We start from the raw sequence: 105,000 nt of genomic DNA on the forward strand, positions 1-105,000 counted from the left end.
GAGGACACTTACTTAGTGTATTCAGTAAAAAGTTGGATGTAAAGCAGACAGCAAATATAAAGGCTTATTCTCAAGGAGTATCATTGACAGAGACATTATAGTGAAGAAGTGGAGGGAAAAAGAAATATAGAAAGTTAGTAGAGATCTGATGACATAAGGTTTGTTTGTGTTAGATTGTGGCGATGAAGGTGGAGGTGTAGGTGATGGTGTGGTCAAAGGTGCATGTGTGGGTGGATGTGTAGGTGGTTGTAAAGGATCAAAAGTGGGCATGGCCAAAGTGTCATCGAAAGGTGTGGAAACCTCAAAATATGCCTTTTTAAGTCTTTCGAATGACATGGTCTCTGCCCGACCATTGATGTCGAGACTAAAAATTTTGGGTGTGCACAATAGTACATGAAATGTTCCTTTATAAGGAGAAACAAGCGGTCCTCTGAGAGAATCATTCCAAACAAAAACATGAGTCCACTTGTTAATGTCTGGTGGAACGTGAGAGGGAATAGATTGGTCACGCAGATACATTGGTGAAAGACTCGAGAAATACGAGCAAAGTCTGGTGACATATGATGTTGGATCAGGATGTAATGAATTGGCTGGTCCTAACGAGAAAGGAATGCTAAAGGTCGAATTTGATTATCGACGGTATGTTGTAAAATGGCACCAACCACAGAATCCAATGCATCAACTGTTAAAGAGAGACAAGCATCAGGAACCAGATGTGCAAGCAAAGGAACGAAAGCTATTTCCTTCTTGATTGACTCAAAAGAAGATAATGCCTCAGCAGATAAAGTGATAGGAGAATTTTTTGTTTTATTTGCTTTCAATAGTTGAGTCAAGGGAAGTAACTTGTCTGCACATTTAGGTATGAATCCTGTAGAAGTTGACGATTCCCAAGAAATGATGCAGTTGGCGTAAAGAAGTGGGAGGAGAGATGCATTGAATTGCATCGACTTTGGAGGAGAGAGGTTGGATACCATTAGAGTCAATATAATGACCTAGGAATTCCAGAGAGGTCTGTCCAAAAACACACTTATTGGGGTTGATTCTCACATTGTAGGTGCGAAGACGCTGAAAAAGTTGAGATAAGGGTTGGAGGTGATTTTCACGTGTGTCGCTTTGGGGTTTTAGCAGGGAGACCAAACTGATAGTTTGGTAATCTGCCAAAATAAACATTAAAAATCGAAAGGAGAAAATAAACAGCTTTGCAAGTTTAACTCAGTGTTTATTGAACAAGAATGGTGTAAAATTTAAGAAGTGTGCTTGTTAGAATATACATGTCTGTGAGGAGACATAAACAAGAATAGCAAAAATCTACTATACCAAAAGAACTGGTAATACATACATTACAAGTGTTCTATGAAGAGAACATAAGATTGCTGCATAATTCAACATGAATGTGAAATGACATTAGACATTGTATAAGGTAAATGAAGCTTTCTGTGGGAACGCTAAAAAAGTCATATTCACTTAATGAGTTTCACATACGTGAAGATAAATTATGATGTCATTGTCGGCATTAGATGCAGTAAGAGCTGGTAGTGGCGATATCAATGGGGATGAACTTCATTGTGTAGTAATGTGGAGAAAGCAAGCAATAGCTTCCTGGTGGCAATGCAAGCTAGACTCCCTAAGAGGAGAAAAATTGATCTATTTAAGGAAATTGCTAGGCTCCACAGAGATGTGAAAGATTTTTCCACCAAGAGAACACGTGATCCATTTCAGTGCATCTGATTGGTTGACCGGGTAATTTGGCATAATTGTTTAAGGGACAAATTGCGCCTAAAAACTAACCAATCAGAGCAAATGGTTAAAACATAATCTTTATAGCTAAGTGCTCTCTGCTACATCCAAACAACAACTATAAATAAAAGGGAGAGAGAATAGTTTGTCGTTTATTCTTTTGTCAATCCATTCTGCTACAGAGTGATCCCAAATAACTTGTGCTTAAATATGGCAACTTCCCCTGTTGGTTTTAACTGTTATGTCACACAGACAAAAATTTTATGGGTGAAAAATATGTCTAACCCATTAATAGACATGCTATTAGCATATCCAAGCCATAGATCAAAAAATGGGGGGCTACATTAGTAAAAGTTATGAGCTTTCAGTGTCTAGCCTGTTGCTCTTTATTGCTGTTTTCTTGCTTTTCCAACTGTTAAGAAGAATGAAAGAATTAGTGGAGGATAACCTGCTTGAAAAGTTGATGTTGAGACAACTTTTTTTTTTGAGCCTATCATTAAATGTACAAGCCATTTTAATGCCTATAAGAGAGCAGAGTTCTACTATTCAGTTGGCTGACTTGGCAGATGGTATTATGGAAATTTCTTCTTCCAATAATTCTAGTGCAGAAGTTTGTTTTCCTACCATCATCTCTTCTATTTCCTCTGAACTGGTAATGTTTTGTAAGACAATTGAAGACAAAATTAGACTCGTACAATTGCAATTACCTCAATGTTCTGTGCATTTGAATTATCATTGTTGAAGGACTTTAAGAAATCATTCATTCAGTCTTCATGGGAGACAAACAACATTTTGTTGGTATCACAACCATTTTGGTGCTAACGCACACAGGTGCACTCAAACATATTCTTTCAAATTAGTCACTCAAATGTGGGGAAAATGGCAGCACTAGGGATTAAGTATAATTATATCTCTTGATGTGCCTTCAATAATCTTTTATGTTTATGACACCATTTCCAAATATCATTTCCTGGTAGATACAGGAGCAGCTTATTTGTCAGAAAAGCACTTTTGCCATTTCTTGGAAGGAAGAACCTTTGCCATTTATACTGATCATAACCCATTAACCTACGCTTTACAATCCAAAACATTAGACACCTTGATTGTATTGCACAGTTTACTGTGAATATTTATTATATCAAGACTGCTGAAAATTCTGTGTTCATATCAATGCTTTGCATATCTTACAAACTTGTTTCTTAATCATTGTTACATGATCTTTATCTTAGCATTTATTCTGTATCCAATGCATGTTTTTTTGTTTTTTTTTGGTTTTGTGTTGGCATATTGTGTTTGTATGTAATTTTGCTATTTTCAAATAATTCATTCTTTTCATTTCGACTGTGAATCAATGGGAGGTGACTCTTGTAGAGATTCGAACTCCAACAGCAACATATTCAATTAGGGATCATGAGTAAGCCACCAAAGTTTCACGAGATTAATCTATAAATCAACCAATCAGTCTGATATGACTTCTTGGGTGATCTAAAATTCATCCCCTTTTCACCCTTTAGGAGAGTGGGTTATATATCTTTAGATATACACCTAACTTTCCTACATTAAATTGGAAGAAAACTGAACGCAGAAACTCCAAACTGATCAACAACAACAAATATTTATTGTTCGGTGGAAAATAAAACAGCTTCTAATTGTCCGGTTTTAGAGTAGCCTGAAATGTAGATGTACGGTTCTTTGTTATAGAGACAACTTGGTTCAACCACACTCAAATGGGAGAGCTTGCTTAGACGTCTTGCTTGGTCGCTGTCTGCCTTGGTAAGAGACCGAATAATAGAGGGAACGCTTCGATGTTGAAACCCACGCATGCGTGGTTAAGGATTCAGTAATGGCGCCTGCCTTTTGGCGCCAATATGACGTCACTACAATGGCTCCCCCTTGAGTGTGAAACACGAAATTAAAAAATTTTGGAGGGACGTCTGAGGCGAGATGGCCATCGAAACCACACAGAAAATGCGGCACAAATATATATATATCAAACACTCGGTTTTATCTTCACTGTATGAGTGGGACATCCCCTCACGGAAAATAGCAAGAGCCAACCGACTAAGATACCTAGTACCAGGCAACAGGTCGAAACTGGCATCGATGCTCAACCACAGCTCCGCAACTGACCACGACTTCCTGAGTACAGACACTCCAAATCAACACACTCGGTTTTGTCGACTCTGTTAGAGTGGATGTTTTCACTCACGATCAACAGACCAAATTTTCCTTGTGTAAACTTTCATAGAATATTCCGTACCAGGTAAACGGTCACAACTAGCATCTGATGCTCATCTATAGCTCTGCTCACCGACCACGACCTCCCGCGTATGGACATTCCAAATTTCCTTGTGTAACTTTTTACGAACCGGATACATAGTTTTTTTTTTTTTTTTTTTTTGAATGGAAGAAAAAATGTTCAATAAAAAAAACTGAAATTGTCCAGTAAAAACACAATAAATCAAACATAAATAGTTTTTTCCAATTTCTTGGGCCAATGCACCGTCCTGCCAAACCTAGTGACATAAGGTTCGCTAGGGTTCCTTTGCAACGACGAAGGTGGTGTAATCGTTGGTGTGTGTGATTGTGATGGTGCTGATGTTGGTGTATGCATTGGTAAGAGACCGAATAATAGCGGGAACGCTTTGATGTTGAAACCCACGCATGCGTGGTTAAGGATTCAGTAATGGCGCCTACCTTTTAGCGCCAATATGACGTCACTACAACACTATAAAAAACATTCAGTGCTGAACACAGCCAAATGGCCTTGGCAGGCTGCTAAGACCAGATGACCTTGGGTCACTTACAGAAGACAAACTACTATGATCAGGCCACCTTGGGCACACAGACAAACCAACTTGAGCAAGAAATGATTTCAGGCACTAATACATGATGTACTACAGCTCGCCTTCTTCAAGACAGCATGCTTCTCTCCTCTCAGTTGCCGGTTATATTATCAGCAACTTTCTTTTGTCAACATCCAATGCTGTAAATCAAGTCCAACAATAAATATGTTAAAAGTTCATGAGTTTGTTTAGTTTATTATACATGCAGTCAACTAGACCGCATGACAATGGTCTTCAGTAATACAACACACACCAACAAGTAACCACTACAACATGGTGACCAAGCAACCTTATGATAGTTATTTTACCATTCTTTTACTCTTTTGCTTGTTTCAGTCATTTGACTGCAGTCATGCCGGAGTGCTACCTTGAACATTCAAAAACTTTTTTCAAATCATATTGATGTTGAATCTTCTGCATTGAATGAGAACCATTATAGGGTAAGCTAAATGTTTATCTATAATGCTTTTCCTAATAAAAGCACTTTTGATCATTGATTTCATGGAAAATTCATCAGTATTAACAAATGTGTATACTACCTCTTCTACAGCTTCAGTCTGTTTTTTTTTTTTTTTTTTGATAAAGATAGTTATTTTTCTGTTGGTCAATCTTTTCAAAAGAAGTTCATTTATTTTAATTGTACTAGTTTCTGAGAAAACATCTATGGAAATGGTTTTTAAATGGCATAGAAAAGTGCTTGTTGAACCAGTCAAGCACTTTAAGACGTTTTGCAATTAGTTTTTATATAATATACTAGGAATTTAGAAAAATCGAGAGAATCCAAGGAACTCCTGATTGTGTCTGGAGGCAAATTCAGAACACAAGAAGAATCCCTAATTTTTTTTAATATATATATAATAAGGGATAATTTTTAGGATTGGTAGGCTAGTAATAGTATGCAATGGCAAGGATCAAAAATCAAATTATGTATATTGTGTCACTGGCACTGGCCATGACTACAAATTCACTTGGCTTGATGTGTCTTCTAAAGTACAGTAAACTGCCAAAGGTCTTGATCACTTGTCATCGCCTCTGTGAGACTCAACATGCAAAGATTATGTTTCACAACCTTGTCCCATGTCTTCCTGGGTCTACCTCTTCCACAGGTTCCCTCCACAGTTTGAGATCAGCACTTTTTATGCAGCTGTCTTTGTCCATATCCTTCACATGACCAAACCAGTGCAGTCCTCTCTCTTACACACCACATCTGATGCCTTTTATGCTTACTTTTTCTCTCAAGATGCTTACACTGTCGTATGTGCACACTGACATTGCACATGCAGCAAAGTATACTAGCTTCATTTCTTTCAAGCCTTGCATGTCCTCAGCAGTCGCAGCCCATGTTTCACTTTGAGGGAGAGGCCTTTCATTCTGAGGGAGAGTCCCTTTGCTATCAACAAAGGTAGAAGCTCTCTGAACTTTACCCAGCTTATTCCTATTCTAGCAGCTATGCTCTTGAAGCATCCACCTCCACTGCTGACTTGATAATCAATTTTCATTATACATTAAGCTTGTTATCTTTTTCTTTAAAAAACACATTCCTGGTTTCAATAAAAGCCTTCTTATTTTCTTCTGAAAGATAAATTTGTTCTTGATGCTGAAAATCCAAACAATACATCTATTTCCATTTAGTTTTCCTCTACTGAACAGCTATTTTATCTGAACTGCTATTACATTTGTGGGCAGGGACTGTTTAGTGTTTTAACATACCACTTAGTCCTTGGATATTCATATGTATCAAACCTTTGATTCCTTTCTAGCACGAAGGGTTTCTCTGTAGATGTCCTGGCTGGGTATTAGCTGCATCAGTTTCACCGTGTTGGGAGTACCTGAAATATAGGATACTTTCTTTTCCTCGCCTAACATATCAAAATAGCAATTTGTTCACTTTTAAAAATAAAAATGAAAATATAATATCAATGATTGTAATCATTTAAAATAAACTTTAGTTCTTAAAAGCAATATGCTTATATATCTGTAATCGTAAAAGCAAACAGTTTACTGTTGTAATATGTCGTCTTGCGCAAAGTTTATCTAGCCATTAAAGAGTGTATAGATCTACGTCTAGTCGACGCTTTCAAATCAGCAAAATGTCGTCCACTGTCGGTCTCGTACTGGTGTTGTTTGCTGTTTCAGCTGTTTGCTGGGGTGAGGAAACTTGTTATTCTTATGCTGGTGGTCAGGTTTATCCACAGGAAGATAGGAAACTGTCTGGACACACGATTCAATGGAGCAAGGCCATAAGTATGTTTTTCCTTATTGTAAACGTGTACATAAACATGAGTGGTGGCGGTTGGAGATTCTTCTGCCCGTCATTGGTCTGCACTACTAATTCAACAATTGCATGAACTGTATCATTTCTGTTGGAATCTAGACTAAAACATTAACAAAAATAATTATGAATTGAGAGAGAGAACGAAATATTAATTTTTGCTGTAGAAGAAAAAGAAAACTTGATTCCCTGCTCGCCGAATTCGCGTCCCGGTTTCGAACTCCTGTTATAATTACATTTCTTTAACAGTTAAATTATATTTTAATTTTTTTTCTTGTGGCTTAATGATCTCTCTCTCTCTCTCTCCGAAATTGGACCAGCGTCCGAAATTTTCTTTTTTCTCACAGCATGCAACATATTCCGCCGTTTTAACTAACATAGTTAATGCTTTCGGGAAAGGCATGAATGTTACACAATTCTCACCATTTTATTAGCTTGTGTTAAAAAAATCAATCTTAGACGAAGTATCAGCTTGTATTCGACCCCCCCCCCCTCTCATCGAAATTAAATCGAACGCACACTCTACCAACTTAAATGTAGGAGACATTGGACCATTCAGATTTTGGTGTGTGCGTTGTGGCATAAATGGGACACATTTGATCATAAGTCTGATTGATCAAGGGCTAAACCTGAGACTAATTCGAATTCGGCGGAGGTAAAGAATACGCACACAACCCGTTTTCGGCGTAACCCTAACTCTAACCCTAAACCCTAGTCCTAACCTTAACTCTAAACACCGGGTGTGCTTATTCTTTACCTCCGCCTCGAACTTCATATTTCGTGATTATCAAAATCTGTTGCATTAATAGTTGCATAATCCTAAAGGCGGCAAGCTGGCAGAATCGTTAGTACGCCGGACAAAATGCTTTACGGTATTTCGTCCGTCTTTACGTTCTGAGTTTAAATTCTGCCGAGGTCGACTTTGCCTTTCATCCTTTTGGGGTCGATAAAATAAGTACTAGTTGAGTCCTGGGGTCGATGCTATCAACATACTGCCTCTACCGAAATGCTGGCCTTGTGCCAGAATTTGAAACCATTAATAGTTGTATAACCCTAAGTTACACTTGATTCTGTAGAGCTGTGATTTAAAACATTCCAGACATGACCATTTAGTCTTTTTCCTGGAATAGGGTAACTGATGACATTGTCCGATGTCTTGAGTGTTAGAGAGATTTGACTGCTATTCTTAGCAGACTTAGTGACCTCATTGAAAGTCCCCTGTTAACAAATATTTCATTAATTTGATTTTTATGTGATTGGTGTATGAGAGAATTATTGAGAGTTGACTATATGTACTTGTAAAAATGCCCATTACTTTCTTGTTCTTTTTCTTTAGATCAAATCTATGATCAAACACGTTCGCAAGGTTATAATTGAAGACACTTGCCTTCATTACCATATAACAGGAACGAACCCGAAACTATGTGGTTGTGGGCAAACTTCTTAATTAGACAACTCTGCCTGTATCTTCTTTCATACATACGTACATGCATGCATGCGTGTGTATCTTTTACTTGTTTCAGTCATTTGACTGCGGCCATGTTGTGGCCTCACTATCAAGGGTTTTAGTTGGACAAATCAGCCCCAAGGCATTTTTTAAAGCCTAGTACTTATTCTATTGGTCTCTTTTGCTGAACAGCTAAGTTACAGGGATATAAACACACCAACACCGGTTGTCAAGTGGTGGTGGGGGACAAACACACACACATACACGACTGGCTTCTCTCAGTTTCCGTAAACCAAATCCACTCACAAAGCTTTGATTGGCCCGAGGCTATAGAAGAAGACACTTACCCAAGGTGTCATAGTGGATCTGAACCCAGACCCATATGGTTGGGAAGCAAGGCCTGTACCTTGTATGTTATTTCTCTCTCTTTTACTTGTTTCAGTCATTTGACTGCGGCCATGCTGGAGCACCGCCTTTAGTCGAGCAAATTGACCCCAGGACTTATTCTTTGGAAGCCTAGTACTTATTCAATCGGTCTCTTTTGCCGAACCGCTATATATATATATATATATATATATATATATATATACATATATATGACGGGCTTCTTTCAGTTTCCGTCTACCAAATCCACTCACAAGGCTTTGGTCGGCCTGAGACTATAGTAAAAGACACTTGCCCAAGGTGCCACGCAGTGGGACTGAACCCGGAACCATGTGGTTGGTAAGCAAGCTACTTACCACACAGCCACTCAAACATCATTTTATTTACCAAAGCAACAAGGCAGCTAGTCCTATTAGAGTTAAGTGTGCCATGAGGAAAGGATTATTGAGACTCGGAATTAGTGGAAGATACTGCATGAATGGGTGGAGAACAAAGTGTTTGCTAGTGGAGGTTGGTGGTTAAAGGTTTGCAGGTCATACTCTGAGTAAGGTCTGTGGAACTCTGGGCATTACAGGAGTATGTAAAAGAAGAGCTGTGATGAACAACAAAAGGTTACTGAGAAAACCTCTTGATGGCTCTTGCTGAAAAGAGGTAATCAGTTGAGTCAACACAATGCCACAGGCCTAGGCTTGATCAGCTAAGTCAAGTCACCTGGATGAAGTATGTTGTAAAACAAATACTCAATGATTCCAGGACACAACGCTACTGATGTATCCAAGCATTGCTTGTGTAGATGTGCTGAATTATATATATATATTTATATTATTTTGTTTTCACTCTCATAGTTCTTAATTCTAAGTAGTTAGACTTAGCTTCTTTGAACTTGTCATCCCTGGAATCTCTCTCTCTCTCTCTTTCATATATATATCATGTATATTGTGTAGATATATAAACATATATTATATATATCTGTAACCACATCGTGTCATTCAAATGCAAAAATAGAAAAAAAATATGAAAATGGTTGATCCTAAGTCATATGAAATAGCATGAAGGAGATGTGAACTCTGCCTAAAGGAGTTACTCCAAATACTTGTGTGTGTGTGTATTTCAATTAAAAATTTTTTTTTTAATTTTCTAAATTTTATAATTTTTAATTCTTTAATTTTAATTTTTAATCTTTAAATTTTTTAATGTTTAATTTTTTAAAAATTCTTTTAATTTAATTTAAAATTATATTTCACCTTCAATTTTATTTGATTTTTAAAATAACTATTTTATTTTATTTTATTTTATTTTATTTTTAACCTCACATTTTTCCCTCTACCTCTATTTAATATCCACTGTTATAAAAGCTTTCGTTACCTTCCCGTCATAATACATTTACTGCTAATTTTTCATTCATTTTTTCTTTTACAATTTACCCCCAATATGAGACAGTATCAATGATCAAATATTAAAAATTTAAGTTGACTATGAGAGTAAGTGGCCTCCGTCAAATTTCAACACAGTCTGATTTGGCATGGTTTCTATGGCTGGATGCCCTTCCTAATGCCAACCACTCCAAGAGTGTAATGGGTGCTTTTACGTGCCAGTTGACACCAGTATCTGCCATGACTACGATTTCACTCAGCTTGACGGATCTTCCTTCTTAAGCACAGCATATTGCCAAAGGTCTTAGTCATTTGTCATTGCCTCCGTGAGGCTCAGCACTTGAAAGGTGCTTTTTATGTGCCACCAGCATGGTTAATAGTCTATGACAGCAGCATCAGCCAACACTCAAAAGGTGCTTTTTATGTGCCACCAACATGGGTGCCTGTTATGTGACACCCACATTGGTCACAACTATGATTTCACTTGGCTTGATAGGTCTTCATAAGCATGGCATATTGCCAAATGTCTCAGTTGCTAGTCATTGCCTCCGTGAGGCCCAGCATTTGAAGATCATGCTTCACCACCTCATCTCATGTCTTCCTGGGTTTCCCTCTTCCACAGCACATATATATTATTTATATCTTTTGCCTTACACTTGTTTCAGTCATTAGGCTGTGACCATGCTGGGGCATTGCCTTCAGGAATTTTTTGTTGAATGAATTGACCCTAGTACTTTTTTTTTTTTTAGGCTGGTACATATTCTATTGATCTCTTTTGCCAAACTGCTAGGTTATGGGGACAGAAACATACCAACACTATTTATTAAGTGGTGGTGGGACACACACACACACATATTACACAGACCTGAAACATATGAATTAAATTATTTTAAGATATCACTATTTGGTTTGACTTCATTATTACAACTTATACAACATGATGCCAATGCAAACTAGCTTGTCCAGACTCCACTTAGTTGGATAGTCCAACAACGATTATCTTTGACTTGAGTCAAAAATTCTGGTACTGTACACTGCTTCTTAGCATAACATGAAACATATATCATCATCATGTAATGTTGGATGGTTTGACTGAGAACTGGTAAGCCAGGGAGCTGCACCAGGTTCTGATCTGATTTGGCAAGGTTTCTACAGCTGGATGCCCTTCCTAACACCAACCACCCTGAGAGTGTAGTGGGTGTTTTTTATGTGCCACCGGTAGGGTGCTATTGACCTGACACCAGCATCAGCCATGACTACGGTCTCACTTGGCTTGATGGGTCAACACAGGCACGGTATATTACTAAGGGTCATGGTCACCTGTCACTGCCTACATGAGGCTTAATGCTTGAACAGTGCTTTTTACGTGCCACAGCATAGGTGCCAGCCAGACAGGCTCCAATCTGATCTGGCAAGGTTTCTACAGTTGGATGCCCTTCATAACACCAACCAATTTGAAGGTGTAGTGGGTGCTTTTTACGTGCCACTGGCACGGGAGCCTGTCAGGTGGCACTGGCATTGATCACATTCGTATGGTGCTTTTTACATGCTAGTCAGGCAGCACTGACATTGGCCACAACTGTGATTTCCATTTTGGTTTCGATTTCAATTTTGATTTTACTTGACTCAATAGGTCTTCTCAAGCACAGCGTATCGCCCGATGATTCAAGGATACTTTTAAATGGGCTGTATATATACATTATATTATATTATATATATATATATTATAATGGAGAAAGCTGCTTATTAATTAGGTATGTAACAATTACTAAAAGAACTAAAAGAAAGCAATTATTAAAGGGTTGACCATCTGGAAATATTTTAATAAATTCACGTTCTAAGAAATTTCCTATAATTTCGATTTCTCAAGTTTATTGAATTTTTTAAACTCCAATTTCTTGCAAATTTAAATATTCATTGCATTCCCTGCGGAGTATTCCATTTTCATTTGCAAAGTTTCTCACTTTCTCTTTTGAGTTTCCATTCGCTATTTGAAAAACTGACAGTTTATTCTATTAATGGATATGTAATGTAAAAACGTTATTTACTGAATGAAAATTTAAAAAAATACCCGTATAATTTTTGAACGCGGAATAGCTGTGAGAAGAGCCTAGAAAGTTGGGTAATTACTATTAGAAGATGAGGCGAAGAAAAAAGTTACCAACAAATACTCGAAACTTGCACTTTCTTCACAGTTCCCAAACACTCTGTACCACTAAGCCAATATATACACAAGCAAGTTACACGAGCGACTTCAACAGTGACACACACACACACCAATACACACACAGATACACATACACACAAATGAAAGGCAATGAATGTGTGTGTGTGCTGTTCACTGACAAAATTTCATGCTGCATCACTTTTGTGAAGTTTTGTCAATGAACAGGTCGTGGTTTCAAAGTGACAAAAATATTTTGACACATGAAATTTTAATGTTGAAGTGAAACTGGAACTATTTAAATACAGAGATCCCTTAACGGTACTACTTAAATACAGGTGTTACGTACAAAACATTTTAAATGTACGCTGTGTGGACGTGTAATGACACCCTAACCCTAAAACCAACCCTCCTCTTCATATTGTTACTTAGATGTATTGGGACCTCTGTATTGGGACCTCTGTAGTGCCGTGAAACTTAAAACTTTTTGTGTGTTCTTGAATGGCTTACAAACATCTTTTACTTTTATGCTGCAATTGTTTTAGTTTCAGCACACAATCTCAGATCAAGTCACTTGCTATGCAAGTACATCTCCATAATTTTTTTAAAATCACTGTGGATAAATGCCAGCAATGACCTTCCCAGGCTCTCCAATATTTTAATTTCTAAACAGAAGCAATCGGGGGCAGGGAGTAGGGTTGCAAAAAATTCATAATTTCCCCAATTTTCTTTTTTATAGTATATAAATGTAGTTATAGGAAAAAAGTATTGAAAAACATCAATACATGTGAGAGTGATAAAGAAATGAAGAGGGTTGTCTTTGGATGTGTTAGAAACAACAGCCAAATCGCCCTTAAGTCACTCATTTTTTCCTCTATTAACAATTAAAAAATTTTTTTTTACTGAAAATGCTCTTCCCATGGTTTTGAAGTGCAAAAAAAAAATTGGCCAAAATAGGTCCAGGGTGGGATGATGAGGGAAAGTGTAAAAAAAAAGAGTTTTCAAAACATTTTTCATACAAAGATGCCTCCCTCCAACCCCATCATTTCGAAGGCTGTAGTTTTAAAAAAAATGGGGAAAATTCCATGAAAACATTTCCCCCACAAATTTCTTTATAGTCATAATTTATGCCATTTGAATGGATGTATATATATATATATATATATATATATATATATATATATATATATATATATATATATATCAAATAATAAGCAACACGGATTTCAAAAGTGATTGCAGTACGCACGTTTCATGCTACTTCAATTTAATTAAGTAATGTGAGCATTACCTTAAATGCAATATGAAGAGCAATCTTCAGCTGCACGAAAAAATGTAGAAAAAAAGACATATTACAAATGTGGCAACATATTAAAACCAAGTGGGAGAGAGCAGAGGAAGAATATATAAGTCCATCTTGACATAGCAGGGTCTATCAGGCTAGTAATTGATTCTAGACAAAAGTTTTAACTGTCTCAGAATTCTATTGTTTCTTATCTAGTGGTGATAGCAAAGGGACAATTACTTCTAAAGAGAGGGAAGGTGTAAGCAGTATGCATGGACAAGGCTATAAAAGTATTAGAATCTAGAGGTTTCACTGGTCATAGTAGTATCAGGTCATTTTATTACTATCAAAATGTTGAGGAATTATAGCCCTAGGTATATGGGTCAAATAGGTTTTTTACTTTTAGTCTGAATAGAGTAACAGTATAGTGGTACAGACAACAACAGAATTCTAACTAATGTATATATATATATATATATGTATTTATAAATAATATGTATATATATATATATATATATATATATATATATATATATATATATATATACATATATATACAGTTGAAAAATATCGTTATAGGTATAAATATACCATAAAAAATTATATAAAAATGGAGGTTTAATAAAATAAAGTAAATCAAAATAAGATACAATAAGAGGTAATAGGGAAAAATTGGATATTTACAAGCAAGTTGCAAAAGGGAAAAAATAACAGTAAATATCCGATTTTTCCCTATTACCCCTTTTGTAATCTCCCTTATTGTATCTTATTTTAATTTATTTTATTAAACCTTTTTTTTTGATGTCCTTCCAAAAATTCTTCACACTGATGAGAATGACAATGCATAAATTTAATTATAATTTTTTTCTTACATATTTGTTTTGTCCTTTGAAACGCACGTATGTAATAAATCCAAATTTGTATTAAATCTAATTTTGATACATCATTTTCTCATCCATTTTTATATAATTGTTTATGGTATATTTATACCTATAATGATATTTTTCAACTATCATTTTCATATTCTTATTACTTGCTCTGGCTGTTTTTTATGAATATGATGAATCTTTATTAGAAATCATTCTTTCTCTCTTTTTGGACCTCTCAAAAAGTTTGAATTGTTCTTTTTTGAACTTATTTTTTCCCACATATGAATTTTCTTATATATATATATATATATATATATATATATATATATATATATAAATAATATATATTGATAGAAATGGCAAGGAATTTATCTGTAAATATAATATGTAACAATTATTTGGTAGTCATGATAAAATTCTGAGTTTTGGATGTCAGGGGGGAAACCCACGCCGGCATCTCTTCAGTCATTGGGCCATCGAAAAAATGCTATGAAAATGACCGTTAAAACAAAGGGAAATTACTGTGTGTTTGACCGTTATTAAGACAAAAGAGCTATTAGAATGACTGCTAAGTAAGGGGAGGGAGTAAAGGTAAGGGAGTAAAAATCTTCATAGTAATATATATATATATGTATATATATGCATATATGGGTACAGGGCGTCACAAAAAGTAAACAACATGAAATACGAAAACAAATGAGTTGAATATGTAAACAAGAAGAGAAACAAATGGAAAACAAGACAAGTAACATAAAGAACAACCCTTCCTCATTTCAAGCATTGAATGACAGTATGAGTCTTCGAAGGCAGTTGCTCCCACAAATACCAAAATAAAATTTGGGACTTATGGAGGGTCAAAGATAGAAGAGATAGCTAGATAGATAGATAGATAGATAGATAGGATATGTCTGACCTCTAGGACAGCCCTAAGAGAAAAGAAAGATGATCACGTGAAGAAAAGATGGGCGATGGTCACGTGTGAGCAACGAGAGAGTAAAGGAAAAGAGCAACAAGAGAGAAGTAAAGGAGAATTGCTTTTTTTCTCTCCTTCATTGTTTTCTATCTGTCTCTCTCTTTCTCACTCCCCCTCTCTCTCTCCTTTACTCTCTCAGCCAGTGCCACATGAAAAACACATGCTGGCACCACATAAAGGCACCCATGCTGGTGCCACATACTAGCACTTGTCCTGGTGCCACATAAAGGCACTCATCCCAGTGCCATGTACAAAGCACTCAGTATACTCTTTAAAGTGGTTGGCATTAGGAAGGGCATCCAGCCATAGAAACCATGCCAAAACAGATACTTGGAGCCTGGTCAGCTCCTGTCAAATTGTGCCGCCTATGCTAGCATATGTTAAATGATGATGTTAAATGTTAAATGATGATGATGATGATGATGATGATATATGTATGTGTGTATGTACATGTGTGTGTGTGTGTATGTATTTATGTGTGTATATGTTTATTTACCTATGCACATACTCATGTACGCATATATACACACACTATGTACTATGTATCTTCATATATTCAAGCATAGATATGTATGTATAGAAAAGTGTGTATTAGAGAGAGGGTGGTCCACATGTTTTGCAAACTAAACATTTTAAAATTGACCTTTTAATTATTGCCACGTGTTAATATATTTGTACCTTTTTGTGTTGCTGGTTGTCAATGTATAAAGCACCTGGTAATGGGATAGAGCTTTCTCACTGCTGCTGCTGCTTTCAAAACATGTTTTTAATGTATTTTATACCTGCTGCTACTGCTGCAGTGGTAGGGATAAAATACAATAAATAAATGTTTTGAGAGAGTAATTTGAAACCACTTGGGATAAGATGAAATAATAGTATATAATATGTAATTATGATATTTTCTATCTGCCTGCTGTTTTTGAGATTCTTGTAGGCAATGTCTGCTAAAATTCTTTTTACTATTGGCACCAGGCTTGGAATTTTGTGGGAGAGAGCTAGTTGATTGCATCAACCCCAGTGCTCAACTGGTACTTATTTCATTGACCCTGAAAGGGTGAAAGACAAAGGTGACCTCAGCGGAATTTGAACACAGAATGTAAAGACAGACAACTGTTGCTAAGCATTTTGTCCAGCATGGTAACAATTCTGCCAGCATTACAGTTATTTCTTGGTATGGTCAAAGTGCCATTTAGAGCAATATGTGTGATCCAATTATTTTGGAGGTGTGCCAAATATAGTTTGTTTTAACATTTCTGTTAGTAGATTGCTATTGAAATAGTCTGCTTTTGTTTCAGTTAATTTTGAAAATAATGAAGTATTTTGTAAAACAAGCTTGTCTTTTCTTATCAAAATACAGATATATCTGCTTGGCATTATTGATTTAACACATTGATGAGCATCGTGTAAAGTGTTAAGAACTGCTTGTCTAGAAGAAGAAGTCATGGAATGATCTCTATTAAAGAGTATAAGACCATCAAATCTGTAGACATCAAAATTGGTGATAGTCTTGCAAATGTTCTGGAACTATATTATTATGTTGAAATATTGGAATACTAGTTTCACTGAAGCTTGCAGCAGGGTTCATATTGTCACTTTAAAGGTATATCTCCTTTCCTGTCACAGGTATGGTAAATGGGACTAAGGAAAATATTGCAGTGACATTGATGCTTTTCTCATGACCAGAAATTTCTTGTAATATTACTGTTGTTCAATGAAGTGTCTCAAAATGTAGATTGTTATTCAAACTGGCCTATTGTTGAGAAAGTCTTCAGTAGTTTGTGGCATTCTTGAATGAATTCACTTTGGATAGTAGTTTTGCATTTACTGCCACTTTAACACAGGAATTTTTTGAAGAACTTGGGTAGATACTTATTCCTTACAACAACGATATCATCATCATCATCACTTAACATCCGTTTTCCATGCTGACATGGTTTGGACAGTTTGACTGAAAACAGGCAATCCAGGGAGCTGCACCAGGTTCCAATTTGATCTGAATGCCCTTCCTCATGCCAACCACTTTGAGAGTGTAGTGGATGTTTTCTACATGCCACCAGCATGGGTGCCATTGACCTGACTCCAGCATCTGCCACAACCATAATTTCACTAAGCTTGACAGGTTTTCATAAACACAGCATATCACCCAACGTTTGAAGGGTGCTTTTTACATGCCAGTTATACGACACTGGCATCAACCATGACTACAATCACATTTGGCTTCATGAGTCTTCTCAAGCATGGTATATCACCAAAGGTCTCCATCACTTATCATTGCTTCTGTGAAGCCTAACATTTGAAGATCGTGCTTCACCACTTGTCTTCCTGGGTCTACCTCTTCCACAGGTTTCCTCCGCAGTTAGAGTGCAACGCTTCTTCACACAGCTGTCCTCATCCATATGCATCACATGATCATACCAGTACAGTCATCTTTCTTGCACACCACATCTGATGCTTTTTATATCCAACTTTTCTCTCAGGATGCTTACACTCTGTTGTGCATGCACACTGGCATTACACATATTAGCTTCATTTTTTACAAGCCTATGCATGTCCTCAGCAGTTACAGCCCATGTTTCACTGCCGTGTAGCATGGCTGTTCACACACAAGCATCATACTGTTTGCCTTTCACTCTGAGGCAGAGGCCCTTTGTTACCAACAGAGGTAGGAGCTCTCTGAACTTTACCCAGCCTATTTTTATTCTAGCAGTTATCTATTTTCTGTACATTTTTAGTGTTTATTGTACCTGTGCACATTCCATACACAAAAACTATCTTCCATGTTAACCTTCCTCTGATATCACTGCACCTCTTATGTATCCATAGCTTGCATCGGGTACGTCTTATGGCGTTTCTACCTATGCCTTTTTTATAGATTGAGCAGGACCATCTACCTGAAGGGATTTGTGATTTGTCTGCTTTCCTACTTACTAAGACTTTGCTTTTTACTTGGTTAACTGTCAGGCCCTTTGATTCTAGAATATCGTCATCATCATTTTAAAGTCCACTTTTCCATGCTTGCATTGGTCAGACAGAATTTGTTGAGGCTGATTTTCTACAGTTGGATGCCCTTTCTGTTGCCAACCTTCACCTATTTCCAAGTAAGGTAATATTTCCCCATGACCATATATGCCTCATAAGATTGGAAATGAAGGACACGGCTTGTATGATTTGCCTACAACCATCATGTGATATCAAGGCAAGGAGACAGTAATTCACACACACACACACATACAACAAGCTTCTTTCAGTTTCCATCTACTAAATTCACTTACAAAGTTTTGATTGGCCCAGGGCTATAATAGAAGACACTTGCTCAAGTTGCCAGGCAGTGAGACTGAACCCAAAACCATGTGGTTGGAAAGCAAACTTTTCAACCACACAGCCATACCTGCACTTCTATCTGTAATCAGGAGTTTGTTGTAGCTTTTAATACTTGTTACCAAACATTGAGAGTGGTTTTGTGATCTACTGTGATAATAAGGTCATCACATCCCAGTACAGAACATCTTACTTTGTTCAAGGAGTCTGCAGTTGCCAAGGCTTCTCAGCTTGATGTGCAACTCTGCTGCTATCTAAGCAGTTTTTGTTTTCGGTACAATACAGAAATGGCTCCAAACTTGGACAGAGGCAATGTTTTTGGAATAACCAGAAGCCAGTTCCTATTTTTGACTTACCAGTTACAAAGCAAGATGATTTACTGGAATCAAAGATTCTTACACCTTAAAGTTTTGAGATTATTGTCCCATTTAACTGATGATTCTAGTTTTAATAATTAATAGAATGGTGGCATTTTTTAGTTATACTGAAGGTATAGACTACATAATTGATGAGAGCAAAGCATGAACATGCATCTTTTATATTCTTAGAGGCAAGAAAAGATAAAATAGCTTTTTACTAGGCCTGACACTGTTGAATGTAGTTTCAAATCTGGTAAATTCTGCAGTGTCTTCAATTAAAAAGGATTTCTCAGAATTCAATATTATCCCTTGTCTTCCACATATTTCAAACCAATCAGAATCCTAAAAGAGTGAGTATTGAAAAGTCTCTGAACAAAGCAGTACACCATCAATGCATTTAGTTTTGTTTGGCAAATCTGATATGGTTTCATCATAACTCCTTGAATATCAATCACCTGAAGTGGTTGTTGTTAACTCCAGGTCAATCCTGATAGACAGACTTATGATCAAAAAAGCATTCCAGCTCTGACCATCCCAATTTGAGGGAGTATCTATTCTCTATTTCAGTATATTCTTAAGATGATAGGGTGTGATATGAAGGAGATTTGGCTGTTATTTCTTATAGGCTGAATGACAGTGTTCCTTTATTGGAGTGTGTGTCCTTGAAGTGCAGTTTTATAATGAATAAATGTGATAGAATCCTTCCACACGTATTGGAACACTGCGAAATCTCTTTCAAATATCAAAGACAATTATTTTTATCATGTGGCACAGATGTTACTTGATAAAATGCTGAGTTTTTCATGTAATATGTGCATGCCAAGAGTTCTGGAAACATTTTCCATTCTTTTTGGTACGTGCTTATTCCTTGATTACAGGATCATTGCATAAAGAATTCTATTGTCTTTGTAATTGGCTGTGTACATTTGTATTGTCACAGCTACTGATCAGTTTAAGTCAACACATTACATTGTTCCTCAGTATGTAACTGGTATTTATTTTCTCAACCCCAGAAAAATGAAAAGTAAAGTTAACATCAATACTTAAACTGAGAATGGACTGGAACCGACTAAACATTGTAGTATTTAGTTAGCACCCTGTAGTGCTTGCTACTTCACTAGTGCAGGTAACTTTGTTATTAGTTCCAGGACAATTCTGGCTAAGCAAACTTGTGATTAAAGATATGTCCATCTGATCTTTTTGCCCCAGATATAGTATATACTCATCATCAGTGTCTCTCTTTTTAAGAAGTAGGTGTGGTTTGAAGGAAATTTGGTTGTTATTTTTAGAAAGTTGAATGGCTACATAAGAGGCTCATCCACTAATTTGTCCCTAATCATGTTGCCCTGGGAGGTGAGAATGTGGCAGAACTATTTGCTCTGCTTTCTTATTTATAGTAAAGGCTTTTAGAGCAAGGGCTTTTAGTATTAACTACTAATGATTTCATCATCACCATCACATTAGGTTTTTTCATGCTGGCATAGGTTGGATGAGAATTTATTTTATGTCTGGATGCCTTGCCTCTAGGGATGCAGTATACCCATTCTAAAAACAGGGATGCACATGATTTATTATTATTATCTTTATTAAGATGATGAATAGCTGGTAAGTAAAGTTGAAGTGACACTGCTGAGTGTCATAGATATGCAGATTGTGCATTGTTGGAACCTGTTCTAGCAACATAACTAAGTCTTGCCCATCAATGCAATGTAAATCAATACCAAATAAAACTATATTTTCACCTACTATCTTCAAAAAAAAAATTAATAAATGCTAAGACACTGAGATGATGTAGTCCTAGATGCACTATGTGTGAATAAAGGACAGAATGTTCACAACCGGAATACTTGTAGACAGAGATTTGTTCATTCAGGGCTGGTCTGAGGCTAAATAACAACAAAATTATATTCATTAATGATAACAATTGTTTATATCCCATGATTTAAATGTAATGCTGTTTGATATTGTGGAGGGTGGAAAAGGACAATGCAAAGCTGAGACATAGATATCTTGAATTGTGCCAATGACTGGAAAATGACATTGGATTTGAAGAAAACACCGTAATGCATTAATGATGGAATCTCCTGGGAATGTTGCAACATCATCATTACTTTTTATGATGTATAATAGTTAATTTAGTTCTAGGTTAGAAGAAAAACGAAACATTTCAGGAAATAGCACTACATTTAAACCATAGGAAATAAAACAATTTTTATTTTCAGTGAATATAACTTTGTTGTTATTTTGCCTCAGATCAGCCCTTAATGAACAAATCTCTGACTATAGGTATTTCAGTTATAAATATTCTGTCAAGGTGTCTTTCATTTTTTTTAAGATAGTAGGTGAAATTTAACTGCTGATGTTTGATTGTTTTACTGAATAGACACTTGACAATGTAGATCAATATCTGCTCTCATGTATTTGTTCACCTATCTTATATATTGCACTACTCTAATGTGTACAAGTTGAATATGTAGTTCATTGAGTGGCATAAGTTAATTACTCGGTGAATTCTTTTGCCTTGATTTAGGTCCTTGTAATTTATCAATTCCGATTGTCTGAATGGTCATCTATACTGCATACAGTCCCTCATTAATGCTTGCACACTACATGTTTTTCATTTGTAGAAATTACTGAATGATGTAATTTACACTTTTATTATTACTAACTAGTCCATCGGCAGTATGGTTACTCTTGGGTCATACAGGTTTGTGAATTCTTACAATACTTACCTAGCTGAAAGATGCTGCATTATATCACTGACAAAGACACTTTAAAGAAGCTTAATGCACCCTGTTTTGTAAATAGGTATTATGAGAAGGTATATAATAGTAGTGACATATATGTTAGTTTGTAGCTGCCTTGGAAGAAAAGTGTCTCGCCTTAGTACTGTAGAAAATTGTGTTGATAAAAATGATCATTCTTTTAAATAACTTTCTTGAACAGGAGCAACAACTTCTTCAACATAATGATGATGATCATCAGCATTACCATTATCACCATCTCCTACAAATGAATTTTCTTGTAATTTCTTTCTCTTTGTTCTTTTATCTCCAAAGTCTTAACTGTGTAAGCCCAAATAACAAGCTACTCCTCACTTAAACTTAATTAACCCATATATGTTCCAGTTTCTGAACACGACTTGGTTGTCTCTCTGGCACTCAACCTAAAATGCCTTGGTGCATAGCTGAAATCTACTCTCCAGTTTATCACAATCATATTCTGTGTTCAAAAAGTATTTAGTAGTAATCGTTGTACTGCAAGGGTTAATTGCCTTTCTAATTAAGTGTCATTTCTTTCATAGTTTCTAAACCAGCCCCTGATTGGAATGGTACTGCTGTGATTAATGGAAAGTTTCAAGAGATCAGCCTCAAAAGTTTTCAAGGCAAATATCTTGTGTTCTTCTTTTATCCACTTGACTTGTAAGTTCATCTATAATATATTTTTTTTGTTATTTATGATAAGGAATGGGGAAGTTAATACTCTACTCATGCTTCTGATTTAATCTATTGTGCTGACAATGGTTGTCTCATTACTCTGTTGTTTAATTGTGATGACAACTGCTGTCATACTATCCTACTGTGTTTTATTGTATTGACACCTGTTGTCGTACCATCTTGCTCTTTTCTAAATAGTGAATTATTGAGATATTTCTCATTTTCTGTTTCAGTACATTTGTATGCCCAACAGAAATAATTGCTTTCAGTGACAGAATTGGAGAATTTAAAGCTATAAATACTGCTGTGGTTGCCTGCTCTGTTGACTCTCATTTCACCCACTTAGCATGGTAAGTTATCTAATATTGATTGAAAAAAAATATCTATAATAAGTAGTTAGCTGTTGCTACTGGAAAATACTGTAACCCCAGGTGGAGGCTATGCTCACCCAGTTCAAACCTCTGTATGACCTCTCCTATTCTCACCCCCCCCCCAATATCCCTCAAAGGCATGTCCCAACACGTCTTTGCCATCATCTCTCTCACTATCACTCTCTTTATACTGCTCTCTAATTCTTTCTTTCCCAACAGAGGTACCCATGTGTCTACTTTACAAGATACCCATTTCTGTCCCTCTATACCTTTAATCTTTCAGCTGGCACAAAACCACATCCACTCAATACTATTCCCCATTCCCAGTTGAGAGGTTCTTGTTTTGTAAGGCACTTGGTGCTGGTGCCACATAAAAAGCACACAGTACACTAACGTGGTTCACATTAGGAAGTGCATCCAGCTATAGAAATCATGCCATAACAGAAAATGGAGTCTGATGCAGCTCTTATCAAATTGTCCAATCCATAGAAAACAGATATTAAATGATGATGGTGATGATGTATGACAAAGTGTAAATGTATTGAGAGAAAAAACTGGGTAACTGGGTATAAGAAGCATTAGATGTAGTGTGCAAGAAGGCTGAACATCTAATGTAGTCATGTGATACAAAAGGATTAGTGCTGATCTCTAAATGTAGATGAAGTGTTGAAAAATGATCTTCAGATGTTGAGCTTCACAGAGGAGATGACAAAGGGCCAAGATAATTGGTGATTTACTGTCCTTGAGAAGACCTGTCCAGCTAAGAAAAATCGAGGCCATAAAAGCACTTTGTCTATGTCTCTGCATACAACCCACTGCCATACCTTGTATTCTCTCCCTTTGCTAACCTATCTACACAAAAATGCGTCTATCAAATCTCTTCCTCACAGCATATCCTCCTAACACCCTCTCTACTTGTGTCTACTGCTATATTCTCTCCACTTTTGCAATCTCACAAACTTATCACCTTCAGTTCCACTCCACTTATATACACTTCATTGTAAGTTGAGTGTACCCCACCTCACATGTTCACCATATTCTCTCTCTTCAGTTGAGGGGTCTTGTCTTGCAATTTACTTGGTAATCTCATTGCAGCTGGTACCATGTAAGAAAACACTCAGTATTCTCTCTAAAGTGGGTGGCATTAAGAAGGGCATCCAGCTGTAGACAGTAGAGCTTGGTGCAGTCTTTCGACTTGCCAGCTCCTGTCAATCCATACTAACATGGATGGACATTGAATGATGATGATTATAGACTATTTTCCTATACTTTATTTCATTTATGATGTTAGATGGCATCCATTGTACAAACTACTTGAGTTTTTAGTGAAGGAAGCTTAAGTAATGCAGCTGTACATTTTGGACACTGGAATTCAACCAGCACCTCAACTAAACACTGCTGCAAGCACAGGATGAATACAAGACCTTGTAATCATCCTTTTCAGAGCTAGATTGAAAATCATATTTCCTTGTTATTGACCAACTCATTCTGCTAGTTTTATGAATATTTACATATAACTTTATATCAACAGCACCAATCTTATCCATCTCAAACTATAATTAAGACATTACTATAAACTCTGGTGAAATGTTTAATTGCAGGATCAATACACCACGAAACAAAGGAGGTTTAGGACCATTGAATATTCCACTTCTCTCTGACCTCACGCATGAAATCTCCAAATCTTATGGTGTATTCCTTCAGAATCTTGGCCATAGTCTACGGTAGGTTAAGTCTTTCTTACAAACATTCAACATTTGACTAAAATGAGAGTCTGTTGGTGATGTGCTCTTTTAATATTTCTTCTTCCAGTGGTCTGTTTATCATTGACTCCAAGGGAATTCTGCGTCAGATCACAATGAATGATCTGCCAGTTGGCCGATCTGTTGATGAAACACTACGTCTGGTGCAAGCCTTTCAGTACACAGATAGCCATGGAGAGGTGTGTCCAGCAGGTTGGAAGCCTGGTGGTGATACGGTAAGACATTTTCTTCCTCACACAAGTTGTCATTGTAATCTTATGCAAACAAAATTATGTATCCTAGTGAAGTTCACGAACCTATAACTATAGTGGTATATGAACTCTTAGATTCAGTATTTTAAATGCCCGATATATCTATTGACTTGCTCTTTCAGGTTGAATAACCAACTAATCATTTGTAGTGATTGTAACAGTTGGATCTGTCTGAAGTGGTCAATATAACAGTGGGGTCTGTGCTTGTGGTGACTGTCTTCACTAATGTTTCAGTCGTTTGACTGCGGCCATACTGGAGCTCCGCCATTTAGTTGAGCAAATCGACCCCAGGACTTATTCTTTGTAAGCCTAGTACTAATTCTATTGGTCCCTTTTGCTGAACTGCTAAGTTACGGGGACGTAAACACACCAGCATCGATTGTCAAGCAATGCTGGGGGAACAAACATACATATATATGACGGGCTTCTTTCAGTTTCCGTCTACCAAATCCACTCACAAGGCTTTGGTCGGCCCGAGGCTATATAGTAAAAGACACTTGCCCAAGGTGCCACACAGTGGGACTGAACCCAGAACCATGTGGTTGATAAGTAAGCTACTTACCACACAGCCACTCCTGTGCCTATTGTTCTTTTAAAGACTTGGGTTATGCAATTTCTTTAAAAACTTTTTATTTTTCAGAATTAAGATAAAGTTCTTTTTTAATCTAAAATATACTCTCCATTTTCTACAATGCACTTCCATCTATCTGGTATACTTGCAAGGCCCCTTTCAAATTCACTTGACTGTGATGAAAAATACTCCTCCAGTACTGTTCTGACCTCACCGACAGAATTACTATTTTTTGTGTTCACTATGGTTTTGAAAACTGGAATAAATGCAAATCAAATGGGGCATCATTTTCCAAACTGCTCCAGCCTTTGGAATGTCATCTTTGCTGTATGTGGTCAAGCATTTTCCTAATGGAAGAACACCTTTCATCTTGAAACCAAAGATGGTTGTTTTTCTTCTAGCACTGACTTAAGTCACTCACAGTAGATCCTTGTTATCGTTTGGTTTGGGTTTAAAAGTTCAGAATGGACTAAACCTTCATATCCCACCTAACAGACAACACCTTGTGGATGAAGAGCTTCTCCTTTCCCTACCCATTGTTTTTGACACTTGACATTTTTATGGAGGATCCATTTTGTTACCAGTCACTATTCAGTTCCAAAAAGGTTCATTTGAGACATGACAACAAAGAGCATACATTCACTTGGAAAGTTTGAGGAACCCATTGACCCAATTTGCTGACTTTTCTGATGGCATCGCAAGTGGTCAATGCATGGTTGAATGTCCAAATCCAGGCTTTTCTGCTAGTTCCTCAACAGTTGCATTGTTGCCTTTATTGAACTCATAAAGCAAAATATACTCCTTTGTCACTTTCATCATAGCTTCGAAAAAAACAACTGTGCTCTTCAAAACTTGCACTAAGAATAAGGACAAGGTAAAATTACCACCTGCTTTTATAGCAAGTTGATGTAGGTAGTTTATTCTGTTCACCTCTTTTAGCTCATTCAATTGAAAATGACCCAATATTATTAAAAGTGGTATGTTGAAATGTCGAAACAAAAGTTCTATTTTTTAGGATTGATAGTTAGCAATCCCTTATTCTGTGACTTAAACTACTAGTTTATTGCAGTGTCAAATTTCTCATCCAGTTTCATGGCATTAATTGATGTAAGCAAAAGAATTCAGGATATTCACTTAAAATACATCATCAGCAGCAGCTATGACTAGCCAAGTGCCAGAAGATAAGGGACAACGGCTTTGCAGTGTCCTTTTGAAAATCATAAAAAACAATTTGGGTTATAGAGAAATTCTAGTTGACCCCCCCCCCCCCCATGCATATTTTACATCTATGAAATCTTACACAATATTACTACGTATATTGTGTAAAAATATAAACATAGCATCTATCAGACCAGTGTTTAAAGAACACACTGGTCTGATTGGTGAACAATTTTAATCCAAGGATTTTCTGTATACCTTATACATATTTTAGTCATTAGACTAGCCAATGCTGAGGTACCACTGTGAAGAATTTTTAGTGGAATGAATCAACTCCAGGACTTAATTTTTTAAAAACCTGATACTTGTTTCTTTTGCCAAATTGCTAAGTTATGGGGATTTAAACATGCCAACACAGGTTGTCAAGTGGTGGTGGGGAACACCTATATTACACAACAGGCTTTGGCTGACCAAAGACTATAGTAGCAAACACCAGCTCAAAGTGCCATGCAGTAGTTGTGAAGAAAACATCTTACCACACAGCCATATCTACCACTCTATATAACCTCCAAAAATATATTTGCAACACTCACCTACAGCACTATTTCCTCCAGCTGTTGTAATTGAGAGCAGTGCTGCATATTCCATCTTTCCTTTGATCTTACCAGTCGTCCCTCTCCTAAAAATGACTTCACACCTGTTCTTCTATCATATGTCTCATCACCTCCCTTCAGTGGAAAGAACTAATCTTGTCAATTACTAGGTGATTCTGCCAGTGCTATGAATAAAAGAAGCATGCGAGTGTAAAGTGGTTGGCAACTAGGAAAGGCATCTAATTCTCTCTCTGGCTGGTTAGATCCTGTCAAATTATCCAATCTGTCAGCATGGAAAATGGACATTAAATGATGTGTCCATGTCCTAATAAGTATTGTTGATGTCCAACCTGTGAAAAATGTTTGGCTATGGGAAAATATTACCTTGCTTGGCAACATGAAGGGCATCAAGTTGTAGAAAATCCAAGTTAAGGAGTCCTATTTACCCACACGTGTAGGAAAGTGGATGCTAAAGTGTTATTACTTTAAATGCATATAATCCACGAAAAGCTGGGTGTACAAATAGAATAGGGTTGTCTCGTTGCACGGCACCTCAGGCCTGTGAGTGAATATAATAGTTAGTTCCACTGCGTTCATGTGTGTGTGTAAGTGCTTGTACCCCAATTATGATCTGACAAATCTCTATATTCTTGTTTTGCAGATCATCCCAGACCCAACTGATAAGCTGAAGTATTTTGAAAAAACCAACAAGCCTAATCAATAATTTTTATAGTTTATTTTTAACCATAAAAAATAAAATGTTTCTGATTTCATTATCTCTGATTCTATTTCACGTGCATTACTCTATTGCTCCATTTATAAACTCGGCATTCAACTCAATAAAACTTTTACTAGATTATACATTTAAAAATTTTTTTCATGAACCTAATTTGAGTTGTTTTAAAGGTTAATATTGGATAATAAATGATTTGTGAAGTGGTTTTGCACAGAAGTTTACTTGCAAAAGCACAAGAAAAACTGTAAAACTTGCTCATTGCAGTCAATTCTCTTTAGTTCATAGGAACTAGAATTACTACCACACAATGCAAAATTCTTTTTCCAACCACACCTCTGGATTGTGGCAGCTGCAAATAAGCTAAATGCACATCTGTTGCATACATAATACTCCACTTATAGATTTCATTGTGACAGTTGTATTCCACCTGCCCATGGCAGGGTTTATATTTGCCTCTGACCACATTGCTTATTATTTGGAGATACTACCCTAGACAGTTTCTAGATCTGACTATTGAAATACACCGATTTTGCAGTCGTCTAGATCAGGGGTTTTCAAACTGGTCCGCAAGGGCAAGATAGGGGTCAATTTGATTTTATATATGTTTTTCATGGGCAATTTGATCTTATATATGTCTTTTAATCAAAATCTTTTGACAATAAACCTATTTGTTAAATAAATAAATGTAAAAAAAAAGTTATTATAAGCAAATATTTATGTATAAATTTCATAAGCGTTTATAAGGGGATCCGCAAGTCAAAAAGCTTGAAAACCCCTGGTCTAGGTGACAAGCTTGACATGGAAGAAAACTTGATTTTTCATTGCCTTTCACCATATCCATCTCCCTATTGCTCTTGAGTAATTTAGTGTTTTGACAATTTAGATGCAATTGAGGTTGATATCAACTAAACTCTTCTAGAAAAGTGTTCCAGCATGCCTGCTAACTAAAGCGAGTAAAACATGATCCATGCACAGCTTTCTAATGCCACTCTCACACTAACAGAACTCTTGTTTGACATGATATAAAGATCATGAGGATACATTGTAGAAGTGATTTTTATGTTATATCACTTCCACATATTTAAGATATTGATTCCTGAACATGGATTTTCCGCTCCAAATCTCAATTTATATTCCAGTAATCTCAGCAAACTGTACGATAATTAGAAAAGCATGATAAGATATGCCTTCATCTACTAAAGTTGATAGAATGGCACGCATCTCCTTCATCCCAACACAAATGCCTTCAGGAGAAAGCTGAAGAAAATTACCTAACAGGTTTTGTTCAGTTCAAATGTTTTGTGAGGTTTACATCGCTGTATTGAACAGTAACTCATGTTCAGAATTGATAACAATCACACTTAATATCTCCCAGTCCAAATTCTCTAATACTTAACACCACTGAATTGTAATAACCACTATGATGCACAAAACAAATGCATGTGGTGCAAAGAGGAAGGGTCTTTCTAAAATGAGGCCAAACTGTTTCTCATCTCGAACTTCTATTATAATTGCAATATATGCCACAGAAGAAGAAAAACTTTGCATGTCAACTGATAATTGTCCATTGATTATCACCAAAATAAGAAAATTAGCAATCAATGAACAAAGATCCTGGTAAGTATGTGTAAATTTATTTGGGTCATTTCAGTTATCTTGAAATGTAACATGGGTGCGTCTCAACAATATTGACGAAGCACATGGGCAGGACCATCATTGTAATTTTATCAATTATATAATTAAGTCTCTCATCCTTTAGGGGTCAATAAAATAAGTACCAGTTGAGCACTGGGGCCAATGTAATTGATTTTTCTCCTGCCCCTAAATTGTTGGCTTTGTATCAAAATTTGAAGTTATCACCACTAGTGTGTCAGCAATTGCTTTTTTTTACACTTCATTGAGACTGACTTTCAACATTTTTTATCATGATCTGCAACAGTAGTGAAGAATGATTGAGCACTTAATAGAAATATGCGGATAGGCCTGTGCTTAGTTCAGGAGTAAAAGTAATTTATGCATTGGCAGAGATGAATGGTGTGACGCTAGGAATGTTTGTACACCAGTGCTGGAGATCAGGAATAAAATCTCCTTGTTCAAAAATGTGTACTTCATCTTGGATTGCATATTTTGGCAAAATGTGAGTTCAGTTTGAGATGTAGCAATTTCTAATAACCTGACTATTGTATACTGTAAGTCAAGACTTTCTGAGAGATGTCTGTGCTGCTGAAAGAAACCAGTTCAATTGCAGGAAGCTAATTAGCACATTTATGACCATTTGATCTTTGCTCAAGTAAAATGTACCATGGATTACATTATCCAATGTGTCAAAGATATGTTAATATGTTCAGCTATTTTAGACCAAGATGAAAGCATAGATAACTGCTCAGTAGATATGATACTGCAGGCAGTATTCAATGAAGGAAACTAAAACCCATGAATTTTGTTGCAACTTAGAATAGTCTACAATTGCCTTTCACTTGAACTGAATGCCTGACCTCTCAGCTATCATATTATATATAAACTTTCAACTGGATATATTACCTTTTAATGCTGCTTCTGTGAAAGCCTTATGTGTACACATTACCACTCCTTTGATGGGTTGCATACTTTTCATTTAACACCATTTGAAATTTAAGATGTTCATACATCAGCAAGATTTCTACAAGTGACCGCAATTTCATAGTCACAAATCTGAGAACATCCATATATTCATGTTGTGTATTTCAAGTTGATTACAAAGTTATTTCATGCTGAGGTGTACCAACATCGAACAAGTGGGTTGGTTAATTTAAATAACAAAATATTATTTTACCCAACTCACCAACTGCTGAATAATGTCAAATACTCAGACACTGATTGGCTTGTCATACTTACCATGAAATATAGAAATATGCAATCGAGTATGGCAACCTTCCCAATTGCACCACCTTTTAAGTGATGGAAACAATTATTCAACACATTTTGAATTTCTGACCAAACAGCTACCATAATCATTCAGTACATTCTGTTGTCTTTCATCAGCAACTGCCCACATTTACTGAGCGAGGAGGATGTGTCAGCACTCAATAAGATTTTACTGTGTACTCTATAATCCTCTAAAGCTATAGAATCTGGAACATGACAAAGCTGCCTAACTTTACACATCATCACTCTCCACTCCAACTATCATCAATCACACTTCTCTACATTGACAGCATTGAAACATCAATAAAACATCCAACAATGGAGATAATGTCACACATACACTGAATTGTATTTCAATCTGCATTACATCTTTTGAAATGGAAATTTTTACAATTTGAATATCTAAGGACATCCTGTGAAGATGTGAATTTATTTGCCTCACTTTGTTACTCAGTTTTAATTCCATTTGTTGCAGTGTTTCTCTTTTTAACATTAAGTTATCTCAGAATGTTCTCATTAATACTATATTGCCATCCCATTGACACATGCACAAAGAGAAAACCAACCACCTTCGTTCAAATGATATTATCAATCTAGATATTTGTATTTTTTATGATCTCTAGCAATGCCATCTTATGTTGGTTATCAGCTGCATTTCTAATTTCTGTCATTTATCAGAACATATTTCTTTAGCTTCAAAATTGAAGGCTTTGTAAATCATCTGTACACTAATTTACAGATATTTCCCAGGGATTAAACACAATTATCTACTAAATCTATAAAAGCAACTATGCTGCAGTCTGCCTAAACTTTCTGTTACCACATTCCTGTTATCTTATTGGTTAACCTCATGCAAAAATCAGGTCAAACGAAACGGATAAGCCAATCAAAAGTATAAGGACAGTTTGTTGATGCAGAGACAGGATTCCTATGCTTGTCTACCAGCATTTTGTGTTTTTAATATTTTTTTTTCTATTCTTTTAAAGCCAAAAGAACAAGGTATAGAGTGTTTACCACTAATGTAGTCCTACAAGATCCATAAGATTCTGATAGAAGATGAATAATAATATCCAGCAGATGACCCAGACTGCCTTGATGATAAAAGTTTTATTGTAGAAAATGCTAAGAATGTACCTCAAAGGAGGTGGTGTTGCAGGCTTACTCTAACATAATTTGAGAAACATAAATTTGAATTCTTCTCAAAATTCTAAACAAAAACTGAATTGTTGAAGACTTAAACACTAGGCTCATTCATTCATCATTTAATATCTGTCTTTCATGATGGTATGGATTGAAGGGTTTGATAGCAGAGGGCTGCACCAGGCTCTATTTGTTTGGCTAGATCCCCTACCTAATGCCAATTGCTTCAGAGTGAACTGAATGCTTTTATGTGGCACAGACACAATTAGATGAAATCCAAGCATTAACTGAACTGACTGTATATAGAATGTAGGACTTTCACACCTGAACTTTAGGTTATAATTTGGTTATTTCCTTGCTATGCAGACACTTCAACATGTTACTAATGACAAGAGCAAAACAAACACTGGAAAATAAATAGGTGCATCCAATGATAAACAGCTTGCTACAAATTTAGATTGTATTATATTAGGCAAACACAAGGAGTAACTTAATTTCTTATTTATATACTATTTGATCACTAAGCAGCTTTTAATGACTAAATGAGGAACAAAATCTATTATGCTACATGTAGCAGCAACAGGATAGATTCTCAATGTTGCATCATTCACTAAAATATTAGATTTAGTAAGAAATAATGTCATCAGATGTCCATTTCTTGACAAAACCTACACCTTTGTTTGTGGTTTACCAACTCCTGAATGCCCAATACAAGCGAAAGAAAAGAAAAAAAAGAAGAAAGAAAGTAAACAAGGAGCTGAAACACTAAAGTGGCACTGTAGAAAAAAAAATCTACTTTATATATGAAACTATCAGTCCAATGTAGCACATCTATATTTACAATGCATTCACAGGAGGTTGTGACAAAAGCAAGTTGGTTGAGCTCCACAAAAAAATGAAGCTCACAAGGTATGGTAACAGCCATTTTAAGATTTTTTTTTTTGAATGCTACAAATCCTACATCTTGTTAAATGTCCTCCAAATAAATATTTCATTAGATTCATCCTAATAAATTTATCAATCATAAACAATTGCTGTACAAGAAACAAACAATAAAAGCTTCTTGTAACAGGCCTTTAATCACAAAACCATGTGTTAAATGTAGTGAAAAGGAAAAAAGTACAAGGATAGTCCTAGTGTAGTACACAAAACTAATCCTTACAAACTAAACAAGGCTACCATTTCATACTACCTGTGTAAAAAACATCAGTACATAAAAGGTCCCACCCCCTTGTATACGGTTGACATGATTAACAGAGCAGACTAGTTAAAGAAATTCACTCTAAATATATATATATATTAGACTTCACCCTTGAAATGTAAGCTCTATTTCGAAAAATGTTTTGGTGCAGCCGTTTCTGTTGGCATAATTTTCATGATGTTTGAAATGAGCAGAATAAACACTACTCTTACAAATGATGTTATAGGTAGTAGATTGCTGATTTAATTTTATGAAAATCAGCAAATTCCATTTCGCCAATATTAAGGCATTGACAAATGCTGTATCATCGACACAGCCGAAACTCAATTCTACAGTAATTTGAATTAAGTCATTCTCAACACGAGCAGTTTTCTAGTATTGTATTGAGTTCCCTGCCAACGTCATGCTCTTCAAAATCTGACATAATAGTAGTTTTTCATAAGGGCTGCTCTCCTTACAACTTAAATCACCTTTAACAACAGACTAGTTCAATGACTCTGGAATCATCTCATGGCAAGCTTACATGTTGCCCATTTCAGATATACTAGGTGTATGTGTATTTCAATTATATTGATGGAAATTTTCAAAATTTCACCTACTTTTCCAAAGTAGGTGAACAAAGCTAGCAGTAAAAAGTTGTAATAAAAGAATAACAAAATCTGTGAAATTTGCAATCCTCCTCGCATTACTAGTAATCAAGAAGTTTATTGCATTGGAAGTAGAACATGAATCAGTAGCTCTCAGTGAGAGTCAGATGGTTCACTTAGGTAACTGTAACAGCAAGCACATTCCGTGTATGGATGTCTCGAGCTTTGTAAAGGATTAGCAACTGATCAGGTATGAAATCATTTCTAGCATTGAAAACCATTAACATTTTATTGGAGGCTCCTATGAGCAGGTAAATCTGAGGTATTTTTAGCTAATCTTCCTGACACTATGTACTCATACCCTCAGCTCAATATTTTCTCTTTCTTATCCATCTAGGAGAGGAAGAGCAAAACACACATATAACACAAAAGAAGTGGAGATCGGCAACAAATACCATGTTTGGAAAGTAGGAAGAAATAAAACACACCAGATCAGACCATACAAAATTAATCACTGCATCATGTGCAGATCTGGAGTTATGGGGCATGGTTGTTTGGCCAACTATTTATTACACCATAAGCAGCTGTAAGCACGATAATAACATATTACTAAGAAACTACACAATATATAATTTTAGAGTTAGATTTTTGACAGAACAAGTAAATATGGAGTAAAGTTTTGCACAGCCTATAACAATACATTCTTGACAGATAAGTACAGGTCTAATGGTAAAAAGAGTCAAACATATTCTTTAATGACATTTATTATCTAAAAGTTGTAAATTATCAAAATAAATCTTTGGTGATACAGTGTATTTGTGTTGTGTATATGATGTAACTTTCATGGAGACTAAAAGCAAGGTACAGTAAAGTTACCTTCTGAGGTCATACCAACTCATAAGGGCTGATTTCCCCAGTTTCATGGCGTATATATATATATATACACATACATATACATACATACATACATACATACATATATATATATATATATATATATATATATATATATATATATTCCCCACTTGAACAGGATACTGGTCCGTTTCAGGATTACCCATTTTTGCTAGTTGAGTGGACTGGAACAACGTGAAATATTCTGCTCAAGAACATGTCACCTGATCTAGGAATTGAAACCACAATCTTACAATGCAATACCCTTACCGCTAAGCCACCACTTTCATTGAGACTAACTCATGACGATGTCTCTATTAGGAGCAGTTTGACAAGCCTGTTCTCAGCTCAGAATTATATATCTGGATTTATATAGAGCTGTTAAAAATTTTTTTTTTACAAGAACCAACTTCTTTTGTATTAGCTTATATGGAGAAAATACTATTCCACAAGAATTTCTACATAAAACAAGTTGACACTGAAATGGCACTTCCTTCTCAAAATTCAAAGAAAGCAGTATGGGTACAAACACACTGATGGCATTGCATAAGCCGATGTTGTAAAGCCAGATAGTCAAATTATTTTGAAATCCTTTAAGTGTTAATTACAGTATATAGCACCCTTAACATCTATGACAATGATTTATGACTATAAACATACATTAGGCAGAAATGAAATAGAGAGAGAGAGAAAAAAAAGCCCCAAAACAATACAACCCAATGTGAAAGAGATAAAGTGTTCCCTTTAAGCATTGTAGCTGTAATACCAATACAAGGTAAATATCCCAGTGATAACAAGATTAAATAAATAGAAAAGAAGTAATTTGTGGGCAAAGAGGAAGATATTGGTTTACAATTTATTTCATATATATATATATATTATATATACATACATACACACACACTTCAACAAACAAACGTAAGTGGTGCAACAACAGATGGAACATTCAGAATAAGTAAGGACCTAAATGCTGCAAATCAGCTAACTCAACACCACATAATTTAATGGAGTGGAGTGACGGATGAGAGGAAAATTTGGAAAGACACATGAATTTCTAAACATTTGGTCGTACTTTGACTAAGTAGTACACCCAATGAGGTATTGACTTAACTCAAATATTAACAATATTTCAGTCTGCGACTGAATATTAGGAAACTCAAGGTTAAGTATGTTATGCCAATACATGTTAAGATTTGATAGAACAATATGTAGCATTATATTGAAAATTAGGGAAACATGGCACTAAACCTACGAAAGTAAAGCATAAGTTTAACAGATACCAATTCCTGAAAGAAAAGTACAATTGTGAAGGGATCCTATATAATGTATGATGCAGTTTGAATAGCTTGCTTTGACATTTACTATCAGCACTCTAAAGAGAAAAAAAAAATAAACAGTGGCAGTCTAAAAGATAAAAATATTTCCAGCAGTTTCAATTGCTACAAAAAACAAAACTATGAGGAGCATTAAATTCCAGTGTTAAACCACTTAATTTTGACAATCTTTCAAAACTTAATATCCCTGTATAAAGCAATTTCAGCAAAAACACAGGTCTTCAATCTGTTACAAATAGCGAACAAAATCACCTTCAAATCATACCTCGATCATCCAACAAAAAAGTGAGCACAATGCAGTCCTAGATACATAAATAGATGGAATAGCTTCACCTGAAGCACTGTTGATGCCAATTGTACTATGAGCTGATTGGGAATTAAACAACAACAACCTAACATTTATCAATACGGAGTTACTTTCTGAAAGAATTTGCAGACCTGTAGAACATTGCCAAAAAAATTACTTATAACCCGGTTAACATGATCTAAAATAATCAATACTTTTCTCATCATTAAGAAAAGAAATTTTAAAAACCCCACCACAATTATTTATAAGTGCACTGCATGTTGACCTACACGGAAAAATATCCATTCAATAAAATACAATGCTCTACATTTTGTTAATACATCAATCTCTTAAACGAGTTAAGCTTTTGCACTTTTATCTATAGCAGGCAGGATGAACCTCTATTCACAATTGCTTAAGAATAAATACAAAACTGTCAGAACATTATTTATACAGACTGTCCAAGGAATTCTAAACACTTTTACATCTCACATGTGTGCATGCACAAATATGCAGAGTAACACGTGAGAGCTGGCTCTCATGAGAAGTATTTGAAATACCAAACCCATCCAGCAAATCCCACAATTATAAAAAAAAAGAGAATCATAAAACTTAAATAAAGACACACACACAGAAGAAATTCTACCAATTCTGATGAAACAATAGAGGAAGAGAAAAAAAATTAGAGCAATGACAATACTGAATACAATCAAAACCAAGATTTACAACAATAAAACTACTGGCAGAGATAACTTTGATTTCAAATAAATTTTTAATCACTACAAAAGCAAATTATTCTTTTGCCACTAATTATCCCTTCCCTAACTTACTGGACTATAGAACAAAATCAAGAGTACATCAGATAAATATCAAGAGCTCTTTTCCAACAATATTGCTCACAGGACATGCCTATATAAGTTAGCATATTATGATCACCACCAACCAGGCACTAATAAAATTTAATTGCTGATTAGTGCAGATTTTAACATGCAATAACACTGAGATCCAAAAGCCATGGTTTGGCAGTTTTATAGAAAATGAAATGATGCACCAAAGGAGATTTAAGGGGCCAATAAGATATTACAAATGGGCATTTCTTCCTTTTTCTTTTATACGAGATGAGAATGTGTATAAAAATCATATATTTCTTATAGATATTTGGTTTTAATTTCAACTGAAAATTGAAATCTAACTAAAACTAGCTAAACTGAAATTGTAATAAATAGAATACAAGAAACATAAATAAGTAGCACATTTTGGTTGGTTAAGTGTTGTGTTACTTATCACATCATTAAATAGTAAAGAAAATAGCACATTGCTGCCAGCAACAGAGACTTTGCGAAAGTGCTGAACACTTTGCTAACCTGCAATTAATTGATAAACAACCTTTACTACAGCTGTCAATTAAACATCTCATTTCTTTTCTAGAATCTAGCCCACATTTAATGACACTTAAAAAAATCTAATTTAAGCTAAATAGAGAAAATTAATTTGTTCATTTTATTCTTAGCTATGACATATCTTTTTGCTAATACAACTTTCAAAATATTGTTTACTATATCCCTTCAATATAAAGATAAGTTACAAACTGAAAGGGAGAGTAAGAGAGTTTTCAAAATTTGTATTTGACACTGTATGGTGCTCTTAAAATACACTGGAATTTATTATAAATTAATTGCACAAATAAATTTTTAATAAATAAACTTCATCACTTTGCAGCAGGGACAGAGAGGAAATAGAACTACCGTAGTAAAATTAACTGAAACTATCAGTAGCCTAGTGATGGCCTCTGTTAACTTCAATTATACTGAACCAGTGTTGTACATTAGTTGAGAGCTCTTTTTTGCAAAATAAAACAAAACATTGGGAGGACTTTTTTTTTTTTTTTGTTACTCTTGGGAATCTCCCTCTCTCAGATCTATCAACATACAACTTTCTTTTTGTCCTTAAAAACTGAAAGGTGTTACTAATGTTATTAGAAATACGTTACTTAAATATTTTGCTCAATATTTAAGATATCAAAGCGAATGCAAGGATAACTTACACAAACACTCATTAATATCCAATCTATATTAATATCTAACAAATTATAATTTGGCATGTGTATCCTACAAATAAACACTGGAGAAGAGAGAAAAGCTACTAATAATATTCTAAAAGAAAATTTTAAAAATTGAACCCACAGCCAGAATAATAGCAAATAATTTAAAATTACATTGAAAATATAAGTAGTAAGGATGTGTATGTATGTATATATATATATATTTGCATGTATATAAATAAAAAGTAAATAATAAATAAAATGGTAGAATGAGTCATTTTCAGTTGAAAATCAAAAATTCCATGTGCTTCAAATCTGAACAAAATTTTGGTGAAATAAATTAGGCGATTCCCAATGTGAGTCAATAAAATGCAATAAAGTTTTTCATGTGACAGTTGTATCAAGGTACAGGTTTTGAATGCAAGTGCATATTATTATTGTATGATTGAGAATGACAGGCGGTGACTGTAAAAGTCAAACTACACTATATTACATCACCCAACTATTGGAACACTTAAGTTTGCATGAAACTATTTAAGGTAAATATAATCCTCCAGTTTCAAATAATGTTCATGATAGAATGAAAAATATCCTGTGAAACAACATAAGGATATTTGATTTTAATGGAGATTGATTATATACAAAAGTTGTACAATTAAACTAAACCCGAGGTTCCATTAATTTATGAAAGTTTAATACTTATTTATTGAGATTAATAATGGGAAGTGAAGGAAACTTAAGGAAATACAGCCTTATCTTTTTAATGTATGGGTATTAACAACTGTCACATGGTCAACTAAAGAGAATCCACATAAATGAATGTAAGTAAAACTCTGAATAAGGAATTCAGGCTTTTATTTCTGAGTTTGATACAAAAATAGTCATGCTGAGAATAACTAAAGCTGATATCAGTGGATGCCAAAATAACCAATGTGTGGAAAGAAGAGAAAGAAAATTACTCATTCTTTATACAGGGGTGGACTTTAAAGTGAGACAAACTTAATGAAATTATATTGTCTAAAATCGATTTAAGTAATTCCAAATCATTTAAAAATAATATTTAAACATTTTCTCTCTTCCACCATTGATTTTTTTTTTAAAATTTAAATTAAATGCTTTTGAATATTTACAATATTCTAATAAATTCTAGCAAGGGTTTTTTAAATACACTAATTTTTAACTTTTAAAAATATTCCTATCACAGAAAGATCATTGTCCCATGATAATAGCTAAGCAAAATTTCACAGGTCAACTAATTTTTAAAAAAATCCAAATAAATAACTTTGCTATACACAATAACATCACAAGTTTATCAAGCATGTTTTTAATATCCCCCTTTCCATCTCATTTCTCAAAAAGTTTTATGTCATGCGACAACTAGCTCCATTTTTGTTTAAATAAATCTACGAAATTTTCTTGAAAACAATATTTAAACTGTTCGATGTCAACTAAGTATACACAGCCAGATTCAGATAAAGGCTGTCATTGTCGACATGAAGGAATACAAAATCTAAGTTATAAAAATATTTAGAATACTTGGTACTCACCATGTAGCGAGACACTAATGTCATTGCAAACAGGGAATAGTTTACATTGTCTGAAACAGGGCACTCAATTCCAGAAACATAATTCATGCATGTTAAACAAATATATACTGAATTCGAATACAATATGGTGTATAATGCCCACCAATTACTTAAGCATGAGATACACTAGTGTTTGTTGTAAATATCCAATGATATGGCTTACACAAATGCAATTAAAGCCAAAACAGCACATGAGAGGAGTGATAAGATTGCAACCCTGCATCATGCAAAATAATTGGTATAAACAATAAAAAAAAAAAACAAAACAAAACAAAAAAAAACAGTAAATACTAGCTTAATTATCAAAAATATTTAAATTATAAAGAATATCCAGTTTTATTCTAGATATTTGCACCATGTATATTAAACAGAGCCTACAACATAAACCTCCAATGCTAAAACTAGGGAGATGAAATCATATTCATGTTTTGGGAAAAAAAAAAAAAAAAAATTACTGTTACTACAGATAAATTGGAAAAAGGATATTTAGATTAACTAGAGCAATATACAGTTGACAAAAACAGCATATAATAAAATAATTTAATATTAAAAAAATTTTTAAATGCATATCAAATGTCTGCAATAATCCATCTAATTGATAGTATCTAGACATTCAAGTAAATTACATTTATATTATTCAAACCACACATGAAATGCGTACTACAGAATTACAATTTACCCTTAAAATTTTTTAAGCAATCACCTATATATTTAAAAAATATTTTAATGTTAAACAATCTATATAGCAAATAAATATATGTAGACAATAAAATATATCAAAGTTAGAGAAACCTTAGAAACATACCAAGATATTTGTGGTTGTGGTTATAGCATCAAGGTTCCAATGGGTTCTTTTAATCCAAGCTAAGCATGGCTCCACTAGATAGTGAACAGCAGCCCAAACCCACTGGTTGATGTGCTCTAGATACACCAGCAAAAGGGACCAAGGCATCTTCTACTGTTTAGTAGGAGTGGGACCATTAAAAACAATTATTACAATGGCTTTTTACATTAACCACTAAACAATTGAGAGGAATACATGTCACATGTGCAACATTTATATTATTCAATTTTCAAAACGTTTTACTAAAATAATCACCTAACAAAACAAAAACAACATAGCTGTAAGAATGATAGATATATTGTAATCTCAAACCATGATTGACAGGGGTATAAAAATCAGACATTTTCTAGTGAAATAAGAAATAACATCAAAAACAAACCAGACAGTAGCAATACAAACATCCTAATCACTTAAACTCTGCAGATGAATGAATAAATAAGTCAAATAGTTCAGCAACCAATATCAAACATTGCATATTCAAGTAAAAATAAATATAATAATGCAAGTCTAAAGAGAAAGTGATCAATATTAAAACATCCAAATAATTGAAAATTAGCATGAAATAAAAAGTGGAAAGTGGTAAAGGAAGAGCTAAGCTAATAGCAGTTGCATATATCTTAAACTGTTTAAATGAGGGGGTAAGAAAAAAAAAAAAAAAAGTGGGCAGAAAACAATTCCTTCCACTTCTATTCCAATACTTTTTAAATTTTTGGATTAGCATAATCATGATAGAACAAATAAGATCGGAATAACTCAAAGAGCAGTAATATTTCAGTAGGTAGTAATAATTCAAGTTCCAATCTAAAAAATGCTCACCTAATAATAACATCTAATTTCATATAGACTCAAAAGTCAATGTGCACCGCATTGATTTTTTTTCTTTTTCTAAAAGTAATTTGGGTCAAAATGAAGTCAATAAATGAACAACGTAAGACATTTTGACATGCAAGAGAAAGAATATACAGCATATAACACACCTTGGTTTTGCTGATAATTATTCATGAATTATGGAATACTATTCCAATTCACAAAGACTCAATTGATTTTAAAATTCATCAGATCCTAGCAAAAACAGAACTTATCAGATCTTCAAATCAAATATTTTTTTTTGCTTGACTAAGTTTAAAAAAAGAAAAAAAGAAAAAGAAAAAAAAAGAAAAAGAACCAATAATTTTATAAAACATGTTCATATACACACACACATTATGTTCATACACACACACACAAAATAAAATAAACAAAAATAAAAATTAAACAGTTAATAGAGACCAGGAAATAAATATATATTGCACATACTTAAATATATAAAATAGATATACATTCAAAACAGTTCTTTTAGTGATTCATATAGTTACAGTTACTGTAATCTTAAATAAGTCAGATACTTAGTTTGTCACTTTTTTTGCAAGAAAAAAGTAATTAACAATGCAGTCGGTAATTGCTTTACCACACAATACTGTATATACATGCAATTAAACAAACCTGTAATAGTTACCAAGAACACAAAGCCACCTCTAACTGCACCACACCTGACTAAATAAAGGAGCCATCAAACCATATCTCAAAATCAGGCTAATGTAACCTAACGTATATACACAATACTATCCAAATTAATAATTATTGCTAGCATAGGCATAAGGCCTGCATTGAGGGGGGAGAGGGAGGTGACTATATTCATCTCAACAGTTCACGGGTACTTTATCAATCCCAAAAGGATAAAAGGCAAAATTAACTGGCAGTATTTGAGCTCAGAATTTAAGGAGTTGAAAGAAATACTAGATGATATTTTGTCCAACGTTGTAACTATTTAACAAATCCACTGCCCTAATAAGCCTTTTTTTCCCAAATTCTTGATGCCATGTACAGCTCTTTTGCTAATTATTTTTTAGTAGCCAATAACTATATTACAATTTAAGCACACACAAATGCATAATTAAATAATCTTCCTTCTTAACATAAGTCACCTAAGTGACAACTGTTTTCATCTATGAAACATGTAAGGCAGGTGTAAGTTTTTTCTCATGTGCAAATCCAAACTAAAAATGACAAAACAATATATTTTACTAAACTATATTGGGAGAGATTAATCAACGTTAAAGAACCTTCAAAGGTCTACAAACAGCAGGATAACAAAAAATACAGCAAGCGTTAAGCTACAAAAACTCTTACACTAAGTTCTAGTAGAATTTCAAGATACTGTCATCCTATTCATAAAAATTTAGCTGTCAACGAGTGTGAAGAAGATATATATTTTAGAATCATATGTAGATAAATGGGAAAAGAGAGAGAAAGCACAGTCCTTAAATACACTTGCTGAAAGAAACTTTTTAATACTGTCTGATTTAGTATAGTATTATTGCACATACGAGCTCAGTCATCAAATTGTGTAGAGCCTTAATATCTTGAATAATAGAAATTGAGAAGTAAGTGAATAGAAAATACGTTCAAAATTGATCAACAAACAAGCAATTAACTGTTTTTGATAACTCAAATAATTTTATGCTTAACTTCATATCATACCAAAAAACGTAACTTGTAATAAATTTTGAGGAAGTACTTTTAGCGCATACAAATAAAAGACTAAATTGTCAATATTTCAATATACATGTAATTAAAATGGCATATGAAAACACTGAAATAAGATTTTTGGCAAAGAATACTTTTCAATAGTACAAAGGTTGTTTTTTCTTTTAAAATATAAAGTTCTAACCAAAATATTAAAATGTTTAGTGTGATACTTTTGAATACTATAACTTTCTGTGTAATATACTCACCCCACAGACAACGATGATTAACAATTTGTAGAAATTATACTGGAAAACTAATAACTGTTACAACATTAGAGTTGAGTCAAATGGATTAATGTTGCAACTGAAGATATCTGACGATACAAATAAAAGGAAAATGAGGCAAAGCTTAAAGTAACTGACACCAAAGAGATGACAAATCTAAAAGTTAAAGCATTTCTGTAACTCATTTAAGTGATAAAAGTTTGACAAGCATAACCATCAATTATATATGGTTTCTGTCACACTGCCATTTATGTAACTGAATTATGACAACAGTATGAAATACAGTTAAATGGAGCATAAAAAGAGATTAAAACAGGTATGAAAATAAAAATGTCAAGCCATATATATATACATTATACATATGTTTTATATATATGCAATATATATGTAGAGAGAGGTAGAGAGAAAACTTAAAAGCATATGGTACAATATAAAAAAAAAACTGTTATGACAAATGGTACTTTACATTAATATGCACAATATACATGGAATTAAAACAGCACTTTCAAAAATGAAATATCTCAAAAACATAATGAAAAGGTTTACGTAACTAACTAATAATAGAAACAGAAACATCCAGAACTTATATTCGTTAAAGGAGAAAAGAATAAAAATTTTGTAGCAGACAGCCACCTTCAAAATAAATGAATAAATAAAGAGAAAAAAATGCAAGTCACATGATTCACACACACCCTTTAAGTGAAAAACAACTGTTCGCTATATCCCTGGTAACAAATGAATTGTGATATTATGAGTATGGCAATTAGTTCTGAATGAAGTTGACGTAAAGGGGTTAGACCTCGCTATCATATCTACAAGCTTTCTCTTACATACACATACGCACATTATTTCACATGACCGACAATGATGTTGTAGAAACCCCATCTTGGAATTAGAAAAATATATAAACTATCAAGATGCATTTGATTTCAATTAAAACATGTGCTAGAAATTACATGTTCTATGTTACAAAGACTGTACTTCATAGAAGACATAAATACGATGGTTCATTAAGATTCAAACATCTAAACATTATGCTGTAAAATGTGCTACCTGAAAATAACTTACCTGACATGAGGGCAGGTTAACAGGAACTTAACACAAACACAAGTCAATACATGAAGAAACTTTATTGCAAATCATATTTCCCCAATGATCTTACCTTCAATCAGCTGCTATCCTTTCAACATTGGCTGAAAAGCAGCACTGTATATGTTGCTAATCACACAAGGCCATGTTGTATGAAAAAATTCAAGATCTCTGATGAATATTTTACATGTACAAAAATGAAACTTATTCACAATGGTCACTGATTAATGACACTAACAAACTATGTTAAAAATACTCATGGCTCTTAAATTACTAGATCCACAAGTTACAATGTTATACTGATGCCTCTCTGCTAACAGATGTGGAAGGGCAGGAGAGCAAGAACATATAATGATTAGGAAGATTCCACTTTCATGAAACAGCATGACTGAAGTTGGACAACACTCACGGAAGCTGCAAAATGATGGTACTCTATTATAAGTATGCTCCAATTGTGAACATAGTTTAGAATGTGCTGCAATTCCCTCCCAAACTGTTTGAGTATCTAAAGTGAAATGAAATTGCACCTCAGCACATGGAATGTTCAAACAAATCTATAGGAAATCCAGTCCAATTTGAAACCTATAACGATAATACATGCACATACACACAGTTTTATATATATATATATATATATATATGTATATATATATATATATAAAACTCAGACAATACACCAATCAAAAGTATGTACATGAGTGTATACATGTACACACACACACACATACATGCAAACACACCCTGTTATTCAACATAGGACCACTAAAGCATGTCATAGAATCGTGGAAGTAGCAATACAACTTTAGGCTGCTTCATCAAGAAATCCAGTAGAGTCGATACATTTTTTTCCTTCAGGGATCCTGTGTGAAATAAACAAAAGCAAACTATTTTTGCATGGTTCAAATACGGTTCTAGTCATTTAAGAAAACTTAGAAAGATTGTTGTAAATTAAAAATGTAAATGTAAAATGGCGAGTGGACATATAGTATAGGAAAGAAACGTCTGATATTCATAGCCATTTGATGCACAGCAGATAAGTAACCTGGAATCCAAAAGTCAGAAGGTAACTTTAAAAAAAGATTATCCCCACCCACCTTTAATTTTGGATAAGTCATTACTTTAACAAAATATGAAAAATCCATCAAAATGGAAGTTGAGTGATTCAAGAGCATATATATATCCAGGTACCACATAAGTGAAATAAATGTTTAATTTAAGTAATTATGTAAAATACTCACCATTAATACTTACTATTCCTTGGAATCAATGATGAATTAGAATGCACCATCCATGTAATTACTTAGTTTAGTTTAAGAGTAATAAACTGTACATACAACCATACCCCTTCACCCCTCAATATACCAGAAAGAAATAAGTATTACAGTACAGACTGAAAATTACAGGTTCAAGACAATCAGTCAACAGGAAGATCACCAGTTATAATGAATTTTTCTCTGGTTTATTTTTTCAATCAAAACCAAGTTATAAACAGAAACACAAACAAGTGTGTAGGTTGCAATGCTAACTTGACAAGTACATAAACTTTGGTTAGTTCACATTTACTTAAAAGATTTTTGGCATGTATGATTACACATTTGTTATTTGTACTAAGATAAATACAAGGAAACTAGACACCCTTACAAAAATGTGCTAAATTTCTTTTTAATATTAATGTAGTTCTTAGTAAATTAAATACTTTAAACTTTAATTTGGTTTTATAAATCAAATGATATGTCTTCATAAATCCTAAGCAATATCTTTTAAGTTGCAATATGTTAGGCAAAGAAGACTATTCAATGAGTAATGGAGTGAGAATTACAAATATCTTAACACAATATATATTTGTTGAGCAATATTACACACAAAAACGTTTTTCTACAATTTAGGATTAAACTTAACATTGCATTAACTTACACTATGTTAACTACTATAAATTTTTAAATGAAAATGACATAGACTGGATACAATCCAACAGGTTTAATAATACAAAAATGCTGAAACTATAAATAATGAACTACAATTACTTTTATTTGTTTTTTAGCCACCACGAGTAGAGCAGTATAAAGTGTATTCTAACATTAAATGGTTTCATTATCCTACAAACTCTGATATAATTATCATAATATAAGTATTTTGATGCCAACTCTGTGCAGAGAGGTCAGGTGTTTAGTTTATTTTCGAAGAAAAATGCAATTAGCAAAATTCATTGATGTTACTCTATTATACAATACTATATGTGTAATTAATAAAGTCTGTAGCAATATTCACCAGCATATTACATCACTAAATTCTTCCAAATTCTTGGTTAGTCTCAAAATTAATTGAAAAGGTGCCTCTTATTGAAACTATGAAAAATACAAATGTTAATCAATTGTGTGTTTGTGTGTGTGTGTGTATGTATATATGTAAGGTAAAATTGTACAATATAAAAAAAAATTTAGGGACTAATTGGGATGGTGCATTCTTCTCCATTGGATCTGGAAGCTAGGAAAAGGGAGACATAGAAAGAGAATGGAAAGATGAGAGGAAAAACAGTTGACATTTACCTAGTTGCTGCCATAGGTTAAAATGAAATGAATCAGAACATCATCACTGGGGTTGAGGTTGTTGATTGGCCTGACCTTGGCTTCCCACTTGACCTTGTTGTTGTGCTGCTTGTTGTAATATCATATTTGCATGATAGTGCATCCCTTGTTGACGATAGTATTCTGCCCAAGCAGCACTGTAATCAGGTTGGCCAGTTTGGGGGTTGATAGCTAAGGAAAAAAAGCCACTCAATTCAAAAAACAGTGCAGAAAAATTCTGAATCCACAATGTGATCATTTAAATAACAAATTAATACTATATGGAAAAAATTTTTGGAAGAGTAATTTTATATAATTATTTTATAGAAAAAAATTTACTTAATAATAATAATAATAATAAAACTATCACCTTTACACAAAACAGGTAAAAATTATTTTACAGTAAATTTATAAAAATATTAAAACATCTCAAGCAAATCTGCCATAAATTGATTTAAATGATATGATTTCTGCTTCACAGAATTAATTGTTCCTGGGATATTTGTATTTAAAAAGATCATAGACTTTTTAGAAATTACATATGAACTTCATATATAGTAACAGTAACTAAATTTGAAAGACTTCCAAGTGCAGGAAATAATAATAGTGCAAGAAATGGAATTAGAGGCTGCAATTTCTCAATGTAAACTCAGCATACAACTACAATGAAACAATGATTTCCATGAAGAGAATGCGGTGAAAATTTTACAAATATTTTTCTTCCAAAATTTTCATAAACCAAAAACTGCCAGTCATCCTTATGCTTCAAAACACATTTACTTGCTTTTTCTAGTTTAAGTGTTCATATAGTCCATGCTGGTTGACAAAAAGCATGGCACTTCACATTTACTGTGTCCTGATGAAATAGTCATGATATACAAGATTAATATGTTATTTATTGCTGTACCACCTTGATCAGTATTTATACTCATGTAATGTTTAACCCCAAAGACATTATGATAAGCTAATTTTAATGTGTGTTTTAAGCAAAATGCACGAGTGGCTCAATGTCCAGAGTCTTATCACTATCAACACTTTCAAGGAAAAATAATAAAAAAGGAAACATGAATGCAGCAGCAGTTCAAGCTGTCGTCATCACCTTGTCTACCTTACAACCGCATGGCAAAATAGGTGATGTAGCTGTAACAGTAAATCTCTAACAGAAGACTGAAGTTGGCAGAGAGGAATGTGGACTATTTTGGAATGGGGGAGAAAAAATAATTACTAAGCATATGTGTGAGTGAGCCTTCACTTTGCACTGCAGTATATGACAGCTTAAACAATGCATGAGAACCCAAAGAAACATCAAAACTGGTTCCACTGTGAGAATGCATCCCTCTTGTCTCACTCTAACAACAATGCAGTAAAGCCCCCAACACTTGTTCAAACTGTGCTAAAACTGAGAAATCAAGAGATTGTAATCATACATTTTACAAGATCAAGTAGGAATGATGGGAAAACAAAGCCAACAGGTTGCAAATGTCAGACAGATGTTATACATGGACCTCCAATGAATCAACAATGTTTTGGGAAAAGGAGAAATACTTGAGTACTTTGCATAGTATTTCCATCGAAATGCTCAATGCACCAAAGAATGTCAACAGGGAAATTCTGGAAAAATATAACACATTAAGACGATCCAAGTACAGAAGAGGTGTTAGTCTTAGTAAAGAACCAGGAATAAATGAGATCCCAGCAGAAGCATGGGAAAATGGAGGAGCTTACCAGTTTCTTGATTCTAGCATCAGTTGGTGAAAATATTCCACAGAACTGGAGGGATTTTACCATTGCCTCCACAATTATGAAAGCTGACGGGAATCACTACAGAAACTTAAGGAACTTCTTTACTTGCTCTTGCAGGACTGTTGCTCAACAGTCTGAGAGAGAAAAAAATCATGAAAGTTCTGAAACTCAATGTGAGTCTAAAAGAGGAAGAAACACCATGAATATGGTATTTGGTCCATGACAAATGTGAAATAATGCAAGACACTTTATGTGATCTCCCTGTTATTTCACAAAGACATTCAAAATAGTAATTCAGTTGGGCTTAAAGCTTCAGAAAGTTCACTCGAACTAAGTACCTACACACTGGTATGAAAGCTTGGGTTATGCTACCACCAACATTAATCTTATCTTATCCATCCACATACAGAGTAGACCTCATACTCACATCCTTATGATGTTGCACTTTGAAGCTAAGACTAAGAACATATGTTAGTGAGAGATATGTTTTAGAAGAACGCTCTAATCTTCATTGTATGGAGAGCCTGGAGAATGTTGCTGGTAGTACAGCCACAAAATTCCACTTTACTATTAACATCCAGAAGTCCAACACAATCAACCAAGCCTTAATGCCAACAAAGTTACATAATCAGATCCCATCATCATCATTGAGCAGCAGAAGCCAGTAGAAGGTTAACCACTTTACCAATTTAGCAAGTACACAATGTGACATCAAAGGATGAACAGCTTCATATTGGTTGAGAGTTGACAAATGAACAAGCAAAAGTTCAGAGAAATATACAGATTAGAGGAAAGTTGCAAAGACATTTTCCCCGCCCACACATGAATATTAAATGCAAATTCCAAGCTTCCAAAACCAAGTTTATGCTGTAAATATAAACCAATCTAAATTTTTAATTTTGCTGTTTGAAGGTCAATAGAAACATATATTTCAAATCTATTACATGTTCAAAAATGAACCTCAATATTCAGATTGTGAATACAAACACTCTAAAACATTAAAATATTTCCAATTATCACTCACCAGGTTGCTGCTGTTGTTGGGGTTGCTGTGCAGCCTGCTGCTGCGTCTGCTGGGGTGCAACTTGTTGCTGAGGCTGTTGCTGTTGGGGTTGTTGTTGTTGGGGCTGCTGTTGAGGTGGCTGCTGTAACTGGGGTTGTTGGGGTGCTCCTGGGCCAGTTGGTTGGCCTGGCTGTTGAGGGGCTCCTTGGCCTCCTTGCTGGGCCTGGTACTGACCATATTGACCATACTGTGCATAATACTGAGCATAATAAGCAGCCCATGCGGCTGCATTAGCATCTTGAGCCTGTTTATCTGGAAAAGATACTATATATTGAATGTAAGGTAAGAAGCTTGAATATAAAATCAACTTGAGAATCAGAAGTTATCTAAAAATACAGACTTGCAATGGGAACAATTTAAAATTCTTATGTAAATCCACAGAGTTTTAGTTTACAAACTATTCTAATTGAGGCACTTCCACTCACTTGTAATCCCTTTCTCATATAACATACTTTTGTCCATTCCTAAATAACCATTGACTTGACATTTCAAGAACAATAACCATACTGACCTCACTGGTCCCTGAGGGTATGTGAAGGTCACAGGCACAACCCTGCCTCCCAGGTTAATACAAATATAGTACAACTAGTTTAAAAGACATCCAATAGAGCAGCTTTTAATCCAGTCATACCCCAATGATGAACATATTTCTAACCCAAAAATCATTACCAAAAAAAAAAAAAAAAAAAAAAAATTACTGGATTTCGCAATTAATTTCAATTGCCGAAAGCAATCGCAGTAATGAAAACTTGGGAATCCAAAATTTCAGGATTGTGAGTTCAGATTCAGCCTGGAATGTTTGTAATTTACCCACAGATATCAAAATAATATTATATGTTTGGTTACAGCCTCTAAGAGCAAAGTTGATAAAGTGTGACACTGACATTCGCACTTACTCTGTTAGATGATGTTATACAAGTATGTAGCTTCCTAAAACACACTATTTTCATGGGGAAAAATTTTGTTGAACCCATACTGTCATGGTAATGCTGATGCAAAAGGACTAGTACTTCAGTTTAGTACTTATTTTACTGTTGTCTAGTTTATTGTATGTTCCAATTCACAAGCTTTTAAATTGCATGAATGAACACCGACAACATACAAATGACATGCTTTAGCAGTTTCTATCTATATAATTTTATTAATAATAATATAGATTTAATCAAAAGATTAAATGTGGTACTTAAAATGTTTGAGGCACCAGAATTTGGTAGGATAAAAACCAAAAACAAAATCAAGAGATTTGGTGAATAAATAAATAATTTTCTTAAAATAACAGTCAAAGTATAATTGAAGTCATTTGCATAAGGTGTCATATAAGAACTAAACAGAAATCACATACTTGTGAAATAAACTCCTTGACTATAAAAACCACAATTTGCCCATGTTTGTTACAACCCAAAACAAATCCCCCCCCCCCCCCCAAAAAAAATAAACTTTAATGCTAGTAATGACATTGCCTACATACTAATTTTGATTTTTGTGCTGTGTAAAAGTGTGAAATTAAAAATTTACTTGGATCAGCTTGTTGCTGCTGCTGTTGTGGATAACCTTGCTGATATGCTGCTCCCCATGCTTGACCTCCATATGGCTGCTGGCCAGCTGGTGCTTGCTGGCTGTAATGATAGGTGGATGGAAAAAGAAACATGGATTTTTACACATAACCCAAACTTGAAGTCTTTAAAGACATCAAATGGAAATAAAAAGACTACATACCTTGGTTGAGCATACTGTCCATACTGATCATACCCTGCCCCAGCTGGAGGTACACCTGGTGCATTAGGTCCAGAAGGAGCCCCAGGAGCACCATGGGGACCAGCACTCCCAGGTGCTGGAGGAGCTCCAGGTGCACCTGGTGCTCCAGGTCCAGCTGGTCCATTAGGACCTGGTGGTGGTGGTTGCTAAAACAAACAAATTTTACAAATTAAATAAAAACTAAAATTTTAATATCACAAAGTGAAAAAAATTTTTTTTAAGTCAATATATATCTACAACTTACCAAACCTGCTTTTTCACATATCATTTGTATAGCATGCTGGATTTGTTGTGGACTACCTCTGACATTAAAGATCTTTTCATTGGGATTTGGTGGAGGCTGCCGCTGAAGCTCAACATGAGCACCAGACTGTCGTATAATTTCTCTGATTGTTTCTCCACCTAAAACCAAGTGTAACATAAGTAGTGAGCAAAACGTATAACATAAGATATTGAAAAAGGATTTTATTAATTACATCTTAGTAATAGATATTACCTTTGCCAATTACTAAACCACATTTGTCAGCAGGCACAGCATAAGTAGTTTCATCTTGAAAATTTGGATCAAAGCCACGTCCCATTCCTCTACCGCCAGGACCATTTGGACCAGGAGGACCAGTCATGTTATTAAAAGGGCCACCACCTCTACCACGACCTCTACCTCGGCCCATAGGAAAGCCACGACCAATACCGCCTTGTTGCTGAAAAGTATAATAATCAAGTAAAAAAAAAAGTCAATGTACCAAGCAATTATACTCATGCTAGTTATGTTACATAATATGGTGTAATAGAAAAACTATTTCACAATGATATTAGATTTATAAAATGAAAATGTCAAAATGAATCAATGGGACAGAATGTTATAAGACAAATTGAATCAAATTTGTCTCCCAACAAAATAATGAAGCCAGCCAGCAACATTTTTCTTGATGCTGCTAAAATATAAAATCCTCTCATTTACTACAAAACAATTCAATCAAACCAGACACCAACCCTTGAGGCTGCTTCCAAATCCATGATATAAAACCCCATTATAATGCATTTGTATTCAATAACATTCAAAAGTCTTAAGAACCAACTAAGCCATATATTAAAAGCACCAGTCTAATAAAAAAAGATTGGTAAAAAATAAATAAATAGATAAAGAAAAGAAATCTGCCATAATTCTCAATTACTTCCAAAATTCTGGAAGATTTTATCTAATATTACATTATATTTTCCATTGAAATTGCAGTAACAATTAATTTAATAGGAAACTTATCATTAAAGAGTTAGATAAAATTATCATTCAGAACTTTTAATCATGGATGTGCAGTTAAGAAACCTGCTTTGCAGCCATGCGGTTTGGAGTTCAGTCTCATTGTGTGGCACCTTGGACAAGTATCTTTTACAATAGCTCCAAGACAACTAATGCTTTGAGTGATTCTGGCAGACAAAAACTGTGAGAAACGTCTATATGGGTGTGTGCGCACACACATAAAGGAACCTTAGTTTATGAACAATTTTTTGAACATAAATGTTTCAGGTGATAGAGTAATGCAAACCAGGAACAATGGTTGGTGCAAGCTGGGAATATCACTTGCTACCTTGCTTTTGCTAAGTACAAAATCCTGCTTGAATAAAGTTTTGGTTTATGAATGACCTTCAGAAACAAAATTAAATTTGTAAACTGACGTTATATATCATTTAATGTTTACGTTTCCCTGCTTGCATGGAATTTGTTGAGGCAGATTTGCTACTTCTTGATGCCAACCCTCACCTGCTTCCAGGTAACACTCCACCCTTGGTCAGACACGTTTCTCATGGAAGACTGACAACAAACATCACTTCTCCAACAGTGATGCTTATTTACATATGATACCATGACAAGGGAACACACTCAAACAGGTTTCTTTCAGATTCCATTTACCAAATCTACTCACAACATTTTGGTCTGGACAATAAAAGATACTTGTCCAAGAGAAACAAGCTTTTTAACCATGTACCCACACCTGTGCCTATATGTACATGTGATCACTACTTGACAGCTGGTGTTGGGTTATGTCACTGTAGCTTGGTTCAACAAAAGAGACTGATAGAATAAGTACCAGACTTGAGTAAGTATTTGGGTTGATGTTTGACTAAACCCTTTAAGGCAGTGGCCTGGCATGGCCACAGTCTAGTGATTGAAACACAAAAGATTGACTAGTGAAAATATGAAAATTAAATTATTAGAGTATAAGTATACTGATTAGTAGACCAACAAACTAAAGGTCATTTGAAGCAGCATGTAGCAGACTATAATCCTCATCTAAGTTCATGTTATATGCTAACGTATAGGACTGTATTGTACTCCAGTGTCTCATCTGGTGCGGCTCCCATGGCCAGATGCTCTAACATTAGCCAATTTACAGTCTGTATTGATTTAATTTTTTCATGCCACCAACACTATGAAACTCAAAGGAGAAGCTTTAGGCTACATGAGAGAAGAGGCCAGACCAAATCAGTTATCTTACATGAAAATTTACATTTAAGAAAGTGTAGGAGAGATTGGGGGAGGGGCATACAATAAAAATGGAGTGATGAGGTGTAAAAGTGGAATGTCAAGGTACAAACTGGGTGGAAATGAATGGGACAGAGATGCCATAAGTGTTGAGTAGGTGGAGATTGCATGAGTATGGGGAATGGGTGAGGGAAGAGGAGGTACACAATACACAATGAAAAATCAATGTTGGTGAAGAGTAGATCATTAATGGATGAAAGAGGTAAAACAAGCAAAATGGCTGTAGGTAGTAAAGATAGACAGTATAAAAGAATTGAAATAGTGTATGCAGCATAAATGCAAGGTTGTCAAGGAGGAAAGGGCCCAGTCTGCATGCACACACTGCTACCAGAGCTCAGTTTTGCCAAAGAGAACCACATATTGTCATTCCTCCAAGTCCTTTTCATCTACTCTGTTCAAATGAAGCCAGAAACCTTTCAATAACTTTCTTTGTATAAAGCACTACGTACAAGGTCACGAAGCCTTACAAATGTAAGGTGTGGGAATCCTTCAAGAAAAAATTTACACCAGTTTTTTTTGGGGGGGGGGGGGCAAATTTTCTTGGAAACTTCAAGTGGCAACTCTTATTTGAAGTACACATTGCCAACAGTTATATCTTTAATGGGATAAAATTTTAAAAATCATTTAAAGCCTTACATTTGCATTCCCTAGTATTTCATTGATCATATTTGCAGCCTGTTGAACTTTATCCGGAGGACCCATTATAGTCAGTAACCTCTCAGGAGATGCACCATCATCTACAGAAATTTAAAAAATGTTTATACAATAAGGTTATTATCTGTTGCTTTCAAAGAACTGTGCTAGTATATTCAAAGTAAGCAACATATTCAGTTTTAACAGTACTTTTGGATATAGATAGTAAAATAACATTATATATTCTATTTATAAGATTTGTACTGTAATGTTTATCAGTTAAAATGAGAGCTAGCCTGATGCTTTCTACAGAAAAATAAGCATTCAGCAACTTTCAATGGACACAACTATTGCACCTTTTAATAGTATATGATCACTGTTACATAATCAACCAAAACAAGGATGGAGAGGGAGGGACTACATTACATAATTACCATCTCTAACCAGGCCCACCCATTGAACATCAACTATTAAGATATCATAGGTCTCAGTGAAAGCCATGTGCACACACCTTTGGCCTAAAATGAACCATAAATGTGTAACCAAAGCATGAATTTAAATAGTAAACTAATTTTTAGACTACAAAAAAAAAAGCGAAAACATACCTGCTTTAAATTGCAATCGCACACCAGTCTCATTTTGTACACGTTTTATAGTCTCCCCACCCTTTCCTATCACAATACCCACAGCAGGTCTTGGAACAGGAAACTAGGAGGGAAAAAGAAAAGAGAGAGAAAAAAAAAAGAAAATCAGCATAAACATTTTACTAACAGAAATTCATCTAAACTCGTAATCTCCATTTACCAGCTTCATCCGTTGGAATGAGGCTATACCGTCAAGGGTTTACTTGATCATATCAACCCAATACTTATTTCAATCTTGTACTTTTTTTTTTTTTTTTTTTTTTTGAAAATAAAAGTTGATAAAATTACTTTCGGAAAAGTGTTGTTATTATCTTTCCACATTAACACAAATTCTGTCACATATATCGTAATATATGGCACAAAATAAATCCTATTAAAACAGACTAGATGATTATTGGGTGAGTAGTAATAGAAATTCTGAAAGAGTAACTTTTAAAAGATTTTGGTCATATTGCAATATTTGAAGATCAATACAAACCAAAATATATAGAAATTCCAATATGGAATATCAGATGTTATCTCATTGTTAGTGAAATAATTATTGGAAGTTTAACAACTATCTACTATGTCTTGCATATATTTTACATGTAAACCTGTGAAATATATTATGGATATATTGATTTGATTGGCACTGCTAAAATGCATGTGGGGTTAATGAACTCTAAGTAAAAAAAAAAATTTTTTTAAACTTTACCTCAATCATTTAAATAATGTGCAGGAAGTTAATGAATTTATGCAGAATTACCATCATTCCCATTCAGGACAAAAATGACTAACAAACAGAAGAGTTGAAAAGATAGCCCAAAGTAATGTTGCATGTGCACGCATGTTATTATTTAACATTCACTTTCCATGCTGGCATGGGCTAGACAGGATCTGGTAGGTTGGAGAGTACATCAGGTTCTGATTTGATTTGGCATGGTTTCTACGGGTGGATACCTTTCCTAACACCAGCCACTTTGAGAGTGTAATGGGTGCACATGACACCAGCAACAGCCAAGCCACAAATATGATTTCACAGGTGCCATTCACATGACACTGGCAACAATGATGACTTCACTTGACTTGACAAGTCTTCTCATATATATATATATATATATATAATTGAGAATATGTGTGTATGTGTACATCACTAAAACTTGATAACTACCCAGCTGATTTCATTCAATTTTTCACATGCCTTACTTAGGGTCCAGGCAGTGTCATGGCTCCCCAAAATTTCCAACTTCTTGCTTAATGCGAGCCAGAGCAATCTCTTATCTCTTACACTATTTCAGTATTACATGTCAAAAGTGAAATAATATCTATTGTAATGTGAGATAATACTTTCAGTTTTAATAGTGAAACTTTAGACTTTCAATATGTATATAATATATACAGAATGAAACTATCAATACTGACACTATTATATCACATATATACATATCTGTGTATTTTCTGCCTGACTTGCATGTACCAGGCGGCCTGGATCTCTGGAAAGAGTGGAAATTAGGAATGATAATTCCAATTCACAAAAATGGAAACAAGAGAGATTGCTATAATCATAGAGAAATCTACTTCTTAAGCCACCGTGGTAAAGTCTATATTGGGTGTATGGCAAAGAGATGTAGGCATGTTGTCAGGTCCAAGCTAGCTGACACTGTGGTTTTCACTGACACAGCACAGCCAACCAAATAGGCATACAGTGTAGATGTTTGAGAAATCATCAAGGTATGGCCAAGAGGTTTATGTTTGTTTCGTAGACCTTAAAATTATATACAACTGTGTTTCACGGAACTTGTGGTAAGTTCTGCAGGAGTATGATAGATGAAGTGGTTTTTTGTTGCTTTTGAAGTCCCTATACAAATGGTCTAGTATTTGTGTTTAGATTAAATAAGTCAAAGCTATTCAATGTGGGTGTGAGACTGCCAAGAGTGCATAATGTCATTTCTATTCATAATCATGAAGAGGATTGACATGCACAGCCAGGATAGAAGTGCTATCAAGACCAGTGGGTGTGGGATCTGTTGGATAGAATTTGCAAATGACATTGTACCTCTTGACTCATCAAGAGATGATCTGTGATGTGCACTTGATAGGTTTGCTGTCAAGAGCTGCTTGGCAAAAGACAGACACATATCCTCTAAAAGAAGCCTGCACAATGCGCTCTACATGCGAGTTCCAGTGTAGCAGGTGGGGAAGCTCAAGTATTTTGGGGCTGTTTTCACCAATGATGGAAGGCAGGAGCTGATGCAGTAATATACCAGCTTCAGCATTTGGTCAGAAGAAAAGGAGATGTAGGTGTAGTCTACTCTTACATATGGTCAATGAATATTGGGTAATGACTGAAAAAAATACATCTGTGATATAAGAGATGGAGATCCTTCAAAGGGGTTTTGGAGTAATGTTACTTCATAGAGTGCATAGCCCAGAGGTCACAGAAATGTTCCAAGTAGAGCTGTTACTTCTCTGAACTGAGATTTCACAGTTCGTATACTATAGATGTGTGATAAGCATGCCCCAGGAAAGAATTACAGAATGCTTTACAACTACCAAGGAATTCACTGAGTAAACTCCCTGTGTGTGCGTACACACACAATCTCTCAGTGAGAAAAGTGGGGAAACCGACCCATGTAAAATTTATTTAAAGCATAAAACTGTATAAGATTTCTTTTAAATAGAAAAAGCACTTTTGTGTAGACAGGCAAAAACAATTCTTTTTATATGCAAATCTGTGAAATATAAGGAGTTTTCTTTTTCACATGTTAAATTCATGCTTTCATTACAAGTGAGAGCACTTGTGCATGTGTGTTTTTGTTGGAAGCATCACTTTGAATACTTTTTCTAATGGAAATTGTTCATCTTCCTGCTGTACAAGCAACTTACCTAGGAAAGAAGTAATTCCAAATAAAAACCAAAACAGAATAGAAAGGTATCATTAGACTAAAAGCAATGAGGGGAGATGCATAGAAATGTTAAAGGACTAGGAAAAGTGGCAATACACTGTGAGGTCCATCCAGCCAAATGTTAGCAGAGAAAAGTGGGAGTAAAATAAGAATTTTCAACCTCACTACATTAAACATGTATAAGATGCTTATGAAGATTTTAATTTATTTTATTTTTGACATACTAGTCATCTGCATATTTATTGCTTGCAGAGTTTTAAACAAGAAAATAGAAACTCGAGTGAATACAAAACTACTTACGTCCATTCCACTGCCACCTGAAGCAGCTGCTCTAACACCACCTCCACCACCGCCGCCACCCCCACCATTATTATTGCCAACAGAAGAACCATATTCATTTGTCTACAGTAAAAATAGAAATAACACTTAATATGAGACAAATACCATGCGAATTAGTGAATCAAGAGGTTTAAAATTAAGAGTTTGTTAAAATTTGTTATTTACTACACTTAGCAAATTTTTATTGAAAATCTTTTATCAACCTGTTCACTTAACCTCATCAAAATTATTTATGCACCTGATTATAAAACAATCATGCACTTGAATGGTTGATATAATAGCTATATCAACCATTACATGTATATAATCATCATTGGAAATGTGCTGTGCGTGAGAAGACCCGGCAAGCCAAGTAAGATCGTTGCCAGTGCCCCTGGACTGGCTCTTGTGCGGGTGGCACATGAGATGCACCATTTTAAGCGTGGCCGTTGCCAGTACCGCCTGACTGGCTCCCGTAGGATTTTCGAGTGAGATCGTTGCCAGTGCCCCTGGACTGGCTTGTGCAGGTGGCACATAAAAGACACCATTTCGAGCGTGGCCGTTTTCGTGCGGGTGACAAGTAAAAGCACCCACTACACTCTCTGAGTGGTTCGCGTTAGGAAGGGCATCCAGCTGTAGAAACTCTGCCAAATTAGATTGGAGCCTGGTGTTGCCATCCGGTTTCACCAGTCCTCAGTCAAATCGTTCAACCCATGCTAGCATGGAAAGCGGACGTTAAACGATGATGATGATATTTATATTACTGCAGCATGAAAGGTGTTTATAAGCCATTTAAGAAACACAAAAAACATTAGATTCACTTCAACATTTAAATTTAATTTGCCAAAATATTTTCGTCGCTTTGAGACCATGACCTGTTCACTGACAAAATTCCGTGCTGCATCTCTTATATCACAGAATTTTGTCAGTGAACAGGTCACAGTCTCAAAGCGACGAAAATATTTTGGCAAGTTAAATTTAAATGTATAAGGGAATCTAACAGTTTTTGTGTGTTTCTTAAATGGCTTATAAACACCTTCCACGCTGCAATTGTTTTCGTTCTAGCATACGATCTCAGATCAGGTCGCTTGCTATGCAAGTACATCTCTGTAATACTTATATTATTTTAGACAGAAAAAAAACATACAGCTAAATAAGATGTAATTGATATTTAAGAATGATCACTGTAAGAGTGAGTCAGATATGAAATAAAATTTATAACTTACCATTGTACCATCTTTGTCTGCTAACAATTGCATAACCATATCCCTGGCTCTCTAAAATATACAAAAATCCAAGTTAGAAATACAACCAAAAGTAAAGTAAACATCATCTTTCTTTGCATTAATTGCAATTCAGACAACTTACCCCACATCTTGAAGGCTCTCCAGTGATACGTAATGGCTTGTCGTGTGCACTGGGTAGACTACTGTCCTGAATCATCACCATTTTCACATTAGCCTGGTCCTGTAACAAGAAATTACGAGAAATATTAACTATTAAGATTTCGAAATTAAAATACAAATTTATATATTTTGCACATTTATGTGAAATGTTTTCATTTCACTAACCTGTTAGTAAAACTGACAAGCATAAACCCTTGCATTACCAACCTGGTTGGATATCTTGGGTAATCTGCTTGAAAATGGCCAACCAAAATATCCTAGTCATTTATTTCAGTGCAAATCTCTTTAGTACATTTGTGAAAGTTACGAATTCTTGGAGAATTTTTTTTTCCCACATTGATTTTCCTAAGTGTTTCCTTACAGATGCCAAGTGGATATCAGATTTATGATGTCAAACAGCTGAGGCTGAATTCAAAGTATTTTTGAATAATAATAATAAAAAAAAAAACAAAAAGGGAAATATCTAAGAAAATATATGGCAAACATGAAAACCAAACGTGTGATTATGAATCAGACATTTCTTTTTCTGAAAATGAAACTATCTTAACAGTTTGGATAGTGATAATAAAAGGGGGGGAAGAAAAAAAAAAAAAACAATCAGAAATTTATGCCTGCACATAATAAAAATTTAATAACTGCTTATCTTAGTTATTTTTAAGGAAGATATTAGACCTAGTGACAGTCTTTCCAAGGAAACAAAACCATTGGATTTTTTAAATTTATTTTTTCCATTGAAGTGGCTGATTTACAAATATTTTATTTCAAATTTAATGTGGTTTGCATTAGGAAGGGCATCCAGCTGTAGAAACCAAGCCAAATCAGATTGGAACATGGTGCAGCTCTCAAATTGTTCAACCCATGCCAACATGAAAAACAGACATTAAAGGATGATGATGTGTGTGACAGATTTTGATTTTGAATCATTATATGTTAAAGGATGATGATGAGGTGTGTGTGTGTGACAAATTTTGATTAATTTCGATTGTGAATCATTATATGTGTTTCTGTGTATTTATATATGCGAGTGAGTTTATTTCATTTCCTAGTTTTCTTCAAAGACAAGTTCCAATATTTTGTTTTAACTTTATGATACACATTGTCTTCTATGCATTAAGCTCATCTGATACATGATCAAGTAATTTCCACAATTCTTCTCTATAAAAATTTGGTTGCATACCCATTGAGTATTAAATAATTCATTTTTTATGCTGATGTATAAATAAAAATTTTTCTTTTTCCTTTTACCTATAATTAGATTTGCTTTAAGACAAAAATTGTGCAACTGAATTAGCTAAGAACCTTTTGTTAAATTGGGTTCCAAAAATCACATTAATATCTTATCTTTTATTGGTTTCACTCATTTGACTGCAGTCATACTGGGGTACTGCCTATGAGGGCTTTAGTCAAACAAATCAACCCTAACTCTTATTTAAGCCTGGTACTTATCCTATCAGTCTCTTGCCGAACTGCTAAGTAATGGGGACATAAACTAACACCAGTTTTCAAGAGGTGATGGTGGACAAAGACACAAGCACAGAGATATATACATATATGACAGGGTTCTTTCAGTTTCCATCTACCAAATCTGCTCAACGCTTTGATCAGCTGTAGTAGAAGAAACTTGTTCAAGGTGCCATGCAGTGGGACTGAACATGGAGTCAGGTTTGGGGAGAAAGCTTCTTACCACACAGCCAAGCCAGCACCTATATAATATGTTGATAAATAAGAAAGCCTTGATTTATGAAACCAGTCTAAAATCATAAATATTTTAAAATTAAATTGAAATACCATAAGTAGTGTATTTTGGTTAGAAATATAGTAACGAAAAGGTTAAAGAGATAGTATTATTACTTAGAAATATACTATACATAACCATGCGTACTCAACAAATGCCATAATTCTTAGATATCTAGATTGATAAAATGTAGAAAGTTTCCAACTAAGAATGAAAATTGGATTTGACATTCCATTTGTAGGTATGCACATCAGTAGTAAAGTAGAATTTTTGCTATAAATACAAGAGAATGCTACTTAACTAGTAATCAAAATCAACCATAACCCAGTTGATATCATTTATGCACTAATTTTTAAAAAACAAATTACTTACTTGTAATTGGCGTATTGTTTCACCACCTTTGCCGATGATTAAGCCAACTTTATTGCCTGGAATCAGCATTTCAATAACATTTTGACCTTCAGGGACAGTAGTCTGATCTAAAGGCAGTGTTGCACTCTGTGCTTTGTCAACTATTTTTTGCATTTGCTGTTTACAGGCACTAAATAGAAACACAGAATAAGGTGATTAAATATGCATCAAACTATTAATTATAAGAATAAATTTTAATACATTTCATGTAAGTTGTTTTTGTATGCTATATTTCAGATAGTTGCATTAGGTCAACACCTAACTATTGTGGAGTATAAGACTATTTCTGAATTCTTAGTGATATTGTTTTCTCCTTATACAACATTTACACATTAACCAAATGTATATTCTACAAATGGACTTAACAGCATATGAAAAGTTTTCTGGCCTATGTCACATGAGAGAGATGTACAGCTTACAAACTGGAGAAGCAGACCATCTAGAATAGCAATCGTCATACTCCTTTTAATGATAGTGTTAGACAATTTGGTCTGATCTAACAGGTCTGAGGACTATATTGTGTTCCAGTATCTGCTTTAGTAAAGCTTCTATGGCTGGATGCTCTTCTTAATGCCAACCATTTGACAATGTACTAAGTGTTTTTTTTCAGGCCACCAGCACTAGTGAGACCATCATGCAGCTTGTAAAACTGAGATCCCCTCTAAGTGAATAACTGAATACAAACTCAGAGTACATGATAATCTGAGCATCCAGTCAATGGTGTACAAAGGTTGGTTATTAGGAGGACAGTCACAAATTCAGTGCAACAACCAAAATTACCTTAAAGCAACCGGATTTTAAGGCTACCACTCATGTTGACATGTACATGTGTGCTGAGTACAAAGGAGATGGATGAGACAATGAAGACTCTTCCCATGGCTGGTTAAAATGAATGGAATATGTTTAGTAGGGATACTACTAGCAGAAAAAGCAAGTATGTCAGAGTAAGTGACAAAATTAAGCTCACACTGATTCAAACTGATAACATCAATAACGATTTCTGCTCCTCTTTCAGTCATGAATTATAGATAAACTACAAATTCATTCTAACAAGTCTCTCTTACCCATCAAAAGCTATTTTATCAGTTGGTGTCTTTTCAAACAAATTGAACAAAAGAGGATAGCGACTCTGAGACGCATGGCATGAGAAATGAACCTTGATTTGCTAGTATGACAGAAAGAAAGAAAGAGACCCTTAAACACCCACGTTGAAAATGTGATATAACAATGCCATTGGTTCAAGAAATGATACTGGGATGCTGTAGCCGACAGGTAAGCAATTTTGTAAAAAGATTCACATGTTAGATGCAATTGAATACTTTTCTGATGCAGAATGCAATGATCTTATCAACAAATAACTCAATGATGTATCGTCTCTTCTGAATCAACCTCATGCCACCTACATTTGCTCCTACCATGGATGTAAAACTATAGTATGTATGTGTATTTTGCAGAAGTAAATTAATACAAGATAAAATATATTAAGATACCTTATTGCAGCTGGTGCACCTGTCAAAGAACAGACTCTGTCTGGCAAGCCTCCACTATCTGAAAATTACAGAAATAACTATTTATAATAACACAAACTTTTCTTGACTTATTAAGATAGAGTGGTGCAGAGTACCGTCTTTTGATCATTTTTCTTTTTTAAAGAAAAATGCCACTTCACAAACAAATATAGCAAATGCAAAAATATTTTTCAGTTCCATGTGTAATTACATTCTTCTTTGCAAAGAATAATTTTAAAATTTGTAAGGTTTTAAAATGCTTCAGCTGGATTACTATTTTCGACTTGTGTCAGATAATACTGAAATTTCAAAGTAAACAATCATATAACTGTCTTTCGAAAGAGGAAGATTATTCCAAGTTATTCAAGGTCTACTGACAAAATTTAGTTGACTACTAACTGAAAATTTAAGAGTAGTCTCATACTAAAAGTGAATTGTTAATTGAAAATTAAGAAATTTTGTTAAACGTTGACAATTTTCATTCATTTTTCAATAAAATTAATTGTAAACATGTATAACATTTACCACTAAAAGAATATGTAAACTAACTTAAAAAGAATCAAAAAAATCCCTACATCATAATCATCACAATATTTGCATTAAATATATATATATAACATTGAATAGCATATTTGGTAAAATGGTATTAAAAACGAAGCCCTGAAAAAGAATTGCATACCATTGCACATATATTCATTAAAACACCATTATCTAATTATCATAATCCATAAAAAAGAATAAAAATACTAATTAACTTTAATGCAGAAGCAAAACTATAAATAAATAAATAATGAACTGTTAAATGATTTGATAATCCTAACTACAAAACTGCCAACTTGTACAGCCTTGACATGTAAGAAAAATCCGGAAGTTTGTTTATTAATACTATTGTCTTAACAAATTGACTGCAATTTGATAACCATAAAATTGGCTTCAATTCACTCATTTGATTTTCTATAACAATTTTGTCAAAGAACATCTAATCTATTCTGTATTTCCTTGCCTTGTTCAGAAGCATCAACAGCACCACTGATATTTTTAGGGACAGGGACAACCAACCCACTCACTTTTTTCGTAGCCATTTCAGTTAAGGTAATTGTGGAAACAAAATTCTGTTGTCCATCTTTTCTCCTGAGAAAAATGTTTCATTTCTATGGACACCTCAATATTTCACACATCTCAGATTAGAAGCACGAGTTGTGTAAACACATTGTATATTTTCTAATGTGAACATGTAAAAGAGTAAAGCAATTCTTGCAAATGGTTCTGCCTACCCTATATATCCAAAGAAAACTAGGCGTCTTCAACCCCCAATTTGCAAAGATAATGGCCTGAACTGCTGATGGCTTACCTATACACATTTCAGTTGCATGTAGAGGAACCACTGATTATTAACTCATCTATATTAAATATATAATATAAAAATCTCTTTTTTCAAAACCCAGTCAAAATTTAATACTGAAGCATAACGTTGTAAACCCTAAGTCAATAGCTAGTTGCAGAAGTTTGTTACTTTAATTTGTAAATGTATTCGTGGTTTCTCTGAAATAATCTGCACACCTGAAATTCAATCGACTTGCACTCAAAATGAAGACTGAATTTTGCAAAGGTATTAATCTAAATTTTATATTTAGAAACATATTAAAAATAACAAAGATTAGGAACAAAACCCTTCAAAATCTATTTGGAATGCTGAGTAACAAGAAGATATTACTATCATAACTGAACCCCATTAGGCACACCAAGCAAGTGTAGACCCATGCAAACCTAGTTACATATTAAGAAACATGAAGAAATTTACCAACGAAGATTAAAACAGATCTTTTAATTGAATTGCAAACCCAATAATATATTTTAACATGCAATACAAACAAGATTCCAAAATATATCTATCACATTTAGAAAACAACATATAAAATTAGTTTGAAATTCAAAGCCTTTACTTGAAAAAAAGTCATTATTCATCAACAGTTTAACGAACAAAATCTACATTTCCTAGACCATAAATCAAGTATTAAATTTCATATCAAACAGTACTTTATGCAGTGTGAGTTGTAGTCAGCATATGATGATCTGGTTGAATCCAAATTTACAATGTATCTTAACCAAAGTGATTAAGTTACACAAGGAAATAATGTTAAGGATTCAATAATACTTTTCTTTTTATATGGAGATAATAGCGTAAGTTGGGAACAAGGTATTGAATGGGTATGGCATGAATAATGTGTGTATATTATAGTAAGTGAAGAGAATTTTCATAATGTTAATCTGCTTATATTAATACCCATCCACATAACTAGCTCTAAAGATGCCACCAGCTCATGCTGAAAGCTAAGCCAGGTTTTTCAAACATAAGCAACCTAATTATACACACATCATTGCATATGATGTAATGAAGGAGTTTGTATATGGTCACTAAACATGCTGGAAACCAGTCAAATCCCTTCATAACACATACTTCTGCTCAAAAAAGGAACATATTAAAGGATGTCCCAAGTTCTCTGCACAATGGAAAAAGATAAACCAATAATGTCTAGAAAACTTTTGATCAAGCCTAACCTGGAGCTGAACATCATTGCTTAAAACTCACTGAAAAACTTTGTGTCCTTTTTTCCTTCTATTTGAGACAGTGTTCAGGTGTTTTGAGAGATGGGGTATGATCATGCCCTTTGTGAGAACTGTGTAATTGTTCTGCATTAACTGTTTTAAATTAATGACAAGAAAATCATATGCAGAGTGGGAATCCAGAAGATTGATGACTTGGGATTGGAGGTGTGGACAGTATGGATAATGGTAAAAGGATAGGTAGACAGTATGAGGATAGGTAGACAAAATAAATTGGATGAGCCCAAGTTAAGTTAGCAGCACATGAGCAACACTAGTGGCCATTCTTTGGATGCAGTCTAGGATGTGTAGCAGTAGCACTATTCTGGGGTCTCAACTGAACTTTGTAAGGGGCTGGTAGTCATAATGGGGTCAAATATTTTCTAGATCTCAAGAGCAAGTGAAGTCTTTGCTATATTGAGGAAGAGTATTCTTCAAAAGAAATCCTCAGCTGTGATAAAGTCTGGCATTTTCGGCTACTTTAAGGGTTCTTGTTATATGCGCGTGCACACATGGAGTTAATGCTTTTTTGATGTGTAGTGATTGTGACCCTTCACTGTCAAAGAAGACAAAACTGGCATAAGGCCACAACAGAACAAGCAAGATCTCTATTCATTGAGTAAATGCAGATTTGGCATATTTGGGTTGCATGTGGATGCTGCCTAGGTGTAGAGGGTTAGTGAGGAGTGAATGATTGAGTGTTATGGAAGGTAATAGAAAGTAAAATGATAAAGCAATCCTTGAAGTATAGCAGAGCTCTATTGAAGTGCAATGGTAAGAAGCCATCGAGTCACGAGACAGGAAATAGATGGAACTGAGTACAACTGTGTTGTAAAACTTCCTTCAGCTGAATTCCACAGATGGAGAGATTTGTGAGATCAACAAAGCTGAGAGCTTTGCTAATTTTGAAGGCAGTATCAGTATTCAACTAATTTCTTGAGTGAGAGTGTGTTGGTTATAACTTGCTTTACAAAAGCCATACTAGGGCATTAAGGAGGGAGAGATGTTGAAGAAAATTGCCAACATGTACAGCCTTGACATGTAAGAAAAATCCTGAAGTTTGTTCATTAATGCTCCTGTCTTAATAACATGATGGCGCAATTTGAAGACCATAAAACTGGCTGTAAATTTACTCTTGATTTTCCACAACAATTTCTTCAAAGAACATCTAATCTATTCTGTATTTCTTTGCCTTGTTCAGAAGCATCAGCAGCACCACTGATATTTGTAGGGGCAGGAGCAACCAACCCACTCACTTTTTTTCCCCCGAGTCATTGAAAAAAATTGTTTGGCAGTGAAATAGGGTGATAGCTTGGAACACCAGAGGGTTTGCCCTTTTTGGGAAAGAAACTGTTATCTCTAAACACTCAGATATATCCCTGTAGAGTGAGCAACAAATTGAAGAGTTTGGTGAGGTTGAAGGTTAGGTCTGGAGCATATTGTTTGAAGATTATTAATGGAAAGAGGGAAATAATATTGCCAGGGTCAGTGGCCTCGACAATATTATGTCTTCAAAGTTTTATGGTCTTCAAATTGCGCCATCATGTTATTAAGACAGGAGCATTAATGAACAAACTTCAGGATTTTTCTTACATGTCAAGGCTGTACATGTTGGCAATTTTCTTCAACATCTCTCCCTCCTTAATGCCCTAGTATGGCTTTTGTAAAGCAAGTTATAACCAACACACTCTCACTCAAGAAATTAGTTGAATACATGTAGTGGAAAGGGATGGCCTTAGTTTTACCTAGTGTACAATTTTTCTCTATGAATGTACTACATACAGAAGCAAAGTAAAAGGTGCATTCAGTGAAATGGGTAGATCTTTTTGGTAAGTGACTAAAAAATATGGGCTGCAGTTAGAGAGCTGATGAGGATTTGCAAAGTGGCACGCAAGAGATGGCTGATGATGTAGTGCTGAGTAAGAGCCATCCAGTTTATAGGAGAAAATGATTTTTCTGAAAGCATTTTAGGCTGTACTTTTGTCTGAACTAATGCATCATCATCTTTCATTTTCAGATTAATTTTATTTTATTCCTACTATGTCACACTAATTTTTGCATATTTACATGAGTGATAATTTGGAGTAAATGTTTTAGTCTTATATGTAAACGGTCCTTCTCCTGCTAACCACACAAATAGAATCTACAGCGATAAAACGAAGGCAATTGAATTTTTATGAAAAATGGCCTTTTAGATGAAGAAAATGTTGCACCATATCATCATTGTGGTGGAGAAATGAATGAAGCTTGAAGAGAGAAAAGGGGCAAAATTTCCCCAATTTTTCCTTTAGAAATTGAAAAGTAAACTAAAAAGTAACCTAAAGTAATCACCCTTTCAGTTATAGATCACATGCCATTGTAGCACTGTCTGTTTTATTTATTCAACAAAGCAAACAGGAGAAAGTAGCATTACATACATTGCTTGGAGTGAACAACAACAGTAGTATGACCTAAGCTGATATGGTCAGTGTTCCAGCCATTTTGCCCGGCAAAGATTTATTATTACTTTTGCATTGTGCTATAGATGCCAATGTTATTAACCCAAGTTTTAATAACAAAATAGCTATGATACATGAAATTTCCACATGAGCATGACTTGGAAGGGATCATTACAGCCCGAATAAGTTCCTTTTAAGGGTTACTTTTCCCCAATATGGATCAGAGGACCAAGCCTCTTACACAATTCCTCTGGCATAGTTTCAATGGATGCGCTTAGTAATACTGACTACTTTACAGTACTCAGTACATTAGATAGGTGTTTTCTTTACATTGTTCTTTCATTTACCAACCACTTCACAAAGTGTACCTTGGAAGACCAAAGCCTCCATTCACTCAAAGCAGAAGATGAATAGAACAAAGAATACAAATGCAACAATTCAAAAACTCTAGGATGATAGGAGAGCGAACAATGGAAGAAAGATAGTGATAGGCAGCTAAATGCTGGGGTGGATAGATGGGATGATGCAAAAAAATAGTATGTGGAGGAGAATAATCTAAGTCACCAAAGAATAAAAAAAGGATAATGGGAAGTGAAGAGACTAAAGCATAGTAATGAAGGTTGGTGGTGAGTGTCAGAATCTCCCACCTTTTTTTAATGCAAATTTTTTTTAAATAAAAGACAAGTGCACAATTTTAAAGAAACTTCCAAAAAATGCCTTCATCCAATACATTTTTGCAGTAGAAATTATTTTTTTTCAAATGGCAATTTCTATATCTTATAGCCCAACCACTCTTGTTTCTCGCAACCAGATGCATTGTGCTACAGTGAGGACTTACTAAGAATAGCAAATTCTTTACGAACACTTTATTAGTGGATTTATTTTGCTAATGTGTAAATGTCTAACAAATTCAAAAATGTTTTGCTATTATCAATGTTTTCATTGTTAAGCCAGTACAATTTTGTTATATAATATGTGTGTGTGTGTGTGTGTGTGTGTGTGTGTGTGTTCTGAAACCATCCAATTCCAACAATGACTGACTGTTCACCCAAGCAAACCATTTGAAGATTCTATTGATGACACGAATAAATATTTCCGAAATATTTCCAATGCGGGTAATATTGGGGAAAAGGTAAGGAAATAATGAAAACAATGCACCATACATATATAAACCAGTTCCACAATGTAAACAATTTTTCAGGAACAAATCTGGAACCCACACAGTTGGGTTAGATTTTAAAAAAAAAAAGAAAAAAAGAAAAAAAAGAAAAAAGAAAAATATCAATAGAAAAAGAATTTAACATCTATATTCAAGTGCATTCAGTACATACAATACAAACAAGGATGCTGCATTAATAGTGATGAGGAAAAGATATTGCATTTATATAGCTACGAGAAAAAGATTCTTGCAAATATAGCAATGAAAAGTAATTCAACTACAGTTTTACCAAACTAAATGCCTGGAAAACAAATCTATGGAGAGTTGAAGATATTTTAAACTTCACATACATTTTAAATTTAGTGAAGGTTAACGTGATCATATTTTACTGAAACTGACAATGATGGGTAGCCCAAATCTGACACAATCCAGAAAACTGCCTTATTTTAAGAAAGAAAAACAACAGCAATTAACCATAGGCAAACATTCATTTTATGGAAATTACAATTCAGGTTATAATATAAATTTCCTTTTTACAATTATTAAAACTGTGAAAAGAGGAACCATGGCATATAAGGTTAGAGCCAACAGCAAAGAAATAACAGAAAGAAATAAAAACTCAGACAAATGAGAAAACATTCTATTTTTTAAAGAGATGATGAAATACAATTCTTTTCCCAATAAAACTTGTAAATATTGTGCACGACCAAAGCCAGTGATTACAGCATTCAAACCATCCAACATTTCTAATATCTAATTTCTTAATCATAAATGCTTCAATTCCTTTTGTAGGTCTTTAAAATTCTGTACCTAACAATTAATTAACTATACATCATTCTAAATACCAGCTTTTCAGAATCATTAGCAAATTATGTATTATGATTTAAAATTATCACATGACTTTAAGTGACCTGTGTACAGTTGTTAAAAATCAATAAAAAAAATATAAAAACTGTTTATAATATACTAGAAACGTATTAAACACCATAACTAGGGAGCAAAACTGATAGTAATCAATTCTACTGTTAGAGCAGCATATTACAAAACAAAATGTAAGATTTAAGAATTTTGTTAGAATTTATCAAGATATTTTTGCCAGAGACAGTTGATACCAATAAGTACAAAAAAGAAAAAAAGGAAAAAAAAATGCTCTAACTACAATATCCATTACTTTAAAAAAATACAGAAATTTACTTAAATATTTACAAAGAAAATCTGTGAATGAAAACGTTAAATTTTTTTTAAATACTTCTTTTAAATGCAGTTTTAATGATTGATCAATTAAGGAGGCAATTTTAAAACTAATAGTTTTGAAATAAAACAAACAAATGGAGGAAGGGAATCAATTTCTGAAATTTTCTTAATTATGAATTTATGACAGTTATGCCAAGCCAATTAGTAACAGTGTCTTTATTGTTGCTCTATATTGTATTTAAATTAAACCAAATTAACTGCTATTAAATAAGTTTTACCACACACAGTCATTGATAGAAAGGTGAGGGGAATTTACCGTAGAATTTTATGCAAATAAGTCACTTAGAAGCACACTTATAGCAAATCAGAACATGTAATTAATCTTATGCTTACAATTTAACCTGTAATCTTTACCAAAATATCAATATATAATTTTTTGTTTCACCTTTCTTTCAATGTTCACCTAATCTAAAAGGATTTCATATTCTACCATTTATCAAAAGGAAGGCATCCCCAACCACATTGCATAGTGACTAAGTCTATATCAAAATATCAATTTCAGTGGAAATCTATTTTGTGGTCAAAGGTCATTAGTGACAAGCAGTTTTCCATATCAATATTAGCCCATTTATTAAATATACCAATATAACCCTTATCCTGCAGAGAGATTTACAGATATATAAAAATATTAACAAAAACAAAGTGTATATATATATATATATATATATATATATATATATATATATATATATATATATATTGATTTTTTTTAATATGAAAATATTTTAACATTCAAAAAACATTCTCAAATTGAAAAACATTGCATCTGAATAAATTTTTATGTAAACTAACTTCTTAATTTAGAGGGTGATATCTTAAAATCCAGGCTGACCAATAATTCAATTATTCTGAACTTTATTATTACACCAGAACAAAAAAATAAATAAATAAAATAAATTTTAAAAAAGCCCATTAATTATACTTAAAATCCAAACAAATTTTGATTAAGATTCCAAACTACTTGTTTACACTATCAGGAGCTAACAATGGTTGTTAATTCCGCTAGAAACAAACTAGTTTGAAAATCAGCAGGATAAGGGTTAATGCCTTCCTGTAGGATGCTTTAGGGTAACTGATATGGTCAGGAGCTAAAAAACAAACCTACCTGGTGCTATTTGAATTTTACAACTCGTTTCTGCTTGTAACCTTGATATCTGTTCACCACCTTTTCCTATAACTAAAAAAAGGACATGGAATGGTTTTAAGAATAATTCTACCTTTCTCTATTAATTTCTAAGTGTAAAAACAACTATACAAAAGAATTATTTTATTAAACTACTAGAAAGATAGTAATCAATTAAGGATGTGCTGGAGTAAAATAAATTTTGGTAAATGACCATATAAAGTAAAGAAAGTTATATACCTCAAGATAAAAATAGACACTTTATTTTTAAAAGGAAATAGCCTGGTGAAATAAAAAGTCGACTTAAAAACCTCAAATCCTTTCACACTAAAATCAAATTTCAGAAACAAAGATATGAATAGGAAAAATAATTTTAGTTAAGCAGAATAGAAAGCTTGATAGAAATAGAACTCCATAATTGAAAACAAAAGACAGGAGAATAAAACAAAACAACGCAGATATGAAAACTGTATGGTAAGAGAATAATATTAAAATATATATGGTATATATATATATATATATATATATATATATATATATATACTTAAACATTATTCATTTGGAACTTACAGTGGAATGAGTATAATAATTAGATTATGAAAAGTTTAATGAATTTATCAAAATGAATTAAACGGATGGGAAAAATATATAAAAAAAAATCATTCCCTTTATCTAAAAGATTAGCTAAAAATACAAAAATATATGCATTTATTTAAATACCAAACCTTTTCCAATAAGAAGTGGGGGAAAAAATTCTGATGGTCTCTGAAAATATTGTATGCTGATTTAATTAGACATGAAGAATTCCATATTGTATCAATGCTTCCCAATTCTAAGTAGAGAAAATATTTTCTATTTGTTCTTTTAAAATTTCAGATACTAACTAACATGCTAGCAATAAAGAAACTAGAAATGTAATCCAAGTGTAGCAATGAACCAATTTTAAAATTTATATAAAGCAATTAAATATCAGCTGATGAAAGTTAAAATAAAACTCCTCAGCATGTTAAATTTACAGATCTCAATAAACTATAAATCTGGTGTAATTAATTAGTCAGCCTACAATGACAAACAATTTACGAGGTTTGGCATGTCAGAAATTTCTAAGAAGTTTCATTATCTAAGGACTTTCACAGCCACATTGAAATTTATGACTTCATCGATAGACAATAGCAAATAGATATACAAATGTAACTTATAAAAACAAACATCAAGAATTTAATTAAAAACTGTCACCTGCAAATATTTAGATACTAGCAATATTGATAACATTGTTCAATTTGAATAAAATAATGTTGGCCATACAACTAAAATGTTATGCAACTCAACTCATTCATCAAATTGTTATATGACAACATAGCCCTCTCATTTCTTTAGGAAGGAATACTTTTACAAAAATCAGATTTGTTTCAAAACCTCCCCAATTTTATATGCTACTATTAGTCAATAACTATGTAACAAACTATGAATAAATGTACAAGCATGCATCAAATTTAAGAGCATGCTACACTTGCTTTAAAATGAAACTGGAGTTAACCACAAACAATTTTGTAAATTGAGAAACGTATATTTTCAAAATGTAAATACACATCTTTCCAATGATGACAAATGCTCAGAAAAGACATAGCAAACACAATATATTGTTTTCTGGTAGTCATTATTAAAAGAAGATTAAATAGTCCTCAGCTACAGAAACACTGATCCAAGAGCAAATACAGTAATTTCTATACTCATGGTAGCATAATATATAGATTAGGATGTAAGATGTGGGTTAATGATATAGAGAACCAATAAGGGAAAAGCAAAAACTTAAAAAGAACTATGATAAACTGAACAATATATAGGAAATCAATTATAAAACTTGACATAAATTTACAATTGCTCAATATTTCTTTATCATCCATTACCATCAGTTAAGCATTCACATTTTTGCACTGGTGTATGTTGTGTATATCTTTGACATTTCTTTAGTGATTTCTCAGCTTGCACTCAACTGATGGTACCCATTTGTGATATTAGTATTATATATCTACTCCAGGATGGTCACTTGTCTTGCAATATTAAAAGTGAAGCAGTCTGCATTTTAAACTGTGCTGTTTCTGAAATTTATGCTGCATACACAACAGACTACATCTACCTTATTCCCTTCTAGTTATTATAGAGCAAAATGTATTTTCTGTAAAAAGAGCAGACTTTGCTTCTGCAGTTTGTAGTTGCTAACCAACCACACTGCCTAGTCTAATACCAACACTTGGTCCTTGTGTGCTTTTAGCAAAGTTCACTGTCGCAAACATTCAGAAATTCTTGTTTTTTTTGCTAGATATTCAGAATTGGTACCAACCTCTTCATATGGAAATGCCTACTACCTGACTAAGTTTTGCAACAAAACTAATTATGTCATCACTCGTATAAAAGATAGCTTCACACTACCAGCAGTATCGATATTTTGTGGTAGTTTTAAATACAGCAGTACAAATACTGTCCTGTAATGATTCTTCTTACAGAACAGAAATGAATTAGAGATAGGGAGATTAGAGTTTTCTCCCTTCCATTTGAGTTCTTCACTTCTTTCAAACTGTGTAAACAAGGTTATTTAAGCATTATGCATTCCAGAACTGGCTGACTGGTGCAATCCCATGAGGTACAGTCATACAAGAAGGTAAGAGTTAAACCCATTCAGAAGTCCCTAGACTGATCAAGCAGATAAAACCAAGCCAGCTAATAAAGAACTCATTTGAGTAGGGGTAAACAGTCCCACCTGCTGTGTGTGTGTGTGGGGGGGGGGGGGAATAAAAGAAGGAAAAAAATTTTTTTTAACACGTGTCTAATCAGAATTGTAAAATATAACCAGCTACAAATCAAAACTGTATACCATCACCCACCATAAATTTCCGTAATTATTACTAACACCCCTAAAACTTCACTCTCTTGTGTATCAGATTTATCTATGATGCCAATGGTGCTACTGTTACAACTGTACATACCACTTAGCAAAACTGGTTCCAATGAACTTTAATGACAAAAAAAAAAAAAAAAACGCCATCTTCATGGTAGACTCAAATCTGTCAAAATAGTTAATGCAGTGAACATCAAAAATCTAATTAGAAATAACTATATGTTGAGGGAAAGACATCATTAACTCATGATGAAGTCTATGACTAAAATATAAGCCAATATATATGTGATACCAGTTGTTCTGACTTGTCATAACTGCCCAGCCCTCTCAATTGATAGTATACACATGACAGTATACTCATGACACTTTCTCCTCATTAATAACAAAAATTATTTCATCTGACATCCTAATGCACCTAGATTTTACGTTTTTACACACAAGAGAAAGAAAAACTGATAAATATTCTTGTTGATAAAACCCACATTTATGAGTTTCTTTGCTACGGCCACTTTCTTCTGTCTATTATGAAGCTGTATTTTGTTGACAAATTACCTTAACCCCACAATCATTTCAGTTAGTCTCAAAATATGAAATCCAAAAAGACTAAATAGAAAGACACAAAAGTTCTGCTTCAAAAAATAAAATTATGTTTAAATTTAACTTGTAAATTATTTTTATTACTGGCTATATCAATGGTTTCATAAATAATATTTACTTTAGCATATGGTTCTTTATCATAAGTTATGCTGAAAATGTGGAGTGAAATAAAATGAAATTAATGTGTGTCAATGTAACACCAACTACACTGCCATTAGTTCAAGTACTTTATACTGCATTAAATGGCCTTGTCCATATCCTAAATTTCATTTAATCACAATTGGATAGAGAAGTCATACAGATATAGCTGAGTACAATTTTTCAAATATTAAAATGCACATCAGGTTTTTGACATAAAAAACATACACATGAAAAGAATGAAGATTTCCAGTCTTTCCACAAAATAGTTTATTTTGCTTGAATCTCAGCAATGTGCTTCTTTTGTAGGACAAGTATCACACTTGCTACATTTGGTAGCAAAGTCTAAAAATCTATATGTATGAATTCAAAAAATATCAACTAATTTCAGTAATATTTTTAATATTGCTTTCAGATTATGTAAACAGTTTACATAATCAAGAAATATTTATATAGAATTTCATATTAAATATGCTAGAGTTTTGAGAATATCCAGGAAAATTCAATATTTTAACCCAATAATGGGTTGAAAGCTATGAAATTTACAATGTGTAATGAGATCCTTTTCGAGTTCATAAAATTAACCACATTAAAAATATTTGGAAAAGTTTTTACTGCTAAACTAGCCAAAGTTTTTAAAAAAGAAAAATGTAAAATAAATTTACACAACAGATTTAAACATGTCAATACACATTTTCAAACGTGAAGAATCTAGAAATAAAGCAATAAACCAGTTAATTTAAATGAAACTTAAATGAGATTCAACATGTGGAAAAGATGATTGCCATCAATTACTATTCCTAAACTATATTGTTGAACCAGTCACTTTAAATAATTGTTTTTTTTTATTGTCTAATTAACTCTTAAAATTTGCGAGCATAATGATCTATTAAATTTATATTGATATATGTCATAAATATCAGTAACTGCAACTGAATAGATAAATTAATGTCTCTTTATAGCTGAGCACATTTTTGTTTTTTTATTAAGGATTATGTATAAATTAATGCAAAATATTTAGGATGGTTTTGGTATCACCATCTATATAATACAAAACTGAAATATAAAAAAATTTTGACAGACTACTTGAGAAATTAACGACAAACACAACACACAATTGAAAGCATCATTACATATATTATAGAAAGATTATCTGTGCAGGACATCAGGATAGTTAGTTGCAGCAAACAGAAAAAGAGATGAGAGGAAAGAAAAATGAAGTTATGAAATTAGTGTTCACAAATTCAAGGAAATAATTTTGACTCAAAATAAAATCAGATTGTTTACTTCATTCTAAACATTCTTAAAGATTATCATCGTAAAACAAAACTGATAAATCTGCAACTGTTCGTCTTGAATTCAACTGGCTGAAAGCTTAACACAGTAATCCAATATAAATTATGATGTACAGCTGAGAAATTCATTCACTGAAAAACAATAATTTTTTTATAACATTCAAACAATCCCAATACGTGCTTTAAAAAATAGGACATTAAATGTACTTACTCAATCCAACAAGTTTATCAGGCACTTTATATTCTTCAGAAGCAACCATTTCCATTGATGAATGTGGGCCTGGGCTTGTGACAGGAGAGGACTTTTGCAAATTTGGATTAGAAACACCTAACTGTTGATTAATACGAGCAGCTGCTTCCTGTGCTGCTTGAGCTGCTTGTGTTGCTTGGTTAGATCTAGAAAACAAAAACATTCAGACAAGAAACAATAAAGCAAAAGTTACAATAACAGAGGAACTGGTTGTGGGTTCGACCTTATGTTTGTTTTCCTATCAATACAAGGCAATATGATTTTGCTAGCCACTATATCACTGAACTGAGAGCATTTTCATTTACATGCAATTGGTTAGGGTATTGAATAATAAAATCAATTATTCCAACACATATGCATTGTCCAAAATTTTTTTAATTAAGGTATGTAATAAACAGAAAAAATCTTACCTCTGTTGTTCAGCCATAGCACGCAACTGAGCACCAATTGCTGCAATCAGAAAAGGAAGAGTTAAAGTTTCAAAAAAGAAGTTAGATACAATTACAATATTTCATGTAAATTAAATTCATCAGTCCACTAAGAATAAGTCTGTCAATTCAGTTATCTCATTAAAAATTTTCCAACGCTTTGCTGATTGCATATCTTAAATGACAAGGAGCCAAAGAATTAAATCAACAATATATAATTTTAAAATTATAAACATAAAAAAATAAACTTGCATTGTTCACAATGAAGTGACACTGATTATAAATAATAAATCTGGATAAGAATATTAAAAACCATAATTTTGAAAGATACGAGACTTGAAACCTCCTGCCACTACCACCACCATAGTTCATGAATGAGTGAATTCAAAATTTATTAGTAAGCAACGAAGCCCCATAAAAACCACTGAGGTAGACTGATCAAAATTCTGAATTTCATTAACAGATTAATAGATGACAACAAAAATTTATTCAAACTATTTTTATGTTAAATGCAAATGTATATGATTTGATGACAATGTGTAAATACAAAATAAAACCAAGACACTAAGAAATATTTCAGGTAGATCAATGAAGAACCAGTACAACTTTATACACTAATACATTGTGGTATTAAAACTTGAAGGAATGAAGATATCTAAATAATTTAATAGGTAAGAGTGCAGCTTGTAATTGAACATTTGAAGTGTTGTGAAAGCATTATAAGCTCATTCTAAGTTGCAGGTGTCAAAACAAAAACCACTAGTTGGCAGATCAATTTGGCAGACAATTTATATAATTATCTAATAGTTTAACCCTTCTGATACCAACCTTACTGAGACTGGTTCTATGATACAAACCTCATGTTTAAAAGCCATTCTAAATTAAAACTTTATGTCAAAATTTCATGCTAATTTGTTCAACACACCAGTTTAGTAATCACAAAGTTATTTTACTAAATTATTTTCAAAACTAATTAAAGCAAAGGCAGTGTATTTCAATATAAATAGAATAACAAATTGATTAAGGACTAATTCCATAAATAAAAAGTAAATGAAAGAAAAAAGCAGGAATGAAATCAATACAGAATAGTTAATTCTAAACAAGAAGATGTAAAAATAAAAATATAAAGTGCTTTAAAATAGTGCAACTAAATTAATTTGCAAAAATAATGTACAAATGTCAAACCAGCCTAATTCAAAATTTCTTAGTAAATATCTTAATTGCATATTAAATGTTGTTAAATGATTTCTTTAAAATACTTCCTCAAATGTAAAATATAATACAGAATAAAAGTTAAAATACAGTATCAGAAAAACCTGCAAATAAAAATACAATTAAAATGGTAACACTTCAAAATAAAACATTGCACCTATTTAAAAGGCATATAGGTTCTATAAGGAAAGGGTGGGGGTGTAGTTTTAAAAAAACCTTAATATAAACTACAATGTCTGATGGTCCACAACACCACAATATGATTAACTATATTTTCTCAATAATTAACCTATGCAATACTTAGTGGCTGATGGAAAATGCAAAGAAATAACTACTGTGCAACTAATAACTTACGATCATTTATCGCAGCAGGTGTCTTCTTTACATCGGGTTCACCTGAAAGAAAATTTTTGAAAGCAATTTAATCAATTGCCTTTCAAGTAATAATTAAAAAAAAAATTATGTAAACAAGAATTATTTTAAATCTATTACAAGTAACTGTTCATGAAAACACTAATGATTGCGTAATGCTAAATTTGCTGATTAAAGAAAAATACTTGGATTATAAAAATCTATCTCAAGAAAATTTTTGACGAAGCTAGTCATTCAGTTGAACTAATAATTATAATAAATGGTAATAAAGCTTCTTTATAAACTCTGTTCACCTAGTCCAAATACTGATCCTCTCCAGTCAAGGCAATCTGTTAACATAACACTAAGAAATACACACTAAGTGTGACATGAATATAGATACAATATAGATATTCATAAGAACAATCTGCAATAAACATTGCAAATAACAATAATCAGCCACAACTTTTGATATCACGGCTCTCATCATTTAACTTTCATGGATTGAACAGTCTGACAGGATCGGATGACCTCAAGAGGTACATTGTGCTTCAGCATCAGCTTGGTCTCTACAGCCGGACGCCCTTCCTAATGCTACCCACCTTACAGTATATACTAGATGCTTTTTTCACGCTACCAGCACTAGTGAGGCTACAGAGTATTTTACAAGACCATGAACCCCAATGAGGTAACTTTATACTAGGTGAGTGGTGAGGGAGGAGAGAGAAGGGGCCAGAGCAGAACAGGTTTTTCATTGCACAAGTGCTACATGACTATATTCATTTTTGAAGAGAGGGCGGAAGTAGTGAAATGGAGCTGGAAAGAATGAAAGAAAAATTTTTATTTAATAAAAAGTTAGGGTGAATCTTTAGTGTAAGGTGGATAGAAATGAGTGGGACAGAGGGATCAGGGAAGAAAGAAAATTTGGTGGCTCAGTGGGAGAGGTGGTCAAAGTGCAAGTGAATAGTATTAATGGATAACCAGTGAAATAATTCTAGAATGAAAGAAAATTGGACAGAGGTCTCCATTTTGTGCATGTGTGTGTACACACAGAGTCTACCAGAATTGGGCTTTGCCAAAGTGAACAGGCCATGAGAATTGCACATTAGTCATCCTCATCCTGTCATCACATCAGTGAAGTTCTAGGTCCTGAGGCTAGTCTTTACCACTTCATTCCATGTCTTCCTGCCTGGAGATTGTCTTATGCAAGCTCCACCCGCATGAAGTGAAACTTTTTTTTTTTTAATACAGCTGTCCTATTATTAATAGTAAAATTATATTCCGCCATTTAGGAATGTACAAATGTCCCAAAAGTCAGCAAGGTCTTTGAAAAGGTCAAGACATCTCAGAATTTTTCATACTCATTTCTTTTTCAGAATATGGTAAAACTTGCAACTAAACAAAAAACCAAAATCATGGAATTTTAAGTTTAACCAGTCTACCATTCCACACTCAAAAGAATATTGCAGACATTTCAATGTCAAAAACCATGTGATCTGATTTGTCAGTTGAATCAACATTTTAGGCAATATGGCTCAGTTACTTACTATGAATGTACAGTCAGTTCAGATAAATCATAAACATGTAAGACTGTTGAAGAACCAGAAACATCTTTTAGCAAATGCTCTGACCTGTTGAGGAATAGCTTGATGTCATAGCATCGCATTTTGAGAGATGATTTGTACTGCTTCCATTAAAATATAATTGATACAGAAACTGTAAATGACAGATCAACAATGCTTAAATTACAATCTAAATTGAAAGGCTGGCTAATGATAAATTTGTTCAGAAGCTGATGAGTGATAAGGTTCATTTCCATTTGCTTTTTTAAAAAGCAGAACAATGGGACATAGGATTAGCGAACTTCTAAAAGTACTCATCAGCATGATTTGCATCCTTTCAAATGCATAGACTGGTGTAGTGCAACTTCAAAAAACACTGGACCATAACTATTTGAAGATACAAATGACAATATAAGAAAAATAACTAGTGAGCACTTTTGGGTTCATGATCAAGTCTTTTTTGTTACTAGCAGAGCAGAACAAACCTGAAATGTGGTTTCAACAAGCTAGAGTCACTGCTCACATGACCTGGACAATGATGGAGTGTCTAAAGCAAATTTTTTATCAAATAATTTAAACAAAATCCTCAGATTTTATGGACATGATGTCTTCTGATCTGACCCTCATCCCCAATTTTCTTCTTTCAAGATATTTCAATGAGTCTGTTCGCATCAATTAACTCCAGGCAAGTCTACAACTTAAGGATAATATCTGTGCAGAAATTCACCAGCCAAATTTTATTAACTAGTGTTATGGTGAATGATATCAACAGAGCACATCTGTGTCATGTAGTAAATGTAGGACATTTATGTTGTATAATATTTCACAATTAAATGATAATATATTTAGAGTGTTTGAATTTTCAAAGATTTCAGAATCACTAGGTGGCCTCTGGGACACCCCATAAAATGCTTGGAAAAATAGCTAGCATGGAGCTTGCCTTTTACATGACAAGATTCTTCAAACATATATACATGTTTACCTGTGTGCTATACACACTTATGAATTATTGCATTACATTCCCAAAAGGCCTTGCAAAAAGCTTGTATGCATATGTAAATTAACTGATATATATATATATATATATATATATATATATGCACAACTTTCATACACACAAAAACAGATATGTATGTACACACATGAATACAAAACGAAATCTGAACTTGTTGCCTCTCATGGGAAAATTGACAAGACTTTGCTGATTGGTGACATACTGTGTATGACAGAACCATCCAACTAGGTTAGCCAAAACAAATAACACGAGTGTATATATGGCATCATTTTATACATCCATGTCCAAGCTGCCAGAAGTCTACATCACCAGCTTCTTTGATAGTATCACATCCCTCAAATACAGGTTAGGTTATCTACATCCACCTCCATGTCCCTCAAACTATCAATGCCTTTATCTCTTATGCCCCTACTGCTCATCTCTCAATTACACCCTACACTTTTCAATCACATTGTTCTACCACCGTGCTGCCAGTGTGACTAACAACGGCACTGCATCTCCTCTTTTCATTGTACAGAGTTTCCAGAGTAAATAAGGATGCTACTCCATCTCCCTTACTCACATCAATATACTAGGCACCTGTCGTCCTTGTCACTCTAGCAGTCTTATCTATCTTGAGTCACCAGAAGTCTCTTCAACATGATTCACAATAGATATCCTACCTATACAACTCCACTGCCTAATTGCTATAAATATCCATTATTCAGCCTCACCATTTATCCACTCCTTGCTGTCCATTCACATGTTCACTCTATTGTGTTTAGTATGGAGACAAAAAGACTTCAGTTTTAAACAATTTGCTCGCTCTGTAAATTGGTGTTAGGAAGAGCATCCACAAATCAAGTCATTAAATAAAACTTGTGAATAGGATGTAGTAAACTAGCCCATCATGAAGTTTATCAACACCAGTTCAACCCATCCCAGCAAAGAAAGCTGACATAATAAAGTTGTGTATGTGTGAATATGATTTTACATACAAATACACACAAACATCATTTTAATGTCCACTTTCCCATGCTTGCATAGAGTTCTAGACAAGTTTTCTATGGTTGGATGCCCTTCCCTTTGCCAACTTTTACTCATTTCCAAGTACACAAACATATACTTGCAGACAATGACTTTGGGCTGCCCAAGGAGCTATCACCTGAAGCACCACTGAGGTCCTGTGATAGGCAAGTGAACTTTTTAACCACACACGTGGTGTGTATGTGTATAGTGATAAAGGGTTTAAGAAATCCAGATGAATATCTCAGCACTCCAAAGAAAGAAAGAAAAAAACGGTCTGAGAGGATGTCAAGTGAAGATGGGTCATTCTACACAAACTCTAAGTTCAACAAGATTCACCAATCAATTGTGTTAATTGTAAGAGTATAATAACAATCAGACTAAAAAAATTACATTGTTACATAATTTTATTCAAAGGTTATGATTGCTTTGAATGGCTAGAGGAACTTCAGTAAATGGAAGTTGTAGATAACTAAAATATCAAATTACCTTCTTTGATTTAATATAAAACTTTCCAATGCTATCATACCCAATGACGAGCATAGCAGAATAGAATTACAAGGGTATCAAGTCACAAAAGTTAGAGTTATAGATCAGAATGGATGAGATGTGTTCAGAAGTACTCTTGATGCCCCTTTTTCTTGTAAAACAGTTGCAGATGTATTTAGTTAAGTAAGCCAGTGTATGTGGCATTCACTGACTTGGAGAAAATCATCAATAGGGTCATATTAGCTGTGATATGGTGGTCACTGAAGAAGTCAGATAAATGGTATGGTAGAGCCATACAGGGATGCTTTAGTCAGTAATGTACAACAATGAATTTAATTCACCAGGAGACCCCCTCCTATTCACCATGGTCCACAAGGCCATAAAAAAGAACTTTAAGATCAGTTGCCTTCGGTAACAACCACATACTGATGACTTCATAGTGGAAAATATAGTAGAATTAGAAAAGGAATACCTGGAATCAAAGGGCCTTATGAAGTTAACATAGCAAAGACCAAAATTCTAGTTGGCAGGAAAACAGACAAGACTCTACTCCCTTCAGGAAAATAACCCTAATCAATGTGTAGGAAAGGCATAGGCATAGGTAGAAATTCCATATGGTGTATTCAGTGCAAGTAATGGAGCCAAGAAAAGCAGTGGAATCGGAGAAAGGGTGAGAGAAGAAGACTATGAGGCAGATGTGAAGAAGCAACAAATACTATGAACACCTGGGAAAGATTTTCAGAATGCCCAGGATGTAATAGATAATTTCTATTACATAGGTAATCTAATAAGCAGAGGATGTTCTGGAATAAAAACAGAAAGGAAAGTTCAGGAAGCTTTTACAAAGGGTCTTTTTCTCTGATGAAATGTACATTGTATATGAACACATTATGTAGTTGTGGAGATGGGAATGCAGAAAGGAACAGAATACTCTGTAGGATGTGCAATGTCAGTGTGTATTTAAGTAGTGAAGGATGATAAAGATGAGACAAAGGACTGAGATGATAGTCAATTTGCTGAGCCTAAGAAGACCCATCCAGCACAGTAAAAGTGAGACCCTAAAAGTATTATGTTTATACACTTACTGTCCCCTGTTCCTGCTCCCAATCTGTCCCTACCAAGCCCTCACTACTTCTCAGCTTCTAGCATCCATTTCTCTGTCAGTCTTCTAACTAGCTGCTGTAATCATGAGAGCAGAATTTGCACAGAATTCATTCCTTTTAGTACAACTAGTTAACTCTTCTTAGAACAACTTATGTAACTCATCCATGTGCATCACATGACTAAACCATTAGTCTTCTCTCAAGCACATATCTGATTCCTCTTATGCCTAACTATTCTTTCAATACAAAATATAAAAAGCTAATTAAGCCTTACTTTTACAGCATGGAGTACTTTACACTCAAGGAGGTGGAATAAAACTAAAATGAATAGAAACATCAAAGTTGTGTTCTTTATCTTCATCATTTCAGGTTTTATGCTGGTATGGGTTAAATCTATGTATATATGTAAAGAAAAACAAATTGGACCCAAACCTATAATAAAGGAAAACAGGCTCATGCAAGCATAGAAAAATGGTTGTTAAGATGATATTTTATTTGTATCTGTTTAATTTATATTGTATTTTGCAGTTAATGAAGCTTCTATAGCTGTTTGCATTTTTTTGCTTTTGGAATTGTCAATTAGTATATCCAATTTCATTTTGCATACATTATGAGGTGTGACATGACCTTGTTGCAAATGCATCTCCAGCTGATGTATAGAGGCTCTGTATTTGAGTGCCTAATGTAATAATGGGTTCGAATTTTGGCACAAGCCCAGCAATTTTGGGGGAGGAGGTTAATTTAATCCCATCAACACCAGTACTATTCGAACAACATAAAGATGAACAAAATGCTACTAAACATTTTGTCCAATGTTCTAAAGATTCTGCCACCCTGCTGCCTTGAGTGCCTAATGTAATAATAATAATCTCTTACTATAAAAAAAAAATTTTTTTTAAAAAGCTGGCAGCTATAAAATAATGACCCAATTATGTCTTTGTCCAATCCATGCTAGCATGGAAAGAAGAAAGCCATCAATATGTCTAATTTATTAGCATGTGAAGCTTCTTGAAAGTTATTCCGAAATTTAAATGAAATACTTATGCATATGCCTGAAGACATGCAGAATGGCAATATTTAAGCAGAAGCATATTAGCTCATTTGTTACTATGGCAGCCATGGATGGCCGAGAATTTTATTGGTGAATGTTGCCAATTCAACCAATAATGGCTGAACTAACCTAGTTATATTTAAATGAAAATTTCAGTGCAACTCTTGTTAGTACATTCGTGAAAACATAATTTCACAATGTAAAATGAGTCAGTGTCCAAAATTATTTCATATTATATCTGAGTCCTGCAAATTTTTGTAGTTTTTTTTTTTTTCCCCTATTTTTTTCTACTTCGATTTTCTAGGATGTTTCACTATGAATGAAAACTGGATGCCAGTTTCATGTTGTCAAGCAGTGAGTTTGAATCCGAAGTATTTGCAAAAGAAAACATAGGAAAGTCTAAGAAAATATAAGGCAAACATAAAAACCACATGTGTGATTATGAATCAGATATTTCTTTTTGGAAAGCAAAACAATTCTGACAACAGTTCCAATAATGATTGAAAAAATTAAAAAAATTGTACCTGAATATAGTAAAAATCTTTTTAAAATGTTTATCTTTACCAGGTGGTGCTATTAAGTTAGGCATGGCCTAGATCTATACTGGCCGAAAGTTACCTTTTCGGTTATTATATATTTTTTTTTTTTTACTTTTGCCTTTGAAGCAATTACTGTGGAAGCAAGACATTATGTAGAATATAAAGATTAAAAAAAATATAGTTTGAAGTTTCCCACATACTTGGAAGAAAGAAATCCAATTATCTTAGGGATATTGTGTGTTTGTGTGTGTAATTCAATTTCAATAATTTTGTTGAATTTACCTTTAATTAGATTTGCTTTGAGACAAAAATTATGAAACATTTGGTAAAAGAATTTTTTGTTAAATTATGTTCCAAAAATCACAATGGTTGTCTTGAAAGTGGTCTTATTACACTATTTTAGAATTTAATAGAAACATTGAAATATGATTAATTTCAGAGATATGACTGGGTGCACCCCCACCCCATTCATCTTTTCCAACAGGAGAACAATCCCTCACAATCATGTGTAAAATGTACATAACTACTGCAACCCCCAACCCTGAGCCTACTATATTTCTCTCCATCATTTGCTACAGTCACCTCTATCCTACTGACTCAACCAGTCCAAACCTGTGTCACTCCACTTATTCTCATCACACGAAATTCCTCAAGTTCATGTCCTGACACATCATCATCTTTCTAACTATTCCTACCTTACTCTCTAACTGGAGTATCCATGTATCTACTCTACAATAAGACACATCCCTGTTCCTCTAAACTCTTGACATCTCATCAACTGGTACAAAGCCAACCCACTCAACAATACTCTCCCCTCCTCCCTTGTAAGTTATTTGGTGACCCTGTCAGTGATGGGGCCATGTAAAAAGCACGTAGTACACTGTAAAGTGGTTGGGCTAAGAAAGGAATCCAGCTGAAAATGTTTAGTTTCCATACTAGCATAGATTGGTTGTCCAAGTCAGTTTATATCAGAGTTGGTACCCTTGAAGATGGGTCAGAGACCTGTACCTCACTTGAACATTTTACTTTTGGCTTGGTATCCTCAACTAGGTGGCCTTTCTATGGTTAACAACTTCACACTGTCCTAGGATCATGTCCATAAAATTAGTGAGATTGCATTGTACCCTTATCACTATGATGCTTTCACTCACTCCAGGTTAAGTGGCTGAGATGAATAGAAGCAAGAGAGATGACAGAAGAATCAGGTGGATGAGGGGAGCAAGAATGTGATGTTATTAGCCTAAAATACAATAGTTATATGGGAGGAGCTGATCAAACAAATCAGATGAGCCATTACCTGGTTGGTAATGACTAGGTGGTGATACATGGTTTGGTATATAGTAAACAAGAATATTGTGAATATGTTTTTACTGTATATCAAATCAGGAAGGGATCAAAAGCAATTCGACCATCTGCAATTCTAAGTAGATGCACCAATGGAATTGAAGATAAATTATCCATCGAAAAAATAACTGTTGGGGAAAAAGGCAAAAGCCTGCCAGAAGTACATCTCACTGACTTCAGCCTATCTCCATCAAATAAAAAATCTGTGCACTGAATGCCAACATTAGAAAAGGGAAGCTCCAGTGAACAATCACTTGAAACAACTGTTTTAGTGTGCATTCTGCAAGGTTCTGCATTATGCAGAGTGAGATATATTGTAAGTTTCCATAACAGGAGGAATGTATAATTTGTATTTAGTTAATTTTGAGTTTTATAAAATACTTTTTCAAATTTAGTATTTATTTATTTATTTATTCTATTTACTTGTAAGCTGAGTGACTACTTCTGATTAATTTATATTTGTGAATAATTATTGCATATGTATGCATTCATGTGTGTGGATAGTTTTTGTAGTTTTCTTTAGTCCTCAGTTCCAATATTTTGTTGTATTTTTACCTTTATGGTACACCTGTTTTATGTATATTTTTAGTTGAATTGAAAATTCTATAATATGCACAATTCTTCTGTATTGAAATGTATACCCAGCTTCAAAAACAAAGTTCATAATTTTACAATTTGCTGAATTTACCTGTAAGCTGATTCACTTAAAGAGAAATATTACATAATGGATTTTGAAACTTTTTGTGCTCCAAAAATCATGTTCGCAAGTCAATAGATAAAAATGTTATAGCTGTTTATGAAATTGGTCTAAATTCATGACTATTTTAGAATTCAATTGAAACACATGGGGTGTCTATTTTCGTTAGACTATAGTAACGAAAGGACTTAAAAAAAAAAAAATGAACCATCAGACAAAGCAATTATAAAAAAATTTTTTAAATGAGGTATAAATGAAATGTCATGAAGTTATCTTATTTTCCAGTTTACAATGTTACAGCAAAGGATTTAAGAAACTAAGACGATTAGGTAAACCAAAAAAAAAAAAAGACAACAACAAAAAAACCCCTTAAATTCACAAAGCAAAATAATGAAATCATCCCCATTTCAAATAAAATTGCACAAATAAGCTTGACTTAGAACTATTGTTATAAGTTTCTTATTTTGCTCTGATAAAATCACATTACATACACAAAAAAATCTTTATAAAACTAGCTAAATGTCCAACCATAACTATTTTCAATCAATTTTAATCTACATAAGTATTTGAAGAATTTTGCCCAATTAAAGTCTACAAGCAATTACAATGAAATATTTAATTGTTGCTTCTTCAGAAAATAAGTTGCTTTGTGCTGAACAGTAATATAGTTTCGAAAATATTTCATAAAATCAAGCCATGAATATTAAGGACAAAAAAATTTTTATATGAATACTTACCATATCCAGCTCCATCTTCAAAGGGTCTCTTGATACCCTGTCCATCTCCAGCAGGTTGGTTTATTTTGGCGGCAATCTGATGAATAGCAAAATTAATGTTATACATATTTGGCATACTTTAAAAAATACAACAAATTAAAACATTTTTATACATGTGTGTGTATATGTGCAGACATGGTTATATAGTTAAGTTTGCATTATATATAGAGAGATAAAAACATACAGGCTCTGTGATATCCTCAACACCCTATCTAATACATGTTTCAACCTGTGCTAAATTGCACTTCCAACCAGCACTCACCCCGGGTTACCGTTACGAGCTCAAGACTGGAGATTTCAAAATGTTGATTGTCTCTAAATGTTTATTTCACTGCCATTTCTGAAAACTATGCCTGAGCCAACACACTAAAAAGTAGACCAAAAGCTTAATGGCATTCTGGAATTGGAACATTTGCATAAATGGTAGGTGAACAGTGTCAAAATTTTACTAGTCAAAAACTCCCAAATTGTATATTAAAAAAGAAAAAGCTTGAAAATGTTGATTTAAAAAAGAAAAAGGATATTTTTTAATCCAAAGGAAAGAAAGAGACTAAAGTATGGGTTTTATTCAAACTGTGGGGATTTGGGAGAGGGGGAACTTTGTTGTTAGCAAATTTATCCGGAAGAAGTTACTTGACAAGAACTACAATGCAGAAAACCTAATTCATATCTAGCCCTTAGATTTGGATTTAATATAATTAAGGTATCAACTTCTTTGATAGGTTCTTCCACATGTCTAAAGGAGCATTATCTTGTAGAATGTCCTCTTAGAATGCAATTTTGACACCATGGTAGAGCTCGTTTCTGTAGCTGGTTAACTTCATCACACAAAATCCTGGTTAATGTGTCTTCTTGAACTTGCACATAGTATGTGTAATGCTGATCTAATTTTGTTCTGCTTGAAGGAATAGACAAAGCCCAGTACATTATACTTTGGTAATGTTTAACACTGATGTGATCATTAGTATTAAGGGTTATGAGAATAGTGGCTGAGTGTCAAAAAATTTCAACTTCCTCTGATCCGCTTTTTTTATTCTTTCAATTTAATATGTACAGCACTGAGACTTCACAATGATCTAGAATGAGACTTCAAGCTTTAAAAAAAAAAAAAACTTTTTAAGATTATATTAGTCTAATAAATTAAGATATAGATCCGTTTCTTATATTCTGTACACATAAGTTATTTATGTGAAACCCAAAATGGAAAACCAACTCTATTTCTGCCATAAAATCATAAAGATCTGAGGCATTTTACCAATATCAAATGAATAACCATCACCATCTGTACCAATACAAACATATAAACCTTATTTTATTTCAGAAGTTCTTGTCTGCAAAAATTACAGTAAGCATTCCATTTCAATATTCTACTTGCAGTTTAATTCTATCATCTAAGTATTCATTTTGAAAAAATTGCTACAGGTGACTACAACCATCTCATTACAACTTTTGTCTTTCAAAATTACTCGATGCATTTGAATCTTTCACTTGCAAAGATTGATACAGACATCAGAGTTGGCTATTTTCTACCGTCTTGTAAGGGATTGTTTATGTTACATTACAAAAAGTATACACTTATTACAAAGACAGTATGCTACTAGACTAAACTACTGAGCAACCCAACAAGTTTTGTTACTGTGAAATCCAGGTATATTTGACAGTTCAATTATCTCCTTAGTTTGCCAAACTGTGGTGTCAGAATATCAAAATATCTACTCAAGATAGGTCAAGTTACTTTTATACTTTACCCTCTCTCATCACTTCACATCTCTGCACATCTATTCTTCTTCAGTCATAAGGACCACTTTCAGCTTTAATCCTGAAAATTTCAAGATGCCCTCTTTATAGTTGGTGCCACACACAAAAGCACTCTAGAAAGTGGTTGGCATTAGGCAGTGCATGAAGCTTTAAAAGCTGTGCCAATACAGATATTGGAGCACAATAAAATCCTTTAACAACGGATCTTATCAAGCTGTCCAACCATGCATTTTGCTATGCTTGCATGGCCTGATGCCCTTCTCGTTGCCAACTCTCAAATGGTTTCACCTAAGGTAATAATTCCTTAAGTCCTTGAAACAAGCAACCTATCCGTCAAAATATTGCAAACAAATGACACTGCTTGTATGACTGGTAGCTTGTTTACAATTATCATACAAATATCAAGATGAGGGCAAGGCACACAGGCATACAAATGACAAGTTTTCTACCAACATCTTTGCAGCAAACTGAAGTAACAGGGATATAAAGATGAGCACAAAGCTGGGGGAAGGAAGAGAGAAAAATGAAACATCTGTAAATGTATATATTATAAAGATCGTTGAAACGGACTAATGCAGTTAGATAGACAAATAAATAAATGGATGAAAAAGTTCAAAATTTAAAATTGGAGGAGGGGCGAAATTTGAGCCCTTTATTAAACTTTATAACATTAATTATTAAACAATGTTTGAAATGATCCATTTCTAAATCTGAGAGAGACTTAAGCAGCAGTGTTACGATAAAGTAGTTGTATACTGTCAACTTAATGTGACAGTCAGGGACATGTCCCTGAATGCAGGCTAAGCTGGCTGGAGGTGCTTGTCTCCCCCTTGTAAACACAAGGACACAGGAAATGTGTCAAGGCCGACTGGAAGCGGTCCAGCTTCCTAGGGCTAAATAGCAGTAGTATGATTCCCTTATTAGGACTGTCACGTTAAGTTGACAGTATACTACTTTAAACAATGTTTGTTTCTCATAAATGATTTACTTTCTATTAAATTTCGATTTGTACATGTTCGTCAATACGCTACGATATCTTTAAAGTAAACAATCAGAAACTTTTTTTTTTTTTTTTTTTGCATATTCGTCATCTGGGGGCTAATGCAGTTTTGGGACCTTTATGATTTGACGGGCAACATTTTTTTTTATGTAGTGTTTTTGGTACCGAAACACTTTCAAACTTCGTATACTTGTATATTTTGTGGTATAGAACAGATAAAAAAAATTGTATTCGAAGTTATTACACATTAAAAATTGTCTTATTTCGATAATTTCAACTAATCACTGACGTCTATTCAGTTGAATAATTACTGCTGTGACGGTGTATACGGTATTAATCCCCGTTAGTTCTGATATTTCCGATTAACTAGACTGTTCGTAAACAAAGGGGGAAAAGCCATCAAAATACTTGAATATTGCCTGCACTTGTTATTGGAGCTGCCACAATTATTAATGCACCTCCACCAAGTGCTTCATTTCCTAGAAATAGCAGCCAAATCTTCTTCAAATCAAACTCTAGTTTAGGGTTAGGGTTAAATATATGCGTATAAATTACGATTAAACCGGATGAAATATGTCACAGGGAATAACATTTTTATGATCGGCCAAAAATGATTGTTTACGAAAGAGCGCTGACTGTATTCAGCTGAATATACGTCAGTGATTGGTTGAAATTACAGAAATACGACAACTTTAACATGAAATAACTTGCGATGTACAATTTTTTGTTAAGAAGGCTAAGAGAAAAAGTTGCTTTGTATGACACATTCTACCAGTGTCCCAAGTTTGAAAGTGTTTCGTTAAGAAAACAAGTGTTGCCCGTCAAATCACAAAGATCCCAGTTTTGCACCTCTCCTTGAAATATACATCTTTTGGAAAAAGTTTTTTTTTGAATCTTACGTTTTAGATGTCGGAGATTACGAATATACAAAAAAAATATATTTTTAAAAATTTCACCCCAGCCCCAACCCAATTTAAATTTTTGATTTTGTTTACTTTCAAGAGATCGTAGCGAATTGACGAACACATGCAAATCGAAATTACATGCAGACAAAAACATTAAAGTGAAAAGAATTTACGTTTTACTTGTTTGCCTTAAATAATAATTTAATGTAAATTACACCATGTTATGAGAAACATGTTTAATAAGGGGCTCAAATTTCACCCCTTCCCTCAATTTTAAACTTTTTCATCCATTTATTTATCTATTTATCCCTGTCCCTTTATTCATAAAATAGATTTGTCAACTCATTCATATCTATCTCTTTATACACATAATGCTTATTGAATTTAAAATTTTGAAAACGCGGAATCTGTCATCTAAAACATTAGGGGGGAAATTTTTTTTTGAAAAATTTAAATGGTGGGGAGTGGTGGTTTAGGGTTAAAATTTTTTTTTTTTGCATATTCGTAATCTCCAACATCTAAAACGTAGGTATCCGAAAAATTTTTTTTTTTCAACAAATGCATTTTTCAAGAAGTGCGAAACTGCATTAGCCTCAAAACGGACCGATTTTAAAGAAAATTCTGATTTGCACCACAGTAGAAATCACTATGAACTAAGGCACGCCACTCATTTCAAATTTTGGCAGCTCTGTCGAAAAACAGACAGCAGTTAGCGTGCTATTTCTAGCATTTTGGGTGGTAAATTTTATAACACAGAGAAGAGATATATGTATATAAAGTACCAACGATGGAAAAAAATGCCGTTTGGCATCTCCCACCCCGACTGTTTCCTCATAGCTTTTGAAAAACTATTTTTTTAAATGGAATTTTGCCGCGATGCTTTTGAAGGTGAGATTGCAATCATGTTGACAACACAGGTAAGAAGTTCCGGCCTTTTCTCCCACTTCTGTTTTTGTTTCCTACTAAATGTTTATCTTTGAATATTTTGCAGAAGTGCGCATTCGGGGAAAATAAATAATGAAATGTTCTGTTAGGTCTGGAGAGAGTTATTCTCTTTTTGGTGCCTTATAATTCAACACACTCACCGGTAAAATTTCCATTTATTTCTTTTTTATTCTTCTAAAATTTTCGTTGCGTCTTGCAACCTTTTCAATAGTTTTGACTTGAAACAATTGAAAAGGTTGCAAGACGCAACGAATTTTAGAAAAATAAAAAAAGAAAGAAATGGAAATTTTACCGGTGAGTGTGTTAAATTATAAGGCACCAAAAAGAGAATGACTCTCCCCAGACAACATAATATGCTTCAACACACGAACTCACATAAAGAATCTTGCAAACCAAATCAAAAACGAAATAAAATAACGTAAAATAACATAAATCTGATAAATGAATAAAATTAGAATTATACGAAATTCCTCCTAAAAATTTTGCTTCTAAATTATATCAACATAATTGTAATCAACATCCTCGAAAGCGTGTCTCTGCAACACCTCATAAATACGAATTTTTCAAACAGATGAGGAAACAAATTCGGGGCGAGCACCCTAACTGTAAATTACGACTTAATGAAGAGGAAAGAGCAGTAAAAACCCACAAATATTTCAAAACATTCGACAGGTATCGCGAGGGGGGGGGGGACCCTGCTGATGTCGCTAGTGAATAAATTTGCAGCGTCCTTTGTCTGTGGTATAATCTGTACTAGGATAATTTATGGGGTGCTTAATTCTGAATCCCGTCTCATTCACACCTCACCATTCAATTATTTGCAAACATGAGCCACAAAATATTGCTCATCAGAGTCGAAAAATGACCTTTAAGTAGCGCTTACGATCAAGTAGGTATCATCAGTGGAAAGACCACAGTTTTCAAGCAATTGGTAGTGACATGGCTTTCAGAAAGTTGATATTGAATATCAATCTTGGAACACCAACTGGTAATTTTTTGTTCGTTTATGATGAATTTTAATCTGATATTAAAAATAAATGTAAATTTAACCTAATATTTATTAACTTATCAACTACTTCACGTCGAGAAGTCTCCTACCTAGAATGAGGAGCTAATAAAACAGTTGTTTTTTTTTTTGTTCTTTTACTTTGATCCCTATTTTACTCTACTCGCCTCAAAGATATTTGATGTCTAAAACGTCTTATTATATTTTTATAATTAAAAACTATTAGGAATTGCATTTAAAACATTAAAATATTGTGAATAATCAATTTATTGCACGTAAACTTAAGCAACAAAAGTTGACAAGACAACATGTGGTCAGGAAAACCACCGAATTCATTGTTTACACATTTTCGAAAGATCTTGTACAGAGACATTTTATTTTAAAGACCGAAAGGATTTTTTGTTGCACAGCATATTTGTATTAACACAAAGAACATTGTAGGTACAATTAACTTTTTTGAATCGTTCAGATTAATAGGTAAATTCAGCGGTATGTTGTAACAATGAACAGATGCGTTTAGTAAATCGCCACACTCACTGCCTTGTACAGCATATGTACTGGTGGTTATAATTTGGAGTTTATAAATTTGGAATAACTGCATAAGATCTCAAGACAACCAAACGAAAGTAGAGAATCCATCAGGAAATTGTTGAAATAGTTTAAGGCTATATTCATGTCAAGAACCTATTGTTGAGAATCGTGAATGTGTAAAACCTAAAACAATAAGAATTTGTAAACAGATTAAACGTAAGAATTTGTAAATTCTTATTTTTTTAATATAACAATTTATCAAACGAAAAACTGTTTCTAGTAGTTGCAAGCATTCTTTAAAAGTAAAAAATTGTTGTAAGCCATGTGCATACAAAAAACACCCATAAAATTCCGAATAGATAAAAAAAATTTCAGAATCTTAATTTCCGGTGCTCCAGCTTGGCCGCAGTCAAATGAGTGAAACAAATTAAAGAATATTTAAAACGAGAAATCAAAAAGAATATTTCGTAAAGAAGCCTTTTTAGTTTGTGATCACAAACGGAAAGAACCCCTCCCACCCAAAAAAAACGCAGTTATGTCCCTTACATCTTCATGTACTAATACCAACTATGGCTGCTGATGACGATGATTGTAATAATGAAGAAACTCCTTTCTGGGATTTCATCACATGGGGTAAATGTGCTCCCTTCAAATAAAAGCGACAGTGAATCAAACTAAAAGTATTATAAACAGACACGATGAAGGACTGATAAGTACTACTACGTAAGGTATGCAGAAGAATCCATGTAATCTCAGATGATTTCAAAACCAATAGGAATCGGAGAAATTTTTTAAAAATTTTCCATCGTAATTTTATGTAAAGATTTAACACTATCAAGTCAAAGGTTACTAATTAGATATATGGTAACGTAAATTGATCCAAGAATTCCTGCCACATAAATTCTATCTAAGTGACTTAAAAAAAAGCAAAAACATTTTTGCATCTTACAGATCCTTGTAAAACTAACACTGAAGTCGATATCATTCCCAATGTTCGACAAAAGAGGATTAAATAATTTTTCGTTTCATTTGTAGTTTTCAAAAGTGGTTAAACCATGATTACCTCTCCTTGAGTTTTGTAGGGATTTTAATAACACACAGCTTCTGGCCAGCATGTCTGGAAGAGACGTGCAATTAAGAGGAGTAGCAATCAATATTCAACACGAAACTGATGCTAATATTCTCATCAGTTTAGATGCCACAACCAGTAATACATATATTGTACTTTTGTTGCTTCTGACTCATGGACAACTGACTTAATGAGGTTTTTCTTTTACACACTCCAAAATTTAAGATGTTTTCTTTGTCTTCTATAGCACCAAAGGAATTTTGCCTGCTTTTCATACAAATAATATATAAAGACACTATAAGTTATTGATTTTGTTTTACAAATGTTTTTAAATGTGCAGATTATAGTCATTCAAAAAATTTTCTGATAATGTATTCCTACAAGGTATTTTTCGTAACGAAAAAATACCTACTCCAGAATTAAGTCATTCTTTTTCGCTTACTTTTACAATTTTTAGCTTTTTTTAAAAAATCAATTGGAGCTGTTTTTATTTTCCATTCATTTTGGTGGAGTTATTACAAACATGATAATTCAGTAATTAAAGATCCAAATTAATGTACAAATTTAAAAGAAATCATTAAAGTTCATAAATCTAAAACTAAATCAATTTACAAAACGATATACACGTAAGATGCTATAAAGGGAATAGCCTAATTGGTTTGGTTCCCCAGCACCATGTTGTTTCCTCATAACTTTTTGAAAAAAAAAAAATGCCTATTTTTTTAAAATGAAACTTCGCAGACAAAATTTGGAGGGTGTAGTTTGCGATTATGTCGACAATATTTTTTAAAGGTATTTTGAATCATTCCCCCTTCATCCCGACAGTGTTATGCCCCACTTGTTTTTTTCATTCCATTATATTGGATTTCTTTTCTTTGTGTTAAAATAAATCAATTAAAAAAATTTTTTTTTTTGTTTTTAAATTCGATTGTTAAAACAATTTCTGTATCGTCACGCGCAATTTCCTTTCCGATCTGTTCGATTAACCACTGTAGATTTTTCCCCATTAACTTCCTAATTTCAACTGGATGCACACGCGTTATATCATGTATTCCCAAAAAGAATGGAAGGGAGAGTACAGAGACTAAGCATGTCGATAGGTGGGGAACGAGGACTGAGAATCGTGTGATATTTTCATTGTAAAGGAAGGCAACATGGAGGGAGACCAGTGAACAGCAATAAAATACAGTAAATCGGTAACGGACAATGAAAACGAATGAAGAACATCAGATTTATAGTATAGAGTTAATTTTTTTTTTTAACTCAATAATAGAAATCTAAGATGAACGGGAGAGGGTATATTTAAAACTGAATCCCATTTTTAAAACATTTGAATAAAACTAAAAAAAAAGAAAAAAAACCGGAAAAGAATTGCGCTGACTTTCACCTTTAATAATCGAAAAAAATGATAGACTATTTAATTTATTCGATGTTCAGATGTATATAGAGAAATGTTCGCTTAAAGAAAAGGGAAACAGTAGTTTTGGACTATAATTAGTGTCGTATTAATGAAGAAAATTTTCCTATTTTCTTGGTGGAAGATGAACCACGAGGTAGAGAAAACGAAGAGACGGGTTGAAGGAAAATTCTATTTAAAAAAAAAAACGACAGAATAATATATAGAGATAAGTGTTGGTCACAACAATTTCGATACTAACAGAAATATTTCCATGAATTATTCATTTGCTAAAATATAATTCAGAGAAATAATAGGAAGGAAAAAGTGGAGAGTGAGCGCCTGGCTGGCTAACATCACCATAATGGCTAACGTGGTTGATCAAGGCTTTTTTGATACACGGAAATTTCACAGACGATATAATGATAATTTGTGAAGAAGGAAAAGTAAAATATAGAGGTCATAGAAGGATAATTGAAGAGAAGTAAAATCTAATAGCGATCGTTTTACTCTTACCTGTCTTGCTCGGGCGACAGCATCAGCAAAAGCTGACTGAGTGGGTTCCATGCTTTAAACACTGAGAATACTTCTCCTCCGCTTATACAATGGCGACTGGTCTGAGCGAAGGAGACGGCGAATGTGGGTTTCTTTTTTTTTTTTTTTTTTTTGCTTTTATTTTTTTTTACCCCTTACTCAACGAGAAATTTGCAAAAAAAAAAACAAGGAGGGCAAAAAAATTGGTCTTTGTTCTGTTCCGATATATTTGCTTTTTTCTATTAATATATCTCTTCTGTTCCGTGAGTAAAGAAGAGAGGAACAGAGACCATCCAAATACGTCTGACTGACTGCTGCTGGCCAACTGATAGCGGCGACCTGTCGCTCTCTCTACATCTTCTACTCATACCACTACTCCCTCAATATGGCTGATCTGCTACCACTATGTTTTATTCATGCTTGTAGTGATGACGGGAACTAGCCGACACGACCATCACTCCTATAACCAATTACAACAAACTATTGCACTGGCGTTATTTTTACTTTATGTACAGTCGTTGCTATTTTGTTGCCAGTGCAGCTGCTCTGAATAAAACTTTTCTTAATCGATCATCTCCTTACCATTTTATTCGTCATGTAATAATTATCAGTCATCAAACTACTACTACTTTCTGAAACATCACTCCATATGGCGACATATATATTTCTCCCCCAGTAATTCTTCATTATATTTGTTTTAATTCCATTTTATCTTCAAAATAAGCTACATAAGGGGGGTTTTTTCTGTATAAAATTTTGTCTCCCTTCCTACTATTTCCCTATATCATCTCTTACATTGCATTTTGCTTTACAGCGCTTAAAGCTCTCTGACCTTGGAGTTATTTTCTTCCCCAAAAGTCATTTATTATGTAGACTGTAGTAAACTTCAATTTAGAACCATTGCTATTTAAACAAAAACTAAATTTCCATTTTTTTTTTACTTCTTAATGGCTAGTACGCCGTTATTAAAATCATTATTATTACTATAAATAAATCATTGTGTACATTTGTTGAGTTTCTTTGTGAGGAAGAAATAGGTCGCATGATACTTCAGACGTCACTGCTTACAGCTACTTGTAGACCTCATTAAACATGTTTTCAGTGTTTCGTGAATTAGGTGATTACCTCTAAATAAACTTCTGGAAAAAAATTAAAAATCTATTTCCTCTACAGACACTTCACTACACTAAGTAAATGGAATTTTATTAATGTAAAAAGTATCTAATATTTACATAATTTGATGCCATGGCGTAGTAGGAAATAAACAACATGGCAGCTTATTTAAGCCATAAAGACAGCTACTTTTGCGTACACACACGAACATATATATATATATATATATATATATATATATATATATTGTGTGTGTGTACACACGAATTTTATCAGTTTTAAACTCAAGTTTCGATATATAGTATATTAATTGTATATGGGGAATAATTGACAATTTAATATGGTAAAGTTAACATTAATGGAGTAAAATACAAAAATGAAATATTTTTCGAACGTATATAAAATACTAAACATGATCAGAGAGAAGGAAGAAATATTTAGAATTTGACCACTTTCTTCGTTTATTATGTACATAATCGTTTCTTTATTCATGATTATAATGCGAACAATTTAATCTGGTTGGACCACTAATGTGAATGACGTAAAATGCATCGTTAGGTCTATGTGGGAGACATTATACTCGTTCTAAAACTGTTCTACGAAGAAATTGTTGCAGTTCTAGCAAATTATTTTGTTTATCTTAATAGAGAATATAGACACTCATGCTACATAACTTTTTTGAGTTAGCTTATTGCATTTAATGTTAGATATAAACCGTTTTTCACTAGTGATATGACGAAAATGCCATTTTCTGTGTATTCCTATCAACTTTTTTTTAAAATATAAATATTACTTTACACTTTAATTATTCAACCTCAAATATACTGTAGGAATGTCTTTCTAGATTCTTTTAATAGAAGGAAAAATGCTTCGCTAAAATGGTCCTACAAGACTACAGCAGATAAAACACGCATTGATTAGTGGGTGTGAGATAGACATTAGTACCCTTACAAAAAACAAATGCTGAAGCAACCCCTGGTCAATCCTCATTGAGCAGACATTTTATGTGTTATAGTGCTTACAAAAACATATTCGTGCCTTCAAAAATGTTTCCACGTGTCAAAATTAACATCCCTGCCTCAACAGATAATTGTGAATGATTCAATCCATTTAAAATTTCAGCAAGTGCATCGTTATCAAATAGCATATTAAACATTATGTCGACTAAGTTTATACATTACAATCGAGCCAGCACGGGAGTCTGTCGATCCACAAAATGTAGTAGCGAAATTCCCCCAAATCACATCTACTGCCTTAAAACAAGAACGAATTAGTAAAATTTAGTCCTATGAGTATGCATGTGTATTTCTGTAAACGAGACTTTAAAACCGGAGTGCTTTGATTATAAAGCCTGCTCAATCAGAGCTGTTTTTAGTCTAAAACAGCGGTTCTTAACCATTTTTTACCTATGGATTCCCTTGATGCCTATTTTGTTCTTGGACTCCCATAGCCATTCGATGTTTTAAAAAATCCTATTATATTTTTATATTCAAATATTATTAGGAATCGTATTAAAAAATTGTTAAAATATTAATGTATTGTTGAAGTATACTCTATTTATTGCACATAATTGTTAACAAAATCTTACGTGGACCATCAAGGGTCATATGAACCCTGATTGAGAACCGCTGGTCTAAACAATACACGCACGCACCATCTCTCTCTCTCTCTCCCTCTCCCTCTCTCTCTCTCTCTCTCTCTCCTACAGAATATGAAACTAATTACATATACAGAGTTGATTCGCATATTCTGCACCCAAAGAAAACAATCTTTCATATAATACACATTGGGGCAAGAAGAATCTTGATCAGTTGTCTTGAAGCAATTTCTCTTTCAAACTATCATTAAAGATTCCCATGCAGAATACTTGTGGGAGCTTACGTATTCATACAATATTAATTCAATATCTGTAACAGTGGCAACTTGAAACCTAACTGCAAGATACTTGAGCAGACACCACTAGCGAACCACCATAGTTTCACATGACCAGTCTTTGAATCAACCAATCTGTGAAGCTATGGCATGATATGGTTTTCTCAACTGTTCATGAATAAAACCTCTAATCCTCTGTAAAAATCCATTTGGTGTGTAGCTTAGAGTGCAGACACCTAATGCACCTCTGTTGCCATGGAGATTTGCACAGATGACTTTGTATATTTTTGGACCATATGTTGTCACACAGGTCGCCTTCTATAATTTCAGAGTAGTTTTTCTCTCTCCCAGTTGGCAGTCATTGATATTGTTCGTTGTAAATAGCCAACACCAAATTTCCTTATGTCCTGCAATAAATATTCAGTAAAAAAAATTACAAGTTTGCTTCTGTTATTTTTCACACAGCCAACAAAATATATTTTCATTGACCAGCCCAACTTGAATGATGGCAAGCAACCAGTGATCCTCTTTTACCTTTTATCTTTTTCTTGTTTCAGTCATTAGACTGTGGCAGTGCTGGAGTACATCTTGAAGAATTTTAGTTGAATGAATAAACCTCAGTCGTAATTTTCTTAAAGCCTGCTACTTATTCCATTGGTCTCTTTTGCCAAACTGCAAAGTTATGGGACATAAGCACACCTACACCAGTTGTCAAACAGTGGCGGGGGACAAACACACACATACACATGCACACACGCACACACATGCGTGCACACAAGTACACACGCACATGACAGGCTTCTTTCAGTTTCCATCAATCAAATCCACTTACAAGGCTTTAGTTCATGCTATAGTAGAAGACAATTGCTCAAGGTGACATGCAGTGGCACTGGACCCAGAACCATTTCATTGGAAAACAATCTTCTTACCATACAGCCACTCCTGCACCTCTATTTGCAGAAGTTTGGAATGGATGATGAGCAACATGATCAAAATGAAGGTATTTGTTAAAGTATCTGAATCTGAATCTCATTCATGAAAATGGGCTGTAGTCAGTCAATATTTTGAAATTTGGTTTCTAGGACTTCACCATTATATAAGCACTAGCTACAATAACTATTACTTTATGTTTTTGGGGGGAGGAAGGTTCAGTCTTGCATTTTGTAGAAGGAACATAAGAGGTTGTTTCCTAAGAACATTAGCAACCAAAAGGAAACAGTTCCATAATGATGATGATGACATTAATAACAACAGCAATACTTCAACACTATTGAGATTCCTTTTCAGTTGATATAAAACAGATTTGTCAAAGCTGTTAACAATAAAAAGTAGGTTTTATCATTGAAACTGTTAGTTAAGTGTGTATACAATAATGAAAGAAGGAATTGTAAGACTACTCAGTTCAACAGACATGTGTAACTACCTAACTGTAGATATTCTTCTATCCATACATTCATGCGTCCCAACTGTTAGATCCTACATCAAAGAATTTTAGCCAGTTCTCTCTCTTTAGTACTCAGAAAGACTCCTCTAAAGTTTTCTCTTTATCTACATCTTTACAGCAGAGTTATGCACAAATCCTCTCAGTCCCAATCAATCATAGAGTATAGCCTGAAAATTCATGGGTACTACCTCTTCTCCTCTGACTAACAAATGAAAGCACTCAAGAACTAAAGAGATATGTTGTAGGAGAAAAACAAAGAGAATGTTGAGTGTTTTCAGGAAAATTAAAGGCACAGGTTGGCTGTGTGGTAAGAAGCTTGCTTTCCAACCATATGACCTTGGGCTGACCAAAGCCTTGTAAATGGATATAGTTTATAGAAACTGAAAGAAGCCTGTTATGTGTGTGTGTGTGTGTGTGTGTGTGTGTGTGTGTGTGTGTGTGAAGGTGCGTGACTTAGTGGTTTATTCAAAATCAAGATAAACAAAGTTCATTTTTAATCTAAAATATACTCTCCCTCATTTTCTACAATGCTCTTCTATCTATCTGGTAGACTTGCAAGGCTCTTCTTCCAAAATTCATTTGTCTGTGATGAAAAATATTCCTCCAGTACTGTTGTGACCTCATCTACAGAATTCATGTTTTTTCTGTTCAAATGATTTTGAAGACTATGGAATAAATAATAATCAGATGGGGCAATGTCCGGCAAACATGGTGGGTGGGGCATCGTTTCCCATTCAAACTGTTCCACCCATTGGAATGTCATCCTTGTTGTATGTGTCCAAGCATTATCCTGATGGAAGAACCCCTTTCATCTTGAAACCAAAGGTGGTTGTTTTTCTTCTAGCACTGACTTAATCTGCTCAAGCTGCTGGCTGTAGATTTTCTTTGTTATCGTTTGGTTTGGGTTTAAAAGTTCAAAGAGGACTAAACCTTTCATATCTCATCAAACAGATACCATCACCTTATGTGGGTGAAAAACTTCTTTAGCCTGGGGTGCCAGTGTTTCTCCTTTCCCTACCCACTGTCTTCAGTGCTTCACATTTTTATAGAGAACCCATTTCTCGTCACCAGTCACTATTCAGTCCAAAAATGGTTCCTTCGTGAGATGTGGCAGTATCATTATTATAATATATATATATATATAAATTCAACTTATGATAAAAAACAAACAAACAAAGTTTGTTTTAGAAGCGTTGAGATGTATTGAAAGAGAGAAATAATTTTTTTTTTTATTCTTAAATGATAATGCTAATAAATAGCGTGATCAGGATAAATTATCCATACATTGCAGAAAATATGTTACCGGCCAGCCATGAGACTCAAACTCACATCCCTGTGATTACGCGCTAAGTGCTTTACCATTAAGCTAAACTGCCCAGTAACAAATTCTGCATCTGGGGCACACCTATCCAAACTGACAAGGTGGTCAAAGCAAATCAACCAGGTATAATTATTAAGGACTGGGACAAAAATTTCTGCAGCCTGATGCATATCTCCACCCTTTCTGACTAAAATATCACTTCAGAAGAGGTGGAGAAACTATCAAAATACAAATATCTTGAAGCTTAAATAAGAAGGATATGGGTTTGAAAGTGAAAATAGTATCAATAATAGATGGAGCACGAGATATAAAAAGAAATATGAATGAATAGAAACATAAAAATCTTTCCAGAGCACACAATTTTACACAGTTAAAATGTAGTCCTGCTTGGCACAGCCTCCATCCTTCATGAGACATTTTCAATTTAATTGTGTAATTTAAGCAGTATGCACACTGTACAGAACATATACTCTCTACAATCACCACCAAAAAACATTAAAAAAATAGCACAATTCATGCAATCATGCACAACAGATTTCTCTAAGCAATCAAACCAGTATCACTATATTATTTATAATAATGCAACTCACATCCTGATATAATCAGCACTGTGTGTATCCCAATTTTAGAATAGATACACCACATCACTGCATGTCATAAGAAGTGACTAAAATGGTTCACATCAGGAATATATTCAGTATAAAACATTGTTGCAGTAAAACTGTCCGACGCATGCTAGTCCAGAAATAATGTAAAATAATAATAATAATGATACTCTAACACAAAGGCCATTATAACACTGACAATTCAAACAATTGACACTGTAACACCCACCAACACCATCTATTTCAATATTACCAACAACTTGTACAACATACACTCAACAAAGCTATCACTCAAGAATGTAACATAACTCACGCTCTGCCGTACTCTGCACAATTTTAATCTGAAACTAAAACACACAACAC

At 33.9% G+C, this 105,000-nt stretch overlaps 2 protein-coding genes across 10 annotated transcripts; one reads left to right on the forward strand and one right to left on the reverse strand.

Moving 5' to 3' along the window:
* The first annotated feature begins 6,592 nt into the window (after nucleotides 1-6,592).
* Nucleotides 6,593-27,947, forward strand: LOC106879358 (peroxiredoxin-4). 2 transcript variants are annotated; one of them, XM_014928878.3, is made up of 6 exons: nucleotides 6,593-6,731; nucleotides 22,332-22,449; nucleotides 22,698-22,814; nucleotides 24,437-24,559; nucleotides 24,648-24,813; nucleotides 27,833-27,947. In XM_014928878.3, exons 1-6 carry the CDS (start codon nucleotides 6,674-6,676, stop codon nucleotides 27,893-27,895), a joined length of 645 nt encoding a protein of 214 aa, XP_014784364.1. In that variant the 5' UTR covers nucleotides 6,593-6,673; the 3' UTR covers nucleotides 27,896-27,947. The 2 variants fall into 2 exon arrangements, with proteins under 2 accessions (XP_014784364.1, XP_014784363.1); XM_014928877.3 differs by having other exon boundaries at nucleotides 6,630-6,827.
* Nucleotides 27,948-44,629: 16,682 nt separating this feature from the next.
* Nucleotides 44,630-98,667, reverse strand: LOC106879355 (far upstream element-binding protein 3). 8 transcript variants are annotated; one of them, XM_014928870.3, is made up of 20 exons: nucleotides 98,265-98,667; nucleotides 89,100-89,175; nucleotides 79,561-79,602; nucleotides 77,977-78,016; nucleotides 77,528-77,712; nucleotides 72,373-72,444; nucleotides 63,795-63,852; nucleotides 62,266-62,434; nucleotides 60,121-60,219; nucleotides 59,979-60,029; nucleotides 58,735-58,836; nucleotides 55,511-55,613; nucleotides 54,909-55,009; nucleotides 52,227-52,431; nucleotides 51,975-52,132; nucleotides 51,692-51,876; nucleotides 51,491-51,591; nucleotides 49,937-50,227; nucleotides 47,152-47,361; nucleotides 44,630-45,465 (listed from the first exon to the last, which is right to left on the reverse strand). In XM_014928870.3, exons 1-19 carry the CDS (start codon nucleotides 98,313-98,315, stop codon nucleotides 47,195-47,197), a joined length of 2,256 nt encoding a protein of 751 aa, XP_014784356.1. In that variant the 5' UTR covers nucleotides 98,316-98,667; the 3' UTR covers nucleotides 44,630-45,465; nucleotides 47,152-47,194. The 8 variants fall into 8 exon arrangements, with proteins under 8 accessions (XP_014784356.1, XP_014784355.1, XP_089203671.1 ...); XM_014928869.3 differs by having other exon boundaries at nucleotides 49,937-50,239; nucleotides 98,265-98,653; XM_089347545.1 differs by lacking the exon at nucleotides 72,373-72,444 and having other exon boundaries at nucleotides 98,265-98,654.
* Nucleotides 98,668-105,000: the final 6,333 nt, after the last annotated feature.

The sequence above is a fragment of the Octopus bimaculoides genome, chromosome 2 (assembly GCF_046866305.1).
Source record: "Octopus bimaculoides isolate indiv1 chromosome 2, ASM4686630v1, whole genome shotgun sequence".
Classification (NCBI taxonomy): Eukaryota; Metazoa; Mollusca; class Cephalopoda; order Octopoda; family Octopodidae; genus Octopus; species Octopus bimaculoides.

Coding starts and splice junctions, on each gene's coding strand:
- LOC106879358 (XM_014928877.3), top strand. CDS start 6,674: ATGTCGTCCACTGTCGGTCTCGTACTGGTGTTGTTTGCTGTTTCAGCT. Junction 6,828..22,331: donor TCAATGGAGCAAGGCCATAA/GTATGTTTTTCC, acceptor TTTCTTTCATAG/TTTCTAAACCAGCCCCTGAT. Junction 22,450..22,697: donor TTCTTTTATCCACTTGACTT/GTAAGTTCATCT, acceptor TTTCTGTTTCAG/TACATTTGTATGCCCAACAG.
- LOC106879355 (XM_014928869.3), bottom strand. CDS start 98,315: ATGGAACCCACTCAGTCAGCTTTTGCTGATGCTGTCGCCCGAGCAAGA. Junction 58,837..59,978: donor CAGACAAAGATGGTACAATG/GTAAGTTATAAA, acceptor TTTTTACTGTAG/ACAAATGAATATGGTTCTTC. Junction 51,877..51,974: donor TATGTGAAAAAGCAGGTTTG/GTAAGTTGTAGA, acceptor TGTTTGTTTTAG/CAACCACCACCACCAGGTCC.